The sequence below is a fragment of the Zymoseptoria tritici genome, chromosome 3 (assembly GCF_000219625.1).
Source record: "Zymoseptoria tritici IPO323 chromosome 3, whole genome shotgun sequence".
Taxonomy (NCBI): domain Eukaryota; kingdom Fungi; phylum Ascomycota; class Dothideomycetes; order Mycosphaerellales; family Mycosphaerellaceae; genus Zymoseptoria; species Zymoseptoria tritici.
This window is the reverse complement of record NC_018216.1, coordinates 208972-317920: the sequence shown is the minus strand read 5'-3', so window position 1 is coordinate 317920 and position 108949 is coordinate 208972. Positions and strand designations below refer to the sequence as shown.

Genomic DNA, 108949 nt, shown 5'->3' with positions numbered 1-108949 from the left:
AGATCGTCTTGTGCTTCGTTGATAAAAAGTTGTGCCTCAGGCATAAATTCGATCAGAACCGGAATGGAGCCTTTCCTCTCTCAACTTCTTCCATCTACCAACAAACCACTTCGCAATGTCTTCACGGAAGACGGAATTTCGCTCAGGACGAGCATCTTGTGTTGGTCTTGCACCCTCGACCACGCTCAGCGAATTCCATGAACGGTCCAGACCACACAGGCCTGTGGTGTTACGGCATGAGCTACTTCAACAAGATACAACTGACAAGTATCGAAGTATCGCCATGGCGCAGGTCCAATGCAGACGATTTCTCTTCCGAATCCTTCGTTGGGACATCTCTCGCAGCAGCCTGCCATATCGAAAGACCTCTTTCAGATGTCCCGATGAAGTCTTGATCGATCAGGGCTTCACGTAGAATGTCCCTGGCTGCCGCAGTTGGAGTTCATACCGAGGAACAATTAACGGGGCAGTTTTGGCAGCCCACTCAGCCTTCGATGATCAGGACAGCCGATATCGAACTTTGCAAGATAATGCCGCGAATGTCTCACTTCGCTCCAACATTCGCCGCCGTCGGAGGATCAGCGTCGCTTCGGTTTCCTCGAAGATGAGCGTCCAGGTGCTTTTTATCAGAATTGATGAGCAGCCTGCAATTATCGACGATGGCGGAGCTATCTGCTCTCAGTAGTGCCGAGTAAAGTTCAACAGCACGCGGGCGCCTTCACAACGGTTTGGATCTACAACGGCGCCTCGAGTCGGTTAGAAGGTGCCGCGGCTGCAAGCCCTCGTCGTGCCTCGCTTCGAGAAATGGAACGCGTGTAGGCACTTCGAGGCTATCGAAGACGTGCAGCTGAGCCTACCTTTATGTTTTCCCACACAGCTGCGAAGCTGAAGTCCCAATCCTGCCTCTTGCTTTATTGAAACACGCACCCCACATTCCCGTCGTGTCCACGAATATGGGCTTGAGCTATGACGACTCTGTGGAAACGCCAGCAGTTCTTGATCTTCGAGGCGTCTGCTGCCAGCAAGGTGCATGCTATGGGGCTGGCTGTGAGTCAAGGATCAACGTCACCCGGAGCACGTTGTCAACACGCTTCGTTGAGATGCCGCGGACTTTCGAGAATGATTGCGAGCGCCAGCTACGCATATGTCTCACACCCTGTCATCTGTAAGAGGATGCCGCAGGCCGACAGGCGACTCCGAGCAAGCCTACCACACGTGACCGAGAGCTCGAAGCTCGGTACCAGACTTTACTGGCGCCCTTCACATTCTGGTTCGCTGTTGGAGATCCGATCACCGTCGGCCAAGTTCCGCGTTATGGAAGGGTGTACGATCACACCTACAAGATATGGTCACGGCAGTCCTGACGATTTCTGGAGGTCTTGACTTGGGATTGTTCTTCTTGCAGTGCCGATTTGCAGTCCAGCAACTCCATCCCGGTGGACTGTACTCCGCACTCGCATATTACGTGCATGGCGTTTCCCTGTTCTAGCGACGGACCGCGGAGTAGTGCCGTATAGCTCGGCGCCACGCGACTTCACGAGAACTTTCACGACGCAGTCCTCTCGTCAGCCTTCCAAGACGAGCAACGCTCGGGCTATACGTGCAGCTGCTAGCCGCGACAGTGCCGGAAAGATGATCAGCGCTCTGTGCCTCGAGCTCGCCGGGCTCTCCAAATCGCCAGATCTGCGAACGTTGGCCAGTGTGAGCATCTGCCGTCCGGGCGACATCGTCCGGGCGACATCGTTCTCACATCTCAAGTACGGCAAGGACTGCGGCCGCAGTACCTGCTGCACCTTACGGACGACATCCAGAAGAAAGTCGTGAAGAGAAGACGTCGGGAATGACAATCCTGTCAAACGGTAGCTTTGCCATGTGCCGGTGCAACATCAACGGTACGATGTTGTGTTCACATACCTTCCGGGTCTCACATACCCTGCGGTCTTACACACTCCCTCCGACCGGGTTTACCAATTGCAGGGACGGAACAGCTTGTGCCTGATCCACGATCTCTCGCCAAAGGTGTGGCATACTGTGCACGCTAAGCAGATAGGAGCTATTCGGCTTCCTCAAGGTTCGGCTCCCGCACGCAACATGTCTCACATTGCTTCTCTCTCGTTTGTGGAAAAATTTGCTTTCTATGCCGCTGACCTGAGCGGCGCCGCCACGGCTATTCATACCGAGCTGACACCTGCCAGTGTGGAGCTTGTTCCGTCTAGCACACCGTCGTCCGCTTTCCTAATTCGGGAAGGCGCGCACGAACGGCCTCTGCTTTTTGTATTGATTCGCTCCTTCGCGGACCCACTTTGTTTGGTCCATCGACTCGCTGCCCGTACCGCCGGTCGATGCACACACATGGTAGCAAGACACTCGGAAGCTGACTGTGAGACACCTCGCCCCTCCACGGGGTGCTGTGCCGGACGCCGGCGGGACGCATTACGAGTCTCGCAGTCACACCCGATACTGGCACCGCCGAGAACTCGTATGAGTCCATCCTTTCCACGCACTAAGAGCGTATCCTCGCTACCAAAAGAGCACTTCCGACGATGAAGCAAAACCAGAAATCGCATTGGTCGTCAAGATCGAACCCGGGTCCAGCTCGTCGGTGCCATCTGGAACCTCCTTGCCGAGACATGGATGCGACGACGCAATTGGATGCAGGTCAATAGGATGTTTCCCAAGCATTGGTGTCGCAACGCACAGGACGATTCGATCAACGACTACCATGCAGATAGGATGTCAATATCTCACAAGCGCACGATGGTGATTTGCCCATTCATGAGCATCTGCTTTTTCCCCTGAAGGCGCGCAATACGCGCTATCAGCCGCACCGGCTTGCACTCTTTTTCGATTGGGAACATGCTACCGCCCGCCTTACATGTCTCGCGAATAGAACTCAAATTCAATGCTACCGTTCACGCGGACTCCACTGCAGCGGACGTCGTCCACATCGCGGACCCTTCAGTTCGGTCGATTGCTGCCGAGTCGTGCAGATCGAAGGTATTGACAGCGGCAACAAGCAAGTCTGACTGATGTCACAACAATGCCATGATCAGAATGGTCGGTCATACCTTACACTCGGGCAGCCGTCGAGGTATGTTAAAAGAGCAGCTCCCAACGTGCTCGTTTCCGAAAGTCATCCTCACTCTTCCTGGGAACTTCATTCGCTACAACGGTCGACCTTCTCTCCAACGACCATGAAGTGTCAAGCTCTGTCGGTCGTGCTTGCCTGCACTGTGCAGGCAGTCTGGGCCAACCCACCGCCAGCCTACGGCAATGCCCCATCACCACCTACTTATGGGTCCAAGCCGCCGCAATATGGTTCTAGTCCACCTCAGCCATACGGTGTCTGCAAGGAATACTACAGTCTCATCTACTACCCTCCTGCACAGGCATTCTGCCAGAATAACTACCCTAAGCCTCGACAGACTTCCACCGTGGTCACCACATCGACTGTCACAGTGTCTCAGCCCTATCAAGGCCCGCCTTCTCACGGCCCGCCTGGCCATGGTCCGCCGACTCCACCTTCTCACGGTCCACCTTTCGCCGGCCCACCAGCCGTCTGCAATGCCAAGCGAGAGGCAGATCCTGAAGTCGAGCCTGTCGCTGAAGCCGAGGCACATCTGATGAATCTCCGCAAGAGGCACTACGATCTGGCGAAGGATTTCTGCGATAAATGCATCAAGCCGAAGCCACCAGGTGAGTTGTTTTGATGTCTCCCAAGCTTCCCTACCTCCGTGGTCTCGCTCAAATTGCACCGCACGACTTGACCCTTAATGGCAAGCTTGGTGTGTGCAGTTTGAGCAGGAGAACGGGAATAGGTTGCCGGGAGCGTTGAATGCTACGAACTTGAATCAATGCTAATGACCCTGGGTTGCAGTAACCACAACCCAGACAATCACCAAAACGGAGACCAAAAAGACCACGCCTCCAACATATCCAACCACAACCGCAGTGTGTCAAAATGCGCTCGAGCAATGCGGATGGGACAAGAAGTGCTGCCATGGGCTTTCCTGCAAGGACTTCACTGTCCCAGCTTACGGTAACGACTACACGATCTACAAGTGTGTGCCGGATGTTCCCCCTTCCACCACCAAGTCGACAGCCACCGGCCCGAGTACCACGAAGTCTGTATACACAACGACTCCGCAAAGCTCAACGACCAAGAGCACAACGCAGCCCGTCGGCACGGAGACTGAGAACACCAAGGTTACGACTGGGAGTAGCACGTTCTCTACTTCGACCAACAGTCGAATAACTTCAGTGATTACTTCGACGACTCGATCTTCAAGTTCTGGAAACTCGTCGGCGTCCGGTAGCAGCTCATCAAGCTGCCGGACGAGCTCTTCCACATCCCAGTCGACGAGCAAGTCAACTACCGCGTCCGATTCGACTTCTCCGCCGGCAGCCTCGTCCACTAGCAGTCTTTCGACCAGCGGATTGACCAGTTCCTCTGGCACTCAGTATACGAGCTCGACCTCTCGCCCTGGATCCTCTTCGACCAGTCAATCGACCGGTTCATCTGGAAGCCAGTCTACGAGCTCGACTTCTCGCCCTGCGACTTCTTCCACGTCCTTGTCCACGATCTCAATAAGTACATCTTCAGGGTCGACCTCCGCGTCCACTACATCCAAGCAGGGCACTACAACTTCCGTCTCGACCAGCAAGACCACTGGAAGTACATTGCAGTCCACGACAAGCGAGACGACCAAAGGTTCGACCACAGCAACTACGTCCCAGATCACCTCCACCAGTGTCTCCACGACGCCGGGCACATCGTCCTCAGGAAGCTCAAGCTCGGGCTCCACAGCCCGCAGTACAACTTCCGTCACTACGCCAGGTACATCCACCACTTCAAGCCAGGCTACATCTACTAGCGGTTCCACAACGCCAGAGATATCCTCTACTGGAAGCTCGAGCTCAGGCTCCACGACCGGAAGTACAAGCCGCGCTACCACGCCGGGCACGTCCAGCACTTCAAGCCAATCTACTTCTACCACCACAAGTGACAAGCGCACTTCAAGCTCACGCTCCATGACCGACAGTACGAGCTCCGCCACTACGCCAGACACCTCCTGCACTTCAAGCCAGTCTACTTCTGCCACCACAAGTGACAAGAGCACTTCAAGCTCACGCTCCATGACCGACAGTACGAGCTCCGCCACTACGCCAGACACCTCCAGCACTTCAAGCCAGTCTACTTCTGCCACTACGAGTAACAAGAGTACTACAAGTAGCGGAATGACCACACAGTCCACGAGCTCATCGACGGAGACAGGAAGTACTTCGTCTTCCCGGACGACCGCTTCGACGACACAAAGCACCACGGACAAGAGCAGCAGCTCCTCACAGACTGCCTCCACTTCTAGCCAGTCTACCTCGGCAACCACAAGTGACAAGAGTACCACAAGTGGCGAAACGACCTCACAGGCGACTACGTCGTCAACGGTGACAGGAACTTCTACCAAGACGACCGCTACAGCGTCGCAAAGTACCACGGACAAGAGCAGGTCTTCGCAAACTGCCTCGACGCCAAAGAGTAGCAGCACATCGACTGGCGAGACTTCGAGTCAATCTACGACCTTCAGCTCGAAGAGCACAACATCGACCGGATCTTCGACCGATTCCACTACCTCCAGCTCGAAGAGCACCACGGCCAGCACGTCGGCCAGTACGACGCCCTACACTACGCCAAGCACATCGTTCAGCGGATCGTCGACCGGATCTTCTAGCTCCCAGAGCAGCACGAGTAAGATGACGACCCAAAGTACAACAGCCAGCGATACCCCGTACACGACAGCCAGCACGACCCAAAGCACAACTAAGGGCACATCCGAGAGCACAACGCCCTACACAACGCCGTACACATCGCCTTCCACTAGCTATACAACCGGCAGTTCGACCTCCAGCTCGTCAAGTACTACCGCGAGCTGCAAGCCGAAGCACGATGACTGCGAATGGTCTAGCGAGTGCTGCCCCGATCTCGAATGTCTCCCTGCAGAAGACGTCTATGGCGTACCGGCATACAGCAAGTGCCAGCCATCTCCAAGCACGTCAACATCTTCTTCTTCGTCTAGTACAGCCTCGACAACTGGAAGCACTGGCAAAGCTTCCAGCACAACATCGTCTGAGACAGAATCAACGACGAGCAAGGCGACTACGGAAACAAAGATGAGCACCACTTCTGCAATTGGCTCGAGTTCCTCGACAACCTCTGCGACCACAACGGCATCCTGCAAGCCGGAGCCGGAGAATTGCGAGCATTCTGACGAGTGCTGTGCTGATCTGCAGTGCCTGCCCGCTAAGGACGTCTATGGCTATCCTACCTACAGCAAATGTCAGCCCCAAATGACGTCCACGACATTGTCTGCTTCTTTCACAACCAGCACAGTGACGCGGACGACCGACACTTCGATGACAAGCTCGCAGTTCACGAAGACGGAAGGATCAACGACAAGTTCATCCGGTGAGAGCACAACCACGAAAGATAAGTCGACCTCAACGACTGCGTCTGAGACTGGGTCAAGTCTCTCTACTTCATCCGTTTCAACCACCACGTCTGCGTCAGAGACTGAATCCAGCTCCGCGAGCTCTTCTGTCTCGCAGTCTTCCACTACTGTATCGCATTCGACAACGACAAGCGAAGAAGGCGGTCCCACTCCTCCAACAACTGCATCGTCTTCCACGACTTCAGGATCGTCCTCATCAAGCGCCAGTACCACCACTGCCACTTGTCTCGCAGAGCACGAGATCTGCAAATGGAGCGATGATTGCTGCATGGGCTATACATGCGAGACTGTCGACGAACCTTACGGCTATGGAGAGCCTACCAAGAAGTGTATGCCTAAGATGACCTCCACATCGTCCAGCAGTATGACCTTGACCTCATCCATCACCGAGACCACGAAGCAGACGAGTTGTTTCGATACCAAAATGACGACGCCGACAAGCGACAGCACGACAAAATCGATGAGTACTACGACCTCCGCAAGTACGACATCAGCTTCTTGCGTGCCCGAGGGTCACGAATGTGGCTCTCTTGAAGGTGATTGTTGCGAAGGCTACGAATGTTCGCTTCCGTACTACAAGCGTGACGGTGTGATGGCTCGCAACCTACCCACTTGCCAGCCAAAGAGTACTACTACTACTGGAGTGTCCTCAAGCTCGACTGAATCGACTGGTACGGCCACGACCAACACACCGTCATCGACAACATCATCAGCATGCGTCACCAAGGATGCCGAATGCACTTTGCATGAAGACTGCTGCGCCGGGTATGAGTGCAGCCCCTCCCTCTACACGAAGCGAGATGCCCTCGGTGCTCGTAATTTTGTCAAGACCTGCCAGCCCGTTGTCACATCGACTTCGACGGAGGTGACTTCGACGACTAGCACTCCGACATCGACGACGTCGTCGGTATGTGCCACCAAGGATGCTCAATGCACTTGGCATGAGGACTGCTGCGCTGGATATGAGTGCAGCACCCTATCTTACTCCAAGCGTGATGGCCTTGGTGCCCGCAACTTCTTCAAGACCTGTCAGCCCATCGTCACAACCACGTCGACGGAGATGACTTCCACCACGGATACGCCATCAGCAACGACATCATTGGCTTGTGCCACGGAACATGCTGAATGCACCTGGCATGAAGATTGCTGCACCGGATATGAATGCAGTGCCTCTTCATACTCCAAGCGCGATGTTCTCGACACCCGCAACTTCCTAAAGACCTGCCAGCCCATTGTCACGACGACTTCGAAGGACATGACATCGACCACGGCAACGATGACCGAAAGTACGCCAACATCGACAGAGACAGCCCCGCCGTACTGTGGTACTGAGCACGACAAGTGCTACTCGGACAACGACTGCTGTGATACTTATGAGTGTAGCTTGGATAGTCCGTGGACTAGCTACCGCCGCAACGCCCGCCGCAACACCTCCGGAACATGTAAGCCCAAGGTCACAACCACGACCACCTCCATGGACGACCATCCCACATCCACAACCACGCCCAGCACATCGACGGGGACGCCTGCACCATACTGCGGTAAAGAGCACGACGCATGCTCCTCCGACAAAGATTGCTGTAATACGTACGAATGTAAGATGGACAGCAGTTCGTACTCCTGGAAGCGCAGCAGCCTCCGCCGCAACGTCTCTGCCGGGACATGCACGCCGAAGGATACCACGGAGCCTCCTCCAGAGTATTACCCGCCGCCTTCTGAGGAGCCGCCAAAGGGTGGATCGCCGCCATCTGAAGAGCCGCCAATAGATGGGCCTCCACCATCAGAAGAGCCGCCAAAGTATAGTTCGCCCCCATCTGAGTCATACCCGACCTGCGCCTTCGAGGGCAAGGAATGCAGCTTGATTGAGGACGGCTGCTGTAAAGGATACACTTGTACCAGCGGATCATCATACTCCTCGTTGTCGAAGCGCAACATCGGAGTTTGCAAACCCGACAGCAGCTCTTCATGGCGGAAACGAGCTCAGGTCTGGGTGGCGTAGAGCATAAGAGCGATGGTGAAGATGAAGAAGACGTAGAATTTCGTATTGTTACAATCTCCTGAGATATACTGTACTGCATTTCAAGCTGTCAAACTCATCTTCTCGACTTTCAATGTGTTCTCCGATCCCTGCGCTGTCCGATGTTGGAAGCGAGTGTCAAACATGACTGAGCAGTCTGGCGAAAAGTAAGCATTGCCTAACACTTTGACCTAGGCGGAACGGCCATGATTGATGGAAGACTCCATGAAGTCTTCGTCGGGCGTCTGCTTCCGCAGCATATCACGAAAGACGAAGAGCAGGCAAGCACGGTGAGCCAGTGGTAGCGTCGTTCTGTGATTCAGTATGCTCTCTATTCACTGCCTACACTCCCATCGAAAGACCTGTTGCCGACTGTTCCAGCGACCTCCGACCATGAGAAAGTATCTCGACACATCCAACAGCAATGTTAAAAGCGCCCAAAAGCCGGCATATCAACCAAACAGCCAAAGTAGAATTCTCCAACCCCTCCTACAACCTCGGATAAAGCCTCGCATTCCAATTCCCGTCATGGAACTGCATGGTAATATACCTAGAAACAGTCAGCTCACGATCCATCAATCAGTCTCTCTGCCACACTCAGGACTTACTGCCGAATATCTTCCTTCTGACCTGGCTCCTCCGTGATATCAAAGCGAGCACAGTAATTCGCGAGCACGACTCTCATCTCATGCCATGCAAAGTTCATGCCGACGCAGGAATGCTTGCCGCTTGAGAAGGGGTAGTATGCGGAAGTACTGCGAGCCATCACGGTCAGCGTCATGATAATCCCAGCCATACTGAGGTGTCTTCGACTTACTCTGCGTTTGGAGCGTCTCCTTTCAAGGGGTGATCGATGGGCAAGAAACGCTCGGGCCAGAAGCGGTGAGGTTGAGGCCAGTACTCCTCGTTACTGTGTTCGTTAGAGATGTTGACTAAGCGGACGTGGAGTATGTCAGGTGACTTACTAGTGCAACGCTCTGTAGGAAGCCGACACCACCGTGTATGGAGGTACCTCGAAGCCATTCAAGACGACGGGCTTGTCTGTTGTGCGGCGACCAAACTCGGAAGCGATAGGATGCATTCGGAGGTTTTCTAGTCTCGTTGTAAGTATCTCGACTCATTCTTTGAGGGCACATCGAAGCCATACCTTGCATGCAAGCCGTCAGATATGCAAATCGGGGATCCTGTCGAACTTCCACGCCAGTGATCAACGGGTCGTCCAAGCCGAGAGCGGGCAAGTCCTTGAACAGTTTCTTGCGGACATCGGGATTGCGAGCCAGCTCCATCATGAAGTAGCACATGGTTGCGGAAGTCGTCTCCGCACCCGCCAGCATCAACTCGGACAGTTGATCCAAAATGTCGCGGGCGCTCATCTTTTGGCCGTTGTCTGGTCGGACTCCATTGTCGATCAGATGCTGCACCAAGTCCTGGCGGCCTGCTTCATGACCTGCTCGTCGGCGTGTGATGACGCTTTCGATTGCCTGTGACTGAGTTAGATACGAGAATCGAACACGGCAAGGCAGGGCGCTTCAAACTTACCGCCACCATCTCTGCCGGCCAGTCGAACTCCATGTGAATACCAAGCTTGCGCAGGGATCGCTTGAGAAATACAATCTAATTGGGCGGGATTAGTACTCGATCAGGTTCATTTGGAAACCAAATACACTCACCGCATATCTCATGCTCAAACCCTTGGCGATGTTATCTGGGATCTTCTGCCACTGTTCCTTGCTGAAACCAGGCTCGGGCTCGGTGTCTGGAGCAACAGATCCAAAGCCTCGACCGAATGCGCATTCTCCGATGCTGTCGTATGTCAATTGATGAGTGCTTGGATCAGGTCGTATATTCTGCACTCACACTTCCAGAGCAATCTTGTGTAGATCGGTCATCAGATTCACCTTCATCCCATCGACCGCAGATTTCGGCTTCAAGTTGGACTTGTAGAGGTTCATCATGTCCTCCACCGGCTTCTGGAACAGGTGGTCCATTTGGTCCAGGTAGCCGACAGTAAAGGCAGGAGTCATGAGCTTGCGGAGCCTCTTGTGTCTGCTTCATGTCAGTCTCGTTCGCAGGTCGAAGGATCGATGGTACCGTACTCGTTGGGTCGCCTGGCATCAGAATTAGCAAAGAACATCGGAGCCATGTACATGAGAAGCCTTACACTTCACCGAAAAGACCAGCGCTGTTCTTGTCCCTGCTCATCTCGGCGTACATCATCACCTTGTTGAGATCGATTTGCGAGATGATCTGCTTCAGAGCCACTTTGTCGGAGACCCAGATCTGACGAGGTCCCAACCTCATCATGCCGCCGTACTTTGCGTGTGCAGCTTCGACTTGCCTCCAGACTGTGCCTCGGGCAAAGCCAATCTGTAGGTGGATGTTGGTGAAAGGCGCATACCAAGGTCCTGGTAGAGCGGAGAGCGGGGAATTGTAGGCCCGCCAGGCGCTGATGGCCCATTGAAAGAGAAGGAACGCTGCCAATGAAGGCAGAAGGATCGAGATGATACCCATGATGATCTTTGAGAGCGGTGTATGGAAACGAAGAAGAATTTGATGTTGATGCTTCTGTCAGAGGAAGGGAAATCCGCCAGCTTAAGTACAATACCGTACTCGAGCTTCATGGCTATGCAGTGGTACATGTCGTGAGCTGCAAGGCCTCGATCTAGGGGAGGGTTGGCAACGAACGTGCTTCAGCTCCGGAGATCGCAGCATCTCCAGCTGCATAGCCTCAACGATGATGGCTTCAGCGGCGATATTGCCACGATGAGATGAATAGCTTCGATGGGCTCGGCTGGAGAGACCGCATGGCGATGTAGCTCCTACAGCGGCATTGCCCTGACAGCAGTATGGCAACAATAGCATGGTCGTATTGTCTCCACGTCCCGATGATGGCATTGAGTTGTACTGCAGCTAGCCTGGAATCAGATCGTCTTGTAGGGATCGCTCATCTCCGGTAGGCTGTGAAATTAGAGGAATGACGGTGCTGCACCATGTACATCTGCTGAGAAAAGTCGGAGTGGCGTGAGGTCAGGATATGTCTGCAGGGGGACGTCCGATTCGCGGCCCGATGAGCCCATGCGATTGAGTTCCCGGGTTCCTCTCCTCTACATCGACCTCGCTCTGAGTTTTCGCCACATCAGTCCATCCTCGTAAAGCGTTCCTGTTCCAACAGACTCTAGACCAAAAGCAAGAAGTAGTGCCAATCCCTGGCGGTCAAACCGGCGACTCCGAACCAACCTCGTCTTGACAAAACTTCGATACTTGCCTAGACAAGGCAGCGACAAGGTCTCCTCGAGTTCTATCCTATGCGGACGCCGATCTTCTTGTCCTGTCTCTCAGGAGTCCAAGATCGTAGCGCATCATGTCTGAGGCGTGGATCAGCATTGAACCACGGCCCCTGGTCGCCAAGTCCAAGCCACCGCCACGCTGAGATCTGTAGGGATTCGACCTACAGCCCTGGTCTGTGGCAACGGGCCAACGGCGCTTTTGTCAGCAACTCAATCGAGGACCTTTTGATGCGGACGTCGAACAGTCGTTGAGTCGCCATTGGCTCGAGAGGGTCGGTGTTCCGGTCCAGAAGAGGAGGCATTGTATTTGGTCATGTGCAGTCGGAGCATGGCTGATGCTTTGACGGGATGTGAGGAATGGTATCTGGACGCTCACAAGCTAAGAAGTAGCGCGGTATAGCCTCAATGGCATGTTCACACTCTGCAAGTGCGTTGACGCGAACACGCTCGAGGCTCGAAGCGGAGCGCGCAGAGAATTCAAGGTGTGAAGGCTGATCTGGGATGGCATGTACTGTATAAGTCAGGGATTACCCTGGAGGCAATAAATCTGGTAGCGAGAGATGCTCCTGGAGTCTGGCAATGATCTTCCGCTTTTGGAGAAGGCCCCCACGAAGGTCTGCAGAGGTCTGGTCACTCCATGCTCAGGATGCCACGGAACGGATTGAGCACGCCACTTGAATCATGAACTCGCAATAACGCTGACCGCGCTCGAGACGAGCAAATGCAGATTTCGTGATAGGCCGAGCATGTACAGAGCACTCCTCGATCGTGCGTTGCTGTTGAAAGCAGAGCCCACATGGCGAGTATTGAGCGCATATCGGATCTTTGGTCCAATAGGCATCCTTCCGAATCCGGGAGTCGAAGAGTCGTAAGGGACTCTACAGGCCGCAGCACTGTCAGTGCATTGACAATGCCACAACGAACCGCAGTGCCACCACCTCAATCTCGGTGTACCCGTAGATCGTGTATACCATTCCCAGTCAGGCATATGAGTTCGGCAGCGAGCACGGATCCGGGCCAGCGCTATCCGCGCTTTCGGCCGGCCCCGCTCACCTCATATACCAGGATCCCGGAGTCGCCGAACTGCATCGCAAAAAGCTTGAGGATGGTTCAAGCCTGTATTTATTGAAAGCTTAACATGCAGTAGCGAACACTGTCATGGCCTCCAATTCGAACAGCCACACTGGGAGCATCGGATCCACTTGGAAGGCGTTTGCCGACGCTTCCGTGCTAATGTGAGGAGGGACGAGTCGTGCCATTGCAAGGATAGGGGGAATGCTCGAACCTGTGGGGAGCCCATGAGAGTTTAGCACTGCCTCCATCAGTCGTGTGAAGCTACCGCTTTTGAATTGGCTTTGAGCGGTGTGGCTTCGTCGCCAGTCTCGACATCGTAGAAGTGGTATACCATTACCGATTGCGGAGTGCCTTAGCTATATCCTGGACTTGTCAGCACGGTCTCGAATCGGTCGGCAGGTGAGAGCACTCACCGCCGGACATTCTCAATTTTCTTGGAAGTCCGGCACATTGAAGTCATAAAGACGTCGGCGCTATTTTCAAAACGACAAACATCACACAAAGTCACCATCGGCTAGCCTCGTGACCGATCTTCGAGCTCGTGCCTCCATAGTCCCGCACAAACCGCACGACATTTGTCGAATTCCGATGGCTTGGTGTGTCAATCTGCGCCGCAGAATGGAGATTGGATCCCAGGAGGTACGTATCTTCGCGGAAGCCAAGCAGTGACCTATCGACACTTTCGTTCTCATGCGCACACACTGTACGGTACGAGCCCATGGAGTCCAACTTATGTGGTGCGATTTGAGCGGAGCCACGGAGGTATCGCACAGCCAGAGACTCGACTTTCCTAGAAATATGGATTCGCCGAGAAATTGAACACCTCTCAGCACGCTCATCATCAATTGCCATGCCTTTCTTCCAAGATAGCCAAGTCGGTCCGATCTCATCGCAGGTATTGTCAGCTTTTCTTCTTGCTGATTCGTCTGCCTTGTATATGCAGCGGCCACTCTGACTGGAGGACGATGCCTCATGGCCGCAATGCTTGATATCAAATGCCGTCTAGCTGGTAAGTATAAGGACACGCATCAGGGCCTGTCTGCTTGTAATCTCTGCAGCGCCGCCAGGATGGTCTTCAGCTACATTACTCACGCCCCGACGGCTTCATCCTTCGCACGATTCCCCGTCACGAGCACGGCCAGATGTGAAGCTGTGCAGCGGCTGAAACATCTGGCGAATTTTCCTCCTCTCCAGTCGGCGGACGACCGACAAGGCAATGTGAGGTCGGGCGCCACGCACCAAAACTGCCTTCAGCCCTGTCGACTCGTCGTAACGTCGCCAAACGTAAGGCATGGCAGGTAGCACGTGCTGACTTGCACATCTCGTCATTCACGGTCAGTACACTCGGCCAACATGAGGACTGACACTCGAGGGCTTCGATCTCTGTCATTTGGTGCATAGCTCCCACGTCTGCGGATCTTTTCGCCAGGCTGCAGCCCCCAATGATCCTGCACTCTGCAGCCCCATCGTCTTCAAGTCTTCTCTTTGGACAATGGCGTTGAGAATATCCGCATCTGCGTGTGTTAATGTGGTGAGGTTGAAGTAAAAAAGAAAGAAGACGAGGACAATGATGATCAGGGTCTGGACCGAGAGCACGTTGGAAAAGTCTAAAATCGTGATCGAAGCGAATCCCTGCCAAGTTTTCCCCGGATTTGGTCCAAAAATACGCCACCACGCGACAAGAGGGATGGGAAAGATGTGATGTTGAAGATGGAGTGAGGTGGATCTGGAGAAGCGTTGTGACATACTGTATACAGTTGAAAAGGAGAAGGTCAAATCGGAATACAGCCAAGAAAAAGAAAGTCTTTCCTGCCTAAATCGTTCCTGTCCCTTACGACGTTCCTGCTCCCCTGAATCCACCGATTCCTCTTCCAACACGGCTTACGTTTCCCGCTCGCCCCGACAATATTTCCTGGGATATTGCCCCCATTGAATCTTCAACTTCGATCATCATATCTCGATCATCTCCTTTGTACCGACTTCACTCTCGCCTGGACGGTTTCCTCCTCCGCCTGATCTGCTGCACCCATTTACACACCACTCACACCATGCGGTTACGACGCCTACTCCTCATCGCGCCAGCCCTCGTGCTCGCCGCGGACCTCAAAGGACCCGTTGATCCCGCAGATGGCACAGCCGTGCTCACGAACGAAGAGATACTCGCCCTCAATCATCCGCCCGCAACAGGGCAACGTGGCAACTCCGACGATGCTCTCAGCACGAAACCGAAACCCTACAAGGGGACTGAAGACGCGCCAGTCGATGGAATGGACGGAAAGCCTCACGCAGGACCTTTCGTAGACACAACACCAGACGATCCAAAGGAGAAGAAGTCAAAAGGTGATGCGGAGAAGAAGCCCGCGAAACCTGCGGCATTGGAGAAATTCGGCGACGAGAAGATACCGGAGAAGAATGATGGAGTGATGAACGACGAGAACCGGCCGATACCGAAGAAGGGAACGACAGGGACAGAAGGCGGCATCACAGAAAAGGGCAAGGCGAAGAAGGAGGCGGAGGTGAAGCCGCAATCACCGAAAGAGGCGCCCGCGGATGATGATGCACACGAATGGGTGGCAGGCAAGGCGAAGAAGAGCACGGAAAAGGATGCGAGAGATACGACAACGGGTGAGAAGACGAGCAGTTATGGCGAGGCAGGTCATGGCATGGAGAAGCCGAAGGATCTGCCAGAGAAACCTCACAACATCCCACATCCGGATCCCAAGATCGCCAGCAGTGGTGATTCCGACTCCACCTCGGACGACCTGAGTCCACCCATCAAACCTGCCTCAGGCCGCGACTCCTGGCTCGTGGAAACCATGCCCGATACCGAAGGCCAGACCAGCGGTAAACCAGGCACAAAAACTGATCCGAAATTGTCGACCTCCAACCCATCGACCCCTCAGACACCCGCAACCAATTACCTTCCCGATCAAAACCAAGATTGGACCGAATGGTTTCACTCCTTCTTCCTTAGCTTCACCATGATCATCTTCTCCGAAATCGGCGACAAGACCTTTCTCGTCGCAGCTCTCATGGCAATGCGACACTCCCGACTTCTCGTCTTCTCCGCCGCTCTGACCGCTCTAATCGCCATGACCGTCCTCTCCGCCGTGCTCGGACACGCATTCCCTTCCCTCCTGCCGAAGCGCCTCACCACCTTCGCCGCAGCAATCCTCTTCCTCGTCTTCGGCGCCAAGAGCTTGAAAGAAGGACTAGCAATGGACCCAGATGAAGGCCTTGGCGAAGAAATGCGCGAGGTGGAACAAGAGCTGGAAGAAAAGGAACACTCGATGCGTCACTCCCGGTCTACCAACAACCACAAATCCGACGCCTACACCCTCGAATCCGCCCGCGGCACACTCTCTCCTCCTCTCTCCCGCTCTCCATCTCCATCTGGCGGCAGGACCAAGTCCAGCGGCGGGGCAGCGGGTCTGACGAATTTATTGAGTCTGGTGCTCAGCCCGGCGTGGGTTCAGACTTTCATCATGACTTTCTTGGGAGAATGGGGAGATCGCAGTCAGATTGCGACGATTGCTATGGCGGCTGGGCAGGATTATTGGTTGGTTACGTTGGGTGCGATTTGGGGGCATGCGTGTTGTACGGGATTGGCGGTTGTGGGAGGACGGGCGTTGGCGGGAAGGGTTAGTTTGAGGGTTGGTGAGTTATGACGATCTTGTGTGGTTGGTCTGAGTGATGGTTTTGCTGACTTGTGTGCTCTACAGTGACGATCGGAGGCGCCGTCGCCTTTTTGGCTTTCGGACTGATTTATTTGTATGAGTGTCTGGTGCAGCAATAATCACCTTCTTCCGGATAGGATATTTTCTTGGGTTTGGATTCTGATTTCGGCTTGCGGGTATTGATATCAAATACTGGACGGAAAAAAAAGCGGAAGTTGGACATGTACGCTTCGCGATGGTGTACACTAGGACGAGACCGGAGGAGTTGACGTGGAGCTGGATTGGTGAAAGTCCCGGAGGCGAAGAAGAGAAACCCAGGCTCACTCTTGTCAGACACAGCTGTAGAAGTGAGGTAGAGGGTGCAATCGACACAGCAGGCTGGAACAGCTGCGACTTTTTACCGAAGGTGTGAATGCTCAGCACGTTGAATTCCTTTTCTTTGCAGTCGTTGGACTGAGCAGCTGTGTTCCCGGGACATCGGCAGGATTGAGGTCTCGATGGATCGCTTCCTCGCGATCAGGTCATCTGACCCAGGCCAGGTTAGAACTGGCGGCATGAGTTTCCATTTTTCACGCATGGAAGTGATCCCGCTGCGGGGCCGAGTCAGACATCAGGCCATGTCCTCCTTTTCAAGCTGTTCTGTAGGAAGCGAGGAGACTCGACAAGCATCCCCTCCGCTCACTGCCACTCGTTGTTTGTCTGCCTTCATACAGCAACATTGGTTTTCCAACAATCCGGTGGAACCTCAGAAGTACCACACCCCATCGACTTCCCAAGCATACGACCTCGATACTGCTCATCAAACGTAGTCGATTCCCTCCATTACTTCCACGGCCACTCAACCTTACTCACGGTCCATCGAAAAATAAAAACATGAAGCTCCCCACGCTTCTCATACAGCTCATCGTGGCCGTACTTTTCGCCGGGCAGGTACTCAGCGCAGCTATGTCTCAGCAAGATGTTGGTAGCAATCCCAGCTTGCCTCTCCCGTAAGTGAACAGCGAACAGCACGACTCTAGCCGGTCGAAGTGGATGGAAGGGTCGAGATGTGAGCAGCAGTCAAGGCACAGGGGAGAGGCGGGGATGTGAGCAGCAGGCACGAGGGAGAGGCGGGGATCGAGGAAAAAGGACAGCGGTGCTGTCGCAGGATGGGAATGCAACTCAGTTCACTCTTGTCTCGTCGTAGATGGCTCCAGATCGCAACGCCTGACTGGGTGCGAATCGAAGAACTTTCCAAATTGCCATTGCACAATTCTTCAACGCGAGTGCCTCGTCTGCTCATCCCTGGCTCCAGTAGCGAAGTCGCGTCAAGTCCGAAATCCAGCGCCATGGCTTCAAAAGCGTGGCATGCCACGTGTGGCTTTTCCACATTCCAGAACATCCCTTGCTGACATGATCTCGAATCCCAAAGTTTGCCGAATGCGGAAAGAAAGAAATCGCATTACGTCGGACGGTTTCGAAACAATGGATGAAAGCGGCCTCAACCTGGCGATGATCCTCAGTTCGGATGTTCGTGCAAGTCAGTGCCATCGCTTTCTTTTCGCAAATTCTCAAGCTGCTCGCGGCATCATAGCCAGATTTTCCTTCCTTGCCTCCGTCCACATCGATCAGTCCCTCAAAACTCTCACAGAAAAGCAGCCTTTCTCACCCACCAAGGAAAGCGCTTCACCATGGCGTCTCCCACCAGCCCATCCACACCTCCCTCACCTCCATCCACCCACCAACTCCCCCAACGCCGCCGCCGAACAGTCGCCTTCTTCGAACCCCTCCCCTCCACCCCTCGTTCCCCCCGACAACCCCAAGCCCAGATCTCCAACTTCGCCCACCGCCGCACCAGCAGCAGCACCACCATCAACCCACAACACAGACGTTTTGCTCCCACCGCTGGGCATCAGCTCTTCCGCACCCTCAAACCGCTCGTCTGGACTCTCACCGCTGTTCTGCTGATCTTGCTCCCCACCCTCGCGGGGTTCGCTGTGATGAAAATAGTGCTGCGGGGAGCGTGTTCGATCTTCCCTGCCGCGACGCCGGGGTGTGGTGGATACATTCACTCAGGATTGGCGAGGCATACATCTCCGACGACGGCGAAGTCGACGGTGCTAAGTGGGAGTTTTGCGGCGTTGGAGCCGTTGACGGAAATGAGTCCCACGTTGGAGTTTGTGGGGTATGCGATGTTTCTCGCTTCGTTCAATTTGACTGCTACGCTGGATATTCTTGGGCCGTTGGCTGGTTCGAACGCGACGGAGGGTGGACCTTTGGGAGAGAGGAGATTGAAGGGGTTGGCGATGGCGGCGAATAAAGCGAGTTTTGGCGTGGATGCTTGGACGGGGAGTGATTATGTTTTTCGGCATGAGGGGTTTGTGAGAGGGGGGATGGAGGGGGTTGAGGGAAGGGGGGTGGGATGGTTGAGTGGGAGGTTGGGAGAGGTGGTGGAAGGGAGGAGGGATGGGTGGAAAGAGAAGGTGTTGGGGAGGGTTGTGCCGTATGGAGGACGGTGGGGTGTGGAGAGTAGGATTTTGGGGGTGTATGGGGAGTTTTTGGAGGTGCAGGTGAAGGCGGTGGAGGAGATGGTTGTGTTGACGAAAGGAGCGAGGTTGGCGGTTGGGAAGTGGAGGGAAGAGGTGAGGGGGTTGGAGAGGGGGTTGGAGAGGTATGATGAGAGGAGTTATGATGGGTGGTTTGTTAGGCCGAGGGAGGGTTGTGCGTTTGATGCGAGGGAGGAGGGGAGGAGGGTGAGGGGAGTTGGTGAAGCGGTGAGGTGGATGGCGGATGTATTGGCACGGGCGGAGGAGTTGTATGTGGGGTTGTTGAGGGAGGTCGTGAGGGCGAGGGAAGAGATTGAGATGGGGAAGTCGAGGGTAAGAAGTCTCTTTGGAGGGTCAGCAGTAGGAGAGGAGGCATTGAAGGAGCTGCTGAACCGAGAAAGGAAGCAGATGGACGAGGTCATGAAGAGCGACCGGGCAGGCATGGCGATTGTAGAGGAGATTGGCAATGAATTGATGGAAGCCGAAGACGATGGGTTGGCGGTGAAGAGGAAGATGGAAGCTGCGATCGCAGAGAGGAGGATAGAATGGTGGTAGTCAGATCGTGGACCGTTCTCACCTCTATGGCCCACAGCTGCCTATTCTGTCCATTCATCACATGAAAGGAGAAACGAAGTGAATGACCGAAGTGAATTGTTCTTGTGATCTCAATGCAACGCCAAGACCTGTCAATCAGCTGCCAGCGATCTAGATCTCCGTCCCGTTCGCCGCCAAAGCTCGTCATCCACGCTACTGCAACTCAATTGACCGGTAGCGGCAAATGCTTCGCTTAGCGCATTCTTCGAGAACATCGAGTGCAGGGGTTGGGTTGAGGTGGCCTGAGGTTGAGATGATGCGAAGAGTTGTAAGAGCAAGGGAAAGATGAGGTAAAATGCGTTGTCTTCCCATTGAAAGGACATGGAAACGACAAACACATCACATTCAACATTTCACCGCATTTCGTTCAGCGACTCCCTCAGGAAGCGGAGAACAAGTTCAGGTACAGTACGGCCGGATCTTCGGATCTTAGGAAATACCTAGGCCGCTACGATGACTTCAACACTTTTTTTTGGTTTGGGGCAAGGGAAACGGACGGACATAACGGTACCATGTACCGCGTCCGCCGTATAGCTCTTGTTGATTTCAGATCCTCCCAGGCACAGTCTGTTCTTGTTCTCTTGAACAACAACGTCGTCGACAGCTACACTGACATTGCATCCTTTGTTATCGCATCCCCGGACGTACCAGCTCGACTTGCGCATATCGCCGGAAGTGGCTGCTTGCGACAGAAGCGCGACGGGAACATTTCTTGGACGAACACAGACCAACCTCGACTTGACACGAACACGACTATAGACGACATTATGCTGTGAACGATTGACAGAAAGAAGACGACACTCATAACCTCGACGACCTCACCTCGCAAGACAACGATACCCCCGACTACGATCCCTGCATCCTCGAAAAGCCAGCCGCCAACCATGTCTTCCCTGTCCACCATCACCATCGCCAAAACACCTCTGTCCGACATCCTTCCTCCCCTCATCTTCGGCACCGCAGCCTTCAACTACCTCTACAACACCGACCCCTACCTCCTCAACCCCTCCGACCTCGTCGCCCGCGCCCTCTCCTTTGGCATCCGCGCCTTCGACACATCCCCCTACTACGGCCCCTCTGAATCCATCCTCGGCGAGGCGTTATCCACACCCTTCGTCACAGACAACTTCCCCCGTTCCGAATTCTTCCTCATCACGAAATGCGGCCGCGAAGGAGGGAATATCTGGGACTACTCCCCCGCCTGGATTCGAAAGAGCATTAGCAGGAGCTTGGAGAGACTGAAAACACAATACCTCGATCTCGTGTACTGTCATGATGTCGAGTTTGTCAGCGACGCCGAAGTCCTCGGCGCGGTGATAGAGCTGCGACGTATCCGCGATGAAGAAGGCACAATAAAATACATCGGCATCTCCGGCTACCCGCTCTCCGTCCTCTGCCGGCTCGCCCACCTCGTCCTCCGCGAAACCGGCGAACCCCTCGACGCAGTCATGTCCTACGGAAACTTCACCCTTCAAAACCAACTCCTCGCCTCCCATGGCGTGAAAGAACTCAAAGCCGCGGGGGTCGACGTCGTGCCCAACGCTTCACCTCTAGGAATGGGTCTCCTCCGCCGCGAAGGCGTGCCCGTCGGCGCAATGGGGAACTGGCACCCCGCTTCCGACGGTCTCCGCTCTGCCGTCCGTCGGGCCTCCGAGTTTTGCGACCGACATGACGAAAAGCTGGAAGTCGTGGCGATACGGTACGCGCTGGAGAGCTGGCTCACTCTAGGAGCGGAGGTCGGATCGCGGGGTGATCCCGCCTCCGGGGTGGCATGGCAAAGGGAGTCGAATAGTCAAGTCGGCGGACGGAGACTGGGGGTCAGCGTCATGGGTGTGAGCAAAGCGAGTGAGCTGGAAAAAACGATGCAAGTGTGGAGGAGTATTTTGGACGGATTGGAGAATGGCCAGGAAACGGCGAATCTTGCGGGACGCTGGAAGAGGGATCATGAGTGGAGTGTGAATCGGAGGAATGCGGTGCGGATTCTGGCGGATGGGATTCAGGAGCATTTGGATGAGTTTTTGGATTTCACGTGGGAGTCTCCGGGGAAGGGGGATGTGGTGAGGAATCGGAATACCGGGGTGGGGATGGAGGTGGAGATGGTGGAGGGGGAGGAGGAGAAAATGGTGGAAGGATTGAAGCCTACGGCGTGGTTGACGCCTGCTGCTAGTCCGCAGCCGGAAGAGAGGGCGAAGGGAGGAGGAGGGGAGGTGGTGGAGGATGTGGTGTTGCCGGTGAGGTAGAGAGGGAAGAGGTGAATCTGTGATATGAGTGGAGAAGGTTTTGGTATAGATGGAATGGAATTTCAGGGTTAGATCTTTTTGGACATATTGGAACATTTGTTCGGGATGGCACGTTTCTCGCGATTCGTGGGCCATCCCACACCCCCCAAGATCTCCTCCACCTGAGCGGTGTGGTGTGTTGTTTCGTTCTATTCTTGTCTGTATATCAAGGTGTGTTGTGAAACTGCTAAGTTCTCGCTGATACTTACGAACCATCGCTTGCTTGTACAATATACTTGCAATATGAGCTCTACGTCCTTGTGATCTCTCCCCGAGCAAGCCTTTGGGCACCATCAATGTGGAGTTCAATTCGGAGCGTTGTCCTCGTTCTCATTGGACATGCTGCATGATTTTCTTCGGGGGGATTTTCTGGAGAAGGGATGACGAATTGTTGTCTCCACTACTGCAAATCGTCTGTCTCACATCGTTCGGCGGTGTCATGCCAATGGAAACAAGAGGATGAGGATACTCTCTTCATATTATCTGCACATTCACTTGATTTGTCGCTAGTGGTGCTAGTCTTTCTCATTATCCGTGAACGTGCAAGTCGTTTGGTCTTGGGATACCTCGAGATCTCGTTTCCTGTGGTACCTGACGGGAGGCGTGGAGAGCAACCCCTCCAAACCTAACCTCAAAGTGCTTGCAGCTGCCCGATCCGCTCTAACCTGGACCAAGTACCTCACCTTATCTCTTGCCGGGCCTGTCCTGGTTTCGATCCTGTTACACCTGGTCTGCTTGTAACACTCGACCGCCGCCAGAACCTCGTCCATCACACAGACTGGTTTGCTACCACCTCTGCACGTGTGTGCGCGTGCTCCTCCACAGAGACATCACTTCGACTTCGACTTCCCCAGACAAATCCTCCCATCACAACGACAGTCACTCGACACCAGCCGGCCATCCCATTCATACCCACCCACGCGTCCTACCTGGCACCACATCCCTGAGACCGCTCGTCTCGATGCTACCGCAAACAACATATCCCCATCCTTGATCGAGCTCCTCCATTCCCCGCATTTCGACCAATATATCCAACCCTGGTGACGACCCATTCATAATACACCTCCACTCCCCACCATGGGCAACAGCTCCTCCAAAGACGAGAAACGAGCGAATGGCACACGACACGGCAACAATCCCTCCCGCACCACACAAGTAGCCTCCTCCACCCAAGCCACCGCTTCCTCCGACGCTCTCTCCCAACAACTACAAGCACCTCGAGCTTCCAGTCGAAGAGGAAGCCGCCATGACCTCTCCATCTTCAACATCGGCCGCGGAGGAGGAGGAGGCGAGCGCATCATTGAAATCACCCCAGAACGACCTCGAGAAACGAAACAAGAGCGAGAAGCGCGGAAAGTGGAAAAGGAGCGGCAGGCGAGGGTGAAGGAGCGGGAAAGGAGTATGCGGGAAGAACACGTCGATGGGGGTTATCTCGTCACGGTGGGGACGTATACCGGACCGGAGGACTTCAACAAAGCGGTCGTGAGGCAGTTGATGATTGAGAGACGGCTGGCTCCGTTTTGGAAGGGACTCGAAGATCATAATGAGGCGTGGACGGAGGCGCAGTTGTTTGCTGCCGCGAGGGGACTGCCGATTCCTGCGCCGGACGAGGTTCCGGCTGAGATGGCGAGGACGACATCACAGGCGACGGAGATGGCGCGGACGACATCTCAGGCTTCTTCGACCGTTCCGCCTGGGACGGACGCCAATGTCAATTCGTTGACTGTTCCGATCACGTCTAGGTCGCAGTCGTATCAGTCCGACCATTCGGCGAATCTGTCCGCGTCACATCCTGCTTTCTCGAATACCCTATCGAGTCCTTCATCACCCAGCAGTGCGCCGACTAGCACGTTCCGCGGACGTGCGAAAACTCTCGCTTCTCTCGCCAGCGGCAACAAGTCTCAATCTCCCGATCTCACACCGCAAGAAGTCCGTCTCCCCACGGATCCATACGTCAACGGTCAGCAATTGGAAGTCTACCTCTACAAAGACGCCGCAGAATGTCCCATCTGCTTCCTCTACTACCCTCCCTACCTCAACCGAACGCGATGCTGCGACCAAGCCATCTGCTCGGAATGTTTCGTCCAAATCAAACGACCAGATCCACATCCTCCTGAACATGAACAACCCGGCCAGCCTCGAGCTCCCGAGGAAGAAGCCGACTTGCTCGTCTCAGAAGTCGCCGCATGTCCCTTTTGCGTCACTCCTGAATTTGGAGTCACTTACGAACCACCACCTTTCCGCCGGGGGCTAGCATACGCCGGTAGCAACTCCCTCCGCAACGCCGCCACCTCCGCCATGTCCTCATCTACATCTCTTCACTCCGGTAGTCCAGCTGTCACACGCAGACGAGCGACGTCAATATCGGCCACATCCTCGAATGTCATCACCACGGATCGAGTACGACCGGACTGGGCGAAGAAATTGGCGGACGCGCGAGCGAATGCGTTGAGGAGGAGTGCAGCCGCGACGGCGTTGCATAATGCGGCGTATGTGCTTGGGAACGTCGGGGAAGGAGGGAGAGGTAACGGACTAATCGGACGGCGAAGAAGAGGGATATTCACAGACAGTCCAGGGGGGCAGAGCGGGAGCGTGACGCCTCGGGAAGGTGAGTCGACTTCGGTTTGAGCAGCACTTCTTCCTCATTGGCTATGACCGCGAACAACAATGCTAATGTGATGATGAATGATCTAGGCGACACCACCCCAGACCTCACGGGAACCCGAACCTCTTCCCGCCGTATGGGCCCGCCGCAACGGGTGGAGGATTTGGAGGAGATGATGATGATGGAGGCGATTCGACAGTCTTTGGCGGCGGAGGAGGAGAGGAAGAAGAAGGAGGAGAAGGAAGTGGCGAAGGAGGAGAAGAGGAAGAGGAAGGAGGGGAAGAAGATGGAGAAGGAGAAGAGGAAGAGAGGGGGGAGTGGGGCGAGTGGGAGTGGGAGTGCGACAGGAGTGGCGGATGGAAAGGGCAAGGGACCGAGGTTGGAGATCCCGGAGGGAGAGAGATCGATGGCGAGGGAAGGGGGAGGAGGAGGATCGGGTGCTTCTTCGCTGTCCTCGACGACGACTTCATCTCTCCTGGAAAGTTCTCCTCCGAGGACGATGACTGCCACCGCGGCGGGACCGGCTGGCCAGAGCGTTGAGGACTCGCAACGACATCTGGAGAGTTCGAGGGCGGGACTGACGATGCCGAATGCGACGCCGCTGACGAATCAGAATCCGCCGATGACGATACCCCAGCACTCGAGGCAGCTTTCGTCATTATCATATATGAGTAACGTTGGGTCGACGAATTCTACTGGGGCGGGAGAGGAGGGTGGAGGAGGGGGTGGAGGCGTGGAGGCGTTGAGGAACGGAGTTGTACAGCCGCCACTTCCTTCAGAAAGTGGTATTGAGGGAAGGAGTGGGATTGCAGGAAAGGGAAAGGAGAGGGTTGAGGAAGTGGAGAGGTTGGGTGGGGGAGGGTGAGGATTAGGGGTTGTATAGAATGGTGAAGGGTAGAAGGGAAAGGAGGCGATGATGACTACAGACAGACAGAACGACACATGATCACTTACTACTTACCACTAGTACAGTACGTATACCAACTCATTGGAGATGAGAAATGCTGATGATGATGAAGATGATGATGAAGATGAGTAAGGAGGGGAGGGGGGATAAGAAATTCAGAGATTTGATCGAAACCCCCTTTTTTGTTTTTTTCCAACCCCTGACGGAATTTTTTCGCTGCGGTTTCTGTCCGGTGCTTTCTTTCCTTCCTGTGGAGATTTTGTCTTCCTCTTTTTCTGCGGATGGGTAGATGGGGAAAGAATGAGACGGCGAGGCGAAGGGGTCGTTAAGAGAGAGGAGTTCCACGCTGAGTTGCTTTGCATAACTTGTCTGTGGTCTTGTGGATTTGATCGAGTCGTTTGTGCCTGACCGTCGAGAGGACGGCTTTTCTTCTTCCTCTTCTTCTTCTTTTTTTTTTCTTTTTTTTACGGGCCTTTGGTCGAGGTCGAGGTGAGGGGAGGAGGAGGGGGTACGGTACGGTCCTGCCCTATCTGCGCGATCCCCACTCTGCTGCCACCGGGGACGGACGGACGGCCGGCCTTGATCTCCTCCAGAACGGGCGTCAAATGCATGGCTCGAACGGGCATCCCATGCATAACCTTCATGTTCGACGTTGACGCCCCTACGGACTGTGGACGGACGGACTATATAGATGGCACGCCAACATCCTCGATCGACGCTTCTTTGCAGGCGAGTGGGGATGGATGGATCTTCCCGAGGAAAGAGGGTTATGTTAGTTTTGGAGGGTGGGGAATGGGATGGGATGGGAGGTTAAGTTTTTGTGGTTTGCGCTTGATTGGGAGGGAGTCTGTGCAGGACTAATGTACGTCGTGGACGAGTTTCGACGAGCGAGAGACGACCCGTTCGTTCGTTCGCAACGCTTGACTTCGGATCGCGGATTCTTCTTGGTTTGGTTGGTTGGTTGACGGCTTTTCTTTCTCTCTTGCTGGAGTGCCGGGCACGCTGAGGGTGGGTGGGTGGGTGGGTGGATGGGATAGGTGCGGATAGATGGATCGGGGACTGGACTGGACTGGAGAAGTCGCTGGGCGAGAGACGAAGGTTTCCTGCCTTCCACTTACCGTCGCCATCGGGAAGGGCTATGGTGTGTATTCGTCGATGGGTTGGTGGGGGTGAAGGACTTGCTGGCTGTCGGCAGTGCAGGACCGTTTTTCCAGGCAAGAAGACCAACTTTTGGACTGCATACGGGACTTCGGTGGCCGGCTTGTGAAGAGCTCCCGCGCCGCGTCGGTTTCAGCTCGAGGGGGGCATCGAGGGGGCTGTGGGTGAGAACGCTACTCCTGTATACATCCTGTGGACTGCGTAAAGGACATTCCTACTCGGAAGGCCGTCCACAGCACAAAGGCCTGCAACCATGGGCTTTTTCGAATCGTGACTTGGGAGTCTCTCCACCCAGGCAAGTTGGGAGTTGTGCATCGAATACGCCGTATGAGATGTCCGTTTCCGCTTCTGCGGGGGATGGTTGCAAGCTGTACACCGGATCTGCAGACAGAATTCTGCATACGGAGATCAGCGCTGGCTTCCGGAGGCCATGTCGATACCTGGATCGGGCAGGTGTCGACAGCTTCTCGATCTCATGTTGGCTCGGGCAGCGTTCAAGAGGCGGGCACCAGTTCATGCTTGGAGCACAGGACCTGTATCCTCTGTACAGATATGTTGCTGGAGGTGGGAACCTCGATCGAAGCGCTCTTCGGGCAATGAAATCGACGGTTCATCGGTGGGAACATTTGGTCCGAGAACGCTTCACGTGGCGGACGGAGTATCATGCCCGTCCCGTGACGATGATACCGGACGCTCCACAACCACTCTTTTATCTGGACAGAACGTCGATACCTGCAGGCTGCCGATCCAGACAACGGCTTTGTTTTCTGGAGGAGCGCTGACTTATTCTCATATGCACGGGACAGTAGTCCTGTCAGGGGATCAGAGAAAGCAGTCGAAGATTCCGAGGCCCATGATCCCATCGTACTCGTGCTGTAAGCACCGGCACTGCTGTTCCAGTCTGTCGATATTGGCAGTTGGAATTTAAATTCGCAACGGCCCAGGTCCCGGGTGGAAGATCTGGCCATATTTTCCTTGCGGTGAGACTTGTCTGGCTCCAATCTGTTCCACTCCGCTCCTGTCTCGTCTGTACCGGACCACGACTACGCCTCTAGCACAAAGGGCTTTCCTGCTCTGAGTATAGTGCAAAGAAAACACCTTAGCCAAGGTGTCCACCGGCAGGTCGCGGGCAACAAAGGCGATACCACCGGCAACGTTCCCAAGCTGCGCTGGCAGTGAATAACATCGAGCACGACTCCACCTGGAGAAAAGACGAAATCCAATGTACAGACAATTGTCTCCCGGAGATTGGTTGCTGCGCTCGAACCAGCTGTCACCACGGGACGTGTGTGGTCGATCCTGGCTGCTGCTAGGGAGCATGAATCGTGAAACTCCTGGGTGGAAAGAGATGGACGACATTCGATGTTGCCGGCAAGGATTGGAAGAATCGGAGGAGGCCCGGTACGTGCGAGCGGCGGTGAGCGAGGGCGAAACAGAGGAAGGAGCTTGACGGATGGGAGGAACGGCGATGGCGCGTCGGTGCAAGATCGAGTCAAGTCTGCTTTGTCCATCCATATCTTGGGTATAAATCTCAACGCCGGAAAACGCTCGTCAGATATCGTCGATCAATCCTCATCTCTACACCTGATTCTCATAAACCTGTCCCGCCCTCGACAAACTCGTCCCATTTGCCGCCACCAACGGCCCACTGGTCGGACTGGAGTTACCCGCCGTAAACCACGCATACCTCTCCACGAAACTCCAATACGGCTGGTTCTCAAACGCATCAATCACGACCCTCAAGAAATTCTCCACCTGAGCGTCCGTGCCGCCCGTGATGCCGAACTCGGTGATCCACACCGGCATCCTTTGTCCTCCGACGACGCTCCAGCTGTAAGCAACGTGGTTGAAAAAGGAGTCAAAGTCCGTTGGGCCGCCGTACCAGTGCACAGCGAGGAAGTCGACGGTGCATCCAATGCAGCCTCCTTTGCCGGGCGTCTGGTCAAGGAATTTGACCTGCCAGTCATTTCCCATGTTGAGGCCCTGGGCGTTCGTGACGGCAGGTGATCCAAGGCGGAATCCCTGCGCTTTGAGCGGTTGAATATACTGCTTCCACGAGGTCACGGCGTCGGCGATGGACATTCCCGAACCGCCCGAGTGGGCAATATCCGGCTCGTTGAAGGCGAGAATTGTTTTCCATCCTCTTGCGGCCGCGGCTTGAACGTTGCTGTTCCAGACGTTTTGCAAATCGCGGTCGTTGGACCACAGCATGGGGATAAATTCGAGGTAGGGGTTGAATGGCACGCTGCAAAGAGATGCGTGGTTGAAGTTGTCGCAGGGTGCGGAGAACCAGTTGTATGCCCAGGAGGTGCGGGATCTGCCGACGGGATTGAGCGTGCAGGAGATGGCGGAGAAGAGGTTGGTGAATTTTGGGTCGTTGAAGGAGAGACCGCGTTTGCCGGAAGAGGCGGTCGGGACGGGTTTACAGGTTATGGAGGTGGAGGATGTTGTGGAGCGTGTCGTTGAGCGGGTGGTTGATGTGGTGGTGGAAAGAGTCGTAGATCTTGTGGTATATGATAGCGTAAAGGAGGTGGTAGATCTCGTAGTAGATGATAGCGTGTATGAAGTAGTGGATCTCGTAGTAGACGATGGTGTGGACGATGAAGCCGCAGATCGTGTAGTGGAAACTGTGGATGTGGCTGAGGAGCCTCCCGTTGTAGAAACTCCCGCAGTCGTCGAGCTACTTGCTGGCCGGCTCGAGCTCGTGCTGGACGAGAGCACGGTAGGAGTGCTCGACAACGCACTGGTGGAAACGCCGCTCGAAGTGCTGCTCGACGACCCGCTGGAAGTACCGCTCGACGATCCACTCGTCGAAGTGAGAATAGGCCCAGCGGTGGCAGGATCCAAAGGATCGGTGAGCAGAGATTTGCTGCTGGTGGTGGTCGAAGATCGAACACTGGCGCTGTCTGCACTCGCTCCAGCCGAAGTGGTGGATGACATTGCCCGCGAATTTGTGCTGCTGGTCACTGGCCTGCTGCTGCTTATAGTAACCGCAACCGTGGTGCTCGCCCGAGATGTGGTGTTAGAAACTCTTGTGGTCGTGCTACTTGCCGGACGGCTGGATGTCGTTGACGCCCGCGAGGTCGTGCTGCTCGTTGGCCTGACGGAGGAGGTTGTGGTAATCGGCCGCGGCGTTGTCGTACTCGGCCGTGGCGTTGTCGTGATCGGTCGCGTTGTTGTGGTGATCGGCCGCGTCGTTGACGTTACCAGCCGAGTCGTCGTCGTCGTTCGCCGAGTAGTAGTCGTCGTTGGGCGCGCACAACCCTTGTCGTAGAACGTGTAAGGTGCTGCTGCGTTGCGCACGACTTGGTTCACCGCGTAGTCATTGTAGAGTCGACATCTTGTCTGGCCGAAGCTGTAGCTTAGACAGTCTGACCGTTGTTGGCACAAGCTGTAGCAATTTGTGATCGTCTGTCCAGTCTGGCTGTAGATGTACCAGCCCTTGTCGTTTCCCAAAACACCGCATGTAGGTGCCTGGCGTTCTTCAATGTTCTGGATGGATGGTGCCGCAGAGGTCGCTCCAACCAACGCGAAGGCTGCGAGCACGGACCTGACCTTCATGTTGAGAGACGGGAGAGGTGTAGAGAAGAACGCGACGAGGTCTCAACGAATGCTCACACTGCTTTCGCAGTCACGCAGAAAGACAATGACAGTAAGAACGAACGAACACAAGAACGGAGAGAAAAATCGAGGCTGAACGGGAGAAGGGTGGCTTTCTACTTTACCGTTACCGCTCACCACATGGCGTGAGCTCTTCTTTCCCGCTCGGCAGGCAGAGTCGAAGCCCATCAGCCCACCGTTTGCGCGCACGGCTGTCCGGAGACGCCGATGCGACATACAAAAGAGGTAGAGTGTCTCGCGTAGAAAACATGAGCTAGTCGTAGGTTCATTGGCGCGGGCCTAGACGCTGCTCTAGATCCGAAGCCCCAAGTCCAGATTGGTTGGTTTTGAGCCCCGATGCCGAAATGTGGAAATGATCAACGGGTGTCGAGCCACATCCGAACTTCATGCCCAGTCCTCATGCGCCCTTCGCGTGGCAGCCGCATGTGCAGATTCTCCTGGCGGTGGCCTGATCGCAAGGCCACGCGGCAGTCTTGTCCACATTCTCGGATCTCAGTATGAGCGCACGGAGCTGTCAAGTCCTCGATGATAGCAGATGCTGTTATTTCGCCTGCTTGTGGCAACCCACCCTCAGCGCGGAGCAAGAGGTTGGTTCCAGTCACGCTATTGGCAACCAAAACCTTCTCAAGGAAAATGTCTCATCTGAGCTGGTTATAACAAGTCTCCGACTGTGAGCTCCGATAGAGTGCTGGAGCTCAAATAATTCGCCACTCCGTTCGGAAGGCGGGTTGACTTTGAGACAATATCGGCGCATCTTCATCATCGTATGCTTGGAGAACGTGGACGTCGGACGGATCGCGCCATTGAGCCACAGTCGCTGTCGCTGCGGGTGCACAAGTGAGGGACAGATGCCATTGCCGGAGTGGGATCTGGTAAATCCCGCAGTATTCTTCGTCCGTCGAAATATCACAGCCGCTCGATGTCGCAAGCGAATGGTGCGGAGGAGCAAGGGCATGCGTGTCTGTCTCACCTGCTGTCAAAGAAGGATATCAGGGTCATTGTTTCATGGTCGCTGCCAAACTCCAGATATGCTTGATGTGGTCGAAGAGGTGTTGTTGATGAAGGACTGAGGAGACGCGCGAGTTCGGGTGGAGGGCAGGGATCTGCTAGGGCTGATATCATGTGATGCCAAGATAACAACAAACAAAACTCGCATCCTCCTTTCTGCGCAACCCTAACCCTAAGCTCACCACCATTTCATCGAAAACACCCTCAATATTATCGTTGCCATCGAGTGAAACATCGTAAGAGCTTGGAAGTGACATCGGCAATGGCAAAATTGTCGTCTGCCGCCGTTGGCGATGCTCCGCGCGCGACGGCGCCCACGCGCAGCACGCGCCAGACGCGCAGCCAAAGCGCAGAGCCATCGACAGTGCCCGAAACGAAGGAGAAGAAGGCGGCGGGCAAGACAAATGAAGATGGAGTCGCCGCGAACAAACGTGGAAAGAAGTCGAAAAAGACAAACGGTACGTCAAATGGTTCCGCGTTAGGGTCTCATAACCCTTACAGTCAGCAACCATGCGACGAGACGGCATCAACCAGCTCCACCAACGTGGTGTATGGCCATTGGGCGTCTGAAACAGTCGACGCGCTCCGGCTCATTTCTCATCATGATCCAATTTGCTGACCTTCTGCGCAGAACTCCCGACCGTCGAAGAGGATGCCGCCGTTGAAGACGATGCCGCTGTCGAGAGCGCCGTTGATGAAGGCGGCGTAGAGCGAGAATCTCCACTGCTTGACGATGACGAAACAAGAGCTGAGGAGTTGGAGCAGCGGACACGCCGCGCATCTGGCTTGTCGGGGATCTCTGGGACGACTGCCAAAACATCTTTTTCTCAAGAAGAGGCCGAGCAGTTGGACGCGGATGTCATACTCGATGTCCTCCCGACCCTGGTGGCCGCGTCTGATAACCTCGCTCAATGGTTGGTTCCAAGTGGCCTTGCAACACGGCCAGAAACTTGGAAGGAGATCCGTACGCCTGGAACCCGACACAACAAAGTCTTTAACGTCCGGATGGGTACCATCATAGTGCACAAGCCCAGCCTTGGATCACTGGAGTACATTCAGCCAAAAATTGTGCTGCGAGTTCTTCTCGGAGCGCAGTCATTGGCAGAGGTCGAAGACGCTCCATGGCGTCCAGACAGCATTATCTTCAAGATCAACCTCACACAAATGCTCAGCAACCTGCTGGTGACCTGCAATCCCGGCGATCTGGAAAACACGGCGCTAGAGGTGCTCGAAAGGATTGATGTCGCCTTCCCCGATGCTATCGCAGGCAGTCAATACTCCCGGCACACCTTCGAGTTCTGGCTTAACTTCGCTGCGCAGCTCACCATTGCCCGTCTACGAGCCTCGATCGAAAGTGATCCAAATTTCTTCCCTGATGGCCTCATCAACAGCGTCTTCCACGACCAGGACGACGTCTTCCGCCATGCCCAGTCATTTGGGCTGCCGGCTCTTTCTGGCAAAGACGATGACGAGTTGAGTAATGCATACGTAATGGTTGAAGATCTTCGCGAATCGCTCCTGCGAGCATTCGAGCACAACGAACCCGCGGCTGCGATCATTGCACTGCAAGAGCAATTCAGATGGGAGACCTTTGAGAATCACGCTCTTCGATACTACGTCGCTCGCTCGACCGCACTTGATGAAGACATTACCCTTGTCGGCGGAGTTGATGGGATACTGGAAGACCTGGCTCAGGAGGTCGAACACGTCGCCAATCAGAAGCGCATCGATGAGGCCAAGCAGAAGCTCTCAATATCTGGCACGCCAAAGAAGAGTTTCGCCAGCAAAGGGGCCATGGCCCGAATGAAAGAGCGCATGAGCTTGGCAACACAACAGAATCAAGCTCCAGTTGCGCAGATGACGGCGGATCAGCCCGAGGACAACTTTGTTGCCCAGGACGAGGACGAGGAAGACACCGGAGTACCCTCGCAGCAAGCGGCGGAACCGATCACAGAGCCGAGGACTCAAGTTGCCGCTGGACCTGATGAGGAGCCGCAACAGAAGAAGCCACCACCAACACAACGCTCCAGGGCGACGGCAGCGCTCATGGGGCAGGCCGAAACACTCACTCAACGTGCTGGCACGCAGCGGCCAAAGGCCAGGTTCACTGACCCTCAAGTGGGCGCCAGGCGGATTACCAACATCGACGAAGACGAGCAGGATGGTACTCAGTCAAGTCATCGAGCTCAGCCAAGACCCGCAGCGAGTCAAGATTCCCGTCCCAGCTCTACTGCGCTCGGCAAGCGCAGGCGTGAGGAAGTCGAGGACGATGAGGAAGAAGATGCCGAGTTCCCGGACCCCACACAAGACGAAGGCTTCCAAGTGGATACTCGCGATCCATCCGTAGCTGATCAGCGAAGAAGAGAGCTGGCATTTGGCAATCCGATCCGACAACCACAACGACAGCGAGAAACCGGCGAGTCGTCTGCTGGTGTGTACCGGGATACTCAGAGCCCAGCCAAAAGACAGCGAAAGAACCCTGGATCTGCCATTCCGCCTCCCGAACGAATTCCCGACACGGAAGATGGCGCGCTCACGGCGAGTCAGATGTACCAGCAAGCCAAGCACAAAGCGAAGATCAACCGCATCACTGCGACTCGGAATAAGGAACCGAAAGCACGTGTCCCCTGGTCTGAAGATGAGGAAGGCGCGCTCGGCGACCTCATCGAACAGTACGGGGTGAGTTGGTCGGAGCTGAAGACTCGTGATGCTGCGCGTGGAGAGGAACAGCAGTTGTGGAGACGCAGCGCGGAGGATCTGCGGTTCAAGGCGAGGAACATGAAGCTCACCATGTTGGAGTAAGTTTGCCTGGATCTTCTGAATGTATTGGTGTCAAGAGGCTAACGCTGATCATTGTAGGGCTCACCGTAATACGGAGGCTCTCCCACCTAATTGGGAGCATGTCGTCTTGGACAAGAAAATGATTGACAAGCTGCATAAATTGAACATCGACTATCGGCAGGAGAGGCAGAGGGCTCCTCGCATGATGGACGAGTGAGTGTGGACGGACGCCGAGGATGTAGGTAGTTGGTGTATCTTGGTCCTTGGACTGTTTCCTTTCAAGTCTAGCTGATTGAATGCCTCAGGCACAATCGCATTCCTCAAGTGTCCGATCAAGGTTAGCACGCAACATCGTCGACCCTCTGCTACAAACAGTAAAGAAGACATCGCCCTACACAAGCTACGAAGCATCGAGTCACTTACTCCAAGAGCGGATAGACATTCTGCGACCCGACGAATCATTTTCGGCATGTTCTTGATTAGTGAACGTTCGTTTGAACTTCTCACGATGGACCTAATTACGATCGATGATCTCACTGCGCACCGCACCTTGGAAGCACTACTCTCTTCGATGACGCTTTTCCTGATGTAGATCCCCAAGTACTACGGCTGATGGCAGTTGCTGGACGTCTAAGACGTGCACTCATGAGGCCGATAGCATACACACTCTCGTTGTGGAATGGATTCTCGATAGGGATATACATATATGCGCTGACTGGCCAGTAACCTCACATCCATTCATCGGAAGCACAGAACCACATTCTACGCATTCTCGCACTACCAAACTCGTGCAAGGTAAACAGTACTACCTGGTATACAACAACAATGTCCAACAACCAAGATGCAACCCAGGCGGCCGCGGCGTCCAGCGACAGCAACAACACCTCGTTAGCCGAGCTCAACTTCCAAGACTGCACCGCCCTCGTAACAGGCGGCTCTTCCGGAATCGGACTCGCCATCGCCCAAGAGCTCGTCAACAGAGGCGTCAAGCAACTCGTCATTATCGGCCAGAACGCAGACCGCCTCGCCTCCGCCGCCTCACGCCTCCAATCCTCCTCCTCCAACCTCACCGTCCGCACCATCTCCCTCGACCTCGGCGCGCGCGATTCCCCCGAGAGGATCCAATCGCAAATGCAGGAATGGAACTGGAACGTCGACATTCTGGTCAACAACGCAGGGTTCGCACGGAAGTACGTCTTCGCCGAGGACTTTGAAACGGACTCCTCGCTCGCCACAGTCGACCTCATGGTCCGCGCTCCCGTCGAACTCAGCCTGCGCTTCCTCCCAGGCATGATCGCGCGCCGCAAAGGCGGCGTCTTGAATCTCGGCTCGACAGCAGGTCATCAGCCAGTACCATACACGGCGCTCTACGCCGCCAGCAAAGCCTTCATGCATTCATTCTCGCAGGCCGTGCGCGAAGAGAACCGCGGCAACGGCGTGCGATTCGCGTGCGTGGTGCCGGGCGTGACGGCGACGAATCTCACCGGCGACGGGCACGGCGAGAGACGCGGGCCGATTGATAGAGTGGGCGTCGATCAGCCGGCAGACGTGGCCAAGGTGGCGGTGGATGTGTTGGAGAGGAATGCGGCGGCGGAGATTGTGGGGTGGAATAATCAGCTGTTTCAGAATGCGATCAATTTGCTTCCGGATGAGACGCAGGCGAGGATTATTGCGAAGGCGCGGGGCGCTCCGGGGCAGGAGTGATGAGCGAGTGAGTTGAGTGATGAGTGAAGGAGTGATTGGAGATGTCTATTGTCATTTGTGGCAGTGCCGAACGACCGGCTGTGAACATCGCTTCTTGGTCGTACTTGGCTGAGAGCAAAGTTATATCGGATATCGGGTAAACTCTTTGTACGGGGGAATCGTGACTGGTCGAAGCATCGGGCAGCTCAAGTCGACGAAGAATGGGAAGTCGTTCGTTCATGGTATGGGAGGGAGTTGTAAAGAAAAGAAAGAAAAAAATTAATTGCGTGCAGCAAAATTGGTATCATATCGTGCTGAGAAAAAAGCCGCTCAAAAATCAATGTACATATACACCAAGCAGAGCACCTCAGCCCTCCCCTCCATCCAACTCCTGTTCCCCAAATCGCTGAAAGGTTGTGAGAAAGAAAAAGACATAGGCCCGGTCAGGGATCACGGTCGAAGAAGAAGTGAAATATTCCCAAAGAAAGTTTGAAAGAATGCGCGCCTGTTGTCCCTGTCCGAGACGTTTTCGGCTGTGTTTCGTCATGTTCGTGGTGCATCTTGCTTCTTTCCCTTCCTTCACAGGGAGGCTCCTGTGGACTGCCGCCGGCCATCTCTGCCATGTCTTCCATCTCTTAGCTGCCGTCGCGAGCTTGAGCTCCAGCGGACGCCATTTCAACCATGCACAACCCTCAAATGCAAGAAACAAAAACAAAACAGTAAGAGAATCGTGTTTCCTTGGTATTTCTCCTTTCTTCCTATACTCCCATCTCATCCTGCTCGACCTGGCATGCTCCTCCTCCTCAAACCCTCCTGACCTCCTCGTTCTTTCCTAAAACATCACGCCCTCGGCCCCACTCCCCTCAGGCTTAACATCCCTCCTCTCCGCGCCCACACTCGTCTTCTTCGCACCATCCGCATTCGGCAACCTCACAACGTTCGAAGCCGGAAACATAAACGGCGACCCGCTCCTCGAACTATCCATCGATTCATCCCTCTCCTGCTCCGTCATCTGCGCCATACTGCCTCCCCATCCGATGCCCGGACTGACGTGGTCGATCGGACTCCTCGCGCCCGAACGACCGCCGTTTCCATCTTCGCTATCGTCCGCTCCGCTGCGGGTGCGGCCGAAGAATTTCTTCGTGGTGCCGCGGCGGCGGGGATTGATGGGTGGAATTGGCGGAGCGGAAGCTTGATCTTGAGATGCGCGGACGGGGAGTTCGACGGTGTCGATGTTGGAGGTCGAGGAGATGAGCGTCGGTTCGGAGATGTCAGATTTGGAAATTGTCTTCTTGCGGAGGAGTCCGCCCGAGCGGGAGTTGGTGAGGATGTTGGGGTTGTAGGACGGTTGAGTGCTGTGGGCGGATTGCTGAGTGCTGTGGGCGGATTGTGGAGGTGAGTTGGCGGCGTAGGCGTTGTACGATCCTGGTTGCGAGGTGACGGAAGGTCGGATAGAGGGAAATGATGGGTTCGAGGTGAGAAGCGGTGATGAAGGACCAGAGTTGGTCAGACGCGGATTGTTCTGAGCGTAGTTCTGTTGGTAGGCGAGGGCAGCCTTCGGGTCGAAACTTCTCTGTTGTTGCTGCTGTGCGCTGCTATCGCGGTCGAAGGGATTATGTTCGAACTCAGTTGATGTCATCGCAGGAGAGTGGTTAAGGGATGGTGATCCTGTCGTGCTCAGGGCCAAGCCTTTTGCTCTGCCGCGTTCGAGGTCGTCGCGAATGTTGCCTGCACGGCTTTGCGACCGCCCTCCATTCGTCGTGGCGGATGACAAACTGCGATCGCGGCTGGAGATGGATGGACGGGGCCGGCTGGACGACATTTTGCGCTCGTAGCAAATCTCGCCATCGCTATCAGTCCCGCCCTTCTTGAAAGCCGGATGTTGAGCGGTTGGCATTTGTGGTGGTGACTCGTTCGCAGGACTGTGACCGCTGGCATTGCTCGCTTTTCTGTCCGATGTCCCGAGGTGTCTCGTCGATCTGGAACTGCTCGGCACATTCATCGAGTCTCTGCTAGATTTCGATTTCAATATCCCGAGAGCGCCTCTCAAAGGACCCGCGGAAGGACTAGTGCCACGGGACCCTTCGTTTCGCTCGACCATGCTCTTGATGTTCTCCTGGATAGCGTTCCGACGTGCGGCCAGCTCATTCTCAAAGGCGTCTCTCTCCTGCTGAGTGGCAGTGCTGGCCTCGCGATTATGTTGCTTTCGTAGCTCCTTCTGCCAATCGTCTTGTGATGAAGATACTCCAGAAAGCTCGCGATCGGCGCCTGCACGAGTTTGCGAAGGCTCTCGTGGGGCTCCAGACTCAGTACTTGAATTGCCAACCAGACTGGTTGTGCTCTTCTCGGGAGCAACAAAGCTGCGAGCTTCGTCCAGATCCCACGGGTTCGAAGCACTATACTGAGACTCGCGGACCGATTGCTGCATATCCACCATATTGCTCAAGTGAGGTGGAAATTCAGGTACATCGGGTCGGTCATCGTCACTTTGCTGTCCATCCTCGGGATGGTACACTGACGACTGATTGCTCCTCTGTCGGAGATGGCGCATCATTCCGCCGAGATTCTGCTGCACCCCTGGTATTGTTGGAGAGTCTGGAACTTTGGGCGAGGTCATTGATGGCTTAGTTGGATCGGGTCGCAGGAATGCCGTGGGATCGAATTTCTTCACCTCAGCCTCTTCGTCCTCTTCCGCCAGGCTCGACTTTGATCCTTGGTTCCTCAAAGCTGGATGTTCCGAAACTGGCCGCAGTGCTGTGGGTTGCCATCTGCCCGCTCCAGGTCCGTATCCATAATCTAACGAGTTGAACGACTGTGCAATCTTGCTTGACTCCTCCTCATCCTCATCTTCGCTGGCACTGATGTTGCCGAAAAATGTTTTGTGCGTATCTGGTAATGGAGCCTTTGGTGGTGCTGGTGGCCCACCTGTCGAGGCCATCTGACTGGCAGCATTCTGGAAAACGTTGTATGCTTTGCTCGGCTCTTTCTGTTGTGCCGGAGAGTCGACTCGTGACAGCGATTGCGGTTCGGGAGATGTGGACGCGGGTGTTGGGTTCTGCTCGGCGCGGTCGATTTGTCGCTGTGCTGCGGATTCAGCCATCTGGGCCGCCTTGCTCTTGATCACAGCGCTCGAGTTCGACCGCTGAAGCTGTTGTTGTCGTTCGAGGTATTGCCTCTCATCGAATGCGTGTGCTGGCTTGTTGAAGGCGCCCATAGCAGTGGCTTTACCTCTGTCCGCTGGCTCCAACGCTTGCGATAGCGCATCGACTTCCTCATCCAGTGGAGATTGTGGTCCGCTGGCAGGAGCAGGACTCATCTTTCCACGTCTTGTGGAACCCAATGTGTTCAATCTCGGTATGCCAGGCGATGTGCGACCTGCAGGTAATGGCGCTTGCAGAGCGTAGACCGGGTGAGGCGCTCGCTCGTGAAGATTGCCGGCACTTCTAGTGCTGTGCAATACAGGAGACGTTTTCGACCCACTCAAGCTTCGCTGCTGCTGGATTGTGTTTAATCGACTCATGGCCGAACTTTGCTGCTCGTGCATGTGCTGATCCAGTCCTTGATCGTACAGCCTGCGACCTTTGGTGGTCGAACGGTCGGAGGAAGTCGCTATCGGCGGGGAGACCATTGATGCCGGTGCATGCATTGGTGACGGAGCTGCACTGTGAGGACCTTGTGAAGTGACGGACGTCGCAGCCGTTGACGACCGTGCATCGGAACGTGCGGTCGATGAAGTGGTCGACCGCTTCTTGTCGAACCCTGAAAAGGATAGTGAGTGTGAGAAATCTTTTGCGGAGTCGTTCGTGCCAAAAGGGGAATCATCCTGGTCGCCCGTCTCAGACGACTGCAAACCAAAGTCAAACCCCTGGCTGTCATCAGACGGTCGACTTGACTGGGATTCATCGAAATCTCGCTCTCGTGCTCGGTATTGTTGGAATGCTGACTTTCCGACATCGTCATCGTACACCAGCCTTCCCCTGCTGGTAGCTCCGCCCTTTCCAGCAATCTTGTAGATCTTTTGTCGACCGCCGAAGAGGACGTTGCCTTCACCTGGCCGTGATCGGCTCATGACACTGGTGTTTGTGGCTTCTGCCTCGCTCGCGTATCCTCCATCGTCCGAGGCGTAGGACATCTCTCGACTGCGACGAGCAAAGGGCGGTATGATGGGCGAGCCATTGCGTAATGAAGATACCTCGGCGATGTCTGAGAGACCAGTCGAAGCCCACCCAAAGTCGTTCAGTCGTGATCGTCTCTTCGGCTGAAGCACGCTGTCGTCGCTCGCCTTGCCAATTTTCGACTTTGGGTCGTCTTGCTCTCGGAGCATGCTGAAGCGAGCGGATAGGTTCGGCATGAGCAGACTCGTTCGGAAGTCATCGGATGGCAATAGCATAGGCAGTGTGACTGGCGCCGCAGGTGCCTCTGGTTGTGGTTTCTTGCTCTTCTTCCATCGGCTGGTACTCGACTTCTTGAGGCCAGGTGAAAGTGATGAAAGGCTGGTCAGGGAGGCGAGCGCGGCGTCGTTAGAGTATGTGTTGAGCGGCGCGGGCTCGCCATTTCGTTTCTTGAGAAACTTGTTCATGGTGGTGCTGAAGAAGTCAGTACAATGCGTGCAGCTGGCTGAGTGAGAAGCGCGGAGCAGCAAGTGTGTGTATTGCGCAATCCACCTTGACATACCAAAAGAGTGTGATTCGAGACTGTTTTCTCGGACTGGCCGGTCTGCTGACGCCAGATACCGGTGCAACCTCACCGCGCGTCGAATGCTATCGGGCGCAGGAGCGACGGAGCTGAAGCAGGGTGCAAAGTCGGAGGGCACCACAGCGCGCAAGATGTGAACTCCGGAAAATTGCGTCGACTATCCTCGAATGACTACGGCGTGTGTAGCGAACTTCCAAATATCGTTCCGATCATGCAGCATGGCCAGTGGATGCAGGGTTCATGCGTGCGCGGTGTTCGGGGAGCTGGACGGAGCTGGTGAAAGCTGTGTCGTCGATGATTTTCGTGGTCGGGGATGCAATCAGTGTTGTGATGGGATGCACGCGTGTGGCGCAGGTACCCGGCGGAATGGCGATATTCAAACGAGTGTGTTGTGCGCGATTTCAGTCGGGGAATGGGGAATCCGGCGTGGGCCTCCCTCGTGGTCGAAGTTGATGGTCGGAGATGGGAATGGACAATGGCACGGCGGTGTCGATGGTGATGGCGAGGTCGTTTGTTTGTTTGTGTCGGTGGCGAAGAGGAATACGGGAGCGCGTGGATGTTAGGCGTGGGAGGGGGTTGGGTTGTTGGCAAAGATTGGGACGGACGGTGGATTAAGGAACGGGAGCCGCGTCGCGTTAGAACTAGAGGGAAGAATGGAAAAGAGCACCGGGTGAAGCGATGCGATGCGGGCGTGAAATGGGTTGGGTTGGACCGGTCTCCGCTGGGTACAGGTACGGCTCGCAGCGGGCAGGGCAGGGCAAAGGTCAGGAATCAGGAGATGTGATCGAGGCGAGCTCCCCCAGTATGGATTTTCAGCACACTAACGCCCGCCGACCCAAAGCCAGCATTGAATCCTTGCCAATCTTGTCCCATTCGACTACCGACTACTGTTGGCTGAAGATTTCCACAACGGCTGGCAGTTGCTTGTCTACATTGATTGATTGGCACATCGTTGTCGTTGATCGATACAGAAATTGTTGGCCCCGCCCCCTTCTATCGGTCGTTCAAACCACAATCGGACAGTTCGAGCTCCTCCAGACACATCTCCGGTTTCAGTCCCTACTCGAGTTCTCTCTCTCAAACACACACGGATGCCGGCCACGTCCAACCAAGCCCGACATGTCGAAACCGGCTCGGCAGGGGGTTGTCGATGATGCAGGTACGGCCAGGCACAAACTCTGTCGTGTCCAATAAGCTTCGCCTTGCAGCTCCATCGACAGATCCTTCCCCCTTGCCCCGTGTGTGTGTGTGGCTTGCTTCAGATATACGTGTGGAATTGACATTTGCTGCAAGCACGCACGCAGTGAATAATGTCTGCCCATCGTCGAGTTGCAATTGCAAGCGAGCATCTCTTCGACACATGGCCGGAAAGCCCTCATCAACGTGTTCGGGACCTTCATTTGCGGAAGATGCTCCTTTAGCCATTCACGGTCCCAGATTCCGAGCGTCTTCCAAGCAACTTCCTTGACAAGGAGGGCCTCGCAAGCGCCCGCCCGCCCGGTGGTTCTTCCACGTTCCGCCCGGACGAGGATGCAGTGTGCAGGGCGAACGGTCAAATCAGACTTCATCGTTGGTCCCAGAAGAAGACTCCTACCGTTTGCGCTAAACAGCTTGTGCGAGAAGGTTATATTAGCTTGTGTAATGATCAATTTGTGTGAGAGCTCGCCCTCGGCAGAATATCTGATGAGTGGATTGGGAATTGCAAAAAGACCGCATCAATTCATTCATTCGTACAGTCATTGCAGAACAACAGATCGTTTCTGCAATAAGTGCAAGGAAGTCTGTCGTCAAATTGTCTTGTGTACGACACCGCCCACGAGAGATCACCATCCACCGTCCGCCTTGCTTCCCTCCACGAGTCGTGCAAAAAAATCTCCCGAGATCCACTCCACCTCTCCATCCTCCCCATCCACCAACTCCCTAATATAAAGGAGGTCCCGCCCATTCAACAGCGCAGCACCTCCAGTCCGTCCCATCCAGTAGAAACTGAAAGTAGCTATGACGAGCAACAAAACACAGACACCGCCCCGGCCCCTCCTCAAATGTGGTGAACAGGGATGCACCCACCTCCGAGAGTCCGAGTCAAACTACTCTCGTTTCAGGGCATTCTCATGGCAACGAGCTCCATCCCCGAGCTCTGGCAGTTCGAGACCGGTTCTTTAGGGTGCGTATACCTAGAGGCTGTTAATAGGTTATTGAGCAATATCGGTTATTTAATAACAGCCACCTGTTACCATTGCAATAACAGCAATGTAAGTGAACGCTTCTGTTATTAGTGTGGAGCCTCACGGATATCACCGTCTTGGCCACTGCTTACCTTATGTCGTGTTATTCACGCGTTTCGCTCTATTGCTCGTGTATATATCCCTTCGGCTTCTGCTTCTTCTGCTTCTTCTTGCTCTTGCTGGACGGTGCTACTAGCTCTTCATCCTTACTATTATTACTAGCTGCGTTCCTGCGCTTTCTGCTAGACGATAGTAGCTCCTTGGACTTCCCCTTGCCCTTCTTCCGCGGTGTCGGCTGTAGTAGCATTGCAACGGATACACAAGGGCTTGTAGAGCTGTATATATAGAAGAGGTATACGACAACACGCGACGACGTGAACAAGCGCGATAGCTGCTAGCACGGGCCACAATAACAGCAATTAACAGACTATAGAGTTCGTTAATACATAAACCTATAGGACGGCCATATACTAACTTAATATAGTTAGCGAGCAGCGACAGCGAGCTCGTAAACAATAACCGACTTCTTCAACGACATGGCTAGGTGAACGACTCGCAGAATGGTCGGTTATTTGGTCTTGGCGCTCAATAACCTATTAACAGCCTCTAGGTATACGCACCCTTACCGGGTAAGAGTGTGTAGGGGAGTTTGTTGGGAAGACCGTTCGTCGCAGGCGGACGGGGTTGTTCCTGAGAGGAGATAGGGCCGGATGCGTCGCTGGTGGGAAGGGCTTGGTGGAGAGCTGTCCCCGTCGTTTTGTTCTGTTCGATGAGCTGTCACTGCGATGGAGTGCTGCGCATCGCGGTGGTGAATGATGGAGTCTGTAGGTAGAGATGCTTATTAACGACCCTACACTACTGTACGAGATGGTCGGTGATCTGTAGAAATCCACGTACAGAAACTCGGAATCGCGACCCGCACATCCGACCTTTCGCCGTTGAATCTTAGGTACAGGTGCAGCACGACCGCCTTCCCTCCCAAATCTCCTCCAGCATCACACCTTCCTCCACCACTTCTCCATCTTCATCATCACCACCACTCATCCCGTCCATCAAAACCAAACATGTCGTTCCATCGACCTTCCCGCCCCGACCTCTCTCCATCGCATCCACCAAGCCCACTTCGCGTGTCCTAGTCGCGTGCCTCGCGCGTCGAGAGTTTCGACGACACATGCACGCGAAATGCCACATCAAATGCCACATCCGTCGACGGGGCGTGTGATCGTGCATAAGTGCCCCACTGCCGTTGAACGGAATTGAGGCCGGTAGGGAACTTATTAGGATTGATGATGACGGCACGGGTGGGATGAATTGCGGATCACCTATTGGACGTTTTGTGGACGGCGGAGGCGCACTGTTGTTGTCACTGGTGGGTTGACGGGTTGGCTTCATCTCTTCACATGAGCGGAGGGTGATGCGAAGAGAGAAGAGATGCGGAGTCGTCGATCGATGTGATTGTGACTTACATGAAGACGGGTCGTATTGGCAGGGCAGAGAAGATTCTGAATCATGTTCCCTCGCGCGATCGTCATACGCTGTCTGTGTTGCATTGCGAGCGAAACTACCGCTGGACAAGGACTGATGAGCTTTGTTCGATGAAATGAACGTTGTGAAGGGAAAGGTCAAATGACATGCAGCAAAAACAGCGGAACGTTTACACCTTTCCAACCGTTGTGAGTACATTTCCAACGTGTTTGCATTATACATGACCTAATGATGAGCCATCGGTATTATTCTCCCGAATCTCCAACGGGCACTACATCTATACTGCAGTAGGAAATATGCCAGTATGTATTTGCCGGCATACAACATGTTAGTGCCGCAGATGTACTATATTGTTGTGTCTTATCATCTTATGATCATGTCGCGTGACTTCTATATGTGTCCTCTCTTCGACCTCGCTCTCTAATCAGCGTCAGAGTAGTGCTGAGCTCTATCGCGACTCGGCCATCCTCGAAGCAGGCAATGCTCGCGGGTGGGAGTCGCCGGCCGTGATGAACCGACGCCAGCGTCGCGCCTTTCGCGTGCAGCATGGCGCTCCGTCGTCCGCATGCGAAGCAGCATTGTAGGAGCAGCGTCTCTGTCTGTGCAGTCCATCGCTCCGGCTCCTGTCGAGTGACCTTCTGGGTCTCGTGTCCGAGCATCTGGTTGCTACTGCGTCTTCGCGGCCGGCTTCGCGTTGCGCAGGACCGTGTGTTGTGAACGAGTGGCTTCTCAGCGAATGCAGTCTTGGGCGGGTAGACCAAGCTCATAGTCGATGCTGAAGCAAAGCAGTCGTCAAAGTGCTGCTTCACACCTCCCAGTCCGTGCCTCTCGAATGCGCACTCGCATCACAGCTCAGCCGTCGCAGCAATCGTCTTCCGTCGTTCTCTTCCTGTCGTAATTCATAGATCCAATCTCTCACGTCCCACTACCCCAAACACTCGCCCTCAAGTCCTTATCCAACGCCTTCTCCCACACCTCCCCCGCCTCCCGATGCCTCTGCTTCAACTTCTTCTCCGTCTTCATAAACTCCCTGATCCCCACGGGAATCCCTTCCAACGGATCCCCCTCCCCACCCCCCTCCCCTCCCTTCCCCGCCTTCACCAATCTCTCCATCTCCTCCCCACCCACACCCCAATTCGTCTCCGACCCCCCACCATCATCATCCATACTCACAACACTATGCGCCGCCCCTCCCGCATCCTCAAGCATCATCCCACTCCCCTCTCCCCGTGCTTTCATCTCCGCCATCTTCCTCCTCGCCTCCGCCTTCTTCCCAACCCACTCCTCCAAGTCCTCCCTATACACCTCCCACACACAATTCACGCACCCAGACATGCAGCAATTATCCGGCTCCTCCGGCCGCGGCGGCACCAGCACGCCCGCGATCATCTGCGACCGCGACTCGAGCAATGCCCTCCTCTCCTCGCCAGCAGTGTTCCGATCTCCGAAGACGGTTTTCGCGCGGAGGAGAGTTTCTTCCTTTGCGGTGAGAGGGACGCGGTCTTCGGGGGAGGGGTCGGTGGGTGGTTTCGAGGCTGGGTCAGGACGGGAAGTGTGCAGGGGGCGGAGAGGGGCGTCGAGGGCGTCGGGTTCGTAGCCGTGGATGGAGGATGGTGCAGGGATCTGTTCACGGAGATGGGGCGTGGTTGTGAGATGCCGGCGGGGAGAGAGCCATGGCTGGCGGAGTCCGCTGTTGGACAGCTGTGTCGCGGGACGGCGAACGCGACGCAGCGCTGGGCGCATGGTTTTCCGTTGCGGTCAAAGTGAGTTGTCGTTCCGGGCAGTTCTGGTCGAGATCGAAAGTTGATGTTTCACAACATTCGATGACGTCGGTCAGGCCGAGGACAGGGCATGACATGTGCTTCTTCGACAGATTACCGATTTGAATGTAACGAAAGTATGTATACTGACAGTTGTGAGACGGTAAAGTCGTGAAACTGTCTTCGTGATACCATATCGCTTTCTCAGCGAAGCAGTCTATCTAGAACTACCTTTTTCATCAAGCATCAAGTCTGTCCTCGCTCAGCATACTCGTCTCAAACGAGCACGCTTCTATCTCTATTCGATTCTTCATCACCATCCGCTACTTGTCCCACCCCTTGACCACCTCATCGATGTTCTTCCTGTACTCCTGCTGCTGCTGGCACTGCTCCAAGAACACCTTGTACTTCGCCTGCAGCAACTTCTTCTCAGTCTCATCCTTGTTGGGGTACACTGCCTTACCCGGCTTGGACATGCGGTCCATGATGTCCCACAGCGGCTCCGAGTTGCCCTCTTTATCCGTGCTGGCGGCCTTCGCGCCCAACATCGCCGCGCCGTGGACGACGGCGGCGTGCACGTATCGAGGGATAAGGACGGGCATGTCGCAAGCGGTGGCCATGAGCGACATGAGCACTGGGTTCTGGCATTGAGAGCCGGACATGAAGATGGATGAGATGACGTGTCCTGCGTTGTTCATCTGCTCGATGATCTGGTGAGTTTGAAGGGCGATGAACTCCATGGTGCCGTAGTAGTAGAGAGCAAGGCCGTCCATGGACTTGTCATTCGACAGACCAATGACGGAGCCCTTCATGTCTGGGTTTGCGACTGGGGAGCGGTTGCCGAAGAGATCGCCATAGAAGAAGAAATGGCGTCCGAGGTAGGAGATGGTTGGTGCGCCGATCTTCTCGCGCATCTCTTCGAGGTGCTCGTTCAGGTAATCGTAGATGTTGGCGTTGAACGACTCGGCGACAGACATGGCTTCTTGGAAGGCTGGGTGGGTCTCCACGACATGCTTGAGGAGCTCACCGGTAGCGGATTGGCCGCCCTCGGCGAGCCAGTAGTCCGGGATGAGAACGTCGCGGTAAGGTCCCCAAACCCCGTCCACGAAGACCGGCTTCTCAGACATGGCGAGATGGCAGGTGGAGGTTCCTGCTACAGCTGCCAAGCGGGTGAAGGCCTGTGAAACGTCGTTCTTGGGCTTGTCTGCGCCGATTGCGTCGCCTTTCAGGTTCACCTTGGCTCCGACGGTACCGATCCAGCCAGCGTAGGCGTCGATGACACCGCTACCGATGGCGATGCCTGCTGGGAGGCCCATGTCGGAAGCTGCCTTCTCGGAGAGTGTGCCAATCAGCTCGCCTGCGGTGAGGTAACGACCGTTCTGGAGGACGAGTTAGCAATGTCCTTCTATGATATCGTTCATGCCAGGCTGTACCACTTTGTCGACGCCTCCCATGCGCTTGAAGTTGTCCTCGCAGAGATCCTCGAGTCCGATCTCTGTGAGGAAGTCCTCCTGCCAGCCCTTGACAGAGCCATCCACGCCGACTGGGACGTAGCCCTGCTTGCAGACCACACTGCAGAAGCTTCGAGTCTCGCTGCCAGTCGCCATGTGTGTAAGAGCATCGCCCAAGTCGTAAAACTTGCACTTGTCGAACATCTCCTTTGGCATGTTGTTCTTCAGCCAGAGGACCTTTGGAATCTCCATCTCGATGCTCATCTTTCCACCGACGTATCGGAGAAGGTTGTGGTCCGTGGCGTTGATCTTTTTCGTCTCCTCGACAGGTCGGTGGTCGAGCCAGAGGATGACATTACGGTCGTTGCCATCTGCGTTGTTGAATTTGGGGCCGGTCACGGACACGGGCTCGTCGGTCTCGCTGTTGAACACGGCAAGCGAGCAAGTGGCATCGAAACCAATGCCGCGTATGCTGTTCGGGTCGATATTGTGCTGGGACATGGCGCGCTGGATGGATGAGCAGATGCATTTCCAGATGTTCGTCGTAGATTGCTCCTGTGGAAGAGGTCAGTATCGAGATCATGAAGATATCTCGAGTCCATTCACTCGAGGAAAATGCAGTCACTCACGTAATACCCAGTCTCGGGCTGCCACAAGCCAATGTTTTCACTCGCGAGTCCGACGATATCGCCTCTGTCGTTCATGATGCATGCTCGTGCGCTGCCAGTGCCGACATCGATGCCGATGTAGTGGTTCTTTTCGACGTTGAGCTCGTTGTGGGGATCGACCGACATCTGGCGAGACTGCTGCCGCGAAGGGTTGCGGTAAGGCATTGCGTTGTAGTTTGAGCCAGACATGCTGGGCGGATGTGCTGGTTGAGTGTGGGCTGGTGTCGAGTGTTGTAAGACTGTCTTGAGGTAATTGTTGAGTGAGGTCGTGTCGAGTGAGGAAGGTATTGTTGGTTGTGGGTATAAAAAGAAGAGAGGATGTTGTAGGCAAGAAGGAGAAAAGGTTGAGAAAGTGTTGTGTGTGTGTGTCGCCTTCACCGCATGGAGCTCGTGAAAATCCGATATGGACCCTGTGCACAGCTGATTGTCTGCTGCGCGGCGGAAGGTGATTCTGGCGATGTCATAAACTGTGGGCCTGCGGGGAGTTTTGGAGGGGAGTGGAGTGGACGAAACGGTGGTGGAAGAATCAGAAATGTACTACAAAATTGCTTGCTGGAGACAATAAGGTAAAGTTGCACGTGGTCTGTTCGAGCATTCACTCGTCCAGACGCTAGATTCAATGTTTTGCTCGTGAAAGTGTTCTCTCGAGTGAATGTTTACAAGTGTGTTTCTGATGGCTTGGATTTTGTGCCTGAGCGGACCCCTGTTTGGCATTGGGTTTCCGGATAGTTCTAAACTGCTCCAGTCGGAGAAACCAGTGCCAAGCGAATCTCGACATTGGAGCTTCCAAGTGAAGTTGAGTCTCAAGGCAGAGACCCCATCAAGATACACTCCTCCCGTTCCCACGATGCGCTCCACCATGATCCTCCGCCTGGCAGTGACCTTCCTCTTCTCCCTCGCAGCCGCGGTCTCCTCGGAATCGCGAAGTGTCGACGTATTCGCATGGCCCATCGAGGGCTCCAAACCGCAAACACTCGCGCAAGTCAGCTACACCTCGACCAACGCCTCCGTGAAGAGCTACAATGCACCCGCATTCACATCACAAGACGACATCGTCCGCGTAGGCTTCTACCATGCATCGGGATCATGGTCAGGAATTGCAACATCTGCCTCCAACTTCGCCGCCGACATCCCAAAAACACTGCAACTACACGTCGGACCAGATGGAGAATTATATCACATTGGATTCAAGACAGCGCCGGGAGTGAGTCAAGGGAAGGGCGCAGGCAAGAGTGACCTCACAGTAGAGGTGGTGCCGATGAAGAAGGGACCAGTTCCAGCTTTGAACAAACCCGTCGTGCTGAGCGCCGACGGCAAAGAGGAAGGCAAGGAGCCGGAGAAGACGTTCTTGCAAAAGTGGGTGGACTTCATCCTATGCCCAGTGTGTCCGTGATGAGGCGATGCTGATGGTGTATTGCAGGTATTGGTGGGCCATTGCACTATTCTTGGTGTTCCAGCTGGTCGTGGGTGGAACGAAGGGGGAGTAGTCAATGGCTGAGTCCACGCGGCAACAAGGAGATACGACTTCGTCAGGACACCAGTACTTGGCATCGTGCTGAGATACTCATGTTCGATGGACATCAACAAAGCTGCTCGAAGTCACATCACGCCGCCAAGGCGTTCACTGCCATTCTCAAGCAAGGTCAGCCTGGAAGAACGCGTGGTTCGCCTCAGGTGACTTGCATCGGCCACGCAGAGACACAACGTAATCAGATCGAGGTTACTCAATCGAACCTCGCGGCGATGACATCTTGGCGACCATTGATGGACGGCATTGAGGGCTCAGCATGAGCTGCATGTTGAAACACATGCAATTGGCAGTACTTTCACGAGATTTGAAATCCGAAGCAGTGCGACGTCTGGTGGAGAACCAGGGACTCGGATGTGGCAACAAGAGATTGATCACTCTCTTTGCCGCAACGACTTATCAGAATTGAGTACACTTTTTCAACAGCATGGCCATGCGCTTCTTTGGCAACGCCAGTCCAAGCCATGATGGTGATGATGACGACCATAATCGAACATGTGTCCCGAGGCGGAGCAAAAAGCAGACCACTTCAAGGATGTCGCTGGTGTATTTCGGGCATGAGAACCCCAGATGATCAGCCGGATGTCTGACGTGAAACAGGCACAGGCCTGTCAAATGGCTGGGACATTTTTGGGGCAATGCTCTCTAACAAGGGTATGGGACCCTTACCATTTTCACACACTTGAATTATAAAGGTAAGCGTGTCTTCCTTTCGTTTCGTTCTTCGCCTCTCTCATCCACATTGACATTGTTTCGTAGAAGCGATCTGTCTGCCACCACCAAAAAAACCACCGGCATTCTATAGGACAACTACGCCAACATGCGTTCCACACTCCTCACCCTCGGCCTGGTCGCGATGTCCGTCTCAGCCCAAAAGGATAACGGCCAAAAGGACGACCAAAAGGGCGCAGTCCCACAATGGACAACCGACAACCCCAACCCAGCCTGCGAAAACGACTACAACACCTGCATCAGCAACCCCTCCAACCGCCACGACCAATGCGAATGCCTCCACCAAGCCTGCCAAAACAACGACTCCAACGGCCCATCCCACTGCGCCCAAGTCCTCAACCTCCCCGCCTCCCTCGCCGCCGGTCCTCTCCCAAATCAATACAAGCCCACCTCCGGCATCTCCCCCATCCCCAACCAGCCCATGCCAACCACCACCGCCCCCAACGGCGACAACATCATCGTCGGCACCCTCGGCCCAGCCCCCGGCGGCGGCAGCCCCATCGCTGCTCCCGCAAACTCCATCCCACTCGGCCAACCCTGCTCCGACGACCGCCAGTGCGCCGGGCAAGGCGTCGCCTGCTTCGGCCAAACCTCCGGCACAATCCCCTCTTGCGGCTCCTTCAACGCCCCCTGCCAACGCGACGATCAGTGCGCGTACAACACCTGCGACCAGAAAATCCACCTTTGCGCCGGTTTCCTTCCCAGCCAGAGTCAACTCGCCAACCGACCCGCTGCAACTACCGGTCATGTGGCAGGCGTACCCACTGGAACTCCTCCCGGAAATGGAACTCCGGGTGAAGCAACGGCGCCGATGACCACGACGACGGTGGTGCGTCCCGAGTTGAGCGGCAGCTTGGGACCGAATTATGTTCCTACTGCGAATGGCACGTTGGTGGGCACCATGACGGGACCGGGTGGTGCGAGAGCGACGGTTAGTGGGATCCGCGGGAATGCGACGACGTCGGCGAAACCGGGAGTTAGTACGGGTGGTGCGAGCAGTATGGGTGTTTTCAGCGGTGTGGCGGCTGTTGGCTTTGGGATTTTGGCATGGGTTGTTTAGAGGGAGATGTGATGATTGCAGGAGCAATTTTGACGATTGTGTACTCGTGGGTGGGAGGAGAAATGTGATAATACGGCATCTTGATGAATTAAAAGCAGCTCTTTCTTCCTGCCTTGAACCGGCTACGCCACTGTCTGCTCCCGCTGCTCTACTGCTCTACCAAGCCTACGATTTCAAAGTCTGCGTGGTATTCCTCGGTTCAGATCATCACCCTCCCACGTGCCCATCACCGCCTCACTCCCGCAGCCTTCTGTTCTTCGTACAAACACCGATGCCGATCACTCCGCTCTTCCCTGCCAGTCTGCCCGTCAGCCTGAACCTTATCGCCAGCATATGCCTGCCCAACTCCCGGGGCAGCAACGAGCTCCCTGGTCCTGTTGATGTGACATCACACACAACTAAGCAGTGATGATGCTGTCGAGGAAAGGTCCTGGCCGGAAGGGAAAAGGACACGCGTTGTTGAAATCGGCATCACTGGCCGGACGCGGGTGAACTTCTAATGTGCGTGAAAGCTTCAAGCACTGATCTCCGAGAGGGCTAAGGACGTTGAGTCAAAGACAAGCGAGCTGACACAGCCAGTCTGCTTGCTTCAAACAATTACATTTCGCGAAAGAAGCCATCGTCGTTCACATGATTCTTAACCACGTCCACCACCATTGACGGCCTCCACGATCTTTGCGTCTCTCATCATGTCGATCAAACACAGTCATGATGTCGTCTTGCACGCCCTAGATGATGTCCTCTTCGGCAATTTCGAGGAGTTCATCTTCCGTGGCCCGGAAGGCTTCTTCGCAGACGTAATCGTCCAGCATCTGGTTTGAGGGCTGGAAGTGAGGAAACGGTCCAGAGGAGGGAGAGGCGGGGAGCTGTTGAATCTTGTCAGCCAGGATCATCTCGTCTCGGCCACTGAGTAACCAAGTTGGTGGCGTCCAGGTCTACAAAATTGGGAAGAGTTGAAGGCGAATTCTCCATTTACCAGGATACTCTCCGCCCAACCCCTCTGGACTAACAGACGTATTCAACGCCCGCGCGAACCGACTCCCCTCAAGTACAGTCCCTTTTGATTCCGACCTGTTCCTTCAACACCCTCTTCGCTATATCCTCCACGATTTCCCCACGCCCTCCCGCCTCGTCCTACTCATTCTCCTATCGGATCGGCATACTTCCCCTTCCAAGCGTGAACGGAGGAAGGCAGGCGGTAAAGGAGATCTGGGAAATGTGCAAGATGAGGAAGGTGAGGATTTGGGCGTCGAAGGGGGAGCGGAATCGTTCGTTTCGGAAGTACGGTTAGGGTTAGGGTTGAGGGCGTTTGGGGAAAAGGTAGGGGAGGGTGGAACGGACGCTTCTTGGTGGTTGAGGTAGGTCAATGGGGGAGTCGGAGGTGAAGGGTGGGGGGAGGGTGGATCTTCTCCGGGTGTGCGACATTGTTCTGTGAGATGCCGTTCGACTTGATGCGATGGTTGTTGCTGTAAATCTCGCCCGGATACTTCGATGAGTGTAGACGGGAAATGAACGATCTAGAATGCGGAGATCAATCCGAAGAATGATGGGGCACTGGTCGCAGAAGGTCAATCTTTTACCGTAAGTGACGTGAAATCTGTCGTGATTTGGTACTCAATGTCTGCCGCTCTGCTGATTGCCTCCGTCCATCTCGGCACACCTGTTCCGAAAGATGGCCCGTCATGCATCTCAACCACGTGAACCCCAAAGGAATGCCGTCGCGCACCTCGACGCCCTGATTCCATAGTATCCAACACACGTGAGCCTGCAGCCTAGTTATTCACGAGCTCATCTTTGCGACCTGCTGCAAGCCTACTATACTTGCGCTCATAAATCTTCTGCACGAGTCCCGGCAGCTCTGCGCGGAATCTCTCCCCGCCGTGCTTGACGAGGACATCGTCAATCATATCGACGGTGTCTTGGTACGGCTTGGCGATTTCCCATAGCGCCCCAATAGACCACATGAGGATGCGCCATTGCGGACGGTCGGGTCGCCTTATGGGAGCTTGCGTCGCAATCGATTCAAGCACTCGCCCGCCGGCTTGGGGAGAGACGTCGACGGGAGGCATATCCTCGGTCGCAGTCGACGGCTGAGGGCCCTCAGACGCTGACGAGTCCGCCTCCTGCATCGCCTGGCTCAGAATCATGAAGATCGTTTGCGCATCTGGTTGCAGGCTACCGTACACAACGGAGCGCGAGCCATGTGGGGGCTTGATGACCAGTCTCGTATTATGGACGCCTCCGCTCGGGCGCGCCGCTGAACGTCTGGCCCAGGATGGCCAAAGGTCGCTCAGGACTCGGCGACCAACGATGCTGCCGTGAACCGCAAGTACACCACTCAGCAATCGATTGAAAGGTATCGCTGAGCACCGAAAGTCATGAAATCCTTTCTCCGGCACGATGGAAGAGCAGAACTTGGCGCACTTCTCGTCGATCGTTGAGAATATGGTGAGCAAGGTCTGAGCCCTAACCAGCGCGGTCCTGGAGGATTGCGAATACATGCGGTAGACTCTTTCAAAGAGCTGGCGAGCTGCTTTGCGGTTCCGTTCGTCGTTGCTTTTGTCGTTAGATTCTTGGCCTTCCAAAAAGACAATCTTCGAAGCGATGTTGGCAAGGCTGTACATGTGCCATTCGTTCTTGGTCGATGTCAGATGATCCAACGTGCGGGACGCAGAATCCCATCGCATGGCATCGACGTGGAGGTCCAGGATGGTAGGCCTGGTCTCCTCCGATGAGTGACTTTTCAACTTGATTAGCAGAGCTCGATCGTTGGTCTTGGCCGCAAATTCAATCAGTGGTCCTGAAATGAACGGATCTCCATACATGGACTCTGGGATCACTGCTCCGTCAAGGTCATCGGTGTAGATGAGCTTCCGCGCGTATGCAAAATAATCTTGCCGCACATTTAGCGCCAAAAATGGACCAAGCGTACTTGCTGGAAGCTGCATCTCAAAACCTGGATATTCGATGCCCGGGAGGTTGCTCGTGAAAATTTCGTTCGCGGAAAGAGCCTTGAAGAGCGGCCTGCTGCCCTCGAGAAAGCTTGTGATCGATGTCAATTTGTCGGCATCTGCACGCTTTCGCAACGCCGAGAATACTTTGTGGGCGATATGCGTCTCGCCGCGGTTGATCGCCCCTTGAAGAGCTCGATGCAAGATGCCCGCCATGGCCGAGCCGTTGTCGAGGACGTACTTTGGTAGGTCTTGCGAATTCTTGTCCTCCAGGCCTTGGCCGAGACCAGGCGAAAGATCAACGGCTTTGGTGGCTTGACTCGAGTCCAACTCTGGTTCCATTTGCTCGACTTCCAATACCCGCGCAACGAGTCCGTCCCAGGAGCCAAAACTCAAGCCAAGATTCCCTTTTTGGAGAAATGCTTTGAATTTGCGGAGCAGCATGAGGTTGGCATAGAGATTGCCAGATGAAGAATCTTTGGCAACACTTGCAATTGCATCGATGTATGCGTTCACAACCTCGGCGCTCACCGTCTGCTCCACACCCGGACTGAATCCAGCATGTCCGTCCATCGAAGACATCGAAGATGTTGGTCTCGTTTTGAAAGCATACTCCCAGCCGTTCCAGTCACCATCATTCATTTGATCGACGGATGGGAGTGTCTTTTCGTATTCCCTCCATGAGAGTGGACTCCACATGACTTCGGTTACAATGTCGTACAGTATTGCCGCACCCTGCTGTACCCAGCCGCCGTGTAAGCAGGACCACAGAACCAGCTCGATCCAGACCTCCGCACGAATGCCTTCCATCCGAACTTTGGCTCGGCCTTGAGCTGCTGTGAGGGTGCCGATGCGAGCTTTTGCAGTTTCACCCACCAGTCTTTGCTCTGCATTCCAAGCAGCATCGGAAAGAGCTGTCAAGATCCGAGATGAAAGTAGGGGGATCAGAGGAGGCTGCTGAATGGTCGTTTTCTCCAGGCCTGGATTGAAATGATAGATTGTCATCGGCATGATTTCGCGATGATGTAGATATGCGATCATTTCCAGAACCTCAGGCCGGACATCACCACCGACACATTCCAATGTCATGCGGCCGAGCGTCCGCCAGATCTGTCCAAGCACATCATGCGCCGTGTAGTTTTCGATGTCCGAATCGTTCCACGGGCCATCTGTGAAATCGTCCAATTTGACCGAGGGGGAGCCTTTGTTCGGTGAAGGTACAAAGGGCAAATCCAGCATTATCGGAATATCAGTAGCATGCAACAGATGGCCAGCCACACCCCAAAGATCCTTCATTTCCGTAGAGGACAGATTCTTCTTGATCTCGAGCGGAAACTTGTCCACCAAGCGCTTGACAAGCCAGACGGCAGCGCTCCATCTGCCTTGGACAAAGCCGATATGATGAAGCAGATCGCATGGCTGGCTCTCAGAATCTGAAGGATATTGAGCTTCAAGCAGCACTTCTGCCACATCACGGGCTCCCAGAGCAGGTTGTGGAGATGCAAGTTGTTGGCTACGGAGATGCGGAGGCAGTGCTCCATCGAGAAGAGCTACAAATTCGTCCACATTCCGTCCGGACCATCGATGTTCAGTCAGGGGAGACTTGCCGCCAGCAAACGGCTTCTGCGGTTTGGCTTTGGATCCATGGTGTCGATGCGACTGCTCAGGCTTTTGTGGCCGACGATCTGTGGTGGTCTCCTGGGAGTAGCGATATACATGGCGGCTCGCCAACGGGACTGTGCAAGACGTCGACCGCCTCCAGATGGTGGATTGCGTTCGCAACTGGATCCATCTTCTCATTTGGGCGTACGCATTGTTTAGAGGAAGAGGACCGGACTGGGAGGGAAGAGGCAAAAGTTGATGATGAAGTCGAAGTTCGGCAAGAGAAGCGTGATCTCGCGTGCAGACCGCGCTATGGGCTGGTCCGGAAGCTTAAATTCGCGAGCTCGTCTGCCTGAAGCTTGGCCATGTCCTCAAGGCAGGCGTTCGACTTTCACCATCTCGAACAACCTCATCTTCACTTCGTCGCCATCTCCATCCGTCCGGTCATCACGCTCATTTGTCAGTCTACCCTATGCGAGATTGAAGCACTCTCGAGCAACTGCACACGACCATACCCACCACTAGCGAGCTTCAGCACAAACAACCGCCATCATGTCTGGTGCATATCGCGTTGGTACGACAGCCATACGAGCACTGCAAAAGCTGGCATTCACTGACGAAGAACAGAGCTGGCGACATCGAATCGTGCCGGATGCGCAGTCAAGTACTGCCAAGACAACAACCTGTAAGCACCATCATACCACGAGGTCCTTTCGAGAGGTTATCAATTCACGCTCAATTTTCAGCAAAATCAAGAAAGGAGAACTACGACAGGGTGTGACTGTCCAGTTCAAAGAACACACGACCTGGAAGGTACGTCTGGACATTCTCATGCTTCCACCTCACGCGGACCGGTGACTGACGTTCATACAGTGGCGCCACTGGGGTTGCGTTACTCCGTCCGTCATCCACAACTGGAAGATAACATCTGGAGGTGACATGGAATTGGTGGACGGATACGACGAGCTGCCAGCGCCATTGCAGGAGAAAGTCGAGCGTGCTTTCGAGCAAGGTCACGTTGACGACGATGACTGGACTGGAGTGAGTTGTGCCTTTTGGCTTGACGCAATGGTAACGCTGACATGTTATTCCCACAGGACGTGGAGATGAACAGATACGATCCGCAGAAGCCCAACCAGGGCATGCGGATGACCAAAGCCATGAAGAAGGCCAAGGGCGGAGATGTGAGTTGCTCCCGGCAGATTTCCATCCCGTGAACAATACTGACGCTTTGAAGTCGGACGACGACGAAGAAGAGCCGAAGAAGAAGAAGAAGGGCTCGAAGAAGCGCAAGGCAGCGGATGTCGACGAGGACGATGATGACGAAGAAGCGGAGACCCTGCCTGTGTCGAAGAGAGCCCGTGGCAAGAAGGCGACCGCCGACGCCAACGGCGAAGACGACACCGCGGCGAGCAAACCCGCTGCCAAGAAGGCTCGTGGCAAGAAGGCAGCTGCTGAGGCGGTCGACAACGACAGTGAAGCGGAGACCAAGGCAGCTCCGAAGAAGGCTCGTGGCAAGAAGACTGCCGCAAACACCAATGACGACGAAGCCGACGCCGCTCCACTGAAGAAGAAGGCCGCAAAGAAGACCAAAGTTGAAGCTTCCGACGAGCCAGATGCAGAGCCTGCCAAGAAGACCAAAGGCCGCAAGCCGAAGGCGAAGAAGGAGGTCAGCGAAGACGAGGATGAGCAAGTCGAGGAAGCGCCGAAGCCAGCTGCGAAGAAGGGCAGAGCCAAGAAAGCTCGCGTCGAGGAGGCTGCTACTTCTGACACTGCGGTCGAGGCCGAGGAAGAGGAAGAGAAGCCAGCTCCTAAGCCAGCGAAGCGCAAGGGTCGTCCAGCGAAGAAGGCCGCTGTCGAGGAGTAGTCGCTCTCGCGGCTGCTACTGTCTTGCGATCAAGACCGTGTGACCGGCGTTGTTCGTGGATTTGTGCGCGGAAGTCGTTGCTCAACGCAGATGTCCACAGCATGTGGAGAGGGTGTTGATGTGCCCAAAGAGGAGGCTCACGCTCATGGCATGCAAGAGACAGCTTTATACCCAGTACCTTTTCGCGTTCAGAAGGAATGAACGATAATCAATGGCGGTTTTTCCGAACGATCCAGCCGACATTCCTCGACCTTTCGAAATCCAGCATTTCAATTGCTCGCCCAATCATCCATCACTCCATGCTTCTCATTGCATAGCCCACTTCAACCACTGATCTCAACATGCAGGTCCAAGACCACTACTTTCACTCCGCAAGGCTGCATCGCATTGATCGACCCGGACCTGTGTCCGCCGACCCTGGCCCGATAAAGTTCGATCTCACATGCACGATAGAACTCAATCTCGGTTCCTGGGCCCGCTAGACTGCTTTGAAGATGTCACCACATCATGGTTGGATTTTGTGAAGATCACCCTATGTCCTGATATCAGGATGACGATATGAAGCTGAAGAGAATGAGAAGGATTGGCAAGCGCTCGATCTTTCGCAGATGGTTGCTGAGACGCGCAGGGACAACACTGCAAGCCTGATAGATCAACTGACATGCCACTCGAACGACCTCAGTAGCACGAAGAGGAATCCTCCTCCCCTTCATATGGCCGCGGTCAACTTTCCGTCACGGCTTATGGAAACAACGACAAAAGAGTCGAAGAGCAGCGATCCACAACCCGCGATCGCAATGTTCCGAAAATCTACTGCAGATCGATGAGCATTGGCCCTTCGCTTCCAATGGCTGCAACGCATCTTTGGCAGACAGACGCGATGCAAATAACGATGGTTCGTACAATACTCGTGTTTCACGCGTTGACGTCCATATGACCGCTGCATGATTCCTCGACTAGTCAGTGCTAAATCATGCCATCATTATCGCACCACCGCTGCTAGTATGAAGTATGAACAGTGGTATCGGTGACGTCCGTACGCATCGCAGGGCTAGTGACTGAGGAGAGCATACAAGGTATAAGAGACCGCGTGCGCAACGAAAAGTGCTTCCACAACTCGACACAATTCAAGCACAACTCGAACACAACTCCCACCAACCACCCCAAACAACAACCCTCCAACCCACCCAACCAACCCCACCATGTCCGACAACGAAGTCCCCACCGGCAGCGTCACCAACGACGACTACGTCTCCCGCCCCGGCCAAAAAGACACCATCCCCGTGCAATCCGACGACGCCGGTGTCGAGGACCCCATTGACGCCGAGACGGCCGACTCGGACGCTACTCTTGGTACATCCTCTCCTCCCATCCACACCTCCCGTAGAAGCCCCGCTAACGATGTGTGACATGCAGAGAAAGACGAGCAAGCCGCCATGGACAAGAGCAACATCATCGACGAGCGCACGCGAGGCGCGGCGAAGCAAAAGGGCGCTTACACTGAGCCTGGCGATGAGGAGGGTCTGCCTGGTGCGGAGGATGGGACTTCGTCTGGAGCTGCGCAGTAGAGGAATGAGGATTGAATGTGTATTATTATACCCTGTCGTAGCTTGAAGAAGAGGATATTCTTGTTCAGATCTGTTGTGTATACATCCCATGGGTATCATCCTGTCTGTACAACTTCCATCCATCACATACATTGCCCTCTAAATATAGTCGTACGTGCTACCGACAGCCCTCTCTACAACGTCGCCTTCACCCCCTCCCCCTTCTTGAAACCCTGTATCCTCCTCTCCTTAATCACCCCAACCAACCTCCTCGCCTCCCCAAACTCCACAGCCGGCAACCGCATAACATCAACCTCCTTCTCCTTCCCCTTCCTCGCGGGAATCCAGACCCCATTCGTCTTCAACCCCTCCGGCTCCTCCACCACTCTCCTAATCCAATTCCCCCAACTCCTCAAACACCTCCTCGAAGCCGGTAAATGCGGCAGCAACATTGGGAAACAATGCGGCATCGCCTCATAATGCTCAAAGTGCACTTTGACCCCTTGCCCCGCGGCGCGTGCCGCGACGAGAATGACTTCGTCCATGAGCATTTCGTCGCCCGTGTTCATCCAGAGGGGTGGGGAGGCTTTCCAGCTTTCTGCGAGAACGGGGGAGACGAGCGGGTGGTCGAGCATGGAGAGGTCGCAGTAGATATCTCCTCGAGGGGGTTTGGTTGGCCAGATGGAGTCGGCGGGGAAGCGGCCTACTGCATCGTCGTGGTTGGCGGGAGGGAGGTAGTCCCACTTTGAATTTCCCACGATCGAAGGCATAGCGCGGGAGACGTCGAACCATCCTGAATTACCGCTCACGCCTGCGGGGAGGGGGACGTGGACGTCTCGGCCGTGGAATTTGACGAGGGGTACGCCGTCGGCGGTGCGGTGGAGTTGGAGGAGGAGTTGAAGCAGCGCGAAAGCGAGGTTCGCGCCGGCGGAGTCGCCTGCTAGTACGATTCGTTCGGCGGGCACGGCTTCGTGGAGAGAGTTGGACGGTGGGTAGATGAGGGATAGGTACGCCATGAGCGCGTCGATGAGTTGGCCGGGGAAAGCGGTTTGGGGAGCGAGACGGTATCGGACACTGCAGACGCGGCCGCTGCTTTCTTTCGCGAGACGGCTGGTTAGACCACGGTGGGTGGCTGGGTCGCAGAGGTAGTATGCGCCGCCTGTGGAGTCGATCAGCATTGTCCATAAATCAACATGTGGTGTCCTCGTTCTTTCGATGTAAACTCACCATGAAAATACAAAACCGTAGCCTCACTCGACCGACACGGCTCCGCCATCAACAACCGATACTTATCCTTCTCATCCACATCCGGCAGTCCCTCATCTTTCTTCGCGCCAGGTCTGAAACCCGTCCACTCGACCTCCAGATCCTTCAGCTCCGGCTTCTCATAGTGCAACACATTCCCCTCTTTCTTCATCGCCTCGATCGCCTGGAACACGACATCTCTCAGTCCCTTGCCTTGTCCTTCATCTTCCTTCGGCGGTCTGGGGATTGTAGCCTTCGCGATCCACGTCTTGCCTTTCACGCCCGGGTCTTTCAGTGTTCCTCTTTGCACTTTGGAGAGAGGGGCTGGTCGTCCGCTCTTCGGGGACGCGATGGCGCGGAGGACATGGACGGTGAGTTCGGAGCGGAGATCCCATTTCGAGGCGGTGGGGGAGATGCCGAGGGTGTGTTGTGCGGCGGTCCAGGAAAGGGAGGGGACGTGCGGGAAGAGGAGCTTGATGGCGGCGAGCGGGCTGTCCATCTTGTCGGGATGATGGGAGAGGAGGGATGACGGGTAGCGGCATGCACTGCGGACGAGGGGATCGCGTCGCGACAATGGCGGAGCGGTGATCGAGGGCGAAGAGAGCGATGATGAGGTAGAGAGAGGAGATGCGTCTTTCGACTTGATCCGCCACACGCAATATCAATGCACGCGAGCAGACAGAGTTAAGATTATACGACATGTGAAGGTGAAGCTAACAACGGCTAATCCGGATCTCGGCTTGTCGATATTCTGCGAGGCAACATCACCTTGACATGAACATGGACGACTCCTGTCGTCCATCTTCTTGCGAGGAGTGAAGAACAGAGAGCATATCAGGATCGCTCGAGATGATATTGGCAGTCACTGCATGAACAATGGACACATCGAAGTCGCTCCAAATATTACATTTTATCCGTTCCCCATCTAACATATCGTAACAAGACAATGCTTTTCTTACCTATCATCTGTTTTTGCGACCTTTTCGTTCTTTCTGATGACCACAAATCAAAGAACGCAAGCCAGCAAAAAGCACCCGCATCTCCCATTGGTGCATCTCATCTCCTTGGCCATTCTGAATCTTCGCCATCTCGCAGCGCACTAGGAACTGAATCCCTCCCGATCCTTGGCTCTTGAAAGAGCCAACCGAGAAGCGCACGCGCGAGTAATCAAAAGCAGAAATCGCGCCGGATAATTCATGACCCCCGGAAACACAAAGGAGAACGTTCCCATGTTCACGTCTGGTGCCCATCAGACCTCCCCAGCTGGAGCCCTTTTTTTTGGTGTCATAAAGTGGTTTCGTTTGCAGAGTATGATGCTTGCAAACAGATCTTGATCGCTGCCGAGGAGCAGTGTCGGTGTTTGTCTTCATCTGAAATGACAGAATTCCGATCGAAATGAGTGACTGATCCCGTGCGTACTTTTTCAAGCAGACGAGCGGGATCCACAACCAGGTACAGAGTCATCGGAGGAAGTTTGAGCCTCGCCTTTCTTCTAAGAAGGCTTGGGCAACTTCCCCGGATCCGCACCACGAGCCACGAGCTCATCGGTGATGAGTTTGTTGCGGTCGACGTAGAGAAGCTTGTAGGCGTGACGAATGGTGCTCTCGCTGACTTTGGCGACAGACTGAATCTCCTTGGGATGCTTGGGGTTACCCATTAGGTAGGAAGCCATGTAGATGCAGGCGGCGGCCGACGAGAGAGGCGAACGACCAGCCAGAGCGCCACTCTTGGTCATGGCGGTGGCCAGAGCAATGGCGACGTTGGTAGCGCGCTGATCGAGGCCCAGCATGCTGCAGAAACGCTGACAAAGATCGGCGGGGTCGGCAGTGGCGCTGCCCTTGTAGGCTTCGTTGTAGACGACCGCACCTTTTGAGAAGCGTGTTTAGTATCAATGAAACAGTGAAGGAAAATGAGACCATCGACTTACCGTTTGCAGCTGCGTCGGAGCCAGCGTTCTTTCCCTTATCCTTGTTCATGAGAAAGTTCTCGAGGAGTTTGAAAGTGCGGCCGATCTCCTTCTTGCTGACGCTCGTCAACTCCATCGCCTCACGGAACGTGCGAGGCACGTTGTTGCGACGACACGCGATGAAGACACATCCGGCGATGAGAGCTTCTTGACTCTTGCCCTTGAAGAGGCGACTCTCGTCAGCATCCTTGTAGATGTGCTTTGCGCTCTCGGAGACAGTGTATGGGAGTGCCCAGCCGTCACACAGTGCGCCAATCTGCTTATAGGCTTGCAGAAGCAGCTTGTTGCTCTTGTCGTGATTTGCTTTGTTCTGAGCGCGATGCAATTCCTTGCTTCGCATGCCGCCGTCACCGAATGCGATGTTGGTGTTCAGCTGTGCGCCGTTGAGTAGAGCGTTCGGGCCATCACCGACACGGCTAGGATCGTCGTTGCCCTGATCGTCATTGGAGAAGGTGCGCCATTCCGAGCTGGTGTCGATGGAGCGCTGTTGAAGGACAAGGCCGCAGTTCTCGCAAATCAAGTCACCACTTGCATGATCCTCGCGCAGCTCTGGTGGATCCTCGCGACAGTCACGACAGATCAGGCGCACGTTCAGATTCTGCTGCCACTCTTCCTCCTGCGGTGGTTTCGGCTCCGGATCGGGGATCGCGCCCGGAGACAGGCCTTGCGCCATCTTACCGAGCGGTGTGCGTGGTGAAGAGGACTTGTTGTGGGCCACCTCAAATCGATGCGTCGCTCGCTTCTTGATACCTTTGGAGCTCTTGCGGAGCTTGTGGTTCTTTGCAAAAGTACGGATGAAGAGTGGTGAGAACGTGGTTGCGGTATTGAGGGTGGTCGTGAAGTTGCGGAATGTACTTCGTCGGCCGGGAGAATGAGTCACGTGCGTTGGCGGGATTGATCGCAACTAAGTGATCAGTCTGTCAGCGACGGTGACTGGGGCGAACAGCAGACTGCATGCGCAGGAATTGCTGATGGAAGTTGTCCGCTGAGAGTGTCTCTGTCTGCTGAAGACAAAGGCGCAAACAGTTTGCGGATATGGAGATGACAGGACAAAGACACTCACACTCGCACTTCCGTGATTTTGCGCTGTCAAAGCGGTGAAGTCGTGGTAGTGGGAGGAGTGAGCGTTCGATTGTAGATGTCGAGTATCCGCTGCTTTATCGGGCCGTCAAACCAGTGAAGGCGTCCGTGAGTCTTGCGGCGAACTGGTGAATGTCGCTGCTGTCTCGCAGAAGGGTGGCCGTGGAGAATCGCGCACGTCGGATCGCTGAAATCGGTTCGTTTGATGAAGTCGATGTATCGGCGAGGAGTGTGCGACGATGATAGGCGAGCGGAAGAGAGATGGAGGGTGTGTCGGCGGATGAGGGAGGAGGTGTCGTGTGTGGTGCAGAGGAAGTGTGACAATACGAAGATTCTACCATGATTGAAGGCTGGCGGCGGATTCCGGCTAGCGCTTAGTCATTCGAGAAGTGGATTTGCGACTTACCTTAGCCGGAGAACAGCTTCCTCACGACTGTTGACGAAGGAGAGCAAGAGCCGCAAATCACACACAGCACTCCTCACACAACGCAATCATGCTCGGTCAAACTCTGAGGGCTTCGGTAGGATATTTCAAGGCCTAAACACCGTGCGCGCACCGCGACTGACCCCATGCGCAGAGCCAATCGCTCGCCAGAGCCGCGCTTCGACAGAATGCCGCAACCCTCCGCCGCTCCTTCATCACTCCCACCGCTGTCCGACAGGGTATGTCGAGCCCTCCGTCACTTCATCCACACGACAATACTAACCTCATCACCTCCAGCCGACCTCGTCCAAGACATGTACCTCAAGGAGCTGAAAGCCTACAAGGCGCCCGCGATCAAGGCCAACGATGCCGAAGGCCAGGTCCAGAAATTCGCCATGCCCAAGGCACCGGCATCCCCCGAGGAGGCTGACCTCCAGAACGATTTGTCCGCCTACGAGCAGCAGGTGCCAGAGGTCGAGGGCCAGGCTGCGGAAGGTTCATCTGCGCCGGTGGAGGATTGGTTCGTTGAGGAGGTTGAGGAGGAGGCCGCACACCACTGAGAGATGCATGATGACTGGAGGAGGTAGAGATGCTGCGATGGAGAGCATGTAACATACAGGTGTGAATACCAGCTTTCGAGGCATTTTGGGGACTTTCGGACAGCGTCAAGTTGATGTGCCAGTGAGATGCGTTGCGCCAGATAAGTTGGACTAATCAAGGCAAGTCGATGTTCAACGGTTTGGAAACCAACACCAAGCATCACTCTACCGGGCAGCCACCGACTTCAGGTGGCCATAAGGTATGTGGTGAGATTGCTGCTCCTCGGCAAGTCACGTGACTTGAGAAGAGAAAGGCAGGCCTTTGGGATGCTGACCGGGCGAGGCACCATCACCACAAAACTGAAAGCTTACACTGTGTCGACACGCTTACGAACCCACCGCGGACTCATGAACGAAGGGGTGGCATTTGATCTCTTGAGACACCAGCGCTGGTACAAAAGGACGGTATCGCGCTGTGCAAGCTCCACTCATTTGCACTCTTCCATTCTGACATTCATTCCTTTGCACATCGTTACCATCCATTTCCCTCACGACATCACCATGTTGCTCAGCATGAAGAAGAGCTTCCTCATGCTTCTCTTGGTTCCGGCTGGCCTTGCAACGCCTGTTTCCGGAACGGAGATGATCACTACCCATTCAAGGAAACGAAGGTATCACCTCGTGCTGGAGAATCTCGAAATGAGAGCCGAACTGGTTGATTACCGGCACGATATCGTCACCGTCCTAGGTATGCACACACAGTGCGACAGCAAGCCCAAGTCTCCTGATCAGAACGTACACCCTCAATAGCCACGCCAAACCCACTCTGAACCCTCCTTCAACTTCCTCCCTGTCGCAGCACAACTCACCAAGCCCCTCTCAAAACTTGTACCGGCCCATCTCGCTTCCCTGCAGCCCACATACTCTTTCCCTGCTCAATTTCCATCTTCTCCTCACACGCACAGACACCCTTTACATCCGTCTCCTCATCCTCCTCGACTATCACCGTCAATCTGACTCCACAATGCGGGCACTTCAGACCTTTCGCATCATGGTGCGCGAGGAACGGGTGAGTCCTCTCGTCCGACGGAGTGATCGCCTCATGGTGCGAGACAGCCGGCGAAGGAGGCGGAGGAGATGTCGAGGAGTGAGGGACAGTCTCCGGGAGCAGATCAGGGAGGGAGGGATGGCGAGCAAGGCCGGCTTCGTCCTCTTCGTTGTCGTGGTATTCGTCGCCCCAGATTGTCTTGCCTCCTTCGACCTCCGTCTGACCGTGTGGAGCCATGGCCGTGAGGCGAGGGCTGGAGAATAACGCCGCGGCAACCTCTTCCTTTCTGAATTCATCCTCGAACTCATTCTCCTCGACTGCAGCGCGGCAGGGAGAGGCCAGTCTTGCGGCGGAGTTTCTGCGAGCGAGCTCGGCTGAAAGCGAGTGGATGGGATACTCGTGGTACGACGATATCGGAGGTGTTTGAGAGCGGAAGAAGGGAGCCGTGCTATCGAAGGTAGAGGCGGCCGTTTCAAGAGCGAAGGGCGGGTGGCTGCAAGATGGACATCAGTCAATCGTGCATTAGTGTAAGAGGGAATAAAGAGCTCACCAGCTGAACATTGTGCCGGACTTGCGACGGACGAACTCAGGCACGGACATGATGATTCGCTCTGGGTTCGATCAAGACTTCAATTCGTGGGTGTTGTTTGGAATGTCGAAGTATGGAATGTCAGGAAGGAGATGCCCAGAGAGCGGCTGGAGCATTCAATACCTGTATATCAAGTCCACGCAACATGCGAGACCTATCACGAAACCTCTTTGCTGATCATCTCTCGACACACCCCAAGCTACCTCTCCAACGCGGTCACCGCAGGTGCTCGCCACCTTCCCCTCCATGAGCTTGCAAGGCGAGCTGACAAGACATGCGGTAGTGAGACGTGTGGTGAGATATCACTCCACCATTGGCGTGTCACATAGCGGTACATCGACGACTTGTTGCCTTCACGAATTGGCATTACATACCGAGCTCGCAAGCGACAGGACGCGATTCGACGGAGGAAGCTCCTACTTCCTGAATAGGCAATCTTTGGTGCCACCAAATTCAGAGAGCTTCGGAGATGTGGAGAAGCTTCTGGAGGGTACAATGCAGTGTCAGCATGCGGTCAGCATTGAGGATGCTTCCGATGGAATACTGCCGCGCATGTGCGATGTGATGGTGAATGTGGTAAGTCGATGCGGGTGAGGATGATTGTTTGTGACAGGTGATTTGCTTATGACGAACGTCAGTCTAGTTAGTAGGCGATGACTACGCCGTACATGTGACATGGCAATCATAATATACGATATGGTTCGATCCCTTTGGTTTGCTTGCCATCAGCAGTCACCATAACAAGGACACATTCACAGCACCAACACTCACCAAAACCCGCCTATATCGTCTCATCAACCCACGATCTCTCGTGCCTATATCAACGGCCTCAATCTCAATTTCACCAAAACATCAAACAGAAACTCACTCAACATGGAAGATGGTCGACCAAGGGACAAGAGGGGAGAGAAGCGACAGAGACGTAAGCGGCGGGTCAGATCATAACGGAGATCAAGACACAGGAGACTCGTATGAAGTAGTAGAGATGCTTTTCATACCACATCTCCACACGCTCTTAACGTACCAAGTCTCCCGATAGTAGAAACTATTTCCACTCATCACCCCATCTCCCCAGTCCGCCAACCCAACCTCATCACCCAGAAGAAGGACAATGATCATAATTCCCATTCACATTATTTCCCCACCACGCCGGGAAATTAATCGTCTTGCCCGCCGCACCAAACACCGCGAACGACAGAATAAACAGCGCCCACAGCGCGCCACCGTCAAACGCTCCCGTAATCATGTACATGTAATGCTTGAAGAACGCCGGCTTGTAGTTGCGGAGGTAGAATTGGATGAAGAAACCCGCGAGGATGGTACTGAAGATGACGCAGGTCTGCGAGGCGTTGTAGGGAATGTAGCCCGCGGCTTGGATGAAGAGGGGGAAGTTGATCTCGTGGGTGGCGAATTTGCCGATGCGTGGGACGAACTGGAGGTCGTGTCAGTCTTGTTTTGACGTGGGTGAAGCTCGAATAGACGTACCGCCGTGAAGATACGGTGTGCGGCGACGATGCTCGCGCCGACGAGCAGGCCCAAGGGGACCATGTAGTACTCCTTGCCATACGTGTAGAGGTACCTCGCCAGCGCCCAGGACGTGGCGTTGGTGTTGTAACCCTGAATCGTGGCGCCGCTCCACGATGAATTACCATTGGTATCAGTGAGAAGAGCCTTATTCTCGGAGATGATGGACGACATGACGACGTAGTTGATGAACCCGCCGAGGACGGTGCCCCAGAGTTGAGTGAGGAACATCACACGTGGAGGGATTTTGACTGGTGATTCGAGAAGGTTAGCTTGAAAATGGCCTTGGAGTTTAGTGTCGATTGCATGGAGAGGACATACGATATTCGCCCAATTTGAGATCGTTCGACAAATTGACACAGTTGATGATGACGCTGTGCGACCACGAGGCAAAGTACACTGCGAGGGAGTGTTAGCGAGAGAAACAATATCCCGGTCCAAGATAGGCCAACTAACTGTTTCCAACCGGACGCCCTGGCAGCAGCAGACCAGCCATCAATTTGGACAAATTGTTGGTCGCGATTCCGCTGCCGAACCTGGAGTAGAGCAAGGTGCTGAATGGAGCGATGATACAACCCGTCAGGATCGATACGAAGAATCCCCAGAACGGCAAGGTGATGTTCTGCGTTGTGACCACGATGGTGCCCAGGGCGAAGGCGCCAGCGAGGAGCAGGCCGTACCACCACCAAGGCACCTCTTTGTAGTGGGCGGCCATGTAGATATGATGTCTGTCTCCACTGCTCTTACGGGAACCTTTAAATGCTCGCTTTACGTCGCCTGCCCAGAAGAGGATGACATGAGCAATGAGGGCTCCGATCTGGGCATTGTCAGCGGGATATCATGTGCGTCGTACGGGAAGCGCGATCACTCACGGCAGCATTGGCCATGAATTGCCCGTAGGCAAAACTGCCCGCCATTTTCGGAACGCCGTATGTTGCAAATGCTGCTTGGTCGAGCTCCCCTTGGACGAAGACTTTGTGAATGGGATACTTGCTGCCGTCGGCAGACAGAAGCTTGGTCGACATGAAGGGCAGCGACTTGGAACCCCAGGTGTCCGTGTAGTATATGCCGATCATGGCGAGCATACAAGTGAAGATGCCCACCGCGTAGTGAGCTTGCCACTTCAGAGGGAGCGACGTCTGGCCGGACGTGATCTGGCGAGGAACCAAATGGTTAGAAGGCTTGACTCAGGACTGTGACTGGTACACTTACATATTGCCAGTCAAATGACACTGTAAAGAGTCCCAAGCCTTCGTTGTTTGATGCGCCTCCGAAAAATCTCGTCAGAGTCTCGCCCTTGGAACCAGTCGCATGCGAGGCGGCCAGACACGGGATCGACACCGAATTCAACCAGGGAAACATATATGCCGGGAAGATTTCGTAAAAGAACATGCCAATGAAACTGTACCAGAACCACCGGAGCGGCTTAGAGTTCTTGACACTCTGCCAGTGCATACCTTGAAGGACCTTGACGGTAGGAAGGGTTGACCAGTAGACAGCGTCGACGTGCCAGACCATGATGGGGCGGAAAAGCCCAGCAAGTCCGTATCCAAAGAGACCGATCGATAGGACGGCAAGGATCACTGTGGTCGCTGAGACCTCCATGTCGTAGAAGAGCTTTTGCGCTGCGAAGACGACGACGCTTTCGTGTGCGTTGGAGGCAGACGTCGCTGTGATGGAGGTGATTGCATGCTCTTTGAGGCTCCATGCGCAAGGATTGAGGAACAGCCACAGCGAGATCCAGATCGGACGTTTGCCATGGCCACCTTGGGCTGTCCATCGCGCCAGGAGCACGTCGCCGCGTGGAAAGACTTTGGCCCATCCGACGCCCAGGACATATGCAATGATCACAATGAAAGGTCCGTAGATGTCGATCTTAGTCGGTTTGAACTGTGCGAAAGGAGTCAGTCAGATTGCACGACTTGTGTGGAGGATATCAGTGCTGTATACATAGTAAATTTGGGTCATGACCGCTTGGAAAGACGACAGTATGCTGGCCAAGAAAATGCTCCGAAAGGTGAGTGCTGGGTCCTTGTCATCTCGCAGAGAGAGTAGGTGATTCGCGGCATCCGTTCCGGTGACAATGATAGCGGTGTCATCGTCGAAGCTCACTTGCGAATCAGCGAGAGAGGTGACCTCGAGGTTGGGTTTCTTCTCATCGCTTCCGGCACGTCCAGAGGAAGCAGAGTCAAAATTGGAGAGCGGCGCCGTCTTGCCGTCGACTTCAATCGTCTCGGTCTCCATGCCTACGTGCGGAGCAAGATCAAGCACCTCGTGCGCTTTGGAAATTGACATCGTGGCCAGAGGTTGTGTGCGAGCAGCTTCGGAAGCTTTGGAAACAAGCAGTGCCCGAACCACGGGAAACCTCCATAGTTTTGACAAGAGCGAGCAGCGCAAGGTTCACCGTCTGACCACCCACGCTCAATGTCACGATAGCAGGCCACTGAGCGATGTCGACATCTGCAGCCCTTGCGACCTGCCACAACGGGTTCAAGGCCACGTCCGCGATAAGCTCTCCATCCAAGCTTCCTCGTGGCAGTTCTGCATGGTTGGCAGGTCCTGCTACCGGGTAGAGTGTCCCATACGAGCGAGGAAATAGGTCTTCAGGTAGCCAAGATGGAGTGCCGTGTGCAGCGCAAGCAGAAGAAGAAGCTCAACGTCGCCATTCCGACGATAAATTGCGAACTTGTACGGAACTGCGCTTACCGAGTCGGACGATAATCCGGGTCTGGAATACGAGAGACCGTCTCTTGATGGGCAAGGCTCGGTGAAGCATCAAGGATGATCCAATGAAGGTCCCTGTCAACCACGCTGCAATGCCTGTCGACGGTCAATGCTTATGGTGACTTCTTTTCTGGCCGCTCTGGCGTGATTTCAGGGTCGGAAGAGCAATAAAGCGAAAGGCGAAGGAAGGGCTTTCGTGTAGTTCGCCGCAACATGAGGACCGTCGAAACGCTCTTGCCCAGCTGATGCCATCCAGCGGCTGATGGACGAGTGATACTCCAGATGTGTCTTTCGTTTGCGACGAACGAAGGTTGATGAAAAGTCGTCAGGTTTCCGCATGTGTAGAGACTTGTCAGCCCGGATTTGCTTGGCGTGGGTGGGCGAGACTCGACTAGACATGGTCAAGGTCGACAATAATCGAGCAGAGAAGTACCAGAGGGAAGAGGAAAGATGTCGATGCAGCAGAGTAAAAAGGCCCGGGCAAGATCTCTTATACCGCTCCAACTCCGAACATCGGTGTCTGCCTGCGAGACTCGAGGTTAGGTACGGAGTCGGAGTTCTTTCTCATCATGACGAGAGTGAGCATTCCCTTGCGTGTCTGACATGGTTCAAGATCGGAGTTCAAGGATCGAAAGACTGGCGGGAAAGTACGAGGTTCCTTCCAACTCCGAAAATCTGGAAAAGACTAATAGGTAGAAATGGACGTGTAGCAGAAGAACATGTCAGACAGTTTTACAGGTATATTCTCGACGTGTCGATAACATATACCACATAAAGGTACCAACTGATCGTCATTGCTCCCGACGTCGCTGTTCGAGAACGCTTTTCGACCCTCGGTACCTCCTCTGCCCTTCCTCGCTCTTCTGGTAATTACCACACGCTGTCCAGTTCGTTCGGCGAACATCCCTATTGTTTGCTCCACGCGGCGCTATGCGAAGCGTTATTATGTACTGTCTGACAAGTCGCTTTGCTCCCTTCTTTCTTTCTACCTCTCCAGTCCACGTCGGGGTCTGAGCGCGCAAGCTCACCAAGCCGACCTCTCTGATTTAGATTCTGCCAAAGGAATCGGCTCGAGGCCAATCTTCCTTCGGTGTCATTGCCATGCTCAGCGAGGAACGACCTTTCTTCGCAACAAATGTGCCAAGGCGCAGCTGCTCGTTCTCCCGCCCTCATTGGCGCGATGCACTCGCTCGATTCGGCGTCGTGCGACTCCAAGTCCATCGTATCCAAAGAACCAAATCCGGTCCTTTCACTTCTCCCCACCACCTTTCACTTCTCCCTACCACCTTCCACTCCATTCTTCAGGCCCTGTTGCCCACCCACGACCTTCCTTCTCCCCAAACAACACCCGGCCCGATGCACTTCCGACCTAGCCACAACCTCTTCCCAAACCACGTTCCCCTCCACATCAACCTTCCCCACGCCATTCACACCCTGCCTTGCACCCACTTTCAAGACTTGATTCCTCCTCACCTCCCTCTCCCCTACAACTTGCCGCATGATACTCCCCACCGTCTCCGCGCCCAGACGATCCGAGAGAGCGGGGTGTTCGAGGAGGAATTTCAACAAGGAGAATGGGAGGGAGAGGAGGATGGAGGAGACGTTTGTCGCGGCGATGGAGGGTCGTGCGTGGGGTTCGGGGATCTCAGCGGAGAGGTCGCCGAAGCGGATTTTGGAAAGGCGAGGGTCGGAAGATGAGGTTGAGGGGCGGGACTCGTGTTTGGATGTGGTGGAGGTGGTTGTCGGGTTGGTCGAATTGGGAGTGGAAGATGGAGTTGGCAGGGTGGGTAGACGAGGACAAGCGGCGAGTTGAGGAGCGGTGGCGTCGATGTAGAAGTTTGGGGGGAAGTTGTGGACCATGAATTCGAGGACGCGTTGGAGGAGGGCGGAGGCGTAGGGGTCGTATTTGGGTTCTTCACGATCGGTGGATGGCTCGTCCGATGGCCACATTGGTCCCAAACGGCTGTCGAGGGCGAATGCAAGGACTGAAGGGACGGTTTCCCAGCTGACAAGGCTGAAGGCGATATCCATGCCGCGATGGGCGATGGGTGCGACTTCGAGCCTTGCGCCGATGGCGATGTGTTGAAGGGCAGACTCCATACGTTCAATGATGGGCACGACCGTGGTGCCGTTTGGACCTTGGGTGTAGAAGTCGAGCACGGGGAGCGAGCCGCCGTAGAGATATCTCACGGCTTGTAGCAACGGCTTGAGGCGGAGGTATTGACCGCCTATGTAGATGTCCGGTTGCAAGGGCACGTCCGGACTGGCGCGATTTGCCTCGCTCGTGATTTCCTTGGCAAGGAACGGGCTGCGACTGAAAATGACTCTATGGCCGTGCAGCGAGTGTACATGTTCTTCGTCTCCATTTCCCTTGGTTTGTGAGATCTCCAGAATGCAGTCAACGAGTTCTTCCTTGTTGAATCGATCGATGAGATAGTCTCGCAACGCCTCAGCACTCTCATAACTAGACATCTCGTGATTGAAGTTCTGAGGTACTGGCGGGTAGTGATGTTGTGTTGGCAAGCCACGATGTTGATTCTTGCCCGCAAACTTTGCGTTGTATTGTGTATGGCGGGCACTGTTGGCAGGCTCTGTTGGTACGGGCGATTGCAGGTCTGACGCTGATCGTTGTGAGCCAGGTACCTGTGGCGAGTATGGCGACTCCGAACGCGAGTTGGGGACGAAGCCATTCTGTGGCGAGTTCATGCCCTGAGCGAAAGTCTCCCGTTGTGGGTATCGGAAAGGCGCATGCTGGGGATGGTAGAACTGTTGCGGAGCGCGTGCGCCATAGCCTGGCTGAAAGTTGCGCTGTCCTTGCGGTGGCTCCGATGCGTGATGTGCATGTCCGTAAAAAGGCGCTTGAGGAGGAGGCTGCGGAGGCGGAAATGCCGAATTTGTTGCCATGGGTGGAGCTGGTGATGAGTTTGAGGAATCTTGACCGCCGAAGACGATGCTGCTGGTGCTCGGATGCGATAGGTGTTGGTGGTGTTGAGGCGGAAATGAAGGCTGCGAGCGGGCTTGTGAAGATGTCGCAGACTGAGGAGTGTACTGTCCAGCGGAGGGAACAAAAGCAGGCGGAAGTTCGGTACGGATATGACGCATGTCGAACCTGTCGGTCGGTTTGCGAGGTGACGAGACGTTCTCCACGACTCTGGAATCGAGTGGTTCTGTATGTCCGCTTGTCGGTGACGAGTGAGATTGAGTGGCTTCGTTGGAGGAAACTTCTGGCGTTGGACCATCCGAAACTGACACTGCAGCGCTATCCGAGCCGACGGATACGACATTCGTCTCCTCGACCTCCTCGCTCTTCTCAGCAGCCACCGGCTGTACTGCAGGTGCCTGTGCGGTTTGCTGTGTCTCTCCATCATCCTTCACCTCCTGCTCCGTCTCCTCCTCCACCGATGGGCCAGCCTGCATCCCGCTCAATTGTGACCCTCCTCCATTGCCATTCTCCTTGACATCCACCACAGACTGCGCCGAACCTGCAACATCTTCCTCCGCCTTCGCCTTGCTCTCCACCTTTGCCTGCCGCGGAACCCTCGGCTTGCTCAACGCCAAAGGAATCGCAGGAACTATACGACCAACCGCAGGACGACCTACTCTACCAACGGGCTTACCTTCGACTCTTTCGCCATTGGCCGGCGCCATCGCGTTGCGCAACTCTTTCCAAGTGGTCTCGTGACTTTGTTCGAAAAAGCTGGAGGATCGGCGACGGAGATATGGAGGAAATTCGAAGGGCGATTCAGCGTCCCCAGGAGCGGTGGTGACGTTTTCGGCGGGGGTGGAACTCCTGGAGCGCCTGTTAGGCAGGTGGACGGCGAGGTGCTGTTCGCGAATGAGGTCGTTGTAGGAGAATTCCAAGTGGTCAGAAAGAAGAAATCGAAGATGCAGTGGTCATGTCCAGTCACAGATCTCGGCAGAGTGAACTGACTGACGTGCGGAGAAATCAAATGTCATCAAGACAAATCCTTGAACCTGTCGCGCATAAAAAATTGTGGAGCTCACCCTCTCTCCGCGGCAAAGCTTCCTCTGCTCGGGAATCTCGGCTCCTTCAGTTCGACTTCACTCTTCTTCACAGCTTCATCGACATGAGGAAGAATACACGAGCGTAGTCGTAGCGTCATCTTTGAAGACTGTGACAACGAAGATGGATGCTTCGATAATTTCAAGCATGCGAGATACGGCGTGTGATGGGATAAGATGCTCTGTTATTGGAGTTGTCTACGAGAGTGAGGTACGTCGAGACGACCTGCAGATGAGACGATTGCGGGAACGAACTTGGTATTATCGACCGATATAATGAAGGAGATGACTGACTGTGAGGTATATAGCGCGATAAAAGAATCCATAATAGGCTCTGACATCAGCAACTGAATTGAAACGAAAACAAGACGCATAATGGCGTCGACAAAGGGGCCTGTTCACTCATTCGTCCTCTTTTTTCTCATTGTGATGCTCCGAATGCATCGCTTACGAGTTCGAGGAAGCAGACTCGCATTCGTCTCTCTGCACCGAACAACGGTGTCTTCAGTGCCGTTCAAGCCGCCGAGATGGCGGGCTGATCGGCGGGAGATTCGACAGTGACCGAGGAAGTGAGAATGGCAGTAGAGGGCCCGACAGTCATGAGCGACACAGCGGTCTGTACGGTCGTGCCAGAGGAGATGTCGCTGACCGTGATGAAATTGGTATCGGGCCTGACGACGACCTGCCCCAGCCCAGAGACGGTGGAGGTCGAGAAAGTCGTCCGCTTCGTATTCGTAGCGGTGCTGGTTGAGTGTTGATGTCCTGGCTGCTCCGGCCGTTGAAGATGTCGACTAAGCGCCGTATCCGTAGCGGTGCTGGTTGAATGTTGATGTCCTAGCCAACCCCACAGATCGAGTTTATAGGTTGACACTGGCCCAGAGTGCCGTGGCGGGATCAATGTCGTTATTATTGGCAGTGCATGTCCTGTCCAAGGCGGCGGCGTGATGAAGGTGTGAGTGTTGGTCTGGGACGGCATGTTCGGGACATTAAAGTCTTCGCCGTCACTCAACCACTCTTCGAGCTCGAACGCCTCGTACAGGCCGGCGACCAACGCACCGATGCCCAATACGATCGGAACAAGGGGCGCAGTCAAGGGGTCCGTCGCTAAGAATGCGACTGCTGCCTCCATGGCTGCGGAGGCTAGCATCCTGTCGACTATCGCTTCGATGGCCACCGCCACGCCTTCAGTGCCCGCCGCCACGCCCTCAGCGCCCGCAGCCACGACTTCAGCACCCGCCGCCACGCCCTCAGCGCCTGCCGCCACGCCCGCAGCGCCCGCAGCTACGCCTTCAGCACCCGCCGCCGCGCCTTCAGCGCCCGCCGCAGCAGCCACGCCTTCAGCGCCAGTCTTCATCCCCAAAATCTCGGGGATGGTCAGCCAGACCTCCGAGATGCTCTCTACCTCGAGAGATTCCGCGACAGTTCCCGCGGCGGACTCTTGTCCGAAGAGTTCGATCATAAGCTCACCATATTCTCCTTCGATAAACCTTTCCGAGTCAGCAACCATGAGAAATTCTCCATACGTGTCCTCGATCACTTCCATCCCGCCGATCAGGTGTTCTTCTAAATACTCCGACGGGCTGAGCAGGTGTTCTACTGAAGAACCTGCCTCCGACTCCAAGTAGCCCCACTCGGGCCCGGCTGGATTCGCGGGTGGAATTTCCGGCGGTAGGTCCGTGGGTGGTGTGAGATCCGGTGGTTCGATGGGACCATCGCGTTTCGCCGGGCCAGTGGACTGCTGACTGTTCCGTTTTGCTACCTTCTTTCCGCCGTTCTTCTGGCGTGTGTCCTTCTGGCGGCCGTCCTTCTGTCGTGTGTCCTTCTGTCGGCCGTCCTTCTGTCGTGTATCCTTCTGGGGTGTACCCTTCGACTTGTCCGCATGTCTCGTGACGTTGTAACCGGCATCGTACGCAGTTACGATGGCCTGGAGCCGAGAGATGTTCATCACCGGGCGAAGTCCTTCTACCGGCATACTCGCGGGCACTACGAAATCCTTCCAAGCGTTTTCTGCATCGGCGTATGTCAGTGAGTCGCCTGCAATCACCGCGAGCATTCTCGACTTCGCCTGCTCGGAAAGATCTTGAGCCAATTCCGAGCCATCGACAAGGACCAATGCTCGTCCGAAATTCAAGCTATGGGGGGCCGCCCAGAAGAGTTGCTGCTGTGCCCTGGCAGCACAGACAAACACCTCGTCGATGATTATGGGAGCCGTGACCCGCACATAGCTGGCGGCAGGATCGCTCGTGTTGAAAGCCATCTCGGGGGTGTCTGGATCCGCCACATCAGAACGACGTTTCAGGACCGGCTGCGAAAATCGCATTTCCACGGTTGAGGCGGTGCGGAAAGGGACACTGTCGCCAGACATCATCAAAGGAGGGTGATGGCCACCCAGAATATAGGCGCGCATCATTGGCCTCCCGAGACTGTCCGTGTGGTTTATGCCGCCCGAGCGGATCTGGTACTGAACCTTTCTGGAACCACTGGTGCGGTTGTCTGTAGGATAATATGCTGGCATGTCTTTGCCTCGAAGAGAACCATTGAGATACTCGGCTTCGTTGATTGGCGTGGTGTATCTCACGTTCACGCGGCGATTGGGCGGCGGGTTGAGAACAGCCGGGTGGCTGGCGGAACTGTTGGCAGGACTCGAGAAGGTGGTGTTGACAGATCTGGCGCGGAGAGCGGGCGGGTTGGAAACGGCCGGATCTTTGGTGGAATTGCTAGCAGGACTGATGGCAGTAGAATTGGTAGATGTGTTCGCCGTACCATTCTTACGTGTTCCAAGGGACAGAGGCTGCCATTTGTCGTCAAAGGTTGATCTGACTGATCCGGCTTGGCGAAGAAATGCATGGCCACCATAGAAGGACTGAAAGAACGCGTAGCCCTGCTTCTTCAACGCAGGATGCAGCGTGCTTGTTCTATTTTTGTCCAAGATCAGGGTCGGCGTCAAAGTCCGTCCATCGGTAATGCTGAGTGTTTCCGTCCAGTAGAATTTCGAAGGGCGCATGGCCTCCTGTACAGGCTTCCACCAATTCATGCGTGCCTTGACCTCTTTGATTGCCTCAGACACGGCGTTATCCTTCGAAGGGGTTGCAAATGAGGAGTTTCCCCAGAACTGACCAGGCTGAGACAGGGTCCCGCGGCGAGCCTCGAGTAACATCTGTAGAAAAACGCTGTCCTCGCTGAGAATACCTGAGTCCATGGCGGCGTGAAGCAAGCCCACCATTTGTCTTAGGTGCATCGGGTCGTGATTGCATATGAATTCGTCCCCCGAACAGACTTCATCGTGGAGAAGCGTTTCCAGAAATGTTCTATTGGTGGGGACTGATACACGGCCGATGGTCGGTGGCAGAACCGTTGTGTTGTAACTCGCAAGGATATCGTTGAACTTGTAGACGTAGTCCTTCTCTCTTCTAAAGGTAGAGAGGGGCTGCCAGTAGGTCGACGTCGACATCCTGTGGTAGAGGGAGATGCGGTCATATGTCGTCGGATCGTCCTGCCGCATGTCGCTCTCTGTCACTGACATCATGTGATTTCTGATCAGAGCAACCCGCGTAAGGCCATTTCTCGCAAGATTAGAGCACGCCACGTCAAGGTTCTGTATCACACAGAGTTCGTCGCATTCTTTATTGGGAGACAACCCCGCGAGGTCGCTTCTCAAGGCCAGCATAGTCTCTTCATTGGGGATAGATCCCAGGGCAAGGCTGCAGTCTTCCTTGGCAAGGCAATACTTCTTGAACTCTGGTTTCGTTTCGAGAAAGCGGTTGATAGATACAGCTGTAATGCCATGGTAGATTTGTTGTCTGAGTTTTTGTATCGTCGCCCAGTTGAGGGCAGCTACCCGACGATCGCGGCTGACGAGGGCAGGAACGGCGGAAGTAACCGAGTCGTGGTTGTCGTGCAGATGGGACGTTGGACCAGCTACCAGCTCGGACGGCCATTCTGTAATCGTAGCAGTGGAGACAGTGGTGACGGAAGGATTGAACGGGACATTGAGCATGGCGACTGCTCGAACCGCAGAAGGCTCGTCTTCCGTGAGCCCTATAGTAAGCATTGTTGGTAGATGCCTCGCAGGAATAGAAGATTGAAGTGCTTACAGTAACGCTTGGAGAGGAATTTCGGCCAAAAGTTGGAGCTCGGGGTCAGGCCAAACGCCAGCTCAGGCGTTCCTTCGAGGGCGGTGATAGCGGCGGATGCCTCAGCGGTCATAGAGGAGGCCTCAACAGAAACGGCAGTCGTGGCAACTGCCGCTGTGAAGAGAGACAGTAACAGCATGGCTGCGGTGGTGTCGAAGGCGAGCTCGGGATGGCGGTGTGTAGCGAAGATCTTCATGGCCGAAGTTCTCCGGAGTCAAGTTGACAAGTAGTGGAAGGAAAAGGCGACAGTGGATGTCGCTTGCTCTTGATATAGTCTGCCACCGAATTTTGACGTTCTCCCTTCGACGCCAAAGAAGACGGGCCCGGCTGCAGAAGGTCTCGGCCATGGGCAAAATAGGCTTTCGTCATTCTGCCAGTGGTCGTCCTTCAATGAATGATCCCAAAGATAGCCAACCAAGGCCGCTGATGCGCCATATTAATGGTCTTAGCCGGGTCAGCTGTAAGACAGCGACCCGATACGACGGACCTCACGACGACCGAACATGGAATCTCTTCCAACTTACTGAAAAGTGGATGGGTCTTTCGTGGACAGATGGCACACGGTCCGTCAAGGTGGTCGAACATGGACGAAGTGGTAGACGTTCTTGTTCGACCGAGGTTAGATCCACCCACTTCCATACAAAGAGCCCGAATGAACATCTTGATGGCGTAGCTGTCTTGGATTCGTGCCTCGCTGCTGCAATTTGCGGAGATAGAATCATGCCCTGGCTACGCAAGCTGTACACCGTTCAATGCACTGCGATGGCAGAGTAGAGCCTGCAAGAAGAAAGGTAAGTAGGATTGTCACGGCGACCAAGTGAGGTAAGGAGTAAAGCCAAAATGGTCGTAAGCGTAGACCAACGTGCTTCGCTTGGGCGCTAAGGAGTGAGTTCCGGTCTCGAAAACCTGGTACCACGGGGCACGGCACGTAGTCCATGAGGAACAGGCGGCTGATATCGAGCTTCTCGGATCGACCTTGCCATCTGTCTGCTTCGGGCACACGGCAGAGCGAATCGCAGCATCGGTAAGACTCTGAGCTTTGCAGAAACTTGGAGCAGGAGAAGCTGATAGATCGGGATGTACCTTAGCGATATCTGGCTTTGAGCCGCAGTATTCATCCACATCCCCAGATTCTGTCCATCTTGGTTGAATGCGCCGCATTACGGGCAACACGTTCAGTGGGATCCACATCCGATTGCATAACCTCAACCGGCTCTTGTGCCGCGAGTGCAACTTCCAGGACTGCGAGGTATTCTGCCAGGTTTCGAACGAGAAGCGCTGGTCGCCGCATAAATAGGGCGAGGTCTGTCCTTCGGAAGCTGCTCGAATTATCGTGCCATGGTTTGGCGTTCCGGAAAGATGGCAGATGGTCTTTCGAGGTGGTCGACCATGGACGATACCATAGAGCTCCATGGCCCATGGCAGGTCCTCCCACTTGCACACAATGGGTCCAAATGGTCGTCAATGGCCATCTTGGTCGGTTGCTGTCAGCCGAGTCGATGATGAAGTGTCATTGTGTCTGTGGGCAGAAGATGATTGAGGTGGTGATGGAGTTCGTGGTTTGAAGACATGGTGCTCGCCCGGGCGAAGCTCGGCACTGTCAGCGAAATCCTTGACCTCCAGCTCGACGACTCTCCAGTTCTCCCTCCATCGCTTCCTTCAACTTCATCAACGACAACACCTCTGCCCTATGAACATGGTCCGCCATCTGCACGCCGATCAGGATCAGCGTGACTTCACTGCAACGCATCCAATATGTGCTCTCGTCCTCTATCTCATGGCGATGACACGTGCCTGCTATGGCGCGCGAAAATCGATCATCCACACACGCGTCGTCGTGCATCGCACCGCATCAAAAGAAGTTCTACGCCGTCGGAGGTCGTATGATGGTCGGATTGCATGCGAGGATGTAGGCCAGTGACAGCGTTCGGTCGACTTTTCGTCGATTCGGACATGCCGAGTGATGTCCCTCAACATGGTCGCGACTTCAGCTTCACATACTGGCACCAGGCGTTGTGGGCGTCTGGTGAAGCAAGAGGAATTGCATATATGCCGGCGTCAATGCACTTGCATTCCTCGACGAGAGCCTCATCCATCAATGGTAGGAGCCCTCCGGCACGATCGGGCTCCCGTTCCTCATCGGCATGCCGAAGAGCGCTTGCTTGCGGCGAAATGTTTCTTCTCTGCAGCGCTCGATCTGCTGTTACCATCACATCTCCCGATTCCTACTCACTGTTCTTCATCCTACTAGAGATACATCACTACCTGTCAAGGCACCGCTCTTCAGTTCTCTCATTCGGTGCCAGATCTCCATCCCTACCACTTACCACCGCCAGCGGCAGCAGCAGCAGTCAGACAACAGACCTCGAGACACTTCTCCGGACCATGTCCTTCAACATCTCGCCATCGGTTGCTCATCCGACTTCCCTGCGACGTCAGCACACTGCTCGTCGAGAGCATGCCTTTCAGCACAGTTCGCAAGTGGCGTCCAGTAATCTCGACCTTGAATACACGACTGGCAACCTGGATCTGAGCATTCATCATCCGACGTCCTCATTCGGTGTGGTATCAAGCCATGATCATGTTTTCAGAGACCTGACATCCTTCCCAGGCAACCGATTCGCAACGCTGGCCGTCCCCGAACCCACCCACCGCCGAGATCGTGGCTTGCATTCATCTTCCACATTTCGTCGTTGTCGTAACAGCCGGGGAACAAAAGATGCAAAAAGACGCCGTGACGCACGGAGCAATGGCAGAAAGTTCGCTGCACAATTATTGGATCAGCAGCTCTCAAGGGATATCGATGATACTCTCAACAGAATGAACATTCACCCTCCGCCGCCGATCAGCGTTGCTGGACAGACTCACCTCGAGGAGACCAAGTTCAGCGCATCCCAGCCAACCACAAAGGACCAACCCGACCCGACGATTTCATCTGCTCCACAGCTCCCACCGATCAAGTTTCGCGGCTTCCAACCTGAGGGTTTCACACAAATGTTCATGCCAAAATTCGGCCCTCCACCGTCTCCCCCTCCGAAGCTCATAGGTGTGCCAAGTTGGTGTCCTTCAATCCCTTCGTGGAGCAAAAGTGGGTCCCAATCGGAGTCTCTGCCTTTGTTCTTTGATCTCTCTTCCCTGCCAGAAACGAAGGAGACAAAACCGATGGAACCGAAGTGTCAAGAGCTACAGCTTTGGTCTTTGAACAGCTCGAGGTACACACCTCAAAAGCAGTCCCGATTCTTTCCTTCCCCGGTGTCTTCGCGAGCGATCGTGAAGCTCCCGTCAACGACCTGCAAACCATACGAAACAAGCGACCGTGGTACGGACCCAGTCTCAGCTTCGACTTTGGACCGAGCCCGTCCATTCTCGATCGCAGACGCTGTGGAGAAGATTGTGACAGCCGCGGTCATGGCAGGAGCGCAAGGCGAACTCTGCCAACTGCCATCCGCCGCCAATCTGTGGGACATCCTCACAGAGGAAACGCCCCGTGCACCTTGCTACAGAGAAGCCAGTCAACGGTCCAGCTGGGACGACGAATCTGGCGGTGTCCCAATCATGTCCATGGTCGATGGGGAGCGCCCCCCGTACGAGTTGGAAGGGAAACAAATGCAGTTCGTTCACTCCAACACCCTTGTCGGCCATGCCAACGAGGTCGCCGCCCGTCACTCCGGGAACAAGGAACTGGCTGATTCTGCGATATACTTGGCGGACCTCGTATCGCAGTACAATGAGGATCTGCCTTCGTGCGAGCTTTCAGCGACGGTCTGGCCTTCAACGGCCCCTGGCATCATGAACAGCAGCTCGGCCACCACAGTCCACGCGGAAGACCTTCCTGGTCTAGACCCTGAGGCTGGTAAGGCTGAACGTGATGACTCTACGGCGCACTTCACAAGCGAACAGGACTTGTTCAAGCAAGCTGATCACTCGATCGTTTCGAAGAGCCCACCTGCCAGTACCTGCGATCTAGCCACTTTCCTCAAAATGGGACACGTGGAGAATTGCTGGTGCAGAGAGTGCGAAGAAACCTCCGAGATCGTGCACGGGGAGACCCTGGCTGATGATGAAGAATGGCTGGAATGGTCGGAAGGTTATGAAGACAGCTCGGCGACCACCACCACTGTCAAGGCGGAAGAGACGACTGCCGAGGACTGGGACGAGACGGCCGTTGAGGAAGACTCGTATGACGCGGAGCACTGCCTCGAAAACGAATTTCGTGACTGGGAAGAGATTGTGCCTTGCACTTCCCGCCACCCTCGCCACGTTGTCGACGATGAGCCAGAGAAGGACTTTCTGGGATACTGGGACGATGGCCCTGCATTTGCGCAGGAGAATGAGTTTGACTGGGTCCGGAACTTTTAAGCTCGGGGCGCCGTTGGAGTCGCCGTTGCGTTGACCGTTGTGGTTGGGAAGACAACCCTGGAAGTCCTGCGTGAATGCTGCACCTGAGAGGAGGATGAATAGGGAATGTTCGGCATATTGTTGTGGATTGAATGTCTGCGGGCTGTTAGGTTGTTGTGGCCGACTTGGAACTCCTGAGTATGCCAATTCTTCAACGCAACACATTGACTTTCAGGCTCGATATCTTCAATTCAGGATGTTACAAATAGGTTCAACGTCTAACCGCTAGCATGGCATAAACGTTACGTTCATCAACGGCGAGCATGGCGACTCCAGCCAACAACGTTGGAGAGGCAGGACGCAGAGGAGGCTGACATTCTCACAGGACGAGATATATAACCGCCTGGATCAACCTCATCAACTCTCCATCAGTCAAACACTTCTCTACCGCATCGACTACCACACAGATACACCGGCCGTCCCTCACAACCATGGTTCATTTTCAATCATTGGCGCTTCCTGCCATCTTCGCAGCAGGAGCCGCTGCTAAGCCGCTCTACCGACAACAACAGGTCGAAAGCGCCAACATCACCACACCCAACATCGACATCACAATCGCAGATAACAACAACGTCACCAACAGCGCAGCCACCGTCTTCCTCCGCAACCAAACAACAATCTCCTACCGGTGGGACACAGGCTACGACCTCTCCGACGTCCAAGTCCTCAAAGTCGACGAAGACATCCCCGAGCTCACCGTCCTCTCTGCCTCCTCCACCAACATCTCTTCCTCCAGTTCCCGCCTCCAATCCTCCAATGAATCCACCATCGCCGAACTCGCCCCTTACATCCCTGACTCCAACTCCACCTCCAACCTCCTCTCCAAACTCCGCCGTTGGATCAATGGCCCCGACGACCGCGAACTCTACGTCAACCCCAACTGGCCCTGGCGCAACGCCGGCCGCCTCTACTGGTCCAACGGCGTGGTCTGCTCCGGCTCCCTCGTCGGCCCACGCCACATCTTGACAGCAAAACACTGCGTCGTCTCCGGCGCGACAGGGACCTTCTCCCCGGGTTACGACAACGGTCCGCAATTCGGCTCCGCGGCGATTACGAACATCATCGTCAATTCCGTCCCTGGAGGAAACGCGTGTGGTGTGAAGAACGACTGGGCCATCATGATTCTCGATAATAACAACCGACTAGGAGAGAAGTTGGGCTACTTTGGCGTGCGGTTGCCGAATAAGGATAGGCTGGGGTGGAATGGGCTTACGACGTTGGGGTACCCCGGTGATCGATCGGGGACGCAGCAGCCGTATCGCGTGTTGAGGAATGAGTTGCTGGCGGATAAACCTTGGGATTGTGATGCGGAGGGGCCGATGTACACGGATACGGATGTGAGCGGAGGGCAGAGTGGGGGTGCGTTGTGGGAGAGGGAGGGGGATGCGAGGTACGTTTGGGGTGCGCTCAGCGTTAGTATTACGGACGGGAGTGAGGCGTGGGCGGGGTGGGCGGGGGGGAGTGGGATGTTGAATAGTGTTGCGAAGATGAGGGAGCAGTTTCCTTAGATGAGGGGATGTGGAGGGAGATGGAAAGGACAACGGGACTTGAAAATTGGTCAGGATCATGGCGAAGGAGTTTTTTTGTTTGGGGGGTGGATTCGGGCATTTCTTTTATGATTGACCACGGATTTGTTCACTTATAGCTGTATGTATAGCTCACTTTGTTGATATAGAAGCATTCTCTTGACATCGAAAATATTGATCAGGTCGGTGGATTCTTCTGTCCCTAAGTGTTTGGCAGTCTTGCGGTCCCTGAATCTCTTGGCGAAACGCATGTGACAGCTGGCGGAACTCCCATTGAACTTCTTCCATCTCCCGACTCTCCTTCCTGATTTCCTCGTACCTCACGACTCATTGGCCCAGGATGAAAAGTGCATTCGCGGCTCTGGTAGCCTTGGAATGTGCGGCCGTCGCTTCAGCAGCTCGACCTCGAGGTGTCGGTCCTGAGTGTACATTTCTCGCACCCCTACCTCTCCACAGCTCACAGCTAACCATATATCCCAGTCGCCAAATACTACGATGCCTCCAAAGACTTCTCCTGCATCTCCACACCCTCTCTGAACATCCCATACTCGCGCGTCAACGACGACTACTGCGACTGCCCCGACGGCTCCGACGAACCCGGCACCGCCGCGTGTGCACACCTCTCCCCTCTCTCGCCCCACACACCGGCCGACTCCCACCCCAGCACGGTCGACAACATCACAAACAGCTTGCCGGGGTTCTACTGCAAGAACAAAGGCCATGTACCCAGTTACGTCCCATTCACGAACGTCAATGATGGGATTTGCGACTACGAGCTCTGCTGCGATGGGAGTGAAGAGTGGGAAGGTGTGGGAGGGACAAGATGCGAGGATCGATGCGATACAATCGGGAAAGAGTGGAGGAAACTGGACGAAGCGAGACAGAAGAGTGCGAGCAATGCGGCGAAGAAGCGGGCGGAATTGGTCAAGGAAGCGGCGCGGTTGAGACAGACGGTGCAGGATCGAATTCAAACACTGGGGACGGAGATTGAGGGTGCGGAATTGAAGGTGAAGCAGATGGAGCAGGAGTTGGCGGACACGAAGAGGAAAGAGACGGGGAAGGTGGTGCAGCCTGCTGGCTCGAAGGGTGGGAAATTGGGTGTTCTGGTGGGACTGGCGCAGAAGAGGACGGAGGAGTTGAGGACTTCGCTGCTAGCTACGCGAGAGGAGCTCAACAGTGGGAGATCGCGTTTGCAGCAATTGGAGGGCATCATGACGACGTTCAAGGAGGAGTACAATCCCAACTTCAACGACGAGGGTGTCAAGCGAGCGGTCCGCGCGTGGGAGGACTACATTGCCAGCTTCGGCGGAGCGGCGACTCCAAATGACGCTCAAGAGCGCGACCTCGACGAGATTACCAAGCCCGATAGCGAAAGCGGTCTGAATTGGGACGACTACATCGAGGAAGAAGGCAGCGAGACCGACGTCCGTAAGTATTCATCCGCACACATCACCCCAAACCTGATCAATCTCTAACCCCTCCTTAGTTTACGCCTTCGAAAACTACCTCCCTCTCACCCTCCGCACCTGGCTCGACACCAAACTCCGCGACCTCCGCCTCCTACTCATCGAAAACGGCATCCTCGCCTCCAACCCCACCTCGGGCGAATCCACCACCCTCACCTCCGCCCGCACCCGCCTCACCACCGCGGAAAAATCCCTCGAAGACCTCCGTACTACCCTCACCTCCTCCCAATCCGACCTCACCACCTCCTTCGGCCCCGACGACGTCTTCCGCGCCCTCAAAGGCACTTGCATCAATACCGACAGCGGGGAGTACACCTACACCCTCTGCTTCCTCGACCGCACCGCGCAGAAACCGAAAAAGGGCGGTGGGGAGACGAATATGGGGAAATATACGGGTTTGGAAATGGTCACGGTGGATGAGGACTTGCCCGTTGATGGGAAAGGGTTGGGATCAGGGGAGAGGTGGGCGATGAAGTTTGAGAATGGACAGCATTGCTGGAATGGACCGAATCGGAGGACGACGGTTGTTTTGGGGTGTGCGGAGAAGGATGAGATTTGGAGGATTAGGGAGGAGGAGAAGTGTGTTTATCGGATGGAGGTGGGGACGCCAGCGGTTTGTGAGGGGAGCGGGGGGAAGAAAGAGGGGGGTGGGGGGAAGGATGAGTTGTGAGTGTGAGAGTGAGAGGAGGATGAGGGAACCGATGAGCTTCGTGCATCGACACCCTCCTTGCAGGACCAAACCAGCAGGACATTTTCACAGAGGTAGACTCGTACAGCTTGGCCATAAAAGGAAGTCCCTCAACCAATATACCGGTAAGTCAATCAATCAAACATCACTCCGGATACACCATCTTCCTCGTAACCCCTCCATCAACCACAACCTCACTCCCCGTCACGCCCTCACACCCCACCAAAAACTCCACCGCCTTACTCACATCCTCCACCTTCCCCACCCTCCCCGTCAAATGCCACCGGTGATCCCCCTCCGTGAGTCCCTCTTCCCACTTCTTTCCCCTCTCATCCGCTTCCTGACACTCATTCTCCACGTGAATCCAACCCGGTAAGATGGCATTAACTCTCACCCCTTGCTCCGCGAGCGACACCGCGAGGGATTGCGTGAGACCTAGCAGACCGGCTTTGGTGGCTGAGTAGGCTTCGTTGTTGGGTTCGGATTGCAGGGCGCGGGTGGAGGAGATGTTGATGATGGAACCTCCTTGGGCGCGGGTGGGGGATGTGGAGAGGAGGGGGAGGCAAGCTTGTGTTAGGAGGAAAGGGGCGGTGAGGTTTGTTGAGATGGCTGTGTTCCAGTCTTCGAGGGATAGTTCGGAGGGGTGGGACTTCCCGACTACGGATGTATAGGCGGCATTGTTGACCAGCACGTCCAAGTGGCCGGAGAAGAAGTCCGAAGCGAGGGCGGCGGCGGCGGTGATGGAGGTGGGTTGGCGGAGGTCGCAGAGGTGGGTTTTGAAGGATGAGGTGGGGAATGGGGGCTGGGCTTGAGAGAGGTGTTTGGCTGTGTTGCAGAGTTCGGCGGAGTTGGAGTCGAGGAGGAGGACGCGGTGGCCGTTTTGGAGGAGGAGGCGGGAGAGGCCGCGGCCGATTCCGCGGGCGGCGCCGGTGATGAGGTAGTTTTTGGACATTGGAGGGGATGGCAGTGGTTTAGTACTTGGTGTTGGAAAGGCGGAAGTGCTTGGAATACATGTTGAGTTGACCTTTTGGGTTCACTTCTGGTATGATGTCATGGGGTATATGTGCCGAGATCTGAGGTGAGGTTTGACAATGACTGAAGTAGACGTGCTGATCAATCGGGTATCGATTCGCAATCGATATGATATCTGGTCCATTCGATCAACTCCGCAGTTCTGGGCCATGTACAATCAATTGCCGTTACAACACCGCAAACGCCGCACTCATGATGGCCAGCCCAACAGCTGACAATACAGTCACTCCCGACGCCTTCAGCATGTTCCCCCCACTTGTCTTCTCAGTACTAACCCTCAAGCACATCAGCCGACTTTGCCCGTCCGGAAAACCAGTCAATGCAAGCATCTGCACCCTGCTCAACTCCTCATCGAAAAGCGTCGTGTTGGTGCCGTTGACCGCCCCACGACCCTGTCCTCGGCCGAAGTCTCGATTACCCAGCCAGAACCGGAAGGGCGAACCACTCTCCGTCTCGTTGTAGCTTTCGCCGTTAGCAGCCGTACCGTTTTGAGCGGTGCCGTTCCCGAGTCCTGTCGATATGTCCATTAGTCGCGTATCTTGAAACATTCCGCCGATGAAGTACTCACCTTGGGTAGATGCTCCCCGATTGTACCCCTCATCCGCTGGTAGGAATCGATCAATGCACGACTGCGGAAATGGGCCGGGAGACTGGCAGCCTCCAGAGGAAGACCTCAATGCACTCATCAATCCCGCCGTGCAGTTGTCGCCGAAGATACTTTCGCAATCTCCATTGTCGCTCTCTTTGTACTGGTTCGCATATCGGGCCCGAACATCGACGTCGTAAGCGGTCATGCAAATTTCTCGCCCTTGACCTTGGTTCCGGTCGCTCTCACTCTGGTTGATCTTTTCGTTTAAAGTTTCGGCGCCCGGCCACTGGATATCGTAGGTCACGTATACGATCTTGGGATCGACGAGAGGGGGCTGCTCGCTTGGGAATGCTTGGATGGCGTCCGGCACGGCGACGTTGCTGATATTCACCCTCCATGTCCAAGTCTCGCCTGAGAAGCCGGGGAAGGTTACAGATCGAGTGTTGTTGGCGGATTCGCCGGCGGCGGTGAATAAGGCGTACTAAAGCGGAAGAGCATCAGTCTTTGTTCGTGTCCGAGTGGGCGAAACTCACATTGTGGTCTATGCCGCTGCCACCGGCAGAGGTTGGTTCGTAGTAAAACCCGGTGTTCTGTCCCAGTACTGGAAGAGCCGTCAAGAGCGCTGCCACGATAACATTCGAAGTCTTGGTGAACGGCATTGTAAAGGCAGCTGACGCGTTGAAATTCCTCGAGAAGAACAAGCCAACGAGAGAAAGGCAGCCACCTACTTGTATGCGGCTGGGAGGATCATCATGTGTCCTAATTAGACCTTTATGGCGCATCGCTTCAAACCTACGATGCTGAGAGTTTTGATTCCGCCCCAATCCTTCCGCGGACGCGGTTGTTCGTCCAGAAGAAGCGGCTGCATCTCAGGTACAATATCCTCTTGGTTCAGTCGCGAGGGAGATTCGAAGGTGAGACAAATCACATGCCTCTCATGATTTACTATCGTCCTCATACCTCATGATTTGCAATACAACGTTGAGCACACCACTGATGAGATATATATCTCCGTCCGTAAAATCCTCCGATTCAGCGTCACGTACGCCAAGAGGCGAAGGATCGCTGGAGGACGCTGGAGTGCCGGATCTGCGCAATGTTCGACTTGGCAGGTCTTGCGTCTTTGGTTACATGACGGGACGGGGTATAGTCGATGAGCATCACGCTGGTACGCTGGGCGTGCTGGTGCTGTTGAAAATGTGCTGTTTCAGGAGTGTTGAAGAAAGGAAGATGGAGCAAGGTGTTCGGCAGAAGTGAGGTGTTGCTGTTGTCTTGGCGTGGCGTTTGTCAAAGTTGACCTCACTTCCGGAGAGTTGTCTTCAAGAAGCGCGACTCATCCGAGTCATATTCTGCGAGTGTACTTCTGGCCCGCGTGAGCCGTGTCTCCCACTCTTGGTCCACATGGATTCGACTCGCTCGCCGCCGGGCAGTGTACGGCGCCATGGGCGGAATGTCTCTCACGCTGTTCCGCAACGCGCAACGAGGGGTCCTTTGGAGGACGCTACAGACGAGTGAGCATTAATCACATCGTTTTGTCAGATTCAAGCTAACCCATGAGACCAGTCCTCTTGCTGTGACTTCGCAGAGCCCGTCGGTAGCACAAGGGGATCTGACATCACCCGTCGTTCCGTCTGTGGAGATGAAGACAAGTACCTCTGCCGACTTACCCAAAGCTCGACCTACCAATAGCCCAAGACCGCCGATTAGTCTACAATTCTTGCAGAGTCGCAGCATTTACCAAGCGATTCCTGCCGATGGCATACCGAACCCCTTCCTCGCGTCCGACAATCGACCCGGTCCCGAGACCGAGCTGCCAGACCTGCTAAAAGGCGGACATTTCCGGCGGGCAGCAGAGAGAGCTGTCAAGGACCTCCTTGAAAGCCCACCCAATGCAGCCGAGACCATCTTGCAGCTACTGTATGTCCGTCTGGCCTGTCTAATCCTCATCTCTCGACCAGACCTAGCGGCTGCAGAGGCGGGCCCTCTGACAGATTTGTTTGCACGTAATCCGCCTGGAGCTGAGGATGTCATTGCACTAGTGTCCTGGGATCTCAGACTATTGCTTGTCCGCCTGCAGTCAATCGGTGCAGCCGACGGAGGACGTCGAGGCATCATGGCCTTGTATGCACTCGCTGGAGAAGTGAGAAGCAAACTTCGAGCTGCTAGATTCCACAAAGACGACGCAGCTATCAGCACCTGTAGTGCTCGGCTGCAGGATCTTGGTTTGATAGTTTGCGATACACTTGTAGAGATGGGTGAGCTGGAGACTGCCACCCGCCACCTGGACACCCTTTCCGGCATGAACGAGGATGAGTTGGCTTACCGGAAAGCATTGCTGAGAGTGCGAGTCGGAGATGTCAACGGGGCACGGGAATACGCTGTCAAAATACAAGACCAGACAAGAAAGCGGTCGTTCGAAGCACTCTTGAAAATTTCTGCCGGCGACTTCTCTTCTGCTCTCGACGCCTGGCAGACCCTCGCCAGCGAAGATCCCGCCGATGAGCTCCTTGCCCAAAATACTGCCATCTCGCTACTATACACTGGCCAAATTCTCTCTGCGCGCACTATGCTTGAAGATCTTGCCCAACGTTTGCCGACGTTTCCCACGCTCCTCTTCAACTTGAGCACCGTATACGAGCTCTGCACCGAACGAGCTGTTGATCGCAAAACTCAGCTTGTCCACCAGAGCGCTGCCAAAGCGCCATCATCCGACTCCGGAGGATGGGAACGCTCTACTTTTGAGTTCAAGCTCTAGAGTGTCATCTCGTCTCCCTCACCCTTCTTCGACTCAGTCGGCGGTAGGACCACGTCAACCACCGTTGTGGTAGAGTTCGATCGACTCTGCGCCTGGCTGTTTTGTCCTTCTTCTGATGTATCCATCTCGTCGTCGGAGTACGAATCAAGCTCGGCATCCTCCAGCAACCGCTGTGCCTCATCCAACAACACTCGGGCCTGGTCAACGGGGAATCTGGACTCACTTGTGCCGTTCACCACCCTCTCCAACGCAGCAACCGCCTGCTCGGCATATTCGCTGCATTGTCAGTAATTCCCTGGCACATCCCGGAAGCCACACCCCAGTACTTACGCCCTCATCCTCGGCTCGTCGTCCACCTCCGCCCTCGACAACATCATACACGCCCTCGCCATCACCATGTCTGTCGCCTTACCGGATATGATTCCCAAGCACAATTCTCTGCACTGTTCCCAGCGTCCGGCGAGGAAATGTCTGCGCGCTGCTTCGGCTTCGTGGAGTTGGTACTTACGCTTGAGTGCGAAGTCACTGGCGTGGTAGGAGTTGTGGGTCTTGAGTTTGGGATGGGCATAGGAGAGGGAGATGAGTTCGGGGATGGTGCCGGTTGTGACGTTGCGGCGAGGTATGTGGGTGGCCATAGTGGTGGAGTTGTCGGGATTGCTTTGGTGGTTATAGTATTGGGTTGAGGTATGGAACAAGGAGAAGATAAAGGTCACGACGAAAAGGATTGCTACGTTCAAGGTGAGTGGAAATTTTGTTTGCCATTGTCGAAAATGTTCTATTCTGACCGAACAGATACTTTTTCTCGTATTGTCCAGCTTGCTGCAGAGGATGCACGAATGCTCTCTTTTTCGTCATCGCTGGCTTCAAGAGCTGCGGCAATTACGTACTACGAGGTTTGGTCAACCACGACTGTCATCCGGGAAGCGAGAACATATTCACCTTCAGCACGCGCTCGTCAAAGCTACTCAAGAATTCAAGGCACTGGCATGTGTAGTGAATCAACTTTTGACGCATACAATTGAGAAGAACAGATTAAAGCGACTGGAGCATTCAAACATTACTGATTATGGCTAACGATTAGACATTATTCCTCTACCAAAGTCCGCGATCAATCTGCCATCGTCCCCGGCTGCTCCTGATGGCCAAAACTTTTCATCCTTGCCTCACAACTCCGCAAACACCCAGCCCATACCTGCAAGCGCTAAGACCAGCGCCGCAACGTTATTGCGCAGATTCCCTGCGCCGGTGAATGCAGCTGGCGGAGGATTGTCGCCGGCAGAGGGCGCAGTAAGATTGTTCGGGTTGGAAGCTGTTGTCAAAGCAGGTTGCTCCTCGGCTGTCGGGACGTCCGCCGTGCTAATCTCTGCCTCAGGAGCTGCGGTGGTGAAAGGGATCGCAGCTTCGTCAGTGTTGGACGGTCCATCAGTTGGCGAAGGTGGAGAGTCTGTGGGTGCGGCGCCGTCCTCGGGAGAGCTATCGTCCGTGATGGGCGCAGCGGCGGTGGGTGAAGGAATGTCGGCGGAAGAGAGGTCGCCCGTGGGAGCTGTTTCCTCGGCAGGCTCGCTCTCAGGAAGTGTCGCAGCGTCCGTGATTCCAGGAGGAGCGATCGGTCCACCGTCAACAGTCGTCGTGAGCTCCCTCGTAATCGTCCTCTTCGAGATGGTTGTATCGATAGTCGACTCCTCAGCTGTAGCTGTGATGGCGCAGAACGAGCTGACGACAGACGAGATGCCCGCTTGATCGATAGCACCCGAGCACGCTGGTACGACTGCAGAGGCAATCGATTGAACGACCTCGGGCTTGGTGCAGTAGCAGTCTCGAGGCTCGATCTGGCAGCCAAAGTCGGTGATGACGGAGAGTAGAGGGCTGGATGCGCAGGAGGGAATGTTCATCTGCTGGGCGGCGATCAAGGGCAGGATGGTGGTCGCTGCGAAAGTGAATGGGTTGAAGAATTGCATGTTGGGCGGTGGGATGGTGGTGAGTGATGGAAGGTTTTGTAGACGGAATCATTGGACTTTGAAGAAGTGGATGAACAATAGTAACGAGATGCCATAACCTATACCTATCGATGACAGCGCTGGCGGTTCTGTACACAGTCATTACTTCGCTGTAACGCTGGATCTGCTGAAAGCAGAGAAGTTGCTAGGCTGATCTTCATCATGGAAGAGGCAATCGTGAAGGTATAGACGAAAGCGGCGGTCGAAGCAAGGGGTTTCACCGCAAACAGCTGGAATGCGGCTGGGAAAAGTTGCCAACTCCCGCATGGCCGCCACTCGCCATCTCTTTGTTCTCATGTCGTTCGTTTGCGGCTTTGTCTTAGTGCCCCGGTAATCGTCAGGCTCGTCATAGTTTGCTGGTCTGTTCCACGGGGGAGGTTCATGATGCGGCCCACCACTTTGGTTTCGGCATGTAACAACCAAGTTACCAAGATGCCCGGCATCCAGAGTCGGGAGCAGCACAAGCCTTTTGCGAATATGCGTATCCAGGACATTCCAGTCTACCGCATGTCCTCACCAGACCTTGGGGACGATGCCAGCTCGTTCAGTTCAGGCAGTGATGGGCTTCCAGAAGAGGATAATACGCAGCCCCAGAATTCAAATGCTGCATGCCACCAAACGAGTCCGCACAGATCCTCGAGCGTGCCTACCATCAGCCAAAGGACATCAGATGACACAGCACCAGATGGTGAAGCCGCAGGATCGAGCGCCGTGCAGAGTAGCATCAATTCCTACAAGCAGCAAATGCACCGACAGCAGCGCCAACACCAACTGACAACGACCAACTTGCGCAGCTATCAGAAGAGTATGCATGCCTTCACAACAGCCCTATTCGACCGCTCAAGTCAGGATGGAGCAAGAGATCGGAAAGGGAAAGGAAGACAGGAACAGGCGACTCCTCCGTTATGCCTCAAGATGGGCAGGTTGCAGCTGCGAGAAGGCAGGCTCGATTCGCCTACGCTGGGACTGACTCCGCTCGTCATCGAGACCGGAGTGGGAGTCCGCAAGACGAAACATCCCCCGAGAAGTGTTGGTACAAGCGTGGTGTATGGGAACAGTCGTTGCATAACACCGGCTTCCAGTGACGATGGGGGTTGAGATGTGCATTGACGGCGTGAATATCGTTTAGTCGAATGCCAAACCTCCGTTCTGCTGTCCAACCTGTACAGTCCAAGCCAATCGAGTGAAACCCATGCGGCGGGCTTTGATCGGGAAGCTGGGGAAGTTGGGCATTGGCCACCGTATCGGAACAGTCTACAAGGCCCTGTCGAAAAGCATCTCCGTGGCACCGCTTGAACACCGATCTACCCGGTACACCCCGGTGGCTTGGACTGTGCGATTCGAGCGGGAGGGAGCATGAATCTATTCCATGTAGACAAGTCTCACTGCCCCTGAGCTTTTTTCAAGGTCCCAATCATTCCCTTCGCCCAAGAGAAGTGCCCAGCATTAGTACCTAAGCTCCCCTCAGCCAGCTTGCCCTGAGAATCATACCAACACCCGTCCTCTTTCGCCAGTCCATACGTTGCTGTATTCTGATTCCTCTCGATGCCCTCCCTCCAAGCTCTACACACGTCTTTCGAATCAATCATGACGTTGACCTCTTGAGAATGGAACCAAGACTGCGTGTCCTGGTTTCCGGACCCTTGAATCGCAACGGCAGAGTCCACGATCATGAGTTTGATGTGGCAACTTCTCTGTTTGAAGTTGTTGTGGATGGGGTGGTCTTGGTCTGCGGCGACGTAGTAGTGGACTTTAAGGAACGAACGTTCTTCGGGTTGTAGTTGAGAATAGAGATAGTGTGCTGCCATCTCATTCGTGCCGCCTTGGCCGGGAAGAAGCTCGCCACCGTCATTGTAGCCAAGACAAACGTAGTAGGTGACTTGTATGCCACGTTTGCAGGCTGCGACAATGGCCGGCAGAAGAGGCTTGGCGTTGAGGTCTGGAGTCTGAATAAAGACATCGTGCTTTGCGTTACGGATCAAGCTGAGCCAGGCTTCGTTTTGTGGAACGAACACGCTTTCGTTGTTGATATTTGCGTATGGCTTGCGAGAAACCATAGCCATGGGAACAGGCTCCTTGTTCTGTAGTGGAATAAAAGGGAAGAAGTTGAGCTTGTCGGATCGATCTGGCGCGGTGGCTTGGACGTTGATCTTGAGCGGAGCATTGAGGTGTTTGGCGATGATGTTGACATAAGGAAGTGAGGCATCTTCCGGCGTGAGCGTACATCGCATGCGGCTGATCTCGCCTGCAACAGTATCGTCGTAGTGTGGTCCGCCGGACATATGCTCAGGAAGCGTTTCTGAGATTGGCTGCTCTGGGAGTCGGAATTCGCCATCCGATTCGAAGAGTCCTGTGAAAGACGGTTCTTGCAGGGTCGGTGGCGGATCGCTAGCTGCGAGAGTCGTTCGGCAGGGCAGGGGTGGTTCGAGGTTGTTATGCCACGAGATGAGGAATGTCTCCCAGAAGCTGTCCACGATTGGACCTTCGAGATGGGATAGCATCTCCAAATTGTCGTTGTCTTGGATGTTATGACTAGAGCATGTCGCAATCTGGCGGTCTACGATCATGAACTTGCTGTGAAAAGTCCCGAGTGGCGGCTTATGAAAGTTCACGATTGCCAGGTCGATATTAGGTATATCTTCTGGCGCTGGGAGGCCAACACCAGTAGCCTGCCATCCGCCCGCCGAAACGTTCTGATGATTGTTGAATACCTGCATCACCGCTCCACGGTCAAACATCAACTTGAAGACGATCCTCTCGCCTCTCGCACCGGCCTTCCGGGATAGATCAATCATAGCATCGTTGATGAAGTGGCTGGCACCAGAGGACTTCCAGAAATTGGTAGCAAGCAGTACTTCTTTCTTCGCTCGGACGATCAGATTCGACATGTGCCGAAGCTGATCATTGAGCGGCGCAATGATGGTTAAAGGCACGTATCCAGTGGTCCCACACATCGATGGTGACACGCAATTGGCAACTGGATCGTCGTTGATGCATCGTAGCGAGTCGTGGAAAGCATGTAGGAACAAGTCACTCGGGTTTGTGCCTGCGAATTTACCGCAAGATCTTGCCCAGTCTAGATCTGGTTGTTTTGCTGTTCCATCGTCCTTTGGCGGCTTGGTGATGATGGTTTTGAGGTGCTGGCCGAGCTGTCAGTTTGGCGCACGTCGTTCCGTGTTCAATGAAATGACTTGCGTGTGAGCCAAACAGTTCCTCGGCGATTTCGGATGGCGACTTCTTCGGATCCTCAGCGTACTTTGCGCTGACGGAGATATCGGACCGACAGAGCTGTTCGATCTTGTTGCGATCATGGCTCCCCGAATCCTTGTTGCCTACCATCGCGGCTAGTGGCTTCTCGTATCCGAGGGGAGTTCAAGCTTCTGCCAAGGCATTTGAGTGACTGTGAAGTGAATGAAAGTGAGGCAAGACGGAGAACGGAGCGGATGAACGGACTCCAGGCCGTTCATCAGCTTCAGGTCACTCGAGGCGCTGTGATGGTAGAAATCGCTCATGACGTAGGTGCGTACGTATGCTCTTACTTACCATTAAATTCAGTACCAGTCCCGTTCGATGTACCCCTCTCACGACACGAAACGAGAGCATTGGCGGCGGTGGTCGTGGTTGGCGGCAAGGATGCTGGAGTCATCAACTGACGTTCCGCACATTTACAGACAGGTGTGAAAAGAACGGAAGTTTCGTGGACATTGAGAAAATTCGTAAAGATTGGAGTTTGGTCTGGGAAGGTTGCCCACTGCCCGAATCGAACAGGATTTGGAACCAGAGGGGTGGTGGTTCAGAGAACATCAGCTAGCGCGGTTCGTAAACGAGCCAATGAGAAGCACGGAAATTTGCCAGAAGACAAAGAGCAACAGTATGCTAAGCTAAGATACACAATGCTTTCGACTGCAATGAAATGGCATGCGATGGCCCATGGCAGCAAGGCAACTAAACTGCCTGTTCGACAGAGACGTCACAGCGCATACATCTTTCGCTTCTCCGTCAAAGATGAGCTGGCCATTTCCGTTTCCTCGACTGGGAGAAGGCAACGAGCTCCGCAAAATGTCCAGCAAGTTTTGCCTGCGACCACCCTTCATCCCTCGCACGCCGGCCCAACGCTATCGCTCTCCCTACTGGCTCACGAAATTTCTTGCCACCGGTCGATGGAATCTTCACGATGCTGCAGCCACTTACAATACTGCGGGCCTTCTCATCGGCAGGGACACCGTCACCGGGGACAAAGCCATTGCAGGGCTCGAAACCGCTTGTGCGCATCGCCTCCAGCAGATCGATGAGTTTCTCGATCCTCCACCATTTGTAAGATATGAACTTGATTCCGAAGGAGAGGAACGGCGACGGCCCGATCAGTAGAGTGAGCCGGCGGACTCTGCGCATGGAGCGTTCGACGGTGTTGTATTGGGTATCGCAGCTGATGTACACTTTTTGCGCCGCATACCACATGGGCGTGACTTCGGCACTGATCGATCTGGACGCTCGGAGCAAAGCAGGCTCTGGTCGGGCGATGCAGTTGTCGCTCTCGAAGCCATACGGTAATGGCCCAGGTTTGTCCACGTAGAATTCGTAGATGATGTTTCTCAGCTCCGGCGATAATGTAATTTTTATCCGACGAATTTCGAACGAGCATTTACAATGATGAGGTCTGGTGTGTCGGGCTTGATTTTTGGGTTCCAGAGAGTGGCGGGGATCACGACTGGCGGGGCAGGCTCAAGAATGAGCATATTTTGTGACAGTGCACAGAGCGTTGTTTCCAGCGGTTCGGTCTCAGGGGACGTGGAGTCAGAGCGGTAAGTAAAACCGCAGCACATCTAGGCTACCAGATCTTCTCCTTTCATCCCTTGCCTCGTCGCTTTTTGACGGAATGAGGAAACCATGATGTATCAGATGGCGAGTGACTTACCTGTACAGCTGATAGAGCGCCCAGAATGACTCACCTGTGCGGCTGTTGACTGTATTCCAATGGTCTATCTGTACAGTGCTCGGAATGTGCAGGTAAATTACCCGCACGGCCGCCAAAGCTGTCCGCGCTGGGCATTGAGCCACTACTCGTCAACCTCGACGACGGTCCGCCCATATGCAAGCGCGCACCTGCGCTGAGGTCTTGCATGCTTGAGTCAAGGCCAGGCCGGAAAAGCAAGCCAGTGGTCAAGCTTCATTTCGAGGTAAATGAAGGCAGGGCATCCAGAATCGTCTGACCGAAGTGAGAGCATCGAGAGACGCACTACAATCTGCAATGTCCTGAATAGACAGACTCATCTGGCTAGACCGCCGAATGGATTTTGCCATAATAGCATCGGGGTGGGCACCAAATGTTAAAAGAGAATTGTCGCTGGATGAGTCGAGACTAGAAGTCGATGTGACGGTATTGGAGCTGTGAAACAGAATGGTTGGAAATGTCGGCGCCGAAAACCCCCTTGAATAGGCTTGGAGATTCGTAGCACGGAAACTCCTTTGACTTGAAATTTGGAACCACTCGCGCGGTGGGTGTCGACACATCTGTTCGCTCCGGGCAATAGCGAGCCGGGAAATCCGAGGCACGCTCGGGATCGATTGTGGTCATCACGTCCGTCGTCCGTGGCGGGGTTTGCGCCTGGTCGATGATTCTCACAGCAAGGTCTTGAGTGATCGAGGCGAGGTCGGCGTGCTGAAATAAAAGAGGACCGGCGGCATTGTTTGGGAGACCCCAGTTAGCGCACCTTCCAGTTTGACCAATGATGGGACGTATTCACTCAGCCTCACTAGCGCCTTGGCGCTTTGGTCACATCCCGATGTTCAGCGTTTCCAAATATTTTGTAGACAACTCAGCTAATGGGCATGCTGAAAATTCAGCTGACGCGACCGATTGAGACATACCAATATTGCTATGGTCTCCTTCGGCAGCGTTGCCGAGTTTAGCGGGCTTGTGCATGTGAAAGCCCGGTGAGCAAGGCATTGAAAGCGGCGAAGTCCATGAACATCTGCAGCTATGCGAAGAGAAACGTAGCATGGCTCTGGACAGACTCTGCACGGGCTCGTGTTCGTCGGTCAATTCTAGACTGTCCTGCTTATAGTTGTGTCGAGGCCGAACGAGACAGGGGAGGCCTGGAAACTCGTTCTCTTGATCTTGGTCTCAAATCGTAGGCGTTATATACGCTGCAGATTCCATCTTTGCCACTCTCAACCAATCACAAGCGCCCGCTTGGCACAGTGGTAATGCGTGTCACTGTAAGCTATCCCGCAACTCTTCTATCATCGCACGTACTAACGACTTCTCAGCGTACTATACAAATGTCATGACAAGATCGCTCGTTCGATTCGGGCAGTGGGCATCCTTTTTGTCCTCGTTATCGTCCCAATTGGGGTGGTATAGCGACATAGAAGGTGTAGGAAAGCGTTGGGGCCACGGAGGAGCATTTTTGGTCCAGGAACGGATTTCTGCGATTTCTATGGGAACAGGGCTTCCCGGAGCGATGCAGCGATTGTTCTTTGATCAACTGACAGTGCTAAACATGTGTCGAGTCGTTCCGGAACTTCTTCTTCAGAGTTGTTGTCGTGACTTCCTATTTTGTCGGTCGAAGCGTTGTGAGTGAATGTTTCGAATTTCGCTCACTTTTGCACTTCCTGCACTTCCACAAGGCCATGACTTTAACACAATGTCGGGACACCTGAAACACATAGCGACAAGATGTCCAGTGGCACAACAATATGGCGGAGAGATCGAGCTTCGAAATTACATGTCAATGTTTGTCCCAGGCATGACTTCTGACGAGGACAGTCGAACTTTGACATCCTCAGTGTTTGCAACTCTCCCTCCAACGTCCACACCGACCATGCCAATGAGAAATCTCAAACCAAAAACGGTCGTCGATGGTCACTGAGCTCGTCGATGGTCACTGAGCTCGATCTTCTCACAGCACAGTGACCTCTGTCTTACCAGCGAATACTGACGGCAATGCAATTGAGCGTATCAGACATGAAGCCATCCATCTCCTTCGATATATGCAGAGATGCATTTGAGACCTCGATCGAAGTCTCAAGAAAGACGTCATCTTCACGGATGAAACAGGCGCAAACGCATGGTCATAACACGGCTGTTACACGTGGTGGATGGAGCATGGTATGTACAACACTACCAAAGCCAGCAATTGTATTTGTATTTCAAACTCATCGTCATGGTACTGACTTGCAGACATGTTTACAGAGCTCGAAAGTACATATGTGCGGGAACCCGCCACAAGCAAGCACGAGTCGGACTACATGAGCTACATGAGACAGAACATGCGACGTTTGGCAGGCGTGCCCTGCATTTCCTACAGCGACTTCACACACAAAGTACTTCGCCTCCTCGTCTCGTCCCAATGGAGCATTCAAATTACCTCCTGGCGAATAGGAACGCGGTGATTTAAGAGCGAGTCGCCGTGTTAGCGATGAGATGCTTCACGAGTGCAAACTTCGGACGACTCGCCGACTTCCGACCGCCGCCATGTTTACGATGAAGGGACGATGAGATCCCCTTTTGCGAAGCATGCCTTCTGTTTCGGATACTCCACTTTGAAGGCGACTGCACTTGCACGACACTTTCTCGTCGACCTTGCAAACCCGCCACTTCCAACTTCGTGGAATCGCATCGATAGCACAACGACACCGACACAAAGCAGCAATTATCGAATCGACATCACTGTTCCATCATGGCGCCGGTAATATGGGGCCTCGACATGAAGGAAGTCCACTGGACCAAGTTCAAGAACAGCGACATGTGGGCCGAAGGCTACCATCTTCGCCGAACAAAATTCATCGTCTACCAATGCGCTGTGATTTTCAGCGTCGTTGGCGAGTCGCTTGCAACCTTTGCCTTGGGTGGTCAGTCTAGTCATGTCAATACTCTCTCTGCACGCAGCGATCTGACCTTCTTCCAGACTACATCCACTCGCAACGAAAAGTCGCAAGCCTCGATCCAAACGTCTACGTCTACAACAACGACTTTGTCGGCCCTGCAGCCTTCGACATACCTGCCGGCGTCTTCGTGTCCTTCATCTTCGGCGCCGCCTTCTTCTTTGACCTCTTCTGGCCGATCCGCTGGGAGTCTCGAACAGTGCAGACAGCGTGGAGAATCTGCGGAGTATTATCGATTGCTTTCCAGCTGGCATCATCTTTATGGTTGACGATCATCACGGCGAGGAATTGTGGTTACTTTGAAGGAGCGGACCGGGAGTATGGAGAGAGTCTGTTGAGCCAATTCACGAAGGATGGTGGAACGCCGCTTTGTTACAGACACAACCCACTGATCGTGGCGGCGGTAGTATTTGGATGGTTGGGATTCGTGAGTGTCGTTGCCAGGTTCGTCGAGTATCTCTTCCTCCATCGCCACCGTGCACTGACATCAAACAGCTGCATCCTTCTCTTCCTCTCCATCCGCCACACAAACCGCACCGTCTCCGACGGAGACTTGACCGTCGAAAGCAACGAGAAATTCAAATTCGGCGGCATGGATACCGTCCGCACCGCCTCAACCTCCAGCACACCCAGCGATCTTGAGAAGAAGTCCTACGAAGAACGCAATTCCCCCAAAAATCCTCAGGCCCCTCCCATCCTCGGCTCTCAACCTCCCATTCCCTTCACCCAGCCGATCCTTCAATCCCCCGATGGAGCGGGAGACATCCTCCCGCCATCAGCTCACGCTCCACTACCCGCAACCGCTCTATAGAATAGCACGAGCAAATCCTCGCCGCCACGAGCGTACAAAGCTACGAACACGAATGCGAAGAAGACAGCGCGGTTCAGCGATATCACTTCCGACTCGACGTTCAGCGCTTTAGCTATGCCTGCACCCGCGTTGGAGACGCTGGAGAAGTGGAAGATGATGAGAGGTGGACGGACGGCAGGCGGATATGTGGGATGGAAGTTGGGAGAGAGGAGTCTTGCGGCGTTGACGAGTGGGATTGGCGATTCGGGATGGAGGTCGAGGTGATTGGGAAGAGTTGGATGTGCGAAGATGGAGTCAAGGCGAGATGTACCGGATCTTGGCTTTGATAGCGGGGCGGAAGCTTGAAGAGGGAATCGATTGATGATGGACGGCTGAGGAAGACATCTTTCGAACTGCTTGAAGCTGTATCGGCGGGATATTATCTATTTGCAAGGAAGAGCGTAGGCGGTGTCTTTCTCAGGGTCTTCAACGTTGGGTCATTGCTAGGTCTTCCCAGCTCGATACTTCTCCTCAAACCACCTCGGCCGGTGTTCCTCGCAGATCGGGCATCCCACATGTTCATCCGGGTGATGTCTATCCTCTGCCTCCTCTTTATTGAGGGCTCCGACAGCCTCATCCTTGACCGCAGCCCTATTTGTATTCCCACCGCTCATCTCCATCACCGCCTGAAACCCCACTCGCCCTGGCGGACTGGCATCCTCGATCGTCTCTAGGCCTGCGAATCGGTTCCACCCACCTCCGACCGCTTTGCTTTCACTCGATGCGCCACCCTTTCCCCACCTCGCCTCGAATTTCGACTTTGTGATGACAAAGGAATCCCTAGAGTTCATCAACTCCTGGTTCATCTTTGCTTCCGTCTCGTGTCGCTTCAGACCGCGGGCGTGGTAGACGTCGACTGAATCTCTGTGGGCGAAGCGTGAAGCCTCTCCTTCCACCGTCGAAGAATGGGCAAGGTGGCGAGTTGTGCTTGGAGGTGTGGGGAGACTGCTGCGCCGGGCTGTGAAGACAGTTGTGAGCGGCTGCGAGGCAGATTTGAAAGGAACGGGACTGGACGGTTCCAAGTAGAGACTTAGAGGCGGTTCTTCGTCTTCTTCGTCGTCATTAGGAGCGGGCGTCTCTTCGGAGGATCGGCGGGATGGAGTCGGTGGCGCAGAAGGTTTGGCAGAGGACAGACCAGAGTTCAGACGAGAAGACTGATGGCTGTGGCGAGCTGTATTTGGCGGGCCAGGTGGTTGTTCGAGGTGGGGACTTTGGTCCGAGGAACGATCGATTCGTCTACGGGACGGAGCCTCGAGATCGAGAAGAGGAATAAAGAGAAATCTTGGTCGAGGGCCAATGGTAGGTCTGGATTGCTCTCTTTCACCTTCTCGCTCCTAGGACCAGGCACGGAGCTTCGTTTTGAGGTTTTCGATGGGGCAGTCGTCGGCTTCGGACGAAAGGTCAGGTTTGAGGAGAGAAGATATCAGCATGGCGTTAGAAGCTCTGGGAGAACTGGCTTGGGCGAGGGTCTTGCTGCCAGTTTGTGTTAGTGTCACTTCTTCCCAGAGCATCTGACACGTTCCGAGGTCCGATTGTATTGTCTGCGCAGTAGTCTTGCTGTCGGTCTGGGGTACAAGTCCTTGATTGCGTGGTTCATCAGGCTGTTCGTACCAGGGGTTCAGTGTCGCTGAGGTAGCCGGCCGGACCGTGCATGCTGTGACAGCGGGACTCGCAGGACTGCCTTTGACTGCGATTAGGACAGGTGATCGAACACGCCCTTTAAGACGGCAAAATTCGGTCATGGTTGATGTTCGACGAACGGCTTGTCGAGGCACAGCGTCCGGGAAAGTAACGTGAGTCTCAGTTAAGCGGCGCTTGATGCTTGCCGGGAACTCCTCTTGACTGTCCTGGAGTTCAGTCTCTTCTTCCTGAATTGACGGCATCTCTTTGACCTCGCCGGACCACTCTTCGACGATGAGGGCTGGCATCTCCCTGTACTCGTCTATTTCCCCGTACATCGAAGACTCCGGGTCGAAAAGACGAATTTGGAACGATGGCATGCTTTCCAGTGCTGGACTCTCTTCACATTCTCCGTCATCCAAAGTCTCGATTCCTTCTTCGTACTGCTCTGCAACAGAGTGAACGCTTCCCCAGTCATCCATAGCATCTTTGCCATCTCCAGAATCTTCATCCATCTCTACCGCGATCTCAACCTGGACGTCATTCATCGCTTCTCTTCCTTCGTTGAGGTCTTCGAGGTCGCTCAGTTCCACTTCCGGACTCCCGTTCAGCTCGTCAATGTCCGTAAGGTCTGCTCCACCAGTGTCTTGGTCCCAAGCAGAATCCTGTCTCTCGGTGTCCACGCTTTCGGTATCATCATCACTCCGCCAACGTCTTGTCGTCAATTGACGTTCCAATGGCTGAAAGAGATCATCCGGCATAGATGTTTCTTGATTGTCCTCATCTCCGCCCTACGAAGATGTTGCGAAGCGGCCATCATCGCTACCATGGTTCCGAGATGAGAACGAGAATAGGCTCACGTCACTGTCGGCGTACGTTTGAAGTAGCTCATGGTTTGAGGTTGCATCTTCGATGTTCGAGTCTATGACAGTCGCGGCTCGGGATCTAGTGGGTGGGTTGCAAGGATCGGAGGCCGCTCGGTGGACTGGTGTTGGTTCGTCTGAAGTTGAATCTTTGAGGCTCGAGGGACAGAACGTTGGTGAAGCTCTAGGCTGGGCTGCGACCGCAGGTGGTAGAGAAGAGCTTCGTATCGCCGAGCTTGGAGTTGCCAGACGAGCGGACTCCTGATGGATATCCGCAGAGGCGGCTCGCTGGATTGCTTGAGTCGGGTCTCGCTGGAAGGCCAGATCCAGCGAGATTCTTTGCCGTGTCGCGACGTCGCTCAATGGTTCGATGATGTCGAATACCGGTACAGTGCTGGGAGTGCTCTCAGGCGTAGTGGCAAGCCAGGTGTTTGTAGGTGTCATAGTTGGTAGAAAGGCATCGTCCAGGAGTCTGAGCTGATCGTTCAGACTCTTGCCGACAGTATGTTGTTGCTCAGGGCTGATCAATAAAGGACTAGGTGGATGCTCGCGGGTCTTCAGATGTGTAGGCATCACACCCGCTCGTGTTATAGGGAAAGGAGATATGATGGTAAGATGGAACAGGACTGAGGATACCTCACTTTCACAACTTACCGACAGTCTTGCTATCCCTCCAGAGGGCACGCGGCGGTCCTGCCTGAGATCCTCGGCGCCTGCATCGGCAAGCACACACGTCTTGTCTGACAATGTTGGTAGACTGCAGGTGCACGAACGGAAAGTGGAAGAAGCAGAATCTAAGGTAAAGCCAGAAAAAAGAATCCATCAATTGCCTCGTCAAATATTGATTTGGACCATCAGCTTTGCTGCCTGAGGCAGAACAAATGGAAGTCATCAACTCGAGGTCCCTTCCCTAGTCTCTTCAAAGACATCACTTCGTCCTGCCGGTTCACTGCACGCACAGCGGTCCAAACGCGAGGCAAAGTCTACTACACATGCGAAGACAAGCATATCGAGTGCTCTACGTCTGAGCAGTGTGATCCAGGGGTCGACTGCATGGCCGACGCATTGAGCGTCTTCTGCAGACATCTACCTCCAACGGAGCGAAGCCAGGTCAGACATGCGACGCTGGAGCTCAGGACGATGCCCAAGCTCTGATTGCCAGGTTCCCAGTCGATGGTGGTCACAGGAATGGGTTTACGGACGAGGACTTGCTCGCGCTCCGACGTATGCCCGCGGCTGAATTCACAGGCCAGTGCGCTGAGCACGACACACATACCAGGAACGCATGCAGGGTTTCGACGGCATTCTAGCCCTTCTTGAGTCTTTCGGCATGAGGCATGGTTCACTCCTAGTTGAAGATGCAGCGATGAGCTCTGCTAGAATCTACCCATGGCGAACTACTGCAAACCTTACTTTGACCGCCTCAAAACTGAACGAACTGCCGGCATGTCTGAATAGAAAAGTCTGCCCGCATAGCTCGCCCCCACCGACTCAATAGCCATGCTGTCGTTTTGATCTTCTTGCCTACCGTGCAGGTCGAAGAGGCAACATCTTCAAGTATGTCTTCGCAGGCAGAGTCTGTCATCCGATCCTCGCCGGATGCGAGCAGCGACACCAAGCCAGAGGTCGCCATTGTTATTGATGATACTTCGGTAACCGAGCAAAAGAAAGATTCAGCTAGTATCTGGCGCCGTTGCTTGAGCTTCGTCTGGGACTCTGTCGATGGCGACCCGGAGTATCGCAGATACGTCCGGAGGCTGGACCTATTCTTCTTGTAAGTGCAAAGCTGGTCGTCTACATCTATTCGACTGGTGCCTGACTGGTATATCGACAGTCCCACAGTACTTTTCGGCTACTTCATCAAGTACCTAGATCAGACGAATTACAGTACGCAAAGTTCTTTCACCATCTGCAGTATTCACAAGACCAAATCACTGATGATACGGGCCTGACCAGGCAATGCCTTTGTCAGCGGCATGCAAGAAGATCTATCCCTCTACGGTAATGAGCGAAACTGGCTCAACACCTGGTTCGCCCTCGGTGTCATAATCGGCAGCGTACCGGCACAATTGCTTCAACTTCGCTACATTCGTCCGTCAATCCTCATCCCCAGCTGCGAGCTCGCATGGTCCGCACTGGTCATCGCAATGGGATTTGCGAAGACCATCAAGACGGTACGATCTCATGCGAGCCACCTCGACCTCGCCACGTAGACCCTGACAGTACAGCAACCATAGATGTACGCCCTCCGCTTCTTCATCGGCCTCCTGGAATCGTGCGCCTTCCCAGGCTACACTGCTCTCCTAGGCGCCTGGTACGGTCCCACCGAGCTCGCCAAGCGGATCGCCATCCTTCTCGAGGTCGAGTCAATCGCTGGAATGTTCTCTGGGTATCTGCAAGCAGGTCTGTACTCCAGTATGAATGGCCGGCATGGACTTGCTGGCTGGCGATGGCTCTTCGTCATGGACGGCGTTATATCCCTCCCGATTGCATTGTGGGGCTTTTTCGGGTTACCAGATACGCCGCATAACACGCGGGCATTCTACCTGAACAAGGAGCATGTCCGGTATGGTATCCAGCGAATAGAGCGACTCGGCCATGTGGCTCAAGAGCGACTGACCTGGGCGAAAGCCAAAGCCGTCTATTGCAGAAGGGACATTTGGCTATTTGTCTTTCCCTACGTGTAAGTCCACAACCAAACCGTATTCCCACCACTGCCATCGACTGACAACACCTATCCTCAGAATGCTCGCCGCCAACCATTCCGCAACCCAATACTTCAACCTCTACCTCAAAGCCTCGGGCTACAGCGTCTCCCAGCGCAACACCCTCCCCACTGCCGGCAACGCTCTCGCCATCGTCATCACTATCCTCTGGGGTATGCTCGCAGACCGCACACATCACTACTACTGGCTCATCGTCAGTCTGTGCGGCGTCATGATGCTGTCGAATATCCTGCTGTCGGTGTGGAATATCCCCCACAAAGCGTTGATGGCGGCCTACTACATCTCCTACGCTGGCTCCGCAACGACGCCGGTGTTGATCGTTCGTCAATCCCATCCATAATCTGTGGTTCAGGACGTCGCTGACATTGTGCGCCACAGGCGTGGGCCAACCTGGCCCATGCAAGCGATCCACATCTGCGATCCCTCCTCGTCGCCACATCGAATGTCTTTTCCTACGCTTGGGTCCTGTGGGTTCCCCGTACGTTCTCACCCCTCCCCTTCGTACCTCTGAGATTCCAATCGCGATCAGATTTGGAAGCTGACGTAACCTACAGTGGTTCTCTTCCCAACCTACAATGCTCCAAAGTACAAGTACGGCTACCAGATCTTGATCCTATTCGGTGGTCTCGCAGTTGTGGGCGTCACGCTTCTGAGGAATTCGTTTCGACGCAAATCTGGCTGAACGAGGTATGGGTGTTTGTGCGGGTTTCTTGCGCCTAAAAGAATGGTTTGAGTCGAATCTTATTGCCCAGGACGAAAAGAGCTGCCACAAGATCGAATATGGTATCCTTGCTGTCGCAGATGGACAGGAGAGCATAACGGGACCGACGGCTGTAAGTAAAAGTAAATTGACGACTCGGCGAGACGCAAGCCCCGAAGAAATGAACATTACTTCATAACCCTTCATCCCCAATCCATCATCCCCTCATAACAATTAAAAAGTATAAATACTCCAAAATGCACATTTCATATCTACATATCCCCCTCATCCACCACTCAAGCCTCATCCCGAGTTCCCGAGGGCGAGGGAATCTCCCGAAGGGCCGTCATCGAGAGATTCGTCGTCGACTTCCCAATCGAATAGTCAACCGAGTGCCCCTCCCTCCCGGATTTGATCGGCCGCATACTGTCGCCCGACCAGTCTTTGCCGTTTGAAAATGAGCCCTGGGACTTTTCGGCGACGTAGCGGGAGCAGCGTTTGATTAGTCCGACGAGTGGGGGAAGGCAGCAGCAGACCCTATATTGACGAGTGGCAGCGTCAGCGATGGAAACATGTGAGGCGACCGTGGTGGTATCTGGAGGCGTGGAGACGGCTGACTTACATGCTGAGATTCACCTCGACCGCACACCAGTTGATGAAAGCGTTAAAGTCCCACGTGGCGTTGCGAATGCTGGTCAATTGATGGGCGTGCGTGAGTCGGACTATGCTGACGGCTGTGACGATGAAGCCGACGAGGAAGCACGAGACGACGCTATTGAGGGAGAAGATTCGGAGTTAGCACAACAGATGACATGACAGACGTCCCGACGCGGGTGGTGCGGCGACACGAGGAACGTACCTCAATTTCTGCTTCATCGGGAGCTCCAATTTGAGAAGCCGGCGGACAGGAAGGATGATGATGATGATGTCCAAAACGACGTTGATGCCTCCGACGGAGTAGGCGATCGCGATCCGATCAACGCAGGCTCCTCCTGCGCGGTTGCCGTAGCGCCATGCTGCGGAGCAGAGTCAGCAAGGTCGGCTTTGGAGGAACGTAGCGAAGACTCACAGTAGGAAATGGGATTGCACGCGAAGATGGTGGCGAGGATGCAGGCTATGCCGGCCAGCGTGAGGAAGACGGCCACGGCTTGGCAGCAGAGTCGGAATCTGCGGTTGTCCCGGTCGGCGGCCGGCCAGATGCGGAGGTAGAGCAGGAGCAGAGAGACCTTGGTGTAGAAAGTGGTGAAGGCGTAGAGCGCTTGTG

The 108949-nt window shown here is 54.7% G+C and overlaps 34 protein-coding genes across 34 annotated transcripts; 19 read left to right on the top strand and 15 right to left on the bottom strand.

The window, feature by feature from the left end:
- Positions 1-3194: 3194 nt before the first annotated feature.
- Positions 3195-9256, top strand: MYCGRDRAFT_91374 (Ca2+-modulated nonselective cation channel polycystin; the record flags this gene model as incomplete). Its single annotated transcript, XM_003854582.1, has 14 exons — positions 3195-3696; positions 3878-4206; positions 4419-4837; positions 5043-5146; positions 5428-5488; positions 5586-6334; positions 6427-6463; positions 6604-6835; positions 6948-6988; positions 7161-7413; positions 7693-8101; positions 8591-8690; positions 8946-9064; positions 9186-9256. The coding sequence occupies 14 exons, from the start codon at positions 3195-3197 to the stop codon at positions 9254-9256; spliced, it is 3426 nt and encodes a 1141-aa protein (XP_003854630.1).
- On the bottom strand, positions 9013-11034 carry CYP-3 (putative P450 monooxygenase; the record flags this gene model as incomplete). The annotated part of the gene is made up of 8 exons (XM_003853609.1): positions 9013-9073; positions 9132-9278; positions 9341-9433; positions 9489-9615; positions 9671-9961; positions 10059-10137; positions 10194-10375; positions 10701-11034. The coding sequence occupies 8 exons, from the start codon at positions 11032-11034 to the stop codon at positions 9013-9015; spliced, it is 1314 nt and encodes a 437-aa protein (XP_003853657.1).
- A 4072-nt stretch (positions 11035-15106) lies between these two features.
- On the top strand, positions 15107-16668 carry MYCGRDRAFT_12608 (uncharacterized protein; the record flags this gene model as incomplete). The annotated part of the gene is made up of 3 exons (XM_003854583.1): positions 15107-15617; positions 15738-16541; positions 16607-16668. Coding segments are annotated over 3 exons (1377 nt in total), but the record flags the coding sequence as incomplete, so codon positions are not given.
- A 1563-nt stretch (positions 16669-18231) lies between these two features.
- MYCGRDRAFT_91371 (uncharacterized protein) lies at positions 18232-19641 on the top strand (the record flags this gene model as incomplete). The annotated part of the gene is made up of 1 exon (XM_003854584.1): positions 18232-19641. One exon carries the CDS (start codon positions 18232-18234, stop codon positions 19639-19641), a length of 1410 nt encoding a protein of 469 aa, XP_003854632.1.
- Positions 19642-20600: 959 nt separating this feature from the next.
- On the top strand, positions 20601-21725 carry MYCGRDRAFT_24237 (uncharacterized protein; the record flags this gene model as incomplete). Its single annotated transcript, XM_003854585.1, has 1 exon — positions 20601-21725. A coding segment is annotated over one exon (1125 nt), but the record flags the coding sequence as incomplete, so codon positions are not given.
- Positions 21726-23036: 1311 nt separating this feature from the next.
- Positions 23037-25599, top strand: MYCGRDRAFT_91369 (uncharacterized protein; the record flags this gene model as incomplete). The annotated part of the gene is made up of 4 exons (XM_003854586.1): positions 23037-24567; positions 24654-25415; positions 25532-25535; positions 25596-25599. The coding sequence occupies 4 exons, from the start codon at positions 23037-23039 to the stop codon at positions 25597-25599; spliced, it is 2301 nt and encodes a 766-aa protein (XP_003854634.1).
- Positions 25600-28207: 2608 nt separating this feature from the next.
- MYCGRDRAFT_38212 (uncharacterized protein) lies at positions 28208-29050 on the bottom strand (the record flags this gene model as incomplete). The annotated part of the gene is made up of 1 exon (XM_003853608.1): positions 28208-29050. A coding segment is annotated over one exon (843 nt), but the record flags the coding sequence as incomplete, so codon positions are not given.
- Positions 29051-31520: 2470 nt separating this feature from the next.
- On the top strand, positions 31521-34314 carry MYCGRDRAFT_108425 (uncharacterized protein; the record flags this gene model as incomplete). Its single annotated transcript, XM_003854587.1, has 3 exons — positions 31521-31716; positions 31890-34056; positions 34118-34314. The coding sequence occupies 3 exons, from the start codon at positions 31521-31523 to the stop codon at positions 34254-34256; spliced, it is 2502 nt and encodes an 833-aa protein (XP_003854635.1).
- Positions 34315-34864: 550 nt separating this feature from the next.
- Positions 34865-35743, top strand: MYCGRDRAFT_38624 (uncharacterized protein; the record flags this gene model as incomplete). The annotated part of the gene is made up of 1 exon (XM_003854588.1): positions 34865-35743. One exon carries the CDS (start codon positions 34865-34867, stop codon positions 35741-35743), a length of 879 nt encoding a protein of 292 aa, XP_003854636.1.
- Positions 35744-36554: 811 nt separating this feature from the next.
- MYCGRDRAFT_108424 (uncharacterized protein) lies at positions 36555-40301 on the bottom strand (the record flags this gene model as incomplete). The annotated part of the gene is made up of 1 exon (XM_003853607.1): positions 36555-40301. The coding sequence occupies one exon, from the start codon at positions 40299-40301 to the stop codon at positions 36555-36557; it is 3747 nt and encodes a 1248-aa protein (XP_003853655.1).
- Positions 40302-45102: 4801 nt separating this feature from the next.
- MYCGRDRAFT_28721 (uncharacterized protein) lies at positions 45103-45687 on the bottom strand (the record flags this gene model as incomplete). The annotated part of the gene is made up of 2 exons (XM_003853606.1): positions 45103-45209; positions 45252-45687. Coding segments are annotated over 2 exons (543 nt in total), but the record flags the coding sequence as incomplete, so codon positions are not given.
- A 523-nt stretch (positions 45688-46210) lies between these two features.
- On the bottom strand, positions 46211-48301 carry MYCGRDRAFT_69281 (uncharacterized protein; the record flags this gene model as incomplete). Its single annotated transcript, XM_003853605.1, has 3 exons — positions 46211-47266; positions 47321-47893; positions 47968-48301. 3 exons carry the CDS (start codon positions 48193-48195, stop codon positions 46211-46213), a joined length of 1857 nt encoding a protein of 618 aa, XP_003853653.1.
- A 542-nt stretch (positions 48302-48843) lies between these two features.
- On the top strand, positions 48844-49493 carry MYCGRDRAFT_69277 (uncharacterized protein; the record flags this gene model as incomplete). The annotated part of the gene is made up of 2 exons (XM_003854589.1): positions 48844-49362; positions 49427-49493. The coding sequence occupies 2 exons, from the start codon at positions 48854-48856 to the stop codon at positions 49491-49493; spliced, it is 576 nt and encodes a 191-aa protein (XP_003854637.1).
- An 861-nt stretch (positions 49494-50354) lies between these two features.
- MYCGRDRAFT_91361 (uncharacterized protein) lies at positions 50355-51326 on the top strand (the record flags this gene model as incomplete). Its single annotated transcript, XM_003854590.1, has 1 exon — positions 50355-51326. One exon carries the CDS (start codon positions 50355-50357, stop codon positions 51324-51326), a length of 972 nt encoding a protein of 323 aa, XP_003854638.1.
- A 728-nt stretch (positions 51327-52054) lies between these two features.
- MYCGRDRAFT_108421 (uncharacterized protein) lies at positions 52055-56024 on the bottom strand (the record flags this gene model as incomplete). Its single annotated transcript, XM_003853604.1, has 4 exons — positions 52055-52261; positions 52907-52986; positions 53143-55827; positions 55896-56024. 4 exons carry the CDS (start codon positions 55993-55995, stop codon positions 52055-52057), a joined length of 3072 nt encoding a protein of 1023 aa, XP_003853652.1.
- Positions 56025-56288: 264 nt separating this feature from the next.
- Positions 56289-57146, top strand: MYCGRDRAFT_103551 (uncharacterized protein; the record flags this gene model as incomplete). Its single annotated transcript, XM_003854591.1, has 6 exons — positions 56289-56453; positions 56507-56564; positions 56626-56692; positions 56753-56920; positions 56977-57063; positions 57117-57146. Coding segments are annotated over 6 exons (432 nt in total), but the record flags the coding sequence as incomplete, so codon positions are not given.
- Positions 57147-58948: 1802 nt separating this feature from the next.
- Positions 58949-59314, top strand: MYCGRDRAFT_39691 (uncharacterized protein; the record flags this gene model as incomplete). The annotated part of the gene is made up of 2 exons (XM_003854592.1): positions 58949-59099; positions 59163-59314. 2 exons carry the CDS (start codon positions 58949-58951, stop codon positions 59312-59314), a joined length of 303 nt encoding a protein of 100 aa, XP_003854640.1.
- A 173-nt stretch (positions 59315-59487) lies between these two features.
- Positions 59488-61037, bottom strand: MYCGRDRAFT_39000 (uncharacterized protein; the record flags this gene model as incomplete). Its single annotated transcript, XM_003853603.1, has 2 exons — positions 59488-60452; positions 60521-61037. The coding sequence occupies 2 exons, from the start codon at positions 61035-61037 to the stop codon at positions 59488-59490; spliced, it is 1482 nt and encodes a 493-aa protein (XP_003853651.1).
- A 595-nt stretch (positions 61038-61632) lies between these two features.
- MYCGRDRAFT_103549 (uncharacterized protein) lies at positions 61633-63887 on the bottom strand (the record flags this gene model as incomplete). Its single annotated transcript, XM_003853602.1, has 3 exons — positions 61633-62404; positions 62466-63408; positions 63568-63887. The coding sequence occupies 2 exons, from the start codon at positions 63175-63177 to the stop codon at positions 62031-62033; spliced, it is 1086 nt and encodes a 361-aa protein (XP_003853650.1).
- Positions 63888-64041: 154 nt separating this feature from the next.
- Positions 64042-64666, top strand: MYCGRDRAFT_69273 (uncharacterized protein; the record flags this gene model as incomplete). The annotated part of the gene is made up of 3 exons (XM_003854593.1): positions 64042-64105; positions 64163-64247; positions 64306-64666. 3 exons carry the CDS (start codon positions 64079-64081, stop codon positions 64566-64568), a joined length of 375 nt encoding a protein of 124 aa, XP_003854641.1.
- A 746-nt stretch (positions 64667-65412) lies between these two features.
- Positions 65413-66242, bottom strand: MYCGRDRAFT_108417 (uncharacterized protein; the record flags this gene model as incomplete). Its single annotated transcript, XM_003853601.1, has 2 exons — positions 65413-66088; positions 66146-66242. 2 exons carry the CDS (start codon positions 66193-66195, stop codon positions 65413-65415), a joined length of 726 nt encoding a protein of 241 aa, XP_003853649.1.
- A 1035-nt stretch (positions 66243-67277) lies between these two features.
- On the bottom strand, positions 67278-69952 carry MgOPT4 (oligopeptide transporter; the record flags this gene model as incomplete). The annotated part of the gene is made up of 7 exons (XM_003853600.1): positions 67278-67616; positions 67670-67959; positions 68030-68107; positions 68165-68525; positions 68581-68862; positions 68921-69598; positions 69659-69952. 7 exons carry the CDS (start codon positions 69950-69952, stop codon positions 67278-67280), a joined length of 2322 nt encoding a protein of 773 aa, XP_003853648.1.
- A 1412-nt stretch (positions 69953-71364) lies between these two features.
- Positions 71365-74389, bottom strand: MYCGRDRAFT_108416 (uncharacterized protein; the record flags this gene model as incomplete). The annotated part of the gene is made up of 2 exons (XM_003853599.1): positions 71365-74004; positions 74368-74389. 2 exons carry the CDS (start codon positions 74387-74389, stop codon positions 71702-71704), a joined length of 2325 nt encoding a protein of 774 aa, XP_003853647.1.
- A 580-nt stretch (positions 74390-74969) lies between these two features.
- Positions 74970-78784, bottom strand: MYCGRDRAFT_91351 (uncharacterized protein; the record flags this gene model as incomplete). Its single annotated transcript, XM_003853598.1, has 2 exons — positions 74970-78493; positions 78550-78784. The coding sequence occupies 2 exons, from the start codon at positions 78782-78784 to the stop codon at positions 74970-74972; spliced, it is 3759 nt and encodes a 1252-aa protein (XP_003853646.1).
- Positions 78785-80284: 1500 nt separating this feature from the next.
- MYCGRDRAFT_91350 (uncharacterized protein) lies at positions 80285-82947 on the top strand (the record flags this gene model as incomplete). The annotated part of the gene is made up of 2 exons (XM_003854594.1): positions 80285-80469; positions 81408-82947. 2 exons carry the CDS (start codon positions 80285-80287, stop codon positions 82945-82947), a joined length of 1725 nt encoding a protein of 574 aa, XP_003854642.1.
- A 430-nt stretch (positions 82948-83377) lies between these two features.
- Positions 83378-84494, top strand: TLP2 (trypsin-like serine protease; the record flags this gene model as incomplete). Its single annotated transcript, XM_003854595.1, has 1 exon — positions 83378-84494. One exon carries the CDS (start codon positions 83418-83420, stop codon positions 84492-84494), a length of 1077 nt encoding a protein of 358 aa, XP_003854643.1.
- A 358-nt stretch (positions 84495-84852) lies between these two features.
- Positions 84853-86648, top strand: MYCGRDRAFT_69270 (uncharacterized protein; the record flags this gene model as incomplete). The annotated part of the gene is made up of 3 exons (XM_003854596.1): positions 84853-84937; positions 84993-85940; positions 85999-86648. 3 exons carry the CDS (start codon positions 84853-84855, stop codon positions 86646-86648), a joined length of 1683 nt encoding a protein of 560 aa, XP_003854644.1.
- Positions 86649-86852: 204 nt separating this feature from the next.
- On the top strand, positions 86853-91042 carry MYCGRDRAFT_38577 (uncharacterized protein; the record flags this gene model as incomplete). Its single annotated transcript, XM_003854597.1, has 2 exons — positions 86853-86938; positions 89983-91042. Coding segments are annotated over 2 exons (1146 nt in total), but the record flags the coding sequence as incomplete, so codon positions are not given.
- A 1163-nt stretch (positions 91043-92205) lies between these two features.
- On the bottom strand, positions 92206-93000 carry MYCGRDRAFT_91346 (uncharacterized protein; the record flags this gene model as incomplete). The annotated part of the gene is made up of 1 exon (XM_003853597.1): positions 92206-93000. One exon carries the CDS (start codon positions 92998-93000, stop codon positions 92206-92208), a length of 795 nt encoding a protein of 264 aa, XP_003853645.1.
- Positions 93001-94421: 1421 nt separating this feature from the next.
- On the bottom strand, positions 94422-95927 carry MYCGRDRAFT_84970 (uncharacterized protein; the record flags this gene model as incomplete). Its single annotated transcript, XM_003853596.1, has 1 exon — positions 94422-95927. The coding sequence occupies one exon, from the start codon at positions 95925-95927 to the stop codon at positions 94422-94424; it is 1506 nt and encodes a 501-aa protein (XP_003853644.1).
- Positions 95928-97098: 1171 nt separating this feature from the next.
- Positions 97099-98431, top strand: MYCGRDRAFT_91344 (uncharacterized protein; the record flags this gene model as incomplete). The annotated part of the gene is made up of 5 exons (XM_003854598.1): positions 97099-97353; positions 97466-97598; positions 97788-97841; positions 98047-98118; positions 98301-98431. The coding sequence occupies 5 exons, from the start codon at positions 97099-97101 to the stop codon at positions 98429-98431; spliced, it is 645 nt and encodes a 214-aa protein (XP_003854646.1).
- A 2299-nt stretch (positions 98432-100730) lies between these two features.
- On the top strand, positions 100731-101356 carry MYCGRDRAFT_27487 (uncharacterized protein; the record flags this gene model as incomplete). Its single annotated transcript, XM_003854599.1, has 2 exons — positions 100731-100893; positions 100950-101356. Coding segments are annotated over 2 exons (570 nt in total), but the record flags the coding sequence as incomplete, so codon positions are not given.
- Positions 101357-103394: 2038 nt separating this feature from the next.
- MYCGRDRAFT_91342 (uncharacterized protein) lies at positions 103395-105267 on the bottom strand (the record flags this gene model as incomplete). Its single annotated transcript, XM_003853595.1, has 5 exons — positions 103395-103463; positions 103537-104187; positions 104257-104814; positions 104914-104999; positions 105219-105267. The coding sequence occupies 5 exons, from the start codon at positions 105265-105267 to the stop codon at positions 103395-103397; spliced, it is 1413 nt and encodes a 470-aa protein (XP_003853643.1).
- Positions 105268-105818: 551 nt separating this feature from the next.
- MYCGRDRAFT_37790 (uncharacterized protein) lies at positions 105819-107667 on the top strand (the record flags this gene model as incomplete). The annotated part of the gene is made up of 7 exons (XM_003854600.1): positions 105819-106033; positions 106094-106146; positions 106216-106433; positions 106497-106942; positions 107004-107304; positions 107364-107463; positions 107540-107667. 7 exons carry the CDS (start codon positions 105819-105821, stop codon positions 107665-107667), a joined length of 1461 nt encoding a protein of 486 aa, XP_003854648.1.
- Between the last annotated feature and the right edge of the window lie 1282 nt (positions 107668-108949).